A 144,179-nucleotide genomic window follows, 5' to 3' on the forward strand; every position below is an offset into this window, starting at 1 on the left:
TCCAAACGTTACAGATGGTTATGCTGTATATACTTGTATTTCTCTGCATTATTCCAAACGATGACACCATACTATAACCTATCAGAGCCCGAGCCCCTGTAATTTTCCGCACATGAAGCCCACTGAGTGTGCTCATATAATCGCGGTCGCAATAAAACGTCTCGAAAGTATACTGAAAATGCTTTCATGTCAGCTTCAAGTATTGTCCAGATATATCTGAACGCCTACGTTTTTCTGGCTTACCTCGGTGTAGCTGCCAAAAGGGATGGCTTCAGACACGCAGGCATCGTAGAAGCCCACGTTCCCAGAACTCACAGGATGCGCCCAACGTCCCTTCAACGTAACGGACACGATGCCTCTGGTGACGTAGCTACTGTGGTAGAGCCAGTCGAGTTGGAACATGGGCAGCGACTACACAGTACGCGAGTGATTGTGTAAATAACTCTGAGATTCATAGATTTCATATAACCTAACTAATGCAGATCACCTAATTTATTGTGTTAGAGGGTCCTGAAATCGATCTTGACACTTTGTCCCCGTTTAGACTGCAGCATCGACAAATTATTTGCACCTTCATAAAACAACCTCCCTTTCTCATGGCAGCTACGAATAATTATATGCATACCTGCCTCAGTATGGTTTGGCCTCCTCAAATCATCGAACAGCCATCTGCTCCTAACCACGTCACCACACTCAATAGGCAGAGCTTCAAGGAGAGCACCCGGCAACAGCGACGAAGTGCGTGAAGAGGTAGATATTTGCTGAGCCAGGTGCCACCACACCTCCAGTGGACGCATGGACGAACGGGCTTATTTTATTTTATTTTTCTTTATGGCGACAGTCTGTGAAGGCATGCGGACAAACAGAAAGTAATCACAGCATATGCACGGAGTGAATGATGATGAGTGTGGCGAAGCGTCCATGAGTCCGTCCGTGCTTCGGTCCGTTCATTCGTTCATGCTTCCATCCATGCGTCCATGCGTCAGTCCTTGCATTCGTTCATTTGTTCATTAGTCTGTCCATGCGTCCATTCGTCCATGCGTCCGTGCGTCTGTCAGTGCGTCCGTCCATCCGCGCGCCCGTCCATGCGTCCGTTCGTGTATTCGTCCCTGCGTCGGACAGACAGACAGACAGACAGACAGACAGACAGACAGACAGACAGACAGACAGACAGACAGGCAGGCAGGCAGGCAGGCAGGCAGGCAGGCAGGCAGGCAGGCAGGCAGGCAGACAGGCAGACAGGCAGACAGACGACAAAATGACGGACACGGCAAATGGATGATTCATGGTTTGCCGATAAAAACCCTCCGAAGCTTCGCCCCACAAATCAATAATCACTCCGTAGATATGCTGCGAGGTGGCTACTACATACATGCATACATACATGTGTCGGCCAACCCACGTGTTCAGGAGCTTCGCCCCTAAATGTATTAGAAAAGAATCCCTGATACGAGTAAATTCGGGGAAAGTGGTTCGGTCTTCAGGAATGAAGCTACAACCACAGACGTGTGGATTTTAGTTTTATTCGTAATAGCACCAGACCGTTGGAGCGACAAGCTGACGCGACTCTGCTCAAAAGATGACTTACAAGCAGTTAAGAGTGGGAAGATGGATGTAATCCCGATGGTTCAGATGGCCACGGCGACACGTTAAAGGACTGGATAGGCCCGGATGCTCACTTCCTGGAAAACTTTCGTTCATTTACACACGGGCACATATTTACAAACAAAGGCCAGGGCAGTGACTGAACTGACCAGTTGAGGTGTTGCACTCTGCTTCCCCCACTGTTTCTTTCTAGCGATGCAAAAAAGTGATTTTTGTTTTATTGGAGCAGGGCGTCTCGGCCGTCGCTGATGTTTTAGCTAGCAGTACTGACCATCGTACCACGTGGGCGAGAAGCCCGAAGCTCCCTTCCTTATTCTATACTGCATTGTTCTTGTTGAAGTGTTTTGAATGTAAGCAGCGGGAGTGATGTAACCCGCGGCTGGCTGTCCTCTGCACATCGCCAGTGCCGCTGTCCAGGAATGCGGTCGTGAGGTCGGGCGATGGACATGCCTGGAACCTGCGCAACTGCCTGCAACACAGCGCACTCGTGAGTGCTGGTCGCAACGGAAAGACGTGACGGCGCGAGTGACGGTTCGTCACGCCGACGACAAAGTTGCTGTTGCGGGACCGGGGTGAAGTCGTCGAGCCGGACAGTGCAGCAGTGTCGCTCGGCGGTGCTGTCGTGATGCACAGACATTATGTAGAGACATGTGTTGTCATCCTTTGTTAGTGCTTGTGTGGCTGATCTCTGTTTTTTTTGTTTTTTGGATATGGTTTGAGTTAAGATTGGGAAGATGGAGGTAATCCCGACGATTGAGATGGCCACAGCGCAGGCAAGCTGAAGGACTGGACAGGCCCGGACAGTCACTGCCTGGCAAACTTCAGTTTATGTACACACGAACACTTATTTACAAACAAAAGCCGGGGCGACCTCTAAACCGACCACACAGTAAGCACTCAGCTGTATTAACGTCAGCGTTACTTGCCGAGGCCTTCGTTTACTCCACCCACCGACACAAACTTCACAATGAAGTATGAACCTTGGATCAGAGTCGGCGCCAAGCACGACCTCTGTCCCCGCTTCCCGATCTCGTTGTAGAGCACAAAGCTCCCCTACTCTCCATTTCTCTCTATTAAATACTTCCCGATATATGTTGTTTAATGGCACAAGGGCCATTGATGGCCAAAGAGCGCCAGGAAATTATATCGGATGAGAGCAATGGTTATCGTAAATGGCTGTAAAAGGGCCTAAAATTCTGCGCTCTAAAGATGCGTAAGACATATAATAATTAAAATCATGAAAGTGAAGCGAAGCATGCCTGGTGAGAATGAGTCTTTAGTTATCATGACATTATAAAATAGGAGCGTTATATTAGCACTGATTTCTCGCCAGCGCCCTTGGTCCCAAGGGCCAGGAGACAGCTGCTCTTTTGGATGTAGCATCCGCAGCAGCAGCCTCCTTTCAGAGGCCGTGCTACCGATCACTTGAGTAGATAACATGGAAAGTATTTACTTCCTTTAAGAATGCATTCAATGCATTATATTTAAAAAGAGGTTCGCGACCAATAAACATAGCTGGGTGAAGGGGTATGTGTTCCTTGTACGCTAGTAGAAAATGTTTTTTCCTGTAAGCCTCTAGCTCAGAGCATTCAAGGAGTATGTGAAGTACGGTAAGTGGACGGCCACATCTGTGGCAGCTGGGTGGGTCACCACCGGACAAAAGGTGTGTGTGCGTGCTGTGTGAGTGTCCTATTCTAAGCCGACAGAGACTGACCGGCTTGTTTCGAGGTGTTTTCGGTACGGCGTGTTTTCGACGTGGGTGGCCAGTTATCGAGGTATGGTTTAATCAAGTGTAACTTGTTATGAGTTTGTTGATCCCATAACTTCTGCCAGTAAGCCCTGAGCTTTTTCCGTATGTTTGGTTTTGGGTCCATTATAGGGACAGGAACTGAAGAGTTGGCAGAGCTTCTGTTAATTGACTTGGCGAGCTGGTCGGCCAGCACATTTCCTTCGATCTCACGATGTCCTGGCACCCAGCACACGACGATATGTTGCTTGGAAGTATAGGCCGCGCAGAGTATTGAATAGATGGATATAATTAAAGGGTTTCTGTGCTTTTTAAGATTTTTCAACGCTTTTACGACACTCAGGGAATCTGTGTATATAACTACCCTTGGCGTATTCAATTCTTTGATGTGTTTAACGGCTACGAATAACGCGTAAGCCTCGGCTGTAAAAATGCTTGTGCTGGTGTACAGAACGCCGGCATCCGAGAAGGATGGGCCGACCGCGGCGTAGAACACGCCAGTATGGGAGCATATTAAATACTTCCCGTCTCGTCTGAGACCGCCTCGTGGGACGAAACCCTTCTCATTGTGCAGCGGAAGCATATTGCTCACTGTGCAGCGGAAGAAGCTCAGAAACTTTATCGGAGGGTACTAGGAGCTCGTTCAAGCTAGAAAGCGGTGCGATTTAAGCGGATGATACGGAGAACTAGCCGCCAACACAAATATCACAGCACTCACGCATTTGACGGCTCGCTTTCCATGCTCTCATGATGGCGCTAGCTATATCACGCTCCTTTGTGAAGCAAAACTGACGAAAAGCTCGCCGTCAGCTGATGCATTTATGAAAAGGCTCTATAGTGCATCTGGGCTCCGTTTTTTTACTTGAACTGCGACTTTATCTGACGATACCGCCATGTAATGTCTGGTTATATGTCATATTGACGTCTCGATTACAATATTTTAGTCACTGAGACGTCCTGATTTGACAATTATTTTGTCGCTACTGTTGACGCCACCGGCGAACTTTCACGAGTGAGGAAGTGTCTAAAGCTTTCGGCTTACAAAGTAAACAAAAAGTGTTTGCCAACCAAGTCGAAGTTGTACTCTCGAAGGACGTCTTGAGATGGAATGTCTTCCGGGTGGCGTGTTTGTGGCACGATGTAGCAGGCGCTGCGCTTGTCGTCGCCCAGTCGGTAGTGACCAATCGAGATTAACACATGTGGCGTAAAGCTGAGCTCACTGTTCGAGAATGAAACCACAAGACAGTCAATTGCTTAACAATAAAACAAATATAAAGTCGTATATAAGTTTGAAAGAACGCATCATTTTGCTCCATAAAGGCGGATGCACACAGACCTGCGCCAAGGAGCTTGCACCACAGACGGACGTCATGAGGCGAACGCTCGTGTTGACGCCGCCGTCAGAAACCGTGAGTAGGGCTATTTCTTTAGCCGCAGAGGCGATCAGCTTCCACACTTTCACTGTCTGGAAGCAGCGTATCGAGGTGAATTCTTTTTAAGTTAATTGGACTGTAGGATGGAATAGAAATTCGATGGCGACACAATCTCCCTCGAATTCTCACCCCCCCCTGACTTCCGAATGAAGCTTGACTTTCGGCTTGGCCATTTCTCTGCACCACATGGCTTGTAGACACCTGTTTTTTCAGTCTCAACGTTACTCTTAAAATTAATTTGATATTGCATTTTCATGTTAGCAGCTTACAAGCTGCTCTCGCTGACATGTTTCTGTTGTTGACGAACCTACACAAGATGCTTCGGCACCACCGTCTTGGGCTTGATGTTGGAAAATGTTTTCACAGTTTCGTATAAAGCAAAAGGCATAAAAAAAGAACCCACAGGTTCTATCTTAAATGAATATTAGCGCGACGAAAACAGGGACGGGAAAGAAAAGACAAACTACAGCGCTGTAGCTTGTCTTTTCTTTCCCGTCTCTGTTTTCGTCGCACTAATATTCGTTTAAGATGGAAATGCGCCAACTCGTCCAATTGTCCTTTCTGATGGCGCAGGTTCCGTCATGAATTTCCTAAGAATTCTCGAATGTCAAAGGCGTTTCCTTAGTCTCAGTCGTTTATTCATTTTCCAAACGAAAGCTTCCCTCATCTAATATGGTTTTGAAATGCTTTTTATACTGGTGACAATGCAAGATGTTTTGCACCATACATAGTTCTGAATTGTGCAATAACGACTGGTGAAATCTTTAAAGACGATAGTCTTTCTTGGGGACCTCCGACGCAAAACGTTTCGTCTGTCTGTTCATTTGTCTGTTTGTCCACCCTTAAGGATACTAGGCACTCTAAACGGCACTAGCCGATATTGCAAATGGCCGACCCCATCCGCAGCGCCCACCAATGTTGCTCAAGATTCAGCGTTCATACTTGTGCGATTGTCAATTAAAAGCAATTAGGGCGCATATATAACGCAATGTAACAACACGTATATATTCCGTATGTGCGTCTTTTGCTAGAAAAGGCATACATAAGTAATTCTAACGACCGCGGCGTTTATCACGCTGCGCTGACCATGCAACTCTTGCACGAAAAGGCACGTGTTTCCAACGCTTGTCTAAGACGACACGGTGGTAGCACCTACCCGTCGCCTTGCATTCTACACTTTATCACCTCTGAGACGGGCGCTCACACCAGTCTCAAAGCCGCGTGCTTCGTTTTTCAAGAGAACTGCCAGATGGCGCTCATGTTTCACATGTGACGTGATTTGATGCACTCGTTCGCCTCCGCGGCACGCTCGAGGCAGTCTAACGCAGAACCTCCAGAGTAACAATTACCGATTTTCTTGCGCAAAACATCAAATAAATTTTTTGTCCACTCTCTAAACACGCAAGACTATCGTCTTTCGACGACATTTACAGATAAACATGCAGATACGGGGCCATTTTTTGAAGCATTTAAATGTTCAGGATGAAACGAACGCTATTTGTAGTAACAAAAGTGCAAATATGCGGAGCATTCTTTAAGTCCAAGCGAAGCAGAAAGCAATAATCTATGGCGCACCCTAAAGCGTGTTATTAGGCTTATTGAACTTTTACCTGAAGTCCTGGACAAGGTTGATAGCCCATGCAACCCCCGGATGTGGCACAGATATTGCCGTGATCACAGTAGCACCGCGAACTCTTCGAGTGTCCAGCAGCTGGTTTATGTCCTTAGTAAAAAAAGGGTGAAGTACACGTAAGTAAACTATTACAGTGCCAAATGCCAAAACAGACAATGCAAGTCACTCCACATTGTGACTTGTAAATGGCTTGTCATTGCACTCACGCCATCTGCCCTTATAATGGCCAGCGTAGGGACTTGTTTCCTTGTACATGGTTGACACTCGCCACGCGCTACATTGCACAATAAAAAAAAAGACACGGAGGCACAGGCAGGACACACCAGAGCGCAAAGTCAGGATGAAAGAAGCCTTCTGGACTTCAAAAAAAAAAGGCCGGCATGTGTGTTGCGCTCCTGTGGGTCCTACCTATGCCTCCATGTGTCTTTTTTCGTGTGCAATTTATTGCGTCGCGAGTGTCTACTATCTGCCCCTATATTTCATCGATTCCATTTGTGATGTGAATGCCTATTCGAGCTTTTTACCCATCGTCAGCACGGTCCCAGATGGTACCCCTAATATTAACTCTACCCCTGAGTTAGAGTTGAGCCAACGCATCCTGTAATACAGAGACTGGAACGTGTACCACGTAAACACCGCCCTTCTTTTGCGTGTGCTTTCTCTCCCTTATTTCTTTTGCGTGCTCTCGATCTCGATTTTGTTCGAAAACTATTATAAAGTCGCCCTTCGGAGCGTTCCATACATAGCACGCTTGTACAAGTTCATATGATACGCGTCTCTCATAATCATATGGTGGGTTGGCGACGTTAAACACCATATATATATATATATATATATATATATATATATATATATATATATATATATATATATATATATATATAAGTGCATATGAAATGATGTTGTCGTTGCACCACCAAATGATTTTTTTGTGTGGCTTGCGGCACGTAACCACGTCTTTAAATGTCCCTGTCTTCTTTCGTCGGTCCGGAGTTTGCAGTGGTGAGTGTAAAACATCGAATCGTGGCTCCAATGCAGCAACGGCCATATTCGCCCGTTATCGAAGTAGCACTTTCAAATGTGCGATACAACATCGTACCTTTAGCGTTTTGATGGCAGACTTCATGTGAGATCGAGTCGGATTAATGGGGGTATCGAGAATTCCGGCATGGAAAATGCTCCGGTTCCAAAAAGGTTCGAGAGGACTAGGGTTCTCCACTTTCAGATCTTCTTCCGCCTTTGCGATGAAACTTAAAAAAACGAGATCATAAAAATTGCGAGTTACAAATTAACTTCTGAACAAGTCGGAATTTTTCAGAAGTGAGCAGTTGCTGTTATCTACTTTACGCGCTTTTCAGTGAATTGCTTCATAATCTTCTAACAGAAAAAGTCACAGCTTTGTCGCAAGGGTAAAGCAATGAAAGCGATAGCAACAATTTGAATGGTCACGCGCAGAATGGCAAGTAGATCAAATTATGCCCCACGTTTCTCCCGCGCAAATGACGCATGAAACGTACTCACTGGTACAGATGAATGCTAATAAACGCCTCAGTTGTTACTTCGCTGTGTCTGAAAAGTGCGCCCTTTTCGCAAACGGAAGCTGTGCAATGATTTCAGTGACCTTTGTGCGCACCGTAACCAACACAGAGTCATTCCAGTGCAACCCCGACGCAAGCCAAGACGTATGATCCTCCTCAACGGTAGATAAGGGCGCGCAAGGGGTCGTCCACTCTCCCCCTCTTATCCGTGGGCGAAAGTACGCGTGAAAGATGAGAGCCGCCGAGTGCTCTATGCGCCATCTTGCTGATAATGCTGGAAACATGACAGTAGCCCCCCGAGATGCCCGCCAACAGTGGTGTTTGGTAGATATAAATAGCTTGCCGTTTGAACACAGAAGGAGCTACACCTCGGTGGCTCAGTGGTTAACGCCTCGCATTCACGACGCGGAGGTCACACATTCCATTCCGCGCGCCGGAGTCTTTTTTTTCTCAATTTCTTTTGCTTTCTTGCGTTTTCATATATATAAAGATACGTATACGTATACGGTGCATGACATGGATGCCGGTGGCGAAATACAGCCGAGACTGTCCATATAATTCCCATCTCAATAAAAATACTTCATTGAACCCCTTGATAGTGAAATTAACATTATGGTTGTCATAGTACAATTTATCAATACAAACTGCTCCATGATTTTATTTTAGTTTTGCGGTTAAGCTTCCAAGGGCTCCATACTCTTTCAGCCGTCATGGTAGTCTAGCGGTTACGTCACTCGAATTCTGACCCGAACCTCGTGGGATCGAATGCCTAGCGTGGCAGCTGCACTTTTTGGGAAAGCGAAAGTGCTTGAGGCCCGTTTACTTCTATCTAATTGAGCGGTAAAGAACCACAGGTGGTCAAAATTTTACCCCTTCACCACAAAGTGTCTTGTAACCGTATTGCGGTTTCAAAATGTAAAACACCTCCAAAGATTATGTCTTTTTACTTGACTGCGCGTGCTCCCGGGCATATGCGAAGCGACAAGCTCTACTTCACACACCAACAGCTTTGCGATGTCGTAATGGGGACACTAAAGCGTGTAGTGGCGCCACAGTGAATTATCGCACAGGTACCGACAGGTTTCCGTAACATTGAATATGATGCAATTATTATTATACTAGAGACACAAGGCTGGAGCCAAAGCATAGTCAGACGACACGTGTCATATGCCATGTGCAAGCCATTACGAGCTTAAATATTCAAATTGCTCAGCCCCGGAGAACCGCCTATAAGGAGTCGCTACTCCAGCAATCATTACTCCATTTCACAAGTGGCATGATCGCCGAGTCTACCTCTGTTTGTGCAAGCATGTTCCGGCTGCAGCTTGGCTGCTTGTCTCGGACGCACGTGTTGAATACAATTCATGTTTCAAGTAAACTCGCTGGCCACATTTCGTGCAACACTACAATACGTGACTAACGCATTCTACGATTCCCCCTTGCAGCGAGAGTATATGACATCTATCGACGGATCTCGTTTAGCCGAGTCCAGTCTGCCTAGAGCGAAAATTTATATAAATTGATATGTGGGCTTCAACTTCCCAAAACCACCATTTCATTATAAGAGAGGCCGCAGTGGAAGACTCCGGAAGTTTTGACCACCTGGGGCGCACCCAAAACTTTAACGTACACCCAAATTTCAGCACACTAGCTGTAAGGTAGCACTCGGCGTGACATTCCCCGCCCCCTTCCTTCTTAGTAACACGTCTCCGCGAGAAATAAAAAGTGCCGCCATATCCACGAAGTGAATGATGATGAGTGGGCGAAGCTCCGGAGGTAAACCTGGTAAACCATGAATCCTCTATACATTTTGCCCACTCGATTTTATTACATCGCTCCCCATAGCGTACGTCGCCGCACTAAATCGAACGATTGCCTTCAATCAATGACACTCGCCATATGTGACATCATTTCTATTTTATAAGATCTCGCGTCTTTCATCAACTACAAGTACCGCTTTCTAGTTTATAACATCTTGCATCTTTTCATCATCAGCTACAAGTACCACCATCTAGTAAACACTACAAGAACTAAACGAGAGGTGGCTACATACAGGAGACGATACCGCCATCTAGTGAACACTGCAAGAACTAAACTAGAGGTGGCTACATACAGGGGACGGTACCGCCATCTAGTGAACACTGCAAAAACTAAACTAGAGGTGGCTACATACAGGGGACGGTACCGCCATCTAGTGAACACTGCAAGAACTAAACTAGAGGTGGCTACATACAGCCTACAGGGGACGCACAGCCCACGCCCTAAGGAGCTTCGCCCCTAAAACCGGCTCAGTGTGTTAACCACTTCCTTGCTTGCTTGACGCGTTCCCGAGAAACGGTGCCCTGCAGCTTCCTCGGCCTACCGAACTCCTTTCATGAAACTGCCTGTCCGGTGTCGATGAAGGGGCCACGGGCAACGAGGCCGAGGGGATAAATGAAGTTCCCGGGAAAACCGCGACACGGGGGGTCTTTTCCTACTAGGAGAGCTCGCTGGCTAGACACTGGCACGATCACCGGGTCATGCTTTTGCTGACTTCTCCACATTGTATATAGTTTTGTACAAAAAGTTCTATTTGTAAAACGTCCAAAGGTGAAGGCATCTCCCTCCGTGGAAAAGTTACGAAGACGGCGGTGATCAAGCTCGCGAAGCAACGAACCCTGCTTTGCTTCGCCACCAAGAACCAGCTCCAACCCGCATTCTGATTTCGGACGAAAATTTACACGGGCCTACAGCGTTTTCGTCTTCATCGAAAATGCAGCCGCCGCAGCCGGGATGTCTAAAGCGAAGAGTGCATTATCATCATCACGAAGTGACATGCACTTTCTTCGTGCTCTTCTTGCTTTTCATTTTGTTCATCATCTGCTTCTTCTCCACGAACAAGTGCGCCACGTATGAAAGCGATCGTAGTCATTTTATATACGATGACTGTTTTCTCTCCCCCCTTCGTGTTAATGCTCTGATTTAGGCGTTATTCTGTGCATCTTTGCACTCTGGTACAATAGGGTAGAAAGGCAGAAGAGTTTGAAAGGGCGCATAGTTAGAAATTTAGAAGGAACATGATCGAGACATGAGAAGGACACAGTGCTGTTCAACAAGTGATGTTTTTCGAAACAAAACGAGTGTACGAACAAGCAACGCATCGAACTCAAAGGAACTTGAGGCCACGTAAAGGAAGTCGCGAAGCGTGAGTGTCTCGCCATCAGGCAAGCACAAAGTTCAGACACGCAATCATGGCCCAATATTTTGATGAAGAACACCTCCGTGAGCTCGCGAGCCTTTTAATGTGTGTGCTTCAACAAAATCACTGCGTTATTTTTTTTTTAAAAAAGAGTGCTTGTTAACTTGCGGAAGCGTTCACCAAATGTGTGGTCGAGAGTGAATATCCGCCCCACCACGGTGGTCTAGTGGCTAAGGTACTCGGCTGCTGACCCGCAGGCCGCGGGATCGAATCCCGGCTGCGGCGGCTGCATTTCCGATGAGGCGTAAATGTTGTAGGCCCGTGTGCTCAGATTTGGGTGCACGTTAAAGAATCTCAGGCGGTCGAAATTTCCGGAGTCCTCCACTATGGCGTCTCTCATAATCATATGGTGGTTTTGGGACGTTAAACCCTACAAATCAATCAAGAGTGAATATCCGAATCTTCTCTTCGTTTTCTTGATTGCGAAGTGCGTACACTTCGTGATTTTTTTTCATGTAACCTAAAATTTTTGCGCAGGCCAGGTGTTTAGGAAGAGTGTTTAACGATTTAGAGTACTTGGTACTCGACTATGGTTGTTACGATGAACTTAAGGACATTGACGAGTGAAGCATGCCAGGTGATGGCTTTTCGCGTGTTTGTTGTTGTTGTTGTTTCAATAAACGGCAGTTAGACAGCTCTCATATTGCGTGTTTCCCTTCTTGTGTCTCCGTCTTATTCGGGCTCATTTTCTGTGTTTCAAAAGCAGAGCAAAACAAAACCGATGATGACAAAAAAGACGACGAAATCCCGTGCGTGTATTCGTATTTCTTCTGGTCGACGCTCTTACTATGCGTTAATATGTCGCAATGAAGTAGCCTACCAATCAACGTTTTTTATGCATCACAAGTGCGTGCACGTTTGCGACACACACCGCTGATTAAGTTCACTCTCTTGGAACATAAAGCTCTCCATCTGAACATATACTGCTTTTGTAACTGCGCTACAGCAGCTGCTATAGACAAAGAGTTATGATTCATTTACACTTTTTTTATTCCTCCCATGATAAGGCGTGAGACACCGAGAAGTTTTTCCTGCTGGAGCGACGCAGCCTACACTCCAGAACCCGTTCTGTTGATCTTACGTCTCCCAACAGGATTTTCGCTGTACTGAGAATGAATGGCGCATTTCTTTACCTCTTGAGCTACGATCGTCAAACTCCGTTTCGCACTTTCATTCGCGTGTAGAAAATTCGATTAGCTGGACAGTGTGATCGATTTAGGTTACATACAAAACATCACGGCGACGGAAAACAATGCATAGAGTGTCTACGTAAAAGCTAGTGCAATAGGACGGCGGCACTAACACGACCCCATCTGCTCACTCGAAGGCGTAGCCGACGCCCAGCGTCGTGTGTCGGTAGCTGCGGTTGTTGTCGAAGAAAGTGTTCAGGCTCTCTGTGTAAGTGGGCCGATCGGAAAGCAGGTTGTATCTGCCTTCCTTGTACAACGAGTCGTAGAATATGTAGTCGCACACTTCGTCCGGCGGGAACTGGTGAACCAACCGGAGCCTCTCGCCCATGATGCATAACAGGGGCTCCTTGCCGACTGCACCGCAAAAACCAGGTTACAAGCCCGCATGCAGTCCACTCTTATGTTGAATTACAATGGCGGAGTCGGAGCAAGTTTTCCTGCTCCTTTCACAGCAAGTGTGTTCCAATGACAGAGTGAGAGCGAGAGTCAAAAGTTCCAATGAGAGAGCCGGAGGGGATTCAGAGCAGGAGTCCCTCCGTGGAGCAGGAAAAACTGCTCCGCCGAAATCGGTGGAGTGGACTGGAACTCAGCGTGACGCATTTCCCTTAACACGTTTGCCTGCTTGGGGGCGCGGCTGGCGCGGCAAGAGTTGTGCTTATAATGGCGGACGGCATGGACGGCTCGGCTACCTCGGCAAAGCGTGCGGCAATGCTTCTGCTACTCGATAGCGACAGCAGACATCGTGGACAATAGCTGTTGCCCGCTTGGCGTGATATCCATTCCACACAGGTGAATAGCGCTGAACAAGTAAACGAACGATGCAGCGATGCTGGTAAACCACGTTGGAAACAGACAGCGGGAGAGACCACGCGCAAGGTATCCTGGGTAACGCGGCAGCTTCCGCCTTGCTCCAGCAGGGCGGGTTGTGTTCCGATTGCGGATTTGGAGGATTTGCTCTACGCCAGAGTCGAGTGCTCGCTCGCGAAGTCGGTCGGCTGCACTGACTCCGTCATTGGAATTCAACAATACATGTGAACGCGGCTCCGTGAAGCTGCGCTACATGGAGCGCCCTTGCATCCGGTGCGGCCGTGCAAGAACGCGAGGTGGCGCAGGCACGGAAGAAACCAGAGGTGTGCTTCGCTTCGCCTTCAAAAGTGCGTGTATCGCGCCGCTCTGGCTTTGTTGTATATTACAGCAAAAGCGGCGCTCTCCGGTGTGCTTGCGACACTTTGCCATGCGCGGCCGCACTTGACTTGCAGGCGCTCCAGAGCGCTGTTACGCTGAGCCGCGTTCACCTTGTAATATTTCATTGTAAATAAATACAACTGGGCGTCACGAATTCTGAGATTATTATTAAGCGTTTTAACGACTGGCTCGATAAAACAATCGGAACATTGCAAGGTTAAGCTTCCCATTCCCTGTGAACTAGATGGAGTTTAGTTTTGAGAATAAAACGTTACGTTGGGATTATTTGATACCTCCTAAATCTATGACGTCACACTTCGTAAGCGCGCGAACCAGAAGGTGATGTCACCTTTTCTTTTTGTTTTCTTTTTCACAGCTTCCAAGCATCCAATTGCGTGCTTTTTTTGTATGGTGAAATGACACTAACTGGCCCGACGAAATAAATAAAACTATTAGATGGCAGTAAATGAAATTGACATGCCTTCTTTAGGTGTGGGAGGCGGAGAGGTCGAGCCACTTCTTGTCGGAGGCGCTGTTGTAAGGACACTTGTGGGAACAGCAGGCACAATGGTAGTGACAGCAGGCGATGGCGTGCTGGCCATCGTGGTAACAACAGGCACCGTAGTATTGACAAAGGACGATGGCTTGCTCTCTGTGTTGATCACCGGCTTCGAATGACCATGCTCAAGGGAGGCAATACATTTTCGGCAATGTCCTGGGCTGCTGTAGTACCCATAGACACTTCTGTAACAACATGATGCGCTCATTTTAGTGCTTCGGACATGTGGAGGCGCATCATCTGCGGCAGGCGCGAAAAGCAGCGTGTAAGAGTTTTCCACTGGAGAGTCAATTAAATAAAATATTGTAATAAAATCTGCGATAATAGCGTACCCTAACATCAATGGCACATTAAAAAGTCCGAACGTAGCTTCCGCTGGACTCGTGGCACAAGACTAAATTCAAAGAGGAGCCAATTTTTTTGATAGCTAGTCCTCGCTGTATGACGTGACGCTCGGGGACGTATGTAAAGTGACAGCGTTGTCTTTTAGAAGCAGCCTCTTCGACTCGCCCTGTTAAATCCGATCTGTGTGGACAACCTGTTTCCGCCTCGCGGCGTGATTTACGGTAATGGTGTTTTCACACTTCGAACCAATGCACTGTTATGTCTGCGGCCTCACCATCACGCCATCCTCCACTACTGGTTGGGGAAGTCTGTAGCTGCGTCGGGCATCGGAACCGCCAACACAGCTGAAAGTATTTTCACAAACCACCCGTACCCCTCCACAGCTGCGGCCGACGCGCTCGAAGGGGTGGGGCGTCGGCAAGACTTTTTTTTCCAGCATCCACCACATCGGTGGATGCTGGATCAGGTGGTTTCTCCTTGAAGGCGCGCGTGGGCGTAGTTTTCCTTAAGAACTGGCCACGACGCGAGCTTTAGATCTTCAGTTTGGGACCACACGCATGAGTGGCGCCAGCGGCCGAACCACTGACGTACCTACTGGCACGTCACTTTGCCGCCCACGAATCATTCGATCGTCTGAACACACCATAAGCATATTTTTTTTATCGACAGTGCCAAACTAGGCCTCGTCATGCGTGCGTCTGGCGCGCCGTCGCGGCGCATCAGCTTATATTGATAGGAAGAGCGCATGCGCAGTTGATCGTGACGTCACATGACACGAGGAAGCTTCCGCAAGCAATGTCGAGGTGAGTATGAGTAGCCCAGTACAGGTGTGCCTTGCGCATGCTCAGTAGTGAGCGTGGCACGCATACTTGTAGTACACACATTGTGGTTGTGATGCACTGTGCGCCTACTCAGTTGCGGAGTCATGGTGACGCACGCCCGAGCAGTTTACGGGTGGCGAGAGAGGCCGGCCGCATTTGTGTCATGGTGACGCTGTGGCGCAAATGCAGTGGCACACAGCAAACAGGAAGCCGTGTTTAGGTAAGCCGAAGCTGATTCGAAGCTGTTCGTTATCGCTACTTCTATCTTTTTGTCCGCGATAGACATATTACACGTGACTTGAGCAGCTTACCTCATACAAATAAATAAATTTGTAAATAAAAAAATAAACATTTAACGTCGTTGACTGTCCTGAATTGAGAAGATTGCAACACCGTCGTCGTGTACTCGACAGTAAAAATTAGATATGGAGAATAAAGAAAACTTGTAGGACACTTAAGCTTTGCCTTCAAAAAGAGAACGCGTTTCAGTAATCATGTCCTGTCCGTATCACCGTCCTAATTGCCAGCCTGGCTTCAATTATCAGTGGATGCCTCAACCATACTGCAATGAAACGAACGCGTAATTATTGGCGGTGTCAAACTATTCCAGACTTTCTACGGTCAGCGTGCGCAGTGTCAACAACGCCATAATTCTTTCTATTGCGAATCAGCGAAGAACTCACGATGCGTCCATACGACAACATGCAGCTGAGTACTGAATGTTTTGCTTATGACGATAATCAATAATGCCTGAGCGATGCTTTGTAATGGGTAGGCCTTTAAAGCACCCGCTCGTAGCACATGTCAAACGTTTTGTCATTAGGGGGCAATTTTACTCTTCTGCCAGCAATGTTACATCCGTTAAGTAGCCTTTTTATCACTACGTGGCGCATGCAGACTACTCTTTCAGGGGGGGGGGGCAAAGTAAGTGTATGAGCTAACTTTGCCCCCCCCCCCAAAATGCGGTGTGCCCCTCCCCATTGGTCAATCTATAGGACTGCCTTTGGGCCCCTTCTTAGGTGACCAGAATAATGGCCACCCCCCTCCTGCCCCCCCCCCGTTGCGGAAGCCTATGCACGACATTCATGAATTGTTTTTTTCCCAAGGCAGTTCTAGGAAATGGCGTATATAGCTCAGCGGTAGCCCCCGTCCGACTCTAACAAGAGCCGACTATTTTTATTATTTATTGATTGAAATTCTTCTGATGTTTCCTACCTTGAGCAACGACACCCACACCAGAATTTCCATGAATCAAGCTCTTTCAAGCTGTCGCGCCTTAGGTGGAGGAGCCAAGCCTCCTCCCTGAACATGCAAAATTTATTGCAGGTAGCGTCTGCAAAGGCGGACGCAAGAGATTGATTTGTGAGGTTTAACGTCCCAAAACCACCATTTGATTATGAGAGACGCCGTAGTGGAGGGCTCCGGAAATTTTGACCACCTGGGGTTCTTTAACGTGCACCCAGGACGCAAGAGAAGAGAACCAGAATGGGAATTTTTGCTTTTGCTTTGCCGCCCCCTGCCGCTTTGTTAGGGGCTGAAACAACCGGTACGGCCAAAACGAGAGCCTGTCATATCAAAAGCGATTTCACCACTTTATCTATGAGGGGCCGGGTGCGCGCGCCTTGCCATCGTAGAAAAAATAAAAAAATTGGCCCCGTATCTGCTTGTTACACTGTAAATGTCGTCGAAAGACGATAGTCTTGCGCATGGAGAGACTGAACAAAACGTTTATTTGATGTTCTGCGCGAGAAAATCGCTGAATAGTATTCTGGAGGCGCTGCGTTAGAGTGTCTCGTGCCTGCAGCGGAGGCGAACGAGCGCATCAAGTCACGTCACACGTGAGACATGAACGCTATCTGGCAGTTATCCTGGAAAACAAAGCGCGTGGCGTGTGCGCCCGTCTCTTAGGTGATAAGGTGTATAGCGCAAGGTGACGGGTAGATGCCAGCACCGTGTCGTCTTAGCAAAGCGTTAGAAACGCTTGCCTTTTTGTGCAAGTGCTGCATGGTCAGCGCTGCGTGATAAACGCTACGGTCCTTAGAATTACTTATCTATGCCTTTTCTAGTAAAAAGACACACATACAAAATACTGACCTGTTCTTATGATGCTTCAAATATCCGCAATAGTTGCTTTTTGATTGACAATCGCACAAGTATAAACGCTGAACCTTGATCAATATTGGTGGGCGCTGCAGATGAGGTCGGTCATTTCGAGTATAGTTTGGCCATTTTGGTGCCGTTCAGGGTACCGTTAAGGACGGACAAACAGGCAAATTTACACACAGACAGCCAGGTAGACAGACAGACAGACAGACAGACCAAAATTTTAGCGCCGAAGGTGTCCAAGGACGACTATCATCTTTAGACAAAAAAAAGACCGATTTTTGTGCTCTCTTCTCGTTTTTTTATTCAATGCGTGCCTGCATACAAACTTCCTAGCCACTAGGGTAGTGACACATCGGGCCTCAATAACATGTGGCAGAACATAACCACTCACCGATGTTGTCCGTGAGAAGTGCCGTGCCGAGTATAATGCCCAACATGATCAGCACAGCCGCGCTGACCACCATTATGGTTATCCAGCCTCTGGCCCCTCTGTGCTAGAAAGACAACAATGTGATTGAGTGGTAGCTGCAAAAAAAGACGTTACCATTACTTTCCAAATAAATTAATCCATCTTTCAAGTAGGCTACTTTGGTGACCACCTCGTGGAGCATGTTTACAAGTTCCACCGGCAGAACCTGGGCGAGTGCTTTGACCTGTAAAAGGCGATTCTGCTAGCTACTCTGGCTCAGTCAGGGTTTCATAATGTTTTATGAAAATCACCAGGCTTTTCATCTTTAATGTTTTCAGTGGCATGCAGTGACATATTCTCCCCAAATTGGAGTCAGACAACACTATAAAAATTTTCTTCTGCTTGAACATTTTTATCCCTGATCATCTGCAAGTCAGTTCTACTGCAATGAACATTATCCTGACGAGTAAAGACAGCTCGCGAGTGTGCGAGCTCTGCGTCCTACGTAAAGACTAGATCACAAAACCCGCTGTCAGGGCCACTCGACGACAATTCCCTGATTTTTATTTATGTGCACCATGACCAGATGACAGATTTGCCGTCAGAACATCGCCAGTTGCCGTCTGTTCGTGACGTCCCACTACTATATGACAAGTCACTGACAAGCCGCCCCCTTGATACAGAAAATGTTTTTTTAAAGACGATAGTCTTTTTTGGGGACCTTCGAGGGAAAAATTTTGGTCTGTCTGTCTGTCTGTCTGTCTGTCTGTCTGTCTGTCTGTCTGTCTGTCTGTCTGTCTGTCTGTCTGACTGTCTGACTGTCTGACTGTCTGTCTGTCTGTCTGTCTGTCTGTCTGTCTGTCTGTCTGTCTGTCTGTCTGTCTGTCTGTCTGTCTGTACATTTATCTGTTTGTCTGCCCTAACGATACGTCGAACAGCACAAAACGGCCAACCCCATTCGCAGCGCCCACCAATATTGCTAAAGTTTTAGCGTTCGTATTTGTGCGATTGTCAATTGAAAAGAAATCATTGTGCATATCTGAGGCGCCATAACACGTGTATATTTTGTATGTCTGCCTTTATACTAGAAGAGGCACACACAAGTAACTCTAAGGACTGTAGCGTTTAACGCGCTACGCTGACAGTGCAACGCGTCTCTCAAGAAGGCGTTTCCAACACTTTCCTACCACGGCACGGTGGTGGCACCTGCCCGTCGCTTTGTTTTCTACACCTCATCACCTCCGAGACTGGCGCGCATCTTTCTCCGCGGGCTGCACGCCTTCGTATTTGAAGATAACTGCCAGATGGCGCTCGTGTCTAACGTGCCTAAATGCGCTTGTTCACATCCATTACACGCTCGAGGTACTCTAACGCAGCGCCTTCAGAATACCATTCAGTGATTTTCTTGCACAGAACACCAATTAAACGTTTTGTTCACTCTCTCCAGACGCAAGACAATCGTCTTTCGACGACATTTACAGTGTAACACGTAGATTTGGGCCATTCTTTAGTAGTCGTAGTAAGAAAAATATTGGATGCACTTCAGGCACCACGATACTCGTTTAGTTTACTCGAAACCAGTAGCTAGCTACATTTAGAGCAACAATCTGAACTTGTGATCTCTGTGGCTTCTGCCAGATCGCCATCACGCGCATGGCCTTCGTGGCCCGCTTGGGCAGCGCAATGACACACAAAGCTAACAGAAAGAATACTCCGGGACACGTCAACCTTGATGTTCACTCACGTCTTGGATTATGGCAGTCTCTAGTTTTGAATGCATATTTTAGCTGCTCACGCTATGACTAACGTTTTGTTCCGGTGGTTTGGATGCCTATGCATTGTTAGGGTCACGACAAGTTGGTGCACTTACGACTTTTTCTTTTGATCACCTGTAAAATAGAACGTAATAATGTTAAGTAATAAAAAATAATAAAAATAATAAATAGCAAAGTTCAGTATTTTTACTTAGTTTTTAGCGTCAGAACAATTTTACTACATTAGAAGGAGTACCGCTACCAGCGCGCACGTTTTTATTTTTAAGGTATCAGTGTTACTCGTAACAAGGTTTTCTAGTGGATAAGAGTAGAATAGATGTGGTTAATGATTAAGTGGTCTTTACTCTAGAGTAGAAGTGGGCAATCTTTTAGCGAGGAAAGTCGCGGAACATGAAGCCAATATAGCGAGCGACCGACGTCAAATCGGCGGTTCCCAGACCTTGCAGGGAAAGAGAAACAGTTCAAACAGTTTACAACAATTTGCGAACCTAGAAGACATATCTTGTTTATTTCAAGTATAGAATTGAAAGTAGGTTTGTTTAATACCAAATGAGCTTCCTCTTCAGTCAAGATAGGAAGTTAGGTCGAGGTTGGAAATGTGTAGTAGAGATAAGAATGGACAAGTGTAGAGTACGGGCATTTGGACGTCGTGCCAGGAACTACAGGGTGCCGAACCCTGCTCGGGCCTAACTGATATGGCCAAACTTTCTGGGTTTACGGAGTATGCATATGTTCACTAGTGGTTTCATGATAAAACCAGCACTCTACAAGTTCTGCCCTCTATGGTCATTTGGGGGAATTGGTAAAGTCCCGTCTCGACAAATGTGGGAGAACTTAATGGGGAACCGTATAATCACCATTCGGGTGACCAGAGCAGTACGCAGGGTCTTCAAAATGAGTGCGTGCTAGGGGAAGGGGTGAAACCAGCGCACCATTATACAACCACATTGACGTTCGTAGGATGTCCTCTACGCCTGTCTGAGCTAACCGGAAGTATATAAAAAGATAGAGTCGCGACGTCAGCTAATACACACAAAAGCTCAAAGAAGTAAACTCAAGAAAATTATCAACGAAACCAGTGCAACTAATAGTAGCGCTGTAGTTGAAAATTCAATAAAGCACCATTCAGCGTACATGACTCTGCCACAAATTTTACGTTTATACACCATGCGTGCTTAGATTAGCTACCCATCATTGTTTCTTACGATCCTTGTGCCAACAAGCAATGAACTGGTTTAGCCGTAAATCATATAAATAATCAGCACGGTCTAACCATACGCAGCAAGGCATATAACAGTTTGAAGGGGACGCGTATATTAACTGTAGTATTAAAATTGCAAGAGTTTGCCTAGCTTTAAAAAGCGCCTTAAGTGAATCTTTCTCATCGATACGTTCTCACTGCTACGTACGAAATTGATCAGCACACTCAATCAAGACTGGTAATAGTTTTACAGTGACACCTTGTTTTGAGTAACTTACCCTCAATTCCTGGCACCATGCCGAGCGGCTGATTTTGTTGTCCGTATGGCAGCTCTCCGTACGGTGTCTGAGCGTACGGTGCCTGAGCGTACGGTGCCTGAGCGTACGGTGCCTGAGCGTACGGTGCCTGAGCGTACGGTGTCTGAGCGTACGGTGTCTGAGCGTACGGTGTCTGAGCGTACGGTGTCTGTCCATAAAGTGTCTGCTCGTAAGGCACCCCTCCGTAAGGTGCCTCCACGTAAGGCGCTTCCCCATAAGGCTTCTGTTCGTAAGGCTGCTGTCCGTAAGACGCTTGCGTGTTCGGTGCCTGTTCGTAAGGCGTCTGCCGATAATATGCCGGGTTGTTGGTAGCTGGATCATACTGCATGACAGCGGGTAAGTTGGCAGCCTGCAAATAGGAATCGTGCCCGAAACACCCACGCTCAGCAACTATAAAGGAGATTTTGGGGGGAACAACATAACGATAATTGTCAAGTGTGGTATCATATATTTTTCATTTGAGGATAATTCAGTTAATTTCTGTTGCATCTCTAATTACATTATGTCCGGACGTGCAATCGGTTATAAAGTAATACAGACAACTTCTTGTCTTGGCCCCACTTCTTGTCTGTGCCGTCTATTGGCAAACCGTCTGCTATCGAAAGCATTACTCTAGGCATCGCATGACCAGAGCCATCGTGGTCGCCGCTGACTCGCTGCTGAATGCCTCCGACTGGAATTGGAGTACGAGCTCACGTGGTTGGTATTATTTTGTGACCTACTGTACAACACAGCACTCAAGCCGGCGACGACCATGGCAGCTAGTATGAGTCTGTGAAGAAGTCAAGTAGTCCCTCACGCATTCTCCGAAGACAAATTTAGGATTGAAGGCCTTGGACTACTTCTGAACCTTATGTGGTTCTCCAGTGCCTCGGAGATCAGCCAACTCTTGACCAAGCGACGATGGCGTGTGACGACATAGTATGGGGACGTTATGATGATTTCATTAGTTGATACGACTTGTTACGTACTGATGGCGTCATGAGGTGATGTTACACATGACAGTTTTTGCATCACTTGCGTTGATGGGAACAGCCACCTTTCGTCCATCGTGAGTCTGTATTCTTCGGAAAGTGGTATCATTACTAAACACAATCAGGTATTTTGTTTAATTTCAGCTTCGCTCTAAGAACGAAATTCGTTTGACGAAATAAAAGCGAAAGATGCTTGGTTGTAATCTCTAGGGAATGTACCAAGACGTCCCTATAACGCAAACAAAAGCCATCGTCGCAATTATGAATCTAGCTTTCTGTATCACGATGCCGCACGCGCAGGTGCTAGCTCTCCTCCACCTCCTCCTCCTTTTACTACTACTGCTACTACTACCACTACCACTACTACTATTACTACTCCTACTACTACTACTACTTACTAATAATATTAACAGTATTAGTCATCATCATCAACAGCCTGACTACGTCCACAGCAGGACAAAGGCCTCTCCCATGTTCCGCCACAGGCAAGCGGCGATGGCGTAGTGGTTAGAGCATCCGCCTCGCATGCAAGAGGTCCGTGGTTCAAATCCCGGTGCCGCGCAGTTCCCAACCGGATTAAAAAAATCCGCGTGTTGATGGAACTGCATTAAGAGGCCTGGGGTGCGGCCTCAGCGGTAACCACCGCCGGGAACGCACTCCCTCACCAGAGAAGGATTGCCCACCCTGGTGCAGTATCTGGCCACTACCTCCCACATGCATACAGTATTAGTATTAATACTAAAATAATTTCTTCCCAGGTTTTTGAGCAAAAAGCACGACACCAATATGAGGTGCACTATAGTCGAATGTTGGGGCAATTTCGACCAAGTGGGGTTTTTTAACGTGCGCTGACACCACAAGTGCACGCCCCAAACACCGAGCTGAAACTGAGACACCACAAGCACTGAGCCTGCATTAAAATGCCACCGCTGCTGCCAGAATTGAACCCGTGGCCTTCTTTCTAACAGCCGAGTACGGCAGGTGTTGTAGAACCGCCATGGACTCCACGTGAGCCAAGAACAACGCGTGCTGACTAAACCACACGTGAGGGCGTGATAAGTGGTGCTGCAACATCAACCCGTCCTTAAATACTTTATTGCTATTCGAAATACCTTCTATTCTTTTTTCCATTATTTCTGAACGGCTTTTTAAAGCGCTTTTAACGCAGTAAAGACGGTGAGGACCCACTGTTACTTCTCAGGAATAAGCGATTAGCAATAGTAAAAGAAGCATTCAGTAAATAGCAAAAGGCGGCGTGTATTCGTACCCGCCTTGGTGGTGTAGCACTTAAGGAACAAGAATGCTGAACCGAACGTCACCGAATCGAATTCAGGCCACGGCAGACTGATTTCTGTGAATGAGAAGTGGTAAAAACCCATGCGCTTTGATTTAGGGGGCACAATACTCAACAACGCGTGGTAAAAATTCCCGGAACTTTGCGTGCCTCGCCGCGGTGGTTTATTGGTTATAGCCGCTCGACTTCTGGCGTGAAGCCCGCGACGTGTAATTCCGGCTGCGGCGGCAGCATTTTCGGTGGAGCCAAAGTGTTTGAAGAACGTGTACTTATATTTAGGTTCACGTTAAAGACCATAGCCCCCCCCCCCCCCTTCTTCCCTAGCAGTCGAAACTTCCAGGACCTACCACTTCGGCGTCTCTCATCATATCGCGGTTTCGAGACGCTTACCTCAGATATTATTATTAACCGGAGCTCTCCGCTACCATGACCTTCATAACTATGTAATGGTTTCGTGCCGTGAAACCCCGAAGCGGGTTAAACCTCTACAACTGCACTAAGAAGCCAACGACACACTAATACAAGAGTGTGGCACGCAGCCTACACTTCTGAACACTTAGAATCTACATACAAGCATACGACTTTACTAATTACAGACGATCACATTGTGATGCAGCGTTGAACGGAAAATCCGGCGACTCCCGCGTTATACCACAGGTGGCGCCATTCGTCTGTTTTTGAGGTACATACATTTTTCTGAACACTATTTCTGATTTGGAAGTTTCCGGGCTAATGTAAGTTTTACGCACACTACCAGGATAATGCTTTAGTGAGAACGTACGGGACACAAATCTGCACTCACCGATTCAAGTGAAAATGTTGTCCGAGGAACAGAAGCAGCCGGTAAGAGTTGCTTGCTTGTACTTGTTTAAGCTCGCACCCACTACAGTGGATTGGCTATTAAACTATCGGTTATTATAACGAGATTGCATGAGCCTCACGGCAAAGAAGAAAATATGAGGATGGTGATTATGGTTATGACTCTAAACTATGGCTTGCTACCTATAAACGGAATGAGAGTGAACAACTGGGTGTGTTGGCATTTCACGATTCGAAATAGTAGGAGCATAGACGACGGATCAAAAGGGAGACACATACATATTCATTGCTGAGCAGTCACAATCAGATATCGAAATTTGTTCTGGGAAAAAGATAAAGGCCCTACTGCCACAGCTGTCACCTGCTTGTTCAATAATCATTTTTACCTCAATAATTTATCTAATCGACTTATCTCGACCCTTGAGAACCACAAAGCATTCGCGAAAATCCGGTACACAGTTGAAACCTCTGCTATCTATAGCCAGGTGAACATCTCTGATATTCCTGACATTCCCACAATGCTGTTGGAGCTTGTCATTTGCACACTGCTTAGTTCGGCTTGAGAACGTTTTTCCACAAGACAGAGGAATATCGCAGGCGACACCTACCTGACATTTGCCATTTTTACGTCCATGGTTTACAGTACAGGATGGTGTTTTCCGCAGGCAAGACTTCGTCATTTCGCGAAAATTACCCATTTTAAAAGAAACAGATGTCCCCATTACATCTGCTACTATTGAAATCTACAGCCCACGAGGAACATGCGGTATCACAGTTACCTTATTACTATTGGAGGTGGCTCTTGGTCAACTTGACATGTTTGAGATTTTTTTTTCAAGATCGTTTCAGCTAGCAAAACCAGCAAAACTTGCGGAAACCTTGCTTCCTCAAGGCTGTTTATATGCTTGCCGATTCTCTCAGCTACACAGGGGGGGTAGGATTTCTGGGAAACCTTAAACGAGAATTGGTAGGTGATACTCAGCCTAAGAAGCCTCGAATGTCTGGAGCAGAAGGGTAGCAACACTTCATTCGCTCGGAGATCGTGCTACCAGAACACATAATCACATTTAATATAATTCGTCCTGTCTTCGCGCTGTTTTTTTGTTTCGAAGTCTAAAAATTGTGTGGATGGAACTTTCGTACACATCTTATTTCCAATTCAAGTGGCCTACGAACTTCCAGGGGAACCATGCGAATCATGTTGCGCCGAAAAACTCGGAAGCCTGTTTTTTTGAAGATCATCTCAACCAGTGGTACGCTGCGACGAGCGGCTTCCGATCTAAACGTACGGTTCAGATCCGGCTTATCACATTCGGTCAGCAAGAGCACCCTAAGCGAGCCGGCGATGCTCAATCATTTGCACAGTGCGCGAAACGTTGGGACGTCAGGCAACATTGCCTGCGCCAAGTGGAGGCTTAGAAAAGTGATACGAGAAAGACGTCTTCTGTAAAGCCTAGCCGGCTCAATGCGGTCTCTCGGAGGACTCGACAGACTTCCTTCTTTTTTCAACACGAAATGGTTTTATGCCGGGGTCCGCCAAAATATCACTGACGTATTTGTTGCACAGATATGTTTTTGTTAAAAGGTACACGAGAGTAATGCAATGAAAAATGACAGAGGAAGAATCGCAGTGAAGGCAGAAGATCTGGGAGTCGAACTCACGACCTCTGGGTTCACAGCAGTAAGTGCGGGTTGCAAAGACAGTACCATCGGAAAAAGGACGAAGCATCTTCAACACACGCCTTATACAACTCACACTACTTCTCTCTGTACTTATGTTGCACAATGGATGGGACGATACCACCGCCAGCGGAAAACAGAAGTACTGCATTAAAACAACGAGCTAACACCGACACAGAACTCTGCGGCAGAACCTCGATGCCGCTGTTCCAATGAACGCTGGCTCCAAAGCTAAAGTGAGAGTGCTTTACCCGCTCCTCCTAGGTGTCGTTGGTCCTAGTCATAACACAGAAACGCCACTCCTGCCATTATCTACGGCAACGTTTTTCGAGCTAATACCAGAAGCAACATGCAGAGACTGTATCACGCTATACGCGCAGATTCGACTTGGTGACGATGCAAACACGTGCTTCGTCTTTCGCATTGCGATAGCGTGTGGTGGGCGAACAAAATGGACAAAAAGTGCCTTTGCGACACCTTCAGAACAGCTGGTGCGTCAGGCTACAAATTTTTAGCACCGCCCAGCGCACACAGAGAGCAGAGCCGCTGCAATCAAGAGCCCGACCGTTGAACATGGTGGGTTCACGTGTCGAGTATTGCTCATTTGCGGCAATGTTTTCACTGTATGCCACTTGCTTATGCACATGGCACATCATCGTATTTACCGCTACTTTGAATATCTTATCATCCTGAAACCCTCCTCGAGTGCATCGCTTAGAACCGTAGCACCCAGAAGCGCTTTAGCAGAAATATATGCACATACCCATCTTATGCAAAAAAAACTTACTCTAAAATAAAAAAGAAAACATCACAAAGAAGTAACACTAAACACATTGAACGCAAACTAGCGATTGTTTTTTGAACCAACTAACCTATCAAGGCCTTTTGATCACCCATCTTTGCAGCCAGGAGCCATACCACCCCTCAACTAGAGTGTCGTTTGCAAACTACCATGCACGTGAGAGGAGAGGAGCCTGGAATTGATATGAATGGCACTACATTAGTTTTTTTTTCAAGGACTTTAGTTGCTAAGTGCCGACTACACCACAATACTTTATTTCGCCAATCAGTGAAGAGACTCCCATGCACCCGTATACATATCATGCAAACATAGACAGCTGCAACTGGGTTGATGATTTGGTCGCTTGTGATCATCGGGTATGCTCTGAGCGCATTTACTATACGGGCCTTCGAAGCAAACGATTCTTCCTGCAATTGACATGTCTTGACGCGTGGCACGACTCTACGCTTCTGCCATGCATTCTTATATTGCATCATGAAGGCTGCTTCCGGTACATCGCACTCATTTAACGCTTTTTTTACGACGCAACTTGAAAAGAATAGCGTAGCTCTGTGGTAGGACCCATGCTTGACACGCAGACGACTTGGGTTCGATTCTCACTCGAGCCAAACATTTTTATTGGTCATTTTATTTGCTACTTTCTCGATTTTTTTGGTTACAGACAAGATGTTTTTTTTCTCTTACAACCAATGACGCTGAAATCGACGCCAGAATTTTTGCGACACAAGATTTCTGTAGCTGTTGGGTTAATAGACCTTGTAGCGGCATTTCGAGTCGTTTTTCAGACCAGAAAATTGTATTCGAGGCATGAAAGCGTTATTAAAAATATTTCTTCCCGATTCATCAACGGGTGCACACTGCGTTGCGAGGTGTTAGGTTCAATCTTTTTTGTCAAAATGTGCAACGATGTGCTGGCACTGGACCAAGCGCTTCTCATGAATGAAACCCATCACCATCATCATCACCACAAACGCCTAAAAACGTGAGGCAGGTGTTTTGGGCTTTGGGTACACGGGAACGACACCAGATAATCGAAATTTCCGAGAACCCTTCCTGCGGCGTTTCTCTTACTAATATCGCTATTTTCGAATGTAACCCCTCCCCTCCCCCCAATGAATAATTGTTATTGAGTTTCGCGTCAACTTAACATATCGCACCAGTATAAAATCTTCACAATCTCTGATAAGAGTAAGCTCCAATGATGTCTGTTGTTTTCGACCATGTGACACCTATAGCATATGCGCCCCACCCTGATGCACTTTCGCATTTCTCTGGCGACCAGCTAACGTTCAGTCTTTCAGGTAGGGAACCTTCTTATACAACCATAACTTCATGTCACCGGATTTCGGCCGGAAAGACAAATTGCTTGACTAAAATATCTGCAATGTTCGCGACATCAGTTGCCAGGATAGCTAATATTTTAAGCAGCGACTATGAACTTCTGATGAATAATAAGCGCTGTATATGCGTAGCAGCCAAAAACGATACGTACGTAAGCATGCATGCAACGAAGAAATGTGGCACGACACCTTTGCATACATATATCACATGCGTTTCACATTTCGGAAGATAGAGCTTGTATCTATTTTCGAGTTGTAACCGACTACCGCCAGAAACTTCAGTTACCGTTAAACGACATTCAGATGGTTTTGGCTATATACAAACAGCAGCGTGATCACGACCCATATTTATAGATTGACCACTTCGCATTAATCTTGAACACCTAGGCATTTGACGTACACTTACATCTAAGTACGGGAGCTTTAGCACACCACCACAACCACAAATTTGCCACCAAGGCCAAAAATCCCCCAGGTGGTTGAAATTTTCGGAGCCCTTCACTACGGCGTCTCCCATAATCATATGGTGGTTTGGGGACAATAAACTCCACATATCAATCAAATCAATCAAGGCCAAGAATTAAAGCCCAGTCTTCAAGCTCACCATGGCAATATCGCCAGCGTTGAGCGAACACCATCTACCGAGTTGAGAAGTCAGGAACCATTTCTCGTCATGAACGAAAAAAGCGCACTTAGCGGAAAGCAGGCGCTTTTTGGAGCAGCACAGTCGAATCTTGCGGTCATGCACGGCAAGAAGAGTTTCTTGGACGCCGTCGTTTCCGAGGCACATGTTTACTGTTATTTGAGTTGCCCCTCAGCTCTTTCACGTACTGGGGAACAACGCGTACAGTTCCTCTCGAGATAGCCCCACGTGCTGTCTGGGCCGGTGCACGTGCCCAGCTTATGTGGTTTTAAAGTACCGGCCTGCGCGCAGAGATTCCTTGCCTTCCGCAATGGGTGTACGCTGCCGCCTATGCTGCGCGATCGTCGATGCCCCAGCTCATGGGCTCCACCTCCCTGTACCGCGTCCCTGGCAGACATTCCGTCCGAGATGCTGTCGCAAATAGATTGTTTATTGTAATTAAGCTTCAATCGACCTTACTTTGGCTACTCACGGGACGCAACAGGTCCCTTGTCCACAACATCAAAGAGTGGATAGGATGCTGTTGGCTAACTGCCGACATAAAGATAGAGCTGTGTCTGAACCAGATTTCTTCCTTGCCGCAGGATGACTCCTCGGGCTGGTGCTGCGCCCCCCAGTCTGCTGAATACCACACTTCGCAATTACGACACGCAGGTCTCACAACGTGAGAGATCAATCGTGATCAATCGTGTTTCATCACGCGCCAAGGACCATGGGTGCGCGGGCGTGCCTTTCTTTCCACGGGTCATTTGTCTCTATATATCTTCCAGCCCCCTCGTCGGCATAACCGAAGACAGAAAGTGCTTTGAGAGCACGACAAGTTCCTGTAGTTTCACTCATTCATGATGGATTTCAGAAACTGCAATTAACTCGTGAGGCAATAAATGTAGATCATTTTGTCATTGCTTAGGAAAGTGGTTTGTGTCCTCTGCCCCCTGCAGCGTTTCATTAAGTAATCCTAGTTCGAAAAAAAATTCCCATTGGGATGCATGACACAAAAATTGCTTGAAAATTGATATCTCTTAGTGTAGTGCAGTGTAGTGTAGCCAAACTTCGTATGAAAATAACCAATCGAGAGGTACGTTAACCTGACAACCTAGTGAACTTAGTACGAAGATTTTTAGATCAGTGATAATCTCACATCATAAAATACAGAACACCTCTTCATGGGAATGCAAGTGTTTTATTGGAAATGAACATGAGCAACAATTACAATAAAACAAACAAGTATGCATCTAAAACGCAAGGCTAAAATTAAGACTGTGGTTTTCGTTAAAAATAAAATCAAAATACAATCCAGTAACACTGCAACATCTACAATAACTATAATTCTGAGGAAAATAATTATCACTGAAGGACGTCGTCAATGGGTGAATGGACGATTGCATACACAAAGGTAAAAATGTGAACATGTAGGTTCAAATAAAGCTCAAGTTACAGAGATGATGGGAGCGCCAAGAGATGAAAAGTTCTTGGACACGAGGTGTCATTGCGGCGAACTTTTTTGAAGTGGTCTTGTCACCTTGAAGGCTGAAACAGCATTCTTATTTAGGGCTGCAACAGTTGCAGTATTGCCGAAGAGGATGTACCCTTAAACAATACAAGAGTGTTTTTCAATACGTTGGATTCAACAACGCCTCGTTTCGAAGAAGTATTCATCTTGTGTACGTGTGCACAGTCAGAGAACATCGACTGTACTCCGTGTCTTGCTAAAAGGAGGAATAAAATTGTGACTGGACCTCACAAACTTCAACAAAAGCTTCGAAGCTATCCCGCAATGTTCCGAGTAGTTCTCCTTACGAGGCCGCCATTCGTTAACACCGCATATTTGTTCCACAAGGCTGGGGCTTTGCAGAGAGCCTTGAACGCAGCCTCACTGCGTGGCGACTGGTCGCCCAAGAGAAAGTGAACCGCACGGGTTAGGCACCCTGTGTTTCTGGTAATGGTGTCTTCGATGAAGAACCACTGCTCGCCGTCTACACCGTTCGTGGACGCCCGGACGCGCAACTTCGTGACAGAGTTGTTCCAGCAAAGCTTGCCGACCAGGAGCCGGAGAAAAGCGTCGTTTTCTGTCTGGTCCCAGGATGCGAAAAAAATCTTCGAGATGGTCTTGCTAGCGACAATTTGGTTAGCCAGAAACGACAAGTTGTCCTTTCCGAGACGAATACCGCTTAGCCGCAGAGCTTCAAGACTCATGTTCTGGGAGATTACGTTAAGGAGTACACTGTGAGGAGGATCTGCGTCTTTGAGTGTAAGGTCAAGGTCTGGCTGGTTAGAACCGATAAACGCGAGTTCGCTTAGCAATGGAGCACATTTCAGGCACTTGCTGAGCTTGTTAAACATTGGCACTTCAGAGAAGACTTCCTGTGTTAAGAGAAGCTTGAGCGTCGACAACTTGTACCAGGTACACGCCAGTTGAACCGTGTCTATGAACGCCTTCGGACTCAAACAGCTGACCGAGCTGATTGCCATCCCATGCATTGCTTCCGGAAACTCCCGAAGCTCAGCTAGCGCCGTAGAGTCGACGAGGTAGGCACCTTCCAGGCGTACCCGACCACTCATTCCGGACTGCCGGATGATTCGGCAAACTTGAATCAGATGGTTACGTGACACGTGTGTCAGCGAGATTATCTGGAGAGATTCGATGGTAGCGGCGACGTATAAAAGAGCTAGTAGGTCATCCGGTTGGAGACCCGCAAAGCTGAGGGCGAGAAACGAGAGCACCATGGGCGCCGTGTGGTCGAATGCCTCAAGCCAGGGACACGTCCACTTCAAAAGGGCTGGGTCTTCTTGAGTTTCACAAGCTCGTCGGCGTTCTTGTAACGACTCTGGTATGCACCATCGGCAGCTGCTGATGTCGAGGATTCGAAGACGCCCTTGGTTCCGAGACACCAATCGGGCGAGCAGGGCCGCGCACTCGCAGTTCAGCAGGAAGTCGGCGAGTCGGAGCTGCTCGAGCACGCCGCTAATTACGAGCGCTTGGACGATGTGTTTGAGGTCTGTGTAGCTGGTGTCTGAATCCGATCGCACGCCTTGCACGCTCAGCGAGGTCAGCTGCACGCTAGTGGCCAGATAGCGACAGAACTCAGATAGTTCATCCGACTTGTACGAATGCAAGATGCTAATGTGTATGCTCAAATTCTTGATAGTATGGTTGTGTATGAGCACGTCGATAAGTCGTGTCCCACCGATTTCGTCGAAGGCGATGCCGGGCATCGCAAGAGTGACCAGACACATCGTGTCCGCGAGGAGTGCACATATGACATCTAGCAGGACCAATGGCGCGGCACTGCAGCCGAGGACGGTCAGCTCTCGCAGGTTGGTCATCGTGGAGATAGCTTGGAACAGGTCTTCTCGAATGACCCTGTGTAGAGCGAGAGGTTAAATGGTGCCTGATAAGCCAATCAATGAATGAAATTGGTCTATAATGTTACTCTTACGAAGGTAACGTAAAAGTTTCCTAGAAATGATGCTGACAACAAACAAATGAAAGAACAGAGGGGCTCCTTGAAGTAAAGGGAACTCCTGGTAATTCAACAAGCATTTTCATTCCTCCCCGCGTACGCCTTTGAAAAAACAGGGAGCCAAAAGTAATGTAAGTGAAGTAATTAAATACGGTAAGCACAACAGGTAAAGTGGGCGCTTGGAGCAACGGCTTCTACAGCCGCTCCACTAAGTGCACTCGTCTTCTCAAACGCTCAAAAGGCCCCTTGGAACCACCCACTTTATCGGAGAAGACATAATTAATAATTATTCTCCATTGGTCGCAGACGGCATCGTCCTGTCGCAGGTGAAAGACGGCTCCGCTTATGACGTGGAATGATACGGTTACGAACGCTTTTTTTACATTCATAACTATATATTTTCCTGTTCTGCTTACCTTTCTGTGTCAATTTCGTAATATCAGCATTCGTGACAGCATAATAGCAGGAATGCTTTTTACGTTAAGTGTAACATAATAGGCAAGGCATGCTCAAGTTTGCGCAGTGTCATTGGCCGCCCTAGCGGAAAGAGGGCAAAGCAGCGGTCGCTCAAACGGACCGCCTTTCCTGGGTGTTTCCTATTGCGTGCCCGTAAAACGTGTTCCTTGGGGCACTTATCTCGCGTTTTGCACGCTATGGACGCCGCTCCATCGTCATCCTGTAAGGCTGGCAATCCCTAATGCTGCATTGTTAGCTGCCACAAAATTTTAAACATGACGAAGACCTGAAAACGGCCCGTCAAGTTCTCCTGTTTCCAATGCAAGCTGTGCGAGGAGCAAGAGTGAATTATAACAGCTCGCCTACACTCCCCGGACTCGTTATCAATTCATTTTTTGATTTCTTCAACCTTAAAAGACAATATGAGGGTGCACACCGATTACAATGAATAAGCAAATAAAGAATACTTCGAAATATTTTAGTCATGCACAGTACTACAGTCTATTAACTGAAAGACAACCGATGGCCCGACTCATACTAAAAGAAGGCGCGTTTGTAAACTGAAACAACAGCGAATAGGCAACCGCTGTACATTACGCAATTGGGCTCTGGCTTTTCGAGACAACCATTAGGAGGGCGAAAGCGGCGGGGCTTTATAGCCTAATACATAACTGATGAAATGCTCTACTGTGAGACCTGCAAGTGTTTTATTCAGCTGATGGCTATAGACGTCTCGTCGCCACTCAGTGTCAACAGATTTATGCGGTTGGTTCGCACTGATCGTTTAACCTACAGGTCTTGCAAGGAACACTCACCGATAAGTTAGCATGATGAGGTTTTGCGATGCTAGAATCGAAGCCATGAGTTCCATTTCCGCATACGCCAGCTGAATTTCCACGGGAGCCACACACAGTAACAATGTGCTCAGATTTTGGTGCTAGAATAGAAGACAAGTGTGTTGGTGTTGCCTATTTCCCGTGTACGGTAATATGACGCCCAACATGAAGACAAGTGACGCTCGGTGTGTGTGCACTCTGTCCGTTGTCGTCGCGCCTCACACTTCCAAGTAAATTTAGATGCACGTTAAAAAAATTCAGGTGGCAGGAATCAACCTACAGTCTCACACTACGGCGTGCCTCCTAGTGATATGATGGTTTTGGCACGTAAAATATTATTATATCTTTGCATGCCCCCCAGCCACGGGCGATATACAGCTGCCGATATGCAAACTATTTGAAAAAAAAAACCAAGGCAGATACAATGTTTTGATGGTTTCCCGAAATTTTACGTGGTTATCAGGGGAAATGTCGTCATAACTAAAAACACGCTCGATCCTAGTGGTTATTACATGACAAAGATCAAGCGAGCTATCAAAGCAACCAAATCAAAATTCGCATCAGTGAACACGCTGTGTGATCAGACGTGGATATTATCTGAAATGAAACATGGGCTGCAGCAAACATGCATGGTCTAAGTAAACATCCCATACTTTGTTTGTGCGAATCTTTATAATTTCAAAGGAGCTGCGAAAATATCCAACGTGTCGTTGAACTTACGATACAACCCTCTTCACATCCAATGAAAACCTCGGCGAAGATGAAACCCTTAAAAACTGAACACACCGCATTGAAATGGCGCCAGGCATTCAACAGAGCAGACGTAAATTCACAGGCCTCCTCACAGGTTTAGAGCCACGTGACAAACTTGGCATTATAGCAATCAACATTCGAACGCTATATACAAACGCACGCGAAAGCGTGGCGGTGGTTTGCCGAAATCTCCGAGAAGACACGAATGTCGCAGCAAATGTGAGTTTTACTGGTAACAAATAAAAATATCACGCGGTCACCTCACTTTTAAGGTCATATAGAGGCAGCTGTTCACTATCAAAATGCACATAGCACTTGCTCAAAGATATCGGTTTTACTTGCTTGGTCCCACAAAGGTTGCCAATGAATCGTTCTCGTTTCTGATAAGATTCACGCAGTGAGAACATTTTTACAATCTTCTCAAACCTTCCGATTAGGTCACAGGTGACGCTGCACGTGCAGGGTGACCATATAACAGAGTGTGAAAAGTGCCTGAACGTGTTGAGACAGCCCAAGCAGAAGGCGGGAGCGGGGTATCGAGCGACCGGTTTTTGCAAGAAAGGCGGCGAAACGCGCGCAGCGCAGCGCCCCCTGGCCGAGGCTGGAAGGCGTAAAGCCGCCGAAACAGAGGCTAATATGCGATATTGCATCCCTAACAAATTGCAAGGGCGTCGTGCTACGTCATCACTAGGAGTGCGTAGGAAATAAAGTGTGTCTCCGCGGTATCAAGCGTACTGATTCATTTAAGCTGCTCTCGTGTGTTGGCTATGCACGTGAAGCGTTATATGTAAGCACCCATGACGCAACGGTAGTGTCTAGACACCATCTTGTATTTGATTGCACGAATCCAAGCAAGCAGTGCGCAATAGAATAACTTTTTTGTTCTACATGCGGAGCATGTTATTCTGGGGGCTAGTCATGCGCCGTCGCCGTCCGCAGCCTCCCCTCCTCCTCCGCCAGCCATCTGTACATCCCTTCCTCCTCTCAACACAGCGCGCGCTGCGCTCGCTTCTCCCCTCCGCGCGCTCAACAACGCGTTAACGGCGAGCACTGCGTCGCTAGCGTCTGCGGAGTCGACGTCATGACGATGTACCTCTCGCCCAACCTATCGCGTGCCGCCGTGGAGAAGTACGGCGACGAAGCCGTAGAAGAATACCTGAAACAACGGCCGCAACGACGACCCTTCGTGATAGTTGGCGACTTCAACGTCGACGTCATCAAGGACGATTGGGTGGTCGACTACACGGAGTCGCGGCACTCGCTCAAACGAGCAATGCACGACGGCAAAGATCATCCGACCACGGTTCGCGGGACGTGCATCGACCACGTCTTTTCAAATTTCGACCTTCTACCGCTGCAACCAGACCCACTCACCCTTCACTTTACGGACCATAAAGGCAACTTGCTCCAAATACCCAAAGCGTCTTATCAATAAACATCGTCTTTCGCAGCATACGTGCGTAAATGTTCACTCGTGTTCAATCATAACACACACGCATGTCGCAAATTACAAACCACATTTATCGCAGTTCAACATATATGCTCCGCATGCTAACCAGTGTTCCCACTCGAGAAACAGCGGTCATTTTCTTTTGTTTGTAATATGCCGTGCGTTGGCATCGCAGTCTCGCATGCACTATTTATTGGGCAGGCTTTCTCGCAACCTTGGTTGGCGTTCAACCTCCCGCTGACTTCACATAGGTAAAGTCCTTCAGTCGGGGAGATTCTATCGTGCAATGTGCGAGGGCGCAAGGTATATAATCGTTAAGAGTCGTTCACGGTCTCGCGATAGAAAATGTGCGTGGGACTAGGCTATACTTACTTTCTGTCATTGCACTGTAAAGCCTAAATACTCGTAAAAATGCGCACAGCTTTCATTTAAAGCTTCCGTCGCACTGTTCTCACAAACGAAAGTTTCATTTCTTCCGGCAAGAGCCGCGGTGTCTTCCACTGTGTGCAAGCGGGCAGACGCCATTTGCCGTTACCTCATCAGATTCAGAAATGTATGGAACATTTGACCGTGTACACAACCTTTCACCGTGTACACATGACACAGCTAGCTGTGCCATGTGTACACAGTTCATAGTAGCACATGCAGCTAATTTTGGACACATTTGTGGGGTTTAACGCCCCGAAACCTCCATATGATTACGAGAGACGCCGGTAGTGAAGGGCTCCGGAAATTTCGACCACCTGGGGTTCTTTAACGTGCACCCAAATCTGAGCACACAGGCCTACAGGATTTCCGGCTCCACTGACAATGCAGCCACCGTAGCCGGGATTTTATCCCGCAACATGCGGGTCAGCAGCCGCGAGTACCTTAGCCACTAGACCAACACGGTGTGGCCATGCACGCAGATTATTCTTGCAGAGCTTACGCTGGCGCGGACAGTAAGGGACGTAGTGCCTCACAGAAACTCGAATGGTTTCTCCCCTAGTGATGCTCTGAAATGAATTAACTCAGGTTTTGTTCGGTGCATAGTGCATATAATCCATTTCTCAGAACGCGTGAACTCCGACAACGACATTAGTCAGAAATTCAACATAAGTACCCTCTACAATAAAATTTCACGTGGCATAATTAGGCTAAATATGCATAACTAAGCTAATTAGGCAAACACCAAAGTAACTATATTCAGTCATATTTTCAGTCACTATATTCAGTCATAAATGGTACTCCTAATTATTAGCAATAATTATGCGAATTATTCTAATTAGTATGGAACAGGTAAAGAGTAATTAGTATCTTCCTAGCCTTAACTTATGTGGGCTTATGGGGAAGTCGACATAGAATAATTGGCCACTGTAAGGTTTTCCTTGTATATGCTTAAGTGTGCACGGCTAGGTTAAGGATGAGCATGATCCACTTTGCCTAATTAGATTTCGCTATACTTATTTCGACTAATCTGGGCTCATCAAAGCCTATCTTCGCTTAACACAAAAATACCAAGCTGGACTGGGCTTTTACGCCCGACTTATTTAGGTCATAAAGCGCTCGAAAACACTTGATTGATTTCAACTGCTTTAACTTTGACTTCACCAGGCTCATTCAAGTGCAACTTCGATAAGCCAGACAAAGGTAAGCTGGCCTGAGAAAATTTAATTTTGTGCGTTTGGCTTTGTCGGGTTGTGCGATGCTCGCCATGCTTACTTACCCTAATAATCCGGTGTCAATAACAACGCGAGCTGGCGCTTGAACCGGCCCCGTCGCATCCGCTACGTAAAACGGCACAGATTCGATGGAGTTAAGAAAGCGATACCCAGTTGTGGTTTTGGCTGTGAGTGCCGTAACCGCGTCCAACAGAGCGACATAATAAACCAAGTGATAAGAAGGGACGCGCATGCGCCTTGCAGCAGATGTATCATCGTGTCTCGTCGCTAGATGGCGCGTCAATGCATTCTGCCACGCGATCCCGTGGTCTGCACACTTTTGATGGCACCTGTACAAGCGCACCTCCGGCCTGGTGCTTGGCAAAACGAGGTTACAATGGTTTTGAAGGGCACTCACCCCTAGGAAAATTGGAGACATGGGACCGCGAGACCGAAAATGAGGCTCAATCTTTTTTTTGGGGGGGGAGGGGATTAGGGGGTAGAGTGTACTTATGGACTAAGACGAGCTGGCACATGCGTAGCGTATACTCGTAACTCTATATTAAAGCATACGAATTGCTGACTAGTTACCAGTGCCTTAACAAGAGATGCCCTTGGAAAGAATGGTTGCATCATCAGGTCTTCATCAAGAGTTTCTTACGTCAAAGAAGACAAATGCCCTCGACGAGACGTTGGCACCAGCTTCGGATTATGTTCTGTAGCTGTCTACCACAGCTGAACGTTTCCGCAAGTCATGCACGACTTCATCGTTATACTCACTATCGTAACACTGAAAAGCAGAAAGACAAGCCAAACGCCAGCTGACTGACGGGTCAAGTGCAGACAAAACACACGAACTGCGTACTGACCTGTATTCACCAAACAGACTGCCAAGTGTGAGCGACCATAGGCTGGTGTTATTCTCGAGCGCCGAGACGATACGTTCTCGGCACTTGCCAAGCCCGCTGCCTTCGATGAGTGCGTCGTCCACGTGGATGCTCTTGACGCAGCTGTGCTGCACCAGAAGGACGTGAAAGAGTATCCGGGCATCGCGGCTTCCTTCTCGCTGCTTCCAGCCGCCACGCCCTCTGTATACGACACGTACGAGGGACAGTGTTCCGGGAACGACGAGTTCGCGCAGCTGCAAGCCGACGTGCCATAGAACGTGATTCCAACGGGACAAATCATCGAAGATGTGACACGTGGACGTTGCAACGCTGCGGCCGTCTTTAATAAGGCCACCTCTCACGCTGCAAGGAACATTCAGCCCCAGTCCTGAGATGCGTCGGCTGAGCTCTTCGCAATCTAACTCCTCCGTTCCGATGCGTATCTCGTCGTTCATGGTGCGATGAAGGACATCTTGGTCCACTGTCAAACAAGAGGCATTCCGCTACTCACGAAAAAGACGTCCGAACAAATGACCAGACATGCACATTTTTTTTCCGATTACTTGCTCACTTCCGCACCCTCTCATCTTTAAGAAATGAGAGCCAATGGACTTTCCCGTGGGTTTCGACGTCACAATAGATATAGAGCGGGGGCTTATGGCTTATCACCGCATTCTAGAACGTCTCTTCACTTAACGCCTCACCTTCACTTGAGAAAGCCGATGGGAGCACCGTCTCTAGACACGGCAAGTCACTGCATATCAGTGATAATCTGCTGCGATTCATGAGTAGCGCAGCGTCATTTTCGAGCCGAGCTGTGGCGCAGTATTCAACTCTGTCAAGTGAAGGGTGATAGTCGAGCCGAGAAGCATTTGTGAATACGGGGGTTAGAGTTCGACACTCGCTCGATAGTTGCATATCTGAGGAATCGGCTGGGACTCGTCTTAAATTTCTTGTCGTGGTAGATGCAAAACTGATTTTTGCCGGATGATTATCGCAACCACGAATTGAACTCACTCATGTATAGACCTGTCTGTCTTTTTTTTTCTAGCGCATACGCGTACACGCTAGAGAAGGCATATCACTTGTTTATACTTCCAAAAATGTTGCCGATAAGATGCGCGCAATGAAGTGCAAGAGTATCACGTATCCGCCAGGCTGACTGAGCTGCGCAGTATTGCAAATTCCACGTGTTCCTTATTTTCGAGTCTATGTTTAACTGTGAAGCTGATTCGTGGTCTGCCAGCGTTGCCAGCGTACACCTCTCAGTTGCCATCCCCCCCCCCCCCTCGGCTGCCACTGAAAGCCCTCCTAAGTTTTTCTTCTTTTAACGTGCACACCTACTCGAAGACGTGCAAGTGCACGGACAAAAATGCACATAAGATGATGGAACCTCCCCTACCCCCGGACAACATCTTTAGCTGGCCCCTGGTATTGTTGTGTCGCGTTATTTTATAACGCATTAAAAGCACAACAACATGTGTTCAAGCACGCAAGCAACGCTGGAACTGCCACCGTCGAAAGGAAACAAAAAATTAAACAAGTTTGAAGCCGTCACAATTATCCGACAGTCAAGCTGTAAGCGCGCGGAGTATGACTAGATAAAAAGATCACGTGATGTAGTAAGTACGACGCTAATATATAAAACAACCGTCATTACACTGCATTGCGCAAAGCATGATCACGTGACCAATACGGCTTGAATCAAAACGTTCTCTGAAACGCCAATGATTGCAATCGCCGCGGTAGGATTTTCGCTATTTATACGCTCTTTGTTATCTTTAGCACTCTCTCGTGCACTTTGATTGATAGGAGTAATTCTGTTTAATTGATGTATTTAACAGGCGTGAAAGCACTTTCCGGGATTATTACTATTGTTGTATTTGTTTCATTGATGCGCTGAAAGCATTGAGTTGTTTTATGAATGTATAGTAATGATATATAGTACTAGTGTACGACTGTTTTGCTTCCCAGTAAAGCAATATTGCAATTCATTTATTTATTGCAAGTCCAAATCGCTACCGAGGAATTTGGTACTGAAGATCCTCCTCAACACCATCATTTCAAGCACTACCATCTATTCATGTTTACTGAAAAAGGGAGCAACGCGAAATATACTTGAAGCTTTATATTTTATGAGATAAGAAAATTTTCTATTGCTTCCTCTTGCCTACAATAAGAACAAAACGCGTATGGTAGCACGGGAGTTTTGTGTAAATAAAAATTCAATTTTAAAATACAACAGCGCAGCCTGGTAGTTATGAATTCAGGACATTTAATTGTACGTTCTCATAATTACCGTGTTTAACAAAAAATGAGCCCCAAAATTTTCACTTACCCGGAATAGTGACATTGTGGATCGACTGCTGACCAGCAGGTCACAGGATTTAATCCAGGCCGCAGCGGCTGCGTTTTGGATGGAGGCGATAATGGTGGAGGCACTTATAACGTGTACTGTGCGATGCAGTACGCGTTAAAGAATACCACGTGGTCGAAATTCCGGAAGCCTTCACTGACTACAGCGTTTCTCAATCGTATAATTGTTTTGGCTTTGAAGACCATATATCTTCACGGGGTTGTGACATTGATAAAGTGAGCGCACTCGATGTTTAGGTGAAACTGTTTATTCGGCCGAACTCGTGGCCCATATACGGAAAGTCTCATTACAACAACACACTGACACTGATAGCGGTGAACTGAGCGTCGGCCGCTGATCAACTGACAAACGGTGAAGCGTGCCGGCATTTATACGTGTGCCGTTCAATACTACAGCGTTATCGCTGGTCGTCGCGTAAGCTCTGGAATAAGCTCGAGTGTTTGCGTCTTGAACGCAACCTTAACACAACGATCTAGAATAATCTAGAACCTTCTCAATGAGGCGTAGTTTGCGCTGATAATTCCTGACAGGCTTTGTGGGCGAAAGCTCAATGAAACAAGAGTAAAAATAAGGAACGTGCGTGGCATTGGCCTCAACTGAAAAAAAAAAACACCGTCCTGTTGCTTAAAATAAAACACGGGGAGAAAATGCACGTAACTAAGCAAGAAAGTAAAGTATTACGCAAGTAGAAGCAATGAAGCACAATAATCGAGAAGCAATAACGAATATTGTTCTTAGTTTCCTTCACGCGCATGAAAGGGCTCGAGGCGCACGCCATGAATGATAGATCACGCACGTCATCGTTCAGAGTTTGTGATGCCATCAAGGACAACCTCATTGTCGAGTGTAACGATAAGTCACATTATTCTGTATACCGTTCGAAGTACTATCGCAGAAGTTTTTTTTCTTACTGAGACCACGTCAGCGTATCGTTTTCCCCACCCAAAAAACTGTCACTGGGCTGGTATTCCACGAAACTTTGTCGAAGATTCAAATGGTGGCTGTCGGTCGTCTATTGGGTTTTTATGCGGAGGCGGGCGAGTTTCTTGCACGGCAGTGTTGTACGCGAAGGTCACGTGCAGATGAATTGCATCCCACGTCTTGTGTTCGACGCCACATAATGGCCAGCATATCGGTGGTGGTCTCGTAAAGACGCTAGGTGAGGCCATCGCAACCACACCTGCATCGGTTGCTGACCTTAGTTTTCCTGGTAGGGGCTCAGAGATCTTCCTCGAGCAGGGCCGCTGTACTGCTCTGCAGTGCGGCGACAAGAAACGGCCGTGTGATGGCGAACGAGATGATCCTCGGGGTGTCCGCCGCGCTCCAGCGATATCGCAGGATCTTTCGCCTTGCTGTGGAGCCGGCGCGTCGATAGCAAAACCAGGCAGTCCTATCTGACGGTACTGGCAACAGCGATAGGTGTAGCGAGCTTCTCTGCAGTGGATGCACAGTGGGTGGTGGTCAGGGGCGCACCGAACGTCGGTTGACGGTAGCATCTGGTGGCGAAACTGCGGCGTTGTCATGTCTTCGAAGGGGGGGGGGGGAGGGACTGCAGCGAGACCTCTTGCGCCTGCATCCAGATGCCAACATGCTTCGTAATTCGGCATGACAAACCACGACCGGTCTGAGGGAGCGCGCAGTGGCAGTCTACCCCGACCGTGGACAAAACGGCCAAGGGTAGTTGCCGGCAAACTGCCACGAGGTGCACGCCCGTGTGTGCGAATGTGGTCCGCCGGGGCTATGGTTAGCGACATAGACGTGGAAGTGGTGAGCGCCATCTGTTGTGAGGTTTGTTCTGATATGTTGCTATGTCGCCGCAATATTTTAAAGCTGTCTTCGTTGCAGTAAATTGTTGACATAAACAGACGTCCACGAGTGCCACTTTTTTGGAATATGCACTGAACACCACAAATTAAAATGAAAAGTAAAAAGTAAACTAACATTTTACGTGCATCACTGAGAAATGTTAACCAGGATACGCTATTTGTCGCAGTGCCGAAACAATAACGAATCGGTTACTGAATTACAGATAGAGTGCTGCAATAGCCGTAACGGCGTTACCTCTACTGCGCAACCGCCACTAATATAGGTACGTGCCCTGTTTAAAGCATTATCATAGTCACTTTCGTTGTTCCTAAAGTGGGTTCATGCTATTTTGAGTGTATCCGCAACGCTAACGGCAAGTTGAAAGACAAGAAGCAAATATTCCAACGGGGAGAGTCCTGCTGAGGCTGGGCGACGCGTGAGCACGTCTTTTCTTGTACCCTAGCTGCAGCGCCCTTCGCCTAAATATACTCTCGGGCCTGTATGAATCTTCCACATAAGCCTGGTGTGAACCTATAGTGACCGCACATCAATGATTAACATATAGCCCACTTATCAGCTTCGTATATCGTACAATAATACCACCTGCAGGGAGCTGTACTTTACTAATTTGCGTGGCCTTAGATATCGGCGCTCTTTTCTAACGTCATACTGTGCCAGTAATCTGTGAAGTGGTAACGACATCAGGAACAAAATAGTTCTCCCTCTGGATAGCTTCACTTGCTTTCTGTTTTTGCGTCAACTATATTCTCATTTGCATAAATGTTAAAAAGACGAGCAACTAAGCTGACTCTGCAAATCATGGGTCAGCTCAGTTAAGGTTGGGCGCTATATATCCTGCGCGTTTTTACAGTGGTAATTGGCATAATGTGGGTTCATATAGAGTTAAGTATTATAGTTAGTGCGATAGAGCTTGTTGACCATTCGAACGGCTGCGTCTGTTCAGTCAACAAGCCAGTTTCTCCCTAAGCCAAACGAGAAACACTTTAGAATATTTTATGCTGAAGCTGGGTCTACGTCATTCTTGAATTACCTAGCTTGACGTTGTGTGATTGTTACACGGAACATGTAGCTTTTTACGAGCATGTAGACGTAAGTACAGGCTGTTTCATACTTAGGGGAATTGTCGGAGCGCCTTACATGGCGCTACAATCGCGCGCCGGCGGCAGCTCACGCGTGCGCAGACGCTTCAAGGGAGTGGAGTTGAACAGCGTCGTCTGCTAAGGCAGCCCGCGTGCCGCATTGCCGGCCAGCCCACGCGTATATCATTGTTAACGCGGTAGCTGGGCCAATGCTCTGCACTGACTATTTCCAGAAAAATCTGCACCGCTTGATAGGACACGAATAAACAAGGAACGACCAACTTACGCGTGCTTTTTTTCTTCGTGTGCCGTATGGCTGCGCATGTTTTTCAGATGTCCCCATACCAACTTGCCAATCTTTGAATGCTTGGCGGCACAGAACGTTGTGCAACGCCAACCTCTCAGATTAGTAATAATTGGGTACTAGCAACTGTATCTGACCGCGTACCTTGTCTGCTCTATCGAAACGCCATGATTCTCTGTGCGTTTATGAATATTTATTCGCTGTGTGTGTTCACCGCAGTATGCTGGGACGACGAATACATGACAATTAGCAAGTGATGTGCGCTGTCTTTATTAGAGTCAAAATAAATATAAGCACTTAACAGTAACAGTTGTGCAGATGCGCTGGCTTAAAACGATAAAACACAAGGGAGCAAACTCAGGAATGTTTTAAGTTAGTAAAAATTGGAAACGTGTCTCTTTTCGACGGCATTTCATCACCGCAAGACTCGCTAACCAGCTCAAGACGCGCCTATGATACATCCCACTAAGTACCTTGTCATGTCACCAGCGGCATTGATGACGGCGCTCATTCTTGGTGTCAATGAGGCGTACAGTGACTCAATGAGCAATGTGTTCACTCACAGGACATCTCATTTTCTGATGATGGCGGACCAAAACCGATCTTCACGCAACCCGTGTAGAGGATGGTGTGCCAGCGATATTTTCATGAAGCCCGAGATATTTTCAATTTATTCAGGTCTGGCAAATGGGGCGGTCATTTCTTTAGATTAGGCAGCGCACAAAAAGAACATAGAAACACGCACAAATGAGGTGTGCGAACTCATATAGACGTCGTACAACGTTTAGGTTATCGGCTCAGTTCTTGCAATAATAATGATATATCTGCGCATTCACCAGAAATGCCACAAGCAAGAGCGGCTGTAGCAGACGACGCGGTTCAAAACTACCCTTCTGAATCAACTGCGCACGTGCGAGCAGCTGGCTGCAACACGATGCCACGCGCTCCGAGATTCCCCTGAGTGTGAAACAGCCTGTACCTGAAAAACGTATAACTACAGAAAACACCTTAACAGGCGCGGACCCACACAGATGTTATTATTGTCCTCTGGTTTTATAAAATAAACGAACGAGTTACCGGCATGTCTTTTACGTTGATGGTCACATCCGTTAACGTTGCGATTAGGTTCCGGAGTTAACGTGTTGCCAGTATAGTCAGTTCGGAAGACTTTGTCTAACCCGTAGATCCAAAGCATCGATGGATGCTTTCCATGGGGTGAGTGTGTTTCATTTACAGAAACGGCGATGCAATGAAGAAGGCATTCATAGCAGTCCCTCGAGCTCCCCAGGTACCCACACAGGTACCACATGTCCAGGCACCGCCACTGCCTAGAGTAGAGCCCCAGGCCCTGCACTGGCCACTAGCACTTACAGAATCAACAATGCCTACTGCAGTTGACAGAGATGCGATGGCTGGCGGCAAGACCATGACCGCATCGGGTGAGTGGCATGGTTTACAGTCATTCAGTTTATTAGGGTGGAAAGCTTTTGATGCTGAACGAACACGAAATCTCCCTGTTGGCGTCAGCGCCGGGTTCAGCACGAACGACACAAATATCACCTGATCTGTGATTCTAGTATTGTGATGTCACCTAACTTTGCACCACACAATGACACCATCACCTTGAATCATTGCATCTTCAAATACGTAGCGATCCAGGAGGAAGTGCAAAAGTTAGCGAGGAGATATTGATTGATATGTGGGCTTTCACGTCCCAAAACCACCATATGATTATGAGAGACGCCGTAGTGGAGGTTTCCGGAAATTTTGACCACCTGGGGTTCTTTAACATGCACTCAAATCTGAGCACATGGGCCTACAACGTTTCCGCCTCCATCGAAAATGCAGCCGCCACAGCCAGGATTCAATCCCACGACCTGCAGGTCAGCTGCCGAGTACCTTAGCTACTATACCACTGCGGTGGTGCGAGTGAGGAGATAAAATCATCCAGTGCATCTTATTCTGTGCGCCAAACCACGTGATAAATAGAAACTTCAGTGCAAGGCGTAAGTGTAATCGAATGAGGATATGTCTGCAGCTTAGTAGTCGTCTTAGGTGAGTGCACAGCAAACCATTTCATTTTTGATGGTAGCATTTGTATGGGTGTCGCGAGCAAATCTGGTCGTTGGCGTCATCGTGATGTACACTGCCGTCCTTTATGTAAAGGAACACGCGAACGCGTCTCCTGCGCTCTGCGGCACCACCTACCGACAGAAAGAGAAAACACGCTCGCTTTCAGTGTCATCTGTTGGCAAAGAAAAACGTAACGAGTTATGGCTGGTAGACAAGCGCTGCTAGATTGCACTCCCTCTCTGCTAAGGCCTGCAGTGCGTAGTCCACTGCCAACATATCAAACGTTGTGCGCGACCATGGCGCAGGCTGCAGTAATCGTTCGATATCGCTAGGCACGTGAGTGGTGAGGGAACGTAATCCAGCAACGTTTGTCTACCGGCCATGACTCGTTTCTTGTTTGGCCATAGATGACGCCTAAAGCGAACGTGTTCTCTTCCCTTGTCGGTTGATGGTTCTGTAGGCAGCCGCAGCACAACTCAGGCCACGTGTTCGCGTGTTCCCTTTCATAAGGAACGACACTGTACCATAAGAAAGCCTTGGAATGCGCTCACGTCCTACGCGTGGTACCCTATGGAACTGACGACAAAAAGCGTGATAGGGAGTGTATGTTCTAGGGCAGGAGGAAAGGGGATGGTGTTATTCACTTAAATGCACTGCAGGGGACGCAGAAAACGAGGGCGCAGGAACGATGAGGTCAGGTGAAGTGATGTTCGCCATTGTAGCATTAGATTTATTCCTCAACACTTGTTTGTTCGTGGCTCTACTGTCGTCTGTACAGTTAGATAGACTACCTTACCAATGTATCAATGACGAAACTACGTGCCATAACTTATCCATGGCTCTGATGGATGACTAGACTGGTTAAAGCTTGCGGTGTTCAAGAGAAACCTTCAACAGCGGAGTACTTTAGGGTAGCCGTAACTTGTGCGGTCTACACGGTGTCCCGGGTAACACCCTGTATATGTATATAAAAAAGAAGATTGGGAGCCAGTGCTGACTATCGGAAAACTATCATCATCCTAATTGGTCCGGGCATAAAATTTGAGAAAATGGCACCATTCACTAGTAAAGCAGCCGCTAGCCCTGCCACATTTCAGACAATCAATCATTATTATAAACGAGCCTGCGTCATAGAATTTGGGTAAACTCTACTACTCACTACTTCTCCTGCTGAAGCTTGGCAATGGTACAGCAGCAACATACAAAAGACATTCCTAACCCATCGAAGGCTTAGAAACAAACTAAAACCGGTCATATTCATGCTCATAACAATTTAATTACGCAGTTTCAAGCCTTGTGATGCTTAGTGCGTCCGTACTTTTTTTTAATATGATGCTCCTTTTTTTCAGCTCGGAGGGCTACATACTTTCGGTAAGTGTTTTTACCCTTACAGTTTACGGCTTTTTGAATGAAAAGTCCAGGTGCCTTTTTGCCGTTAATGCATTGCCGTCGCCTTCATTTTCCGTATAAAATGTACATCAATATCATCGCACTACGCAGTGTATGTTCCATAGGCGAGTGAAAGGGGCGAATACTTCATATGGGTGTAGCTGAAGCAGAGAAGAAGCTCAAGAGTTTGGTGCGTTGGCTAGGAGGGGTGGCCGTACGGGTAGTTTCGCTCGTGGAGCAGCTAGGAACTTTAATCAAATTGATATGGTCTCGCACTTCTTTTTCAGCTCCTACCCTTGTACGTGTGCCCTTTCTTCGACAGATATTAGTGGACGTCTCCTACACTTGTATGTGCTTTTTTTAGGAGCAGATCCTTACGCTGTGGGTCGTACGTCCCGAGTCCTCGAAGTAGCCGGTTTTCAAGGTCATGAAGTTGTATGAGTGTCAATGAAAACGGTGTGAAAGCATGTCTACAAAGTGGATGATAATGAGTGAAGTGAAGCGTCCGTCAGTCCTTCCGCGCGTCCGCCCGTCCGTGCGTCCATCTATTCATCCATTGATTTGTGTACCACACACAGTGTTTCTCACGTCTTTAGTTTGATGATCAACTAGGGCGATAAACCTCCCTGCGTAAAGCTTCGCCCCACTCGTCATCATTCACCTCTTGGATATGCTGTCAGTTTTTTTCTTCTTCTTACTTTCCCCGCTTACGTTGTGTTGAACTAATAGGCAGCATATAACTGCTTCGCTTTCTGGAGCAGCCGTAGGTCCTTACGTAGGTGTTTTGTAGAGTCATGCAAGATCGTATCCAAAAGGAGTTAGCTGCCAGCCCTACTTCATACAAAGTTCAAGTTCAAGTCACTTTGTTGTTATTGCATGTTTGAAAACGGCTTTCATGATACATCAATAATAAGGAGGTCCCAAAGTAAAACAATGTCAGATAAACCTTGTGCTATTAGTTGGGTACATAAACGGTAAGGGGCAGCAGTAAAAGCTAAACGTGCGAACAAGTAAAAAAACGAAATCAATGCAGAAATATGCACACTAAAAAAGATACTCATCATAATACCAATCAAGCCCGTTGGCCGAGGCATCGGCAATCCAGTTACCAAATACAGTTCAGCATGAGCTGGGGTTCAGAAGAATTAATGTGTATTTGGGCAGTCCAGATAATAACAACCCTTAAAGGAGCACTGATATCAAATTTCAAGATCGAGACGTGCTCATCATTCGATCGCTTGGTATGCGTAGGTATTCTTGGCCAAATTTGAACGGCATCCGTCACGTGGCAGTTATTTTGATTCGATGTCAAACAGCGTAGAAAAGCTAAGTAGAAAAAAACGTAAATGAGACTGCCCTGCGACATCGACACTAGTGCTACATGTTCGGTGGGATACATTTCACAAATACCATCCTGAGTGACGATGCCCTAGTAGCGATGACGTGTACGGTCCGAGTGTTCTTATCGTGGCGCCGAAGTGGAGAAATGCACTCGTTCGTCGCGTCTCATCTTCGTCGCACTGGTTTGAATGATTTCGTGAAATGATCAAGATGAAAACCACCTTTGCAAAATGGCGAAAAAAAGAGCATGATTAAACGTGTTCGTGTTGGTAAGCATGTCGGGGAATCGTTGTGGGTTGCAGGTGAGTTTCAGTTGTCTAATTCAAAGCATAGAAATAGCGCAAAGAGGGTGTCTTTTCATATCACGAGTGTGTTACACATCAACATCACCACAAGGTATCAAAAGTGAAACAGCGTATATTCAGATATCATCGCTAACAAGCAACACACAGGTATCGTTGAATTTCAGTTATTCTGTAGAATTTGCGTCCACGTAAAAGTGGTAATACCATGTTAACCGGGAGAGGCTGGATAGGTGGGGCCATCTGGAGGCGCAAAAAAGAACCTGGCAAGTACGAAACTTATTCTATTTCTGCGTTGATGCTCATTCGCGATAGCTATATTGCATTGATCCCTCTGCATATACCTGAATGCTTTGCACGTCAAAACACACCAATATAGCTAACTGAAACACACGAGCGAACATGGTTAAAGCATGCATCTTCGGGCATCTGTGTAGTGCTGCTTGGAACAGCGTCCATTTCGGAATCACTGTTCTGCAAAAGGTCATCCAAGCAAAAATAATTCGAGACGTTGCAAATCCTGGGGCTTCCAAGCTCGAGACTATCGTATTGAACCCGAGTCGACACTTTGTAGGGCGACGACAGCAACGCAGGTGACAAGGCATGACTGAATGTGTCCGCCTAGCAGACGAAATGTTTGCGGAGCAGCTGAGCCAGACGTCACTCTTTTCTGTGGAAAAGTGGTCAGCTGCGGCGTGATCTGGAAGTGACCGCGAGGTAGGGCCACTGCTGGTGCTCTCAGTGCTAAAAATGGCGGGATTGCCGGCCGTTTTGAATAGTGCTAGATACCAGTGATATAAATCAATAAAAGCGATAGTTATTTATCGCTCAGTTGCGTTTTAGGTAGCGAATCGCTGCTACGTGGTCTATAAGTACTCGCTGGCAAAAATCTTGGAATGAGTAAATTTGATGTCAGTGCTTCTTTAAAAATTTGATCGGTGCGAAGGGTGCTCCGGATTTTCATAAAACTTTGGCATTGATTCCGCGAATAAGTAATAATATGAAATTCGGGGTCCACTGCGGTAAGACCTATGGCGTCTTCCTCTGCTTGGGTAGTATCCGGACAGCTGTGGGCTCTCTGTCCCGACGAGGGAGATGCAATCTATACCTGGCGCCTAGATGAGTGTGCTTCAACACCCCTTTTTGGGGTAATAAAGTTTCACCACCGCCATGTGACTTCAAAGAACAGCACTATATAAGGAAGGTGTAAATTTACCATAGTTTGAATGTTATGTTGTTTAAAAAAGTTATGATATAATTATCTGAAATGCTGGAATAGAAGACGCCGCTGTGGAAGGCTCCAAAAATTTCGCCCACCCTGGTTTCGCTGACAATGGGCAGCACACGGGTCTCCACCATTTTCCCTCCTTAGAAATGTGACTCTCGCACCGAGATCAGACTCGTGATCTTCGGCTCAGCAGTGGAGTACGTTAACGTGCTCCACTGCTGTGGAATATGTGAAAACCTGGTATAATTGTTGTTGACGAGGAGAATATTTAATAATATATAGGGTTTTACGTACTGAAACCAGTACAGTATTATGAGAGACGCCACAGCGAATGGCTTTGGACGTTTAGAGCGTCTGGCGTTCTTGAATGTGCAATGATATCACACAGTACATGACCCCCAACCGTTTAGCCTTTATCGAAACGCAGCTACCACTGCCGGGATTGAGCCCGTGACCTTTGGGTCAGCAGCTGAGCACCATATACCACTGAGGCAGGCATTGATGAGGGTATGGCAAGGAATACTATATAATAATATTTCATGATGACGAAAACGGCACGTGTTGAGCGACACTATATGATAAAACAATTCTTAAAGGGTATGATGTGAAGCCGCTGAGAGATTGGCAGAGATGGGGAACAGGTTGGCTAAACGTCGTCAATTTCATCACCCGGATTTTCAAGACAACGAGGTGGTTTATGATGAATGGCGTATGTGTTACTTCATGATGATAAACAGTATGATAAATGTCAGTTAGTAGATAAGCATTATAAAACGAGATCGGAACACGAGGACACAATTTGCTTTTACCACATTCATCAATTTGGCCTCGCGGCGAACTTGCAACATTTCATTACCCGATTGCACGAAGCAGCGCAGCACAACAAGACAAAGATTTCACAAACTCAGTGCTAACACTTAACGAAAGTCTTGATCCGCTTAGGCATTTACTATTTGGCTTTGTCATCAGTTTTCCGCGTTTGCAAAAATTGCACATTTGGTCGCAAAGTAAAGATTTTACTTCAGAGTTAGCAATGTGCCCGCGTCTTCTCCACCGGTCGCTTCTATATTCTGCTGCTCTGTGTACGTAATACAAATGAACAAAACGGGCAACCTGTGCCTACAAACTTGTATACTTTTCAGTGCCTTAGTCCTGTTATCATGAAACCTCTTGGTGCCTATTGTCTCATGAATGTGTTCAGCCTTGCCGCAAGCTGTGTAGAGGTAGAGGTCCTCTTTAATCAGACGAAAATTTAAATCCATCCAACTTGTACTCCGTGGCGCTTTTCAGGGCACGTGACCAACTGACCTTCTTGATGGCCACCGCCATCATCGCACTCTGCCTAGTCATTCTCATGCTGGTGATCATGGTGTACATACTGAGACGTAAGTAAATAACAGTCTCGTTTCTTCAATCGGAGACTAGCGGGTACGGAATCTTACGGCACGGTACAAATTAAGAACATAACGCATTGCTTTTCGAGGGAAAATGCCACATTCGTCGCTTCACCACAGTGGTAGATTAAAAGAACCGGTTTCACGACAAGCGCATTTGCTGAAGTGGTACTCGTCATCATCATAGTCATCGTGATTCCAGGAACACTAAAGGTACATAACCGTTTGCTTCAAAGGGAATGCTCAACGTTTGAGAACGTCTTAAACGTAACGTGATCCCACACGCCCCTTTTTTCCTATGTTCAACGTCACCGGCCAATTTCCCGAGTAGATAATGTCTTACGCAAACCACGCCAGAATGTCATCATTCCAGGCTGTTTCGGGAACGTCTGTTGGGCATTAAGAAACGAACCCGAAGCCTGACTTCATTCTTGAACAAACGCGGTCACCAGTGGTAATGCGCGAATGTTCGCCACCACACGTATGAATGCTGACGCGGCTTGCGGTAGATCAAATTATCAACGGTCGACGTTTTTTTTTTTTTTCGCCGATATCTGCATACACCCTGCAATTCTAGCTGTACTTTGTCCTTCTGTTCAACGGTCGAAAGCTCAGCCAAATAACGAGTTTCATTTAGAATACGCCGACCGCTGTCTTCGTGAAAGTCCCGACCCCGCGGCAAAATTTTCAACAGCAGTGGTCTACGAATAAAAAAAAATTGAGGTAAATGGACGAAACCGCACACGCCACGAGTGGGACATTTTGTATTCATGCCGAGGACGTCCGGAGTCCTCAGTGTAATTCATACTCAGTAATCGAACCACATCCAATAAAATAATCACGACATATCCACGGAGTGAATAATGAGGAGTGCGGAGAAACATTCGTCCATGCGTTCGTCCGTGCGATGGTTCGTCCGTCCCCGCATCTCTCGAGATGTCCATCCGTGCGTCGATTCATACGTCCGTCGGTCTGGCCCTGCGTTCGTCCATTCGTCCATCCGTGCTTCCGTCCGTCCGTGCGTCCATCCGTCAGTGCGGCCATGCGTACACAAATGACAGGCAGTACACAAATCTCTCTAATCTTCATACTTTCGGCTCTGTTTCACTTCGCGTTACTTGGAGCTGTTTCATCCCAAAACGACAATCAGCAAATAATGAGCAGTTGAGCTTCACCACCTAAATACTTAGGCTTACCGCTTTAAAGCGGGTCACGAAGTTTAAGATGGTTTATTTTTTTCTGCAAGATAAATATGAAACACAGCAATGAACAAAGACACAATTGCAATTCGCCGCTCGTAAATATGGAGACTAGATAAATCGGCCTACTACACATCATTGCGATGCTCGCTGAACAATCGCAGCGCCATAGCTTCCTCTAGTTAAATTTAGGAAACTCCAGGCTTTCGATAACACGAGCCACTGGCCTCCGAATTCGCGTGTTTCTTCCGTCACGCGCTGGATCGTCAGACAGGGCTCGTTTACATGCAGAGCTGGCACGTGCACGTGCACTGCAACTGGCTTTTGCTTGTTGTAACGGCACTGTAAGCATTTCGCTTAGTTCGTGGTGCCTCTGGCACCTTTGTTTCACGGTGACATGTGTAGCACTCGAGGCCTGGCAGTGTTACAGTTGTGTGGCTCTTACACAAAACTGCGGTCAGGATTCGCACCAGGGAGTGTCCTAATCATCGGTACATTTTTTTATGCCACGCGTTAAATTTTAAATTAACATCATATTTGCCACAGTATTGTTAAATTCAGCTAAAGAGCAGTTGCGGTTAAAACATGTAATAATAGTCGCTATGCTTTCCGTATTTTCGATTCGTTTGTACGATATTCTAACGTGTCTTCGGTACGCAGAAAACAGTGTCTCTTCAACCACTGATCTGGACTTTGAGGCAACTAGACTGGAGGATGCTGAAGGCCAGACGGGTACGAAGAAAACAACCATTACGAAGCCTCCAGAGCCCACGCCATCACAGAGCCAGATGTCGCCCTCTGTCGAGCCGTCGTCCCCTGATACAGCCCCTACCAAAACGCCAAAAGGTACTCGCCCTACAGCCTGACATACTACACGACTTGAGCTAAAACGAAACGGCCTGCATTGCCTACTTAGCAGTCACATTTCAGCTATAATACTTAGATATTGTGTCGCTCTCTGCTATCAGTAACGAACTCCACCTCGCGCGGCTAATTGGTAGCGTCGAACTTGCATTCTTTGGTAGCGAGACCACCCCGGAAAGGCGTTAGCCTAAGAATTACTGCAATGGGGCAAACTTTTCTTTAGCGAAAGAAGTTTTACTTTCCGGAAAATCCATATAGAATTCGTCGTGGCTTCAGGCTCAGTGATTGTCACAAGCACTGACCATCATGTGACAAGGTTCATTAAAATATTGCTATCAACTGAGATTATTGTGGCAATGAGCGGGGCAGAACCCAACTACGCATTTTTCTACAACGCGGCATCAGAGATCTGTTTCTTCAGTGTCAGTAACTGTAACCCCAAGCGATACAATAGGAAGCATGAAGGCCGACGTTCGAGTGCCACTTAATGACACCCAAATGAAAGCATATGGTGTATTTCAAATTTTTTGTTGCCATATCGATTGTACAGACCATCTTGACGTATTTTCGCCTACGGCGTCGTGTTGCCGTCATGTTCCGCATAAAGTCGAAATCGATGACATTTGGTCGCGCATCGTTTGCATTTCCCGTAAGTGAAAGAGTGGGAGTAGGGCAGCGAACATGGCTGAAGCAGAAATCAAAGAAGCCGGCCCACCACAGTTGGAAGTAGAGTGCACAATATAACAACCCCCCCCCCCCCCCCGTGTAAATAAGGTGTTCGATTGCTGCTCAGCAGAGAAAGTATCACTAAAGGAGCAATGGTGAACTTACATTCTCAGGGCGCAAACGCGACCCCTAGCATGGGCGTGCTAGCGCGGCAGGCATCGCAGATATCTCGTACACTATTTTTACATGCTGCGATATAAACGCTTAGAAACAGTGCCAAAACCGCGTCTTCATCTGACGCGTCCGTATTCCCTTACGCAAGTGTTTTTTTGTACAGTTAAGCAGGACTGGATTAAGAAAAAAAAAGCTTCTTTTATACCCTCACTTTGTAGTGAATTACTATTCGCACTCCTATCTTCACCTTTGTTTTTCGCCCGGTAGAACTAGGATTTTTTTCTGTGGTGCAGTCTTCGGGAAGCCGCTGCTGTGCACCGTGCGGGACAGGCTTTTCTTGGCAGAACAGTTCCCGCCGGACGGTATGTGCGACTACATCTTCTTCGACTCGTTGTACAAGGATGGCGACCGCAACCTGCTGCCCAATGAGACCACTTACTCAAAAAGCCTGAACGTTTTTCTCAATGACCACCGCGACTACCGACACACGACGCTTGGCCTCGGCTTCGCTTTCAAGTAAGCAGACGGGGTCACAGCAGTGCCACCCTTCTATGGTGATAGGAATTCCACGAACGCTTCTGGAGCATTTATGCCATCGCTGGAAGATTCTGGGAAAATCGGTACGGTCTCCCCACGTATCGTATGCCCTATGTGTGGATGAAAGCACTTCGCTTGATCCAACGAGTGAAAGTGTATCTGGACTTCCACGGCGAATGTACGCCATAGGTTCATAGAAGGCGCTTGGCCTCGGCTTCACTTTTGATTAAGTCCACAAGACGTATCACTTCTATTATATTAAAAAAGACGTTACGCCGAATAACATTCTTCAGTTTTAATTAATTTAAAGTCATTCTCGCTCCCATCCACTGAATTTACGTGACGCGTTTGATTGACGTTGATTGTAATGACACTAACTTTTTCGGTTCAAGTTCAAACAGTTCTCTTCAGAAGAGGCTTGCCGTCGCATGACTATTCTATTGACTCTCAAATCACCGGCTCTTCCTTGTTCTGGCTATTACCGGTTCATGTATTCTAAGCTCTGGTGTATATTGTGGAAAGTGGATTTATAATACCGAAGCAGGAAAGAGGAGCAGACGAGAGGGCCAACCCCAGCGTGTGGTTTGTTCGATGTACGAGGGAAAACGTGTGAACGCCGCCAACAACCGCAGCCCGATGGAAGATCGAACGCACTGGTTTTACTCCTCTGCTATTTCAAACAGGCCAATAATTAAGTAAAAGAATCACCGCCCAAGCACTCCGTACAAATGGTTATCCGGTGGAAGCTGATACGGGCGACCCTGTTGTTTAGTAGTGGATTCAACTCGACACTGCGCTGAAGACTTTCACTATTACTGGTTAGCTGTTCGTGCTTATCAATGAGGTTAGACACACGTTTGGCTTGGGTTTATTACAGTGTTAATTTCGCAAGCTGGACGATGCACCTTGCATGATCATGGTCATGGCAAAGTGTAATGAGCGGTGGAATGCATTTCGCAATGAGTTAATATCAGTGGTTGTTTTCGAACCACAGGCAGTTACAGACGTCGCAGCCGAAGCCAAAGTGGCCTGCCAAAAGGAGCTTTCGGCAGGGCGCGTCATTGCTTTCTTTTTAGGAGCGAATCTCCTTATGCCGTGGGTCGTATGTCCCACGTCGTCATAGTCATCGTAGTAGAAAGTTGCATTGCATTAAATGTCAATAAAAACGGTGTCACAGCATATCAACGGAGAGAATGATGATGAGTGGGGCGATGCGTCCATCAGTCCATCCGTGCGTTCGTTCATGTGTTCATCCGTCTGTACACCGGTGCGTTCGTTCGTCCATGCATGCGTCAATCCGTCCGTGCTTCGTCCCACTTGTCATCATTCACCTCATGGATATGCTGTGATTTTTTTTCTTTTATTTAGTGGTTGTGACAAGAAGAGCCACAAGAGCACCGAAGGAGGGAGGAGCTAGGGTTTATTGGTTTCGGCAGTCTTTTGTTGACAGGTCCGGTGTGGTCACAAGCACGTGATCTTGACAGAGCTGCAGATGGCTCGTGCCTTTGCACGTGCAGTGTTTTCAACACTTCGTGGCCTTCTCTCGCAGCAGCTACTGTGTTTTTTTTTTCACGTCATCATATTCTCGAGTAGCGCCATGTTGGGTGTTCAAAGGCTCTGCTGCCCGCCTCACTTCACATAACAATGAAGTTTGTCGATGTCGCGCTCGTTGCTTGCACGTTGCAGAGAAACTGCAGTGGATCTGTAACTTATTCGACTGTATGGTTATTGTGTTGATTTACAGCTCCTTGACGAAAGCGGAGGAAGATTTGAAAATGCGAAACCCCAGTCCACTTGAACCTTTCTGGAAGCGGAGCATTTTTCATGCTGGAGTTATCGACCCTTGTGCGAGGCCGACGCGAGATCAGACGAAAGCGTCCATCGCTTCTTTGAAGGTGGGATTTTGTGTCCTTCTTTCAGTAGTGCTATGTCGACACAATACGAAAGCGATCGCTGGCACACCAAAGTAGGTGCCGTTTGGTATTGCTGCTTCTAAAGTACTACTGTGATTATATGAAAGTTGCCGTAGCCGCACTGAATATACTCGTATATTCCCTATCACTCACTTCATACTGATATTTCTATAGGTAAGAGGATGCTGCAGCAATTTAGGCACAATTTCACATTTCATACTCGCTATACTCTGAGTTCCGGACCAACGAAATCTGCCTCTGACACGCGTAAATGTAAGCTTTCCCGCACAAGCCATGGCGTAAGCCTCACGGTTGCGCCACGCTACCAATCCGTGAAGTGCGTTGGCTCTAATTGGTGTGGTAAATATGGCTTCGGCGCATGCGAGAAGGCACTTCACTGCTTAACATTGAAACAATAATGCAGACCTCTACCTCATTCATAAATTCATGGTATCCCATAAAGGGACAATAGATGTAACAATGGACAAAGGAAGAAATGCGCAAAAAGGCAATCGATTCAGGTATAGAAGCGCTGAAGTACAACCAATCGTAGGGAGAGTGTTATGGCGACCATATTCAGGCCAGCTGTTACAGAAAGTCGCAGTTTATGAGTTACATGTCATTGTAGTGCCTACTATAAGGACACTCGAGGCTCACTTTTGCCGCCAGAAGTCGCCGTGCTGTTTCATATAAAGTCCAAATCGCTAACATTGCCTCGTAAATAATCGGGACTTGCGAGTGAAAGAATCCTAAAGCTACCTCCGGGCATGGTTCAAAATGATGAAACACGTCGGCTGGCTTAAGTGTAAAGGAGCACGATGGGATGCTAGTGGTAGGGAGGAGGATTGCGTTGATCTGGCAACCAATGCGAACTGTGATTCGAGGGGCGCGGTCACGTGCTATCTAGATGAGGACCAACAGACAGCTCTAGATTAGTGCGTGCTATGCTACCATCGTTTACTTATTGTTGAGGTGATAGACAGCACAAAAACCACTTGGATCTCTGGCGCGGTCGTATTCCTTTCAAACCGCGTTTAGAGGAATCACGCGATATCTGATTCTAAATTAGCTAGCTGGGAACCTTAATTCGTCTTCGTATACCAGTATTCCTATCTCACACATAGCTTTGCGCTGTGAGACGTTTACCTTCTATAATTTACAAAGCCCAACTTTTCGCTTCTTCTTTTTGCACTCAGAAAATAAACCGATTACTCGACGCTCAGAGAGCCCGTGGCCACATTGCAATCACGGCAATCACTGCTCCGCAACCAGATTTACGATGGACCTTAAGCTACGCCGAGGATTTTAGGTGATGTTTAAACTACACTATCTGCTTATGTGCTTTCATATTTCTTCACTGTTGGATGGGTCTGCACGTGCACACACAAGCTTTCTATGTATGTATGTATGTATGTATGTATGTATGTATGTATGTATGTATGTATGTATGTATGTATGTATGTATGTATGTATGTATGTATGTATGTATGTATGTATGTATGTATGTATGTATGTATGTATGTATGTATGTATGTATGTATGTATGTATGTATGTATGTATGTATGTATGTATGTATGTATGAATGAATGAATGTATCAGCGGCCTATGTCTGAGCGCTTGCGTGTTCATGCCCAAAACTTCACTTGTACCGCGATCTCATAAAAGGGCATGAGTGCATGACGAACCCGATTGGCAGGTTATGACACTAATTAGCTGGCCTGGCTACCACGTTAGGTCACGAAACCACATCCCCCTTTATTTTATTCCTGAACAGTGAGCTCCAATTCACCCCTGACCTGTTCGTCTTGTTCGGTCACTACCGATACGGTGACAACTTTCGCACGAACTGCGCCATCGTGCCTCCAACTATCCACCCGGATGACACGCCGCCTGGCAAACTCCTTGAAGACTACAGCTTCAATGTGGTTGGTACTTATCTAATATCAGCACCGTGAGTGCTGATTGGCACAGTTTTACAGATATACTCTGTCGTTCATTTGGCTATCTATATTCGTCTAAACGCAATAAGCAGGGGTTTTCACATACAAAATTATTAGCAACCGTATTATTAATTAAGTAACCGTAAAGCAAACGTGGCAACCGTAAATTATTAGCAACAGTTGGCACGAGACGAGAAAATGTGGCACGAGACGCGAGACTGGAGCATGCGCAGTGGGGGTGTGGACGACACCGACGACGCTCGATTTCCGAGAAAGGGCGACTACAAAATGCTCCGCATTTAAAATCTTGACAAGATTAATAGCGTGTGTTTGCCTCACGGTGATTAACACCATATTTTGCTTGCTCTGCAGTCATCGTGAACGTGATGTATCATCTGTTGATGTCAGAGTTATTAAAGCAGCGACTCGCGTGCTGCATGTACAGGGGACGCCCGTGTTGAGCCTTCGCAAGCTGTACGACGAGGGCATCGACATCATAGGTCTCGTGTCTGTTACCATGAAGGGTCGTTGGGCAGAGCCCCAGTTTACCAACAACGTGGACTTCTTCGAGCCATGTGTGCCTGATTTCAACACTCCGTCGTTCGGTGGAATGACCGACGTAAGCAAGCATATTGTACATATACTCTGAAAATGGGGAGGTATATAGAAACATACCCCCCTCTCCTGTTTAATGATTACGGAGGGTGGTTTTCTCACTATCTTTCAAGTGTGCATGCCTGGGAGGAAGGGCATGATGTTTCCGCCAAGTAATTTCACGGGAAGAAAGGTTCAGCAAATTGTTTTCATGAAGATTGTAATGCGGAGCAATGTAGGCACGTAGCCAACTTCTTTTTCAGGTGCAGCTTCTTAGCCAGTCCAAAGGGAGAGTCAATTATAGGATTAAAATTGCGGAAGACCAACAATGTTCACTATAAGTAATGTTGATTTGAGACATCGCCAGCTGGTGTTAATAAATTAACAATGTTTTATATTACGATAGCATTACAGGATTTACGTCAGAAGCGAGATGTTGTCAAATAACGTTATCTCATCGCTGATGGTTGTTGGCACTGGTTAGTAATGCGTAACTATCTTGTAGCGCTGCCAAGACACGCCGATTTTTACAGTGAAACCTTCCGCCGTTCACGTCGTTAGTGCATAGGTGGTTATGTGGCCTGAGCGGTTAAAGTGACAATCGGTGGAAAGGGTGATATTACTGATAACTAATGAGGCTAAGAAAATGGCTCAGTGGGACCTCGGTGGAGTATAAAAAAGGCGTCAAGCGTTGTCATATTGTCTCATGTAGGCAGTCAGCGCGGAGATATTCATCAACTAGAGTATTGCCAATTCTGTTCCGTGAAGACCGCCTATCAGTAACCACATGCCTAACTTGCCACAAATGAAAGAAACACAAAAAACTTGTTCAAAGCTTAGCCGTATATGGGGAGGTTGCGAAGTGTGCCGCGCCACAGGTTCGTCGTTTGACAGTTTTCACGACACGGAACTGCCAGTACAATTTTTTTTTCGTTTTATCTACTCGAAGTTATTCTCTGCTTTCAGGTGTGCCCTGGTGGAGGTCGCTTAGCGACTCAGTTCAATTACTCGACGGAGCACCACGCTGTGATCACCTATATCGCCTTCCTTCGGCGTACCTTTGTCTACGATGATGAGAAGGCCTTTGCGGAAAAGGTGCGAAAAAAATTTATAGTTGTTTTTACAAATCTTTGACAGGGGCAAGTACGAGAATAATTAGGAAATGGACCATTGTGACATCCAACTGTTAGTAGTCTAAACCAACAAAGAATTCAGGCAGATTCTCCAGAAAGAAAATTTTCAGTCACCAGAACATCTGTCTTGGTCTACGTATCACGGTCTACGTTCGAACCGGGATCTGATAAGGCCAAATTTTTTCTTCAACTAATACGCTTTCCGAGTGTAATCACCCAGGAGTCGAAATTCAGTTGTTGTGGGGAAATTGTGTGCACTAGCGTACGACGAACACGGAGCAGTGAGAATTTTTCGAAACGGTGCCGCGATAGCGCAGTTACACGCGTTTGATTATCATCGAAACCGCGATGATCCCTCCTTTCACTCTCAGGCGCTGCCCTTCATGGTATCCTCTCCCAAAGCCGCTTTGTCCTCTCGCCGAGCGTCCTCCCATGTCCCTCCAAATCTTGCGTGGCATACGGCATCACTGACACGTTGCTTGAAACACCTTGTACTTCCTGTTTTCGCGACTGCGTTCATCGACTCCGTCAGTTGTGCTGTAGCTGCGTAAGCGTTGGCGAACCGCGCGGCTGCCATGCCTTCACAAATCCTGCCAGTACGGACTCTGCGTTGCACGCACGCCTTCAACGGATCGCCAACGGGATGGACTCTTACGGGGTCACGCCGTGCGAGACAACCTCCCCAGCTGATTCGTAAGCGGGCTCACGCATTCGCGCGGCACGATGAACAACAAGCTGCGTGGACACCTTCTTGCAGATTGACCGGAAGTCGTAGGCTCTTCTTCGACCAATCAGAGCATAATTGGGCCAGCGGGTACGAGACATTATTACGGTGTGTCACGAGGAGGCACGGAAAGCCCGGAAAGAAGGAGGAATTGTTGATTGCGACAGTATTATGCAAACAATGCACGTGTTTGCTTGAAATGTTCGCCGAAATATCGGAGATCGTTTACAGGCCCTTGAACACATAGCTTTCCATTTTACTCAGTTAACATAATTTCCTCATGCGAAATGTGGCACATTGCGCGTGTTTGTGGCGAGTTACATCGTAAGTGTTAAAGATGCACGTGTGAAGAGTTGATAGGCGGCCTATAGTTGACATCGATGCATTAGGACAACTTGGTGGCGCATATAAATGGGACAAAGTAAGGAGCTGTTACAAAAAGAAGCGCAGTGTTTATGTACACTACACTTGTTTTTGTACTAAAGTCCTTATTTGGGCCGGTTGGTCCGTTTCTGTGGCTGTCCTGTGTTACACACTGTTCTCAACTTTTTTCACTTCGTTTTTTGTGTACGTTTTTACTGTGTCCAGTCTGCTTGCGCTGCCAAGTTGGCATAATGAATGTGCATGTGAGCCCACCATCTCTAAGATGGCTAAGAAAAGAGATTCTTTTTTTTTCTTGGCCTACCACCAGTTGCCAATTGAACTAAGAGATCCTGAAATGGTTTTCACCTCTTGTACAAGCACGTTATGCCGCTATTGCCGTGTGCGTGCACGGTATATTACTTTTTTAGGTGCATCTTGCGTTGGAGGCTGTGTTATAGGCACATGGCAATGCAGTTCAGAACACACAGCCTAACGAGTAGGCGCAGCAAAACCGGGTCTTCCAATGTGTAGCCTAGGTATTAGACGCAGCAAAGCCGGACATGCACGTACCTATCATTTTATTTTTTAGTTGTGAGCAGGGGGGTCACGGCTGTTTATGTAAGCGCCCAGGAAGCGTTCTTTGACAACGTGCCAAAACGGGCACTGACACTTCAGCGTGTCACTGCTTACAGCGAGAGTTTCATTTTCTTAGTATACCTAGCGGTCGGTAACAACAATGCTGAGGTGGCCCGAAAAGCTTCGTGGCGCCCTCTGGTCCCCTGTCGGGTGCCTATTGCGGCGCCTACCCCCTAATAGCGCATGCACGTGCCATCCCCTCTCTCACCTCTCAACGCCAACGCAGGCAGCGTCTGCTAGCGAGTTTATTAAAAAAAAAACACTACTCGGGCTGCACAACAGTTGGCCGACCAACCCGCATAGCCACTGGATCTTGACCTCTAAGGTAGTGCCGGTCAGAGTTTTATCCTAGAGGTTGTGGAATGGTGGGAAATGAAGCCAAATGGTTGTGATCGGTTGCGGCCGTGACGTGAGGGTGCGCCTATGCAGTTGGCGTAATGCCAAATAAAGCAGGGGCTGGTGCGAGAGCTGGACATGCTTTCATAATTAGGTGACATAGTAATGTGGGTAATTGACCCATGAGGCAACCTCGAATATAGACTGTATTGCTGTATTCTAAAGGCCAGATTATCGGCATTCCCACGATTGAGAGGCTACAAGTTAGTAGAACATGAAGCTAACAAACACGCCTGCGAGCAGCGCACTTTTGATGGCCGCATTTTTCAAGCTGAGTGGCATCAAGTTTAGCGCCTACGTGAATGCAACCGCCATTTGAGTTCGTCAGTTTTGAGGCAGTGCTGTTAACGTTTTACGTCAGCCACGGGACGGCTTTATGCTCTCCCATAGTACGAAGTACTCTAAATCGTAAACCACTTTTAGATGCGGAGCATCTAATACTCGAGGCTTGTAGTGCGGCGCCGTCTGCAAGCTTCCTCCTCTTTCTTCCACCATCTGTGCATCCCTTCCTCCTCTACACACCGCGCACGCTTCACTCCTCCACCATCTGTGCACCCTTCCTCCTCTACACACCGCGTTCGACAACTGACGCACGCATGCACCGTCACCCACCATCTGTGCCGCATGCGCTTCTCCCCTTCGAGAACATTCTACAATTCTCCTGATTCTCCAGTGGACGCGCATGCGCCGTCGCGCTTCGAGAACATTCAACAGCTGACAGTGCATGCGCCGTCGCGCTGTATATATACTCAAGGTCGGCCCTCGCTCGCTCAGTTGCCGCTCGTCGGTTGGTTTGTACGGCGCGTCGACGTCCAAGGTCGCGGTGAAATGAATTCCAACGAATCCACAAACACAATCATCGACGTCCCTTCGACCAGCGCCGCCCTTTCGCATACGTGTGTACGTGTTCACTCATTTAACACCCCCTCCTACAACCACGTTAACCAATTTAGCCATCGACCCAAGTAAGTCGCAATTTAACACCCCATTTCACAACCACGTTAACCAATTTAGCCATCGACCCAAGTAAGTCGCACTTTAACACCCCGTTAACCAATTATATGCTCCGCATCCTCGTCAGTGTTCCCCCGAGGGAAGCTGCGGGCAATTTTTCTAAACACATACAACCAGCAAATGTTCAAAAAATTATAGGGGCGAAGCTCCTTATGCCGTGGCTCGTGCGTTTACGCTGTATGCAATAGAAATAGTAGCAGTAGGTAGCCAACTCTCGTTTGGTCCTTGGAATGCCCGCTGGTTGGCGGTACCTCTATACGATGTATGTATGCTAAAAAGGTGTGAGATAGTAATTTGAGTGTTCCCTAGATGGACGGACGGATAGACGTACAGACAGATGCACAGACGGACGGATGGATGGATGGACAGATAGATGGACGTACAAACAGACGCACAGACGCACGGATGGACAGACAGACAGACAGACAGACAGACAGACAGACAGACAGACAGACAGACAGACAGACAGACAGACAGACAGACAGACAGACAGACAGATGGACGCATGAACGGACGGACGAACTGACGAACGCACGGATGGATGGACGCATGGACGGAAGCAAGAATAAACGGACGGACGCATGGACCGACTGACGGCCGCTTCGGCCCACTCATCATCATTCACTTTGGGGATATGCTGCAATTTTTGACACTTCCCCAAGAGCCTTGGAGGCCTTGGTCTTCCAGACATAGCAACGTTCACGAGAGCACTGGAAGAAAAAAACACACAAAAACTCTTCGATGATGGAAATTACCCCAAGTACTGCCTCTCTCTCTCTCTCTCTACACACACACACACACACACACACACACACATATATATATATATATATATATATATATATATATATATATATATATATATATATATAATGCCACGTTACATTTCCCAAGTTTTTGTTATCGTTCCGAAACACCACACGATTCTCAGCGCAAACCGCGCCTGCAGGTTTCGAGAAGGTTCCGGACTGTAGTAGATCATTTCGATAAGATCACGCCCACTGTGCGAACGGTACAGATTGTTCTGGAACCTACGCCACCGCCAGCGATAACGCTAGAACATTCGACGGCAAGGGTATAAATGCCGACGCGCTTCGCCGCTTGTCAGTTGTTGATCGAAGGCCGACGCTCCGTTCGCCGCTATCAGTCCGAGACTGCTATCTGTGCAAGACTACTGCTGTAATTGGACTTTCCGTTTACCGGACACAGGTTCGCTCTAATAAACAGTTAACTCCCAACACGAAGTCTCCTGTCTTTGGCCACGTCACGACCCCGTGACATCTGGTGGAGGTGCTGCTTCGTTCATGTATTGGACGCCCCCGTCAAGCTGTGAACCCAGCCCACGTCGCGGAGAAGACACCGACGCCAACCAAGAGCAGCGAACAAGCCGCCGACAGCAAGGTCTCCCACCGGAGTACGGCCTTCTACAAGACAAGGCGCGAAAGACCAAGATCATGACGTCGACTGCAGCGACAATGACAACCGGAGCGTCCCATCCCGCGAGCATCATTCATCAACCCAGGGAACCACCAACGTTCCATGGCTCATCATCTGAAGACCCGGAAACCTGGCTAGAAACATACGACCGTGTGGCCGCCCCCAACCACTAGGACAACGAAGAAAAGCTCCGTCGTGTGTACTTCTACCTGGAAGACACCGCAAGGACCTGGCTAGAGAATCGGGAGTCCACGCTCCGAACGTGGGATGTCTTCTGCGGCGCATTTCTGCAAACGTTCGCGAGCGTCGTTCGCAAAGAGAGGGCTGCTGCTCTACTCGAGACCCGGGTTCAGCTACCAAATGAAAAGGTTTGAATTTTCACAGAGGAGATGATTCGCCTATTCCGTCACGCTGACCCAGACATGCCTGAGGAAAAGAAAGTTCGTTTCCTCATGCGAGAGGTCAAACAGGAGCCCTTCGCGGGACTAATGAGGAATCCACCGAACACCGTCTAAGAATTTGTATCCGAGGCAACCACCATCGAAAAAAAACCCTGGACATGCGATCCAGACAGTATAATCGTCGCCTGACTCCAGAATGCGCTGCTGCTCAAGCCAGTGACTCCGACGACCTGCGTGAAACGATCCGAGCGATCGTGCGGGAAGAGCTGTGCAAACTGTTGCCTTCGGCGCAGCCTCAAGTGGATTCGATTGCCGACATTGTGCAAGAAGAAGTCCGGCAATCGCTTCGAATGCCCGAAACACCGCTGCCCGAGCCAGAAACTATGAGCTACGCCGCTGCAGTGCGCCACAACGCTCCTCCCCGTCCACGCCAAAACGCCGCCCTGTCGCACTTCCGTCGCCAGACGCCACCGCCGCCACCACCCCCACCGACGTCCTACCGTTCCCCAGCGGGCCAGCGCAGTGCACCGAATAAAACGGACGTTTGGCGTGCACCTGACAACCGCCCACTCTCCTACCACTGCGGCGAGGCCGGGCACACATACCGCCGTTGCCAGTACCGACAGATGGGACTGCATGGCTTCGCCTTCAATGCACCGCGTCCGCAGCCAGGAGATCGGCCACGTGACATCGCCGACTACCTGGCAGGAACTCAATGGACACCACGAAGTCCTTCCCGTTCGCCGTCGCCCAGCCGCCGCATGTCACCGCACCCCCGGCAGTACACTGGCCCAACGCGGGGCCGGTCTCCTAGCCCGTATCCGGGAAACTAAGGGCAGCAACCGATGGAGGTGCGGTTGCTGTGCGATGAACTACCGAAGATCCTCCGACGACGGCGCCGCCGCGACGGAGCTTTTTGAACACAACACTAACCAGGCAAAGCCCTGAAGGCAAAAGCTCACTTACCGAAGGTGGCCGGACGACGCAACATGGAAGCAGCGGAACAAGCCGACGCAGCCATGACCCGACGCCACGCCCTAACTGTAATGCGAGACGGCGAACTAGCGACCTCGACGTTCTTATCGACGGCCACAGTGTGACCGCTCTCGTCGATACTGGAGCCGACTATTCTGTCATCAGTGGGTCGTTCGCCGCAAAGTTAAAGAAAGTTAGGACAGCTTGGAAAGGCCCTGAAATCCGCACAGCCGGAGGTCATCTCGTAACGCCTGCAGGAATCTGCACAGCGAGAGTTACCATTAACGGCCGTAATTATCCTACAGACTTCGTAGTCCTACAGCGTTGCTCGAGAGATGTCATCCTTGGCATGGACTTCTTATGCCTCCAAGGTGCTGTCATCAACCTAAAAACAAAGTCGATAACGTTATCCACAGAAGAAGCACTACCGCCACGCACGCCGTCAGGACACCATGCCTTGAATGTGCTGGAAGAACGAGTCACCATTCCGCCTCGCTCAAGCGTCATTATTTCAGTCGGCGCTCCTAAATCACCTGACTTGGAAGGCGTCGTTGAAGGCAGTCAGCATCTGTTGGTCACCCGAAATATTTGCGTCGCAAGAGGAATTGCAGAGCCGCGGGGAGGCAAAGCAACGGTTATGCTCACGAATTTCAGCAATGAGTACAAACATGTGAACAAAGGAACAACGGTCGCATACATCGAAGAAATTGTCGAAGCCACCAGTGCTTTCGCCCTCGCCGATTCTGCGGAACCTGCTCAGAGGAACCAAGCCCCTCCCATAGCTTTCGACGTCAGTCCCAGACTTCCGAACGATAAGCAAGAACAGCTCAAGGCCCTGCTCCTGCAATACAAAGATTGCTTTTCGTCGTCATCGAAAATTCGGCAGACCCCTATCACGAAACATCGCATCATAACCGAAGAAAATGCCAGACCACTTCGTCAGAGTCCATACAGGGTTTCGACGCGAGAACGTGAGGCCATGAAGAGACAAGTTGATAAAATGCTGCGAGATGGCATTATCCAGCCGTCCAAGAGCCCATGGGCATCCCCCGTGGTGTTAGTGAAGAAAAAGGATGGAACCCTACGTTTCTGCGTCGATTATCGCCGCCTGAACAAAATCACAAGAAAGGACGTGTATCCTCTCCCACGAATAGACGACGCACTTGATCGGCTCCATAACGCCAAGTACTTCTCATCAATGGACCTTAAGACTGGCTATTGGCAAATCGAAGTCGACGAAAGAGACCGAGAGAAGCCGGCGTTTATAACACCGGACGGCCTCTTCGAGTTCAAGGTGATGCCCTTCGGCCTTTGCTCAGCGCCTGCTACTTTTCAACGCGTTATGGATACAGTACTGGCAGAATTGAAGTGGCAGACTTGCCTTGTGTACTTGGACGACGTCGTCGTGTTTTCCTCGAGTTTCGACGAGCATCTTCGGTGCCTTGAAGCTGTACTTCAAGCCATCAAGACGTCCGGACTCACACTGAAGCAAGAAAAGTGCAGATTTGCGTATGAGGAGCTCTTGTTTCTGGGGCCCGTTATCAGCAAGTCTGGAGTTCGTCCCGATCCACGGAAAACAGCCGCCATCGCCGACTTCTCGCCGCCCACTGACAAGAAGGCCGTGCGCCGATTTCTGGGCCTGTGCGCCTATTATAGTCGGTTCGTGAAAAACTTGGCCCGCATCGCCGATCCTCTCACTAACCTTACCAAGGCCGACGTGGAGTTCAAGTGGGAAACGCCACAAAAACACGCTTTCCAGGAGCTTAAACATCGCCTCCAGACGCCTTCGTTACTTGCCCATTTCGACGAATTCGCCGAGACAGAAATACATACTGACGCAAGCAGCGTAGCTCTTGACGCCGTTCTTGTGCAGGGGGCGGACGGACTTGAAAAGGTTGTTAGTTACGCCAGCCGATCGCTATCCAAAGTGGAAGCAAATTATTCCACAACAGAAAAGGAGTGCCTCGCCATCATCTGGGCTACGTCGAAATTTCGCCCCTACCTCTACGGCAGGCCCTTCAAAGTTGTGAGCGACCACCACGCCTTGTGTTGGCTAGCCACTTTGAAGGACCCTTCAGGTCGCCTCGCACGATGGAACCTGAGATTTCAAGAATATGACATTACTGTCATTTACAAGTCCGGCAAAAAACACTCCGACGCAGACTGTCTCTCTCGTGCGCCTGTCGACCAACCGCTACCCGACGACCCGGATGACGACTACTTCTTGGGAACGATAACTACCGACGACTTCGCTGAACGACAGCGGGCCAACCCGGAACTTAAGGCCCTAATAGAATACCTCGAAGGTAGGACCGCCGAAGTCCCGAAGGTATTCAAGCGCGCACTTGCGTCGTTCTTTCTACGAAACGGTCTTCTACAAAAGAAGAACTTTCACCGCTTCGAGCTAAGTACCTCCTTCTGGTGCCTTCAGCTCTGCGACCAGAACTCCTGCAGGCCCTGCACGACGATCCGACGGCAGGGCACCTCGGTGTTTCTCGCACGCTCGCCAGGATACAAGAAAGGTACTACTGGCCACGTCTTACCACCGACGTCACTCGTTATGTGAGAACATGCCGGGACTGTCAGCGACGCAAGACACCGCCGATAAGGCCAGCGGGGCTTATGCAGCCAATTGATCCACCTTGCCGACCTTTCCAGCAGATTGATATGGACCTACTGGGGCCGTTCCCGACGTCGGCTTTCGGAAACAAGTGGATCGTGGTAGCAACCGACTACCTCACCCGCTACGCCGAGACAAAAGCCCTGCCAAAAGGCAGTGCATCCGAGGTAGCTAAGTTCTTCGTCGAAAATATCGTCCTACGTCACGGCACCCCGGAGGTCCTTATCACCGACAGAGGAACGGCATTCACTGCCGACTTAACTCAAGTGATCTTGGCATAGAGCCAAACAAACCACCGCCAGACGACAGCGTACCACCCACAGACCAACGGCCTCACCGAGCGGCTTAACAAGACGATCGCCGACATGCTGTCAATGTACGTCGATGTCGAACACAAGACGTGGGACGCCATTCTTCCGTATGTGACCTTCGCATACAACACGGCGGTGCAGGAGACGACGCAGATATCTCCATACAAATTGGTCGACGGAAGGAGCCCGGCAACGGCGCTCGATGCCATGTTACCCAGCGTCACCGACGAAGAAAACCTCAATGTGAGCGAGTACCTTCAACGCGCCGAAGAAGCCCGACAACTTGCGCGTCTCCGTATCAAGAATTAACAGACGACCGACAGCCACCGTTACAACCTTCGACGACGCTTCGTGGAATACCAGCCCGGTGAACGTGTTTGGGTGTGGACGCCGATACACCGACGTGGACTAAGTGAAAAGCTTTTGTGACGGTACTTCGGACCGTACAAGGTGGTTCGACGTCTCGGCCCACTTGATAACGAGGTTGTCCCTGACGGCATCACGAACTCTCAACGACGCCGATCGCGACTTGAAGTCGTCCATGTCGCGCGCGTCAAGCCGTTTCATGCACGTTAACAAACTGAAACAGTGTTTTTTGTATTATTGTTGTATTTTAATTTATTCATTGTACTTTCTTGCATTATTGTTGTACCTCCATCTTTAGTTAAAGCATCGGGACGATGCCTTTTTTTCAGAGGGGGGGGCAATGCCACGTTCTATTTCCCAAGTTTTTGTTATCATTCCGAAACACCACACGATTCTCAGCGCAAAGCGTGCCTGCAGGTTTCGAGAAGGTTCCGGACTGTAGTAGATCATTTCGATAAGATCACGCCCACTGTGCGAACGGTACAGATTGTTCTGGAACCTACGCCACCGCCAGCGATAACGCTAGAACATTTGACGGCAAGGGTATAAATGCCGACGCGCTTCGCCGCTTGTCAGTTGTTGATCGAAGGCCGACGCTCCGTTCACCGCTATCAGTCCGAGACTGATATCTGTGCAAGACTACTGCTGTAATTGGACTTTCCGTTTCCCGGGCACAGGTTCGACCAAATAAACAGTTAAATCCCAACACGAATTCTCCTGTCTTTGGCCACGTCACGACCCCATGACAATATATATATATATATATATATATATATATATATATATATATATATAACTGCTGGAGTTTCCAGTTCTTTCGTACTAGCCATGCACCCACCCCAGTATGCATGCATGCGTGGCATTCTCTGACATGTGAGTAACCTGACCTATTTTAAGGTTTCTTTAACTTGTAATATTCGTACACACAGAGATGACGTGATTTTGGTGCGCACTTGTGAGATACATACGCTGTCTTTACTTGTTTTCGATGTTTCGTTTCTGTATGTACGAGCTATATACGTCTGCAATAAAACTTCCCTTTTCTTTGTGATGTGTTATCCTCCACTTTGAGCTTACATGATGCCCCCAAATGACATTTCAGAAAACCTACGGTGTAAGTGTGGTATAGGGTAGGGAGGGGCAAAATGCGACAAAAATTTTGGAATAGTGTATATTCACTTTTTTGCCACTACTTACAATCAAACATTGACGCAGAAACTTTTCTTCGGGTATGAGGTGTATATGCCCTACATAAATATATCCATGTTGCCACAATTCCAAACGTTATTTTAACAGGAAGTAAAAAATACTAAAAATGTCTCATTTTCCCCCAACCAGCGGGGCAAAACGAGACGCTGCGTGGGACAAAACGAGAGAGTGTGAGAAAAATTCACTCCTTCAGTTTTTGCAGTAGAAAGACACAAAATTCACTGTGTCGGCCCTTACGCAGTCTGAAGGGGCCGAGTGCTTCGACTCCACGCAATGAATCTGGACAGAACACGGTGTTGTGCTGCCCCGAAGCTTCTTGCAGATCAAACACCGCCCGCCTCTCTTTGTGCTTATGTTGCGTTTTCTTCAACGCTTGCACCTCAACAGAATATTACCTAATTAGGTGGAAGAGAATTTTTGACGTATTTTTTTCGCCTCTTTTCGAGGTTTTCATGCAGAAATGCTCAAGCGTTCTATGGATTTTAACTTCGTCCCCGGAATTTGTGAGACAAGGATTGTAAAACTGTGCCAGATTCAGATTTTCTGCCACTTTTTTTTTCAGTTGGTCTGTTGGCGAAGTGTCGTTAAAACTCCATCTTGTGAAGTGTTCGGGATTGACTTGACCTCGCGATTCCTCTTTTTTTATGCGCCTCCTGAGAGCCTCCTTGGGAATACGGAAAAACTTCGATGCAGCGCGATTGGAAGGAGTCATGTCCTGAATGACAATCAGTGCTTTTTCGTTTCGTTTTCCTCCCAGAAAGCTTTATATTATATTTTTTGTATGTTCAAAACCTACTGAAGAAATATATTTAATATATAATAAGTGTAAGTTAATGGTTAAAATATTACGACAATCTAAGACAATGGGATGTTTTTCTCGCTTTCCCCTCTTTGAAGCCAAAATTCTAAAAAAAACTGCTTTGTCTCCGGGCATCAAACGAACAAAACTTTTGGTGTTATATAGCTCGCAGAATAAAGTAACAAAGTAAATATTTACGTTGCTTTACTGATCTGAGTAGCTTCATGCACAGATCTGAAACAGAGCAAGACTTCAGGGGGTTCTCTAGACGCAGTGTTAGTGACGGCACGTTGTAGGATTGGTGCGGCTTCTACGCGCACCAACGCTGCTTCGCCGAGGACTACTAGCAGCGCGATACGACCGACTAATAAAACTTCTGCAATAAGCGGCGCGGAAAGGCAATGATGTCGACGGGCAAATTTGGTGTACTGGTGGAGCGAGACGGAGGCCGGCGTGACGCCTGCCCAGTTTCGCTGCTCGAGCTACGAACCTCTGCCTCCCGAGTCGCTGAATCATAGAGTTTTCTAATATACACTAGTGGGAACTCTGGCGCTAGTGTCTATGGGAGCTGCAACGCACGGCGCTTCAGCGAGCATGCGTAGTACACACATTTGTCTAATCCTCGCACTTCTGGCCTCCTTTAGGCTCCGTGTGTGTTCGTGTGCCTTGGAGTTGTTTTCTCACAAAACGAAAAGCAGCAAAAGTTTAGCGGTTGCGTTTCACCACCTTATTATTTAAGACTTACCTTTCCGATTCGGGTCACGAAGTTCAGAAGGGTTTAATCTTGCCTTCAAAACAAACCGAAACACAGCAATAAACGAAGCCGCAAGTACGAATCGCCACCCGCAAGTACGAAGACTCGGCAAATGTGTGTACTGCCCATCATTCCCATGGTCGCTGAACGATCGCAGCGACAGAGACCCCTCTAGTTAATTTTTGGAAACTCTATGGCTGAAGTGAAGTGTGGTAAAGTATGTATGAGCACAGGCGTAGGTTAGCGCATCACTTTGGAGTGCAGGCTGTGCCATTTGCTTCCTTAAATGACGACGGTTTGAAGAAGTGCCGAGTACCAGTGTCTGTAACGCAAGCTCGTTCATGTAACCCTCGTGCGTCGTTACCGTTATATTGTGTGCAGATAGCAGTTAGCATATCCAATTACCACAATGGTTAAATCATGATGATTAGCGTTAGTCGTCTTGATAGACGTGTGTCACTATAGGCGTCAGTCAACGGGGTTGCATTCACGTCAAACGGTGCTATGGCTGCTAACACGAATATACGTTAGGCAAATCTTCCTAAGCACTACTTCTGTGAAGACAACTTTCATTTCTGTGCTATACCGATTCCTATGAAGTCGGGAAAAGCCATGTTCTTTATGTCAGGCATCACTACGACGTCTCTCATAATCACATAATGGTTGAGGCGCGTAAAATCTCAAGAAACAATATCACAAGATACTCGTTTGTTTTTAATGAAACGTTTTTTGCATTCGCTTTTCTTATGCGCAGTTGTGCAGAGCGAAATCTCTGGGCCACAGCGTGCCGTTTGGCATTGCCGTGTACGACATCGATTTTGAGGACTACGATAACAAATGCACGAAGCAGAACAGTAACGGCGCCTTCAGCCGTTTGAAAGTGCTGAGGAAAGTGGTGGACTACTTCAACGAGAACTCTACTTCATTCAATGAGAACGCCTGCAACGCTTACGTGATGACATAATGGGTGGTGTCGCCACTCCGGATTCAATACGTGATTAGTGCAGTTAAATAAAGGGATAGTGATAGAGGTCGTCTTTTGTTTTCAAAGGGTCCTTCAATAGCCTGATGAAAGCATGAAGATTACGGGCGTCCTTTTCTACTGGTGTTTGCTGTCTTTTCTGGACAACCCATGAGACGTACAGTCCACTCAAGAAACTTCGTGAGTATGAGGGGTCTCAGTCAACTCATCTAGATGACCGTCATCATGAAGTTGCTTCCCGACGGGATGGAATCATGAAAAACGTGGACGCCAAGAGGGGGGGGGGTGGAATACACGTTGAGCAAAATGCATTATTTAGAAAAGCCTTCCGGATAACTCATATATGAGTTGTTTTTGAAGGATTTCTGACTCGGCGATTTCAGAAACATATCGATACTAATCTAAAGAACGACTCAAGTGTGCAAGCCGACTCTGAAATAGAGGGTTTCTGTACAACGGTTATCTTTTGGCATAGAGTGACCGGACAGATGGCCTCATGAACAGCATACTTGAGACCATAATCACGCTCGTGTAGCTCCAACATATACTGACGGAATACATTATACACGTCTATAAAGATACATTTAGCTCGAAGATTGCCCTCTGACGGCTGAAAAGGATGTTTGAGACCCTTCGTAAGAATTATTGACATACCCAGCTACACCGCGCAAATCACACGCAGGCTCTGTCTTGTCTCATAAGGATATATATAGATATAGATCCAAATTTACTTTTGCGCAGCCAGCCGATTTCGTGTTTCCTGAGTTTCGGCTGCCCGAGGAGACTCAGCAGCATGTAGTAGAAAAGCGGGAAATCCTGATAGGCTGTATGTTTCATCTAGACATTATCGACGTGCTTTATGAATAAGTAATCGGCAACAAATAGATAGTGCCTGTAGCGGGCGCTAAATATTTCTAGTTGGCCTTAGCTTCAGATGTCTTTACCTTAAGAATACTTACCCATGGCTCTTGGCCTATTACCTTCAGTGGGTGAGCGCCATCAGGAATAGGGCATCATCATCATCATCATCGTCGTCGTCGTCGTCGTTATCATCATCATCATCATTATCATCATCGTCGTCATCATCATCATCATATTCCAAAGGGTGGCGACGCCATTTTGAGTGCATCAGCAGCAGCACATTCAAAGAAAAAGATTCAAACGCGAATCACTCTGCAGACGCTAAAATAACCGTAAGCACGTCTGTTTCGTGTCGTAGTTGCACCATCTCTCAAGCAAAAGTATTCTCGGAGCTGCGGGACTTCGCCCCAGTACCACGGTATGGACCTATATTATCTGTAGGGTTATTATCTTGTCCACGCATCGGCATGTAATACCGAATAATGACACATGCAGGGACCACTATTCAGTTCATTTGCTTGGCCTCAGAGATAGACTTTCGGCTTCTAGCTCCACCCTGCGTCATAAATTTATGCAGCTGCAATGACACGAGACAGACATATTTTGTTCTATATCTAGACAAAAGATTTCAGGTTCCTTACATTTTTGATGGCGGATCGCTTCCTCGCATCGCTTCCTTAAACACACATGGCATGCTTGGAGACGCACAAATGCAATCGTTATTCTTTTGCTTTTCTGGAATCTATCAATGATATACTGTCACGCGCTTACTTTTATACACGCGTTATGACGCGTGTATAAAAGAACCGCACGTGTCAGTCTTTTATACACGCGTCATAACGCGTTCCAGAGTGGCATACAAGATAAACGCGGCCTGCGTTGCGCTTAACAGAAAGTGATAGCGGCTTTCTTCGTAAACCAAAAGAACCGCACGTGTCAATACGAAGGACTTGTCACCATTTCTTGTTGACAGTAACCCCTTAGACTTTTCTATTGGGCTCTTGTGTTAGTGTTTTACCAGTACAGGTGCTTCAGAAACTAAATTACTGGGATACCTAAGAGTAAAGATAGTTTTGATTGTCTATGCACATAATACAACGCCTCGATGTGAGGTTTCCGTGTTGCGAGTGCGTTTTCACTTCCTGTCAGAAAGCAAGAATGAAGAACGCAGTGATAGCGACCGCTCCAGCCCCCCAAATGCTCATACCGGGGCCACAGGTTCTCGCACCACCACCGCCACTCTCTACAAACGCACCCCAGGTCATCCAGCAGTCGTCAGCATCATCAGAGCCTACGCTGCCGACCAATGTCGACAGAGGCGCGATGCCTAGCAAGACCATCGCCGTATCAGGTGAGTGGATGGCTTGCATGAGTACATTTCAATAAGACTAAGCCTTAGATGCCCGATCGTGCATGACAAGTCACAACCTGGGTCCGCAGTGGCTCCGAAGTGAGAATATTTATTTATACGCTCGGACGTATATGTGACGCGAGCAGCGTGACCTGTCATGTGGCGCCTCACGACCACTTCCTGAATTAAGGCGGACCGACGGCTCCCGTTGAGAATCGCGCGTTCGCGCTAGTATTGAGATAAAGAATGCGTTGAAGTAGGTTTATTCACCGAAACCACACTCGTGACTCTGGAGTCGCCTGTACAGATAGTTAAGGAACCTTGACATACTAGCGATGGTAATACTTTATGCCTTCATTCATGCATGCATTGAACCGATAGATTGCTTGAGTTGTCAGGAGTGCAAACGAGATCTATTAAATGGGAAATCTTTAACAGTGAGGCTGTATTGCATGCCGTAATTTGTAAGGCCTATCGAAACATTGGACATGAGCCCGTGCGGTCTGTAATAACATTACCGTCATCATAAACAGCTACAGTTAGAACACTGAACTACCGAACACAAGGCGACAGTCAGCCTCGTGGTTTCTTCAGAAAACTGTCATTGTCATCGAAGGGTATGTGCAACGAAAATTGGATAGATCCCGCAACTCAACACTGGTAGAATAAAAAGGAGAGCTAATCAGACAAAGAGCTGTAAAGCAAAGACGGTGAGCACAGGACCCGGAGTACATCAAGGTAACGGTGAAGGCAATGGCGGCCGTGCGAATACACCGAAGCGATGTGAAAGCTTCGAAGCACGCTCTCTTGGCCTTTGCCAAGACGTATATATATATATATATATATATATATATATATATATATATATATATATATATATATATATATATATATATATATATATATATATATATATATATATATATATATATATATATATATATATATATATATATATATATATATATCGAACGCGTTATTCGAAGATCGTAGGTTCGATTCCTGCTCACAGCTGGTAATTTTTTCATCCACTTTTCTTTCTTCTTTCTTCTTATTTACATTCCATTGGTTCTAATAACTTCCCCTGTACATTCCTTGGCATTACTGTCTGTTATATCTCATTAATATTGTGTTAAAACACGGAAATACGAGCCCTTAGGTATACACTTCTCTCCCCCCCTTATATATATATATATATATATATATATATATATATATATATATATATATATATATATAACAGGTGCCAACCCTTGATTTCGGCACGAATATCAGTACCTCAACTTTCGACATCCGCTCTGAATGTTACTGTCACAAATTTCTCTGCGCAGGGAATCGACGTAAAAACAACTTGGCATCACATATGTAAAACCTAACGAGTTAGACGCAACATAGGAAATGCATACCTAGATGAAGTAAGCTTTACTCGATAGATTAGTTTTTTTTAATGATCCCATTTCGAAACTTCAAGCCTTACGCGGTTTACAGCAAGATTTGGCAACTTTTGTTGTTCCATTATTTTAGGATGGAAGAGTTCAGCATGGACGACTAGATTCTTTGGGTAAGTTCTTTCACGTGTAAACCTTTATGTCATTTATTGGGAAATAAATCTTATTAACCCGCGACGCGGATTTTCGCCGTCACCGTTACCGTCATGCTCCATATAAAGTAATAATCAATATTATCGTCTGACAGCTAGTATGTTTTATAGGCAAATAAGAGCTTACGAAAGCTACATACAGGAGCTTCTCAAATAGGGTAAATGGCGAAACGCACTGGTTGACTGCGTTGGGAAAAGGAACATAACAAGATTTTATTGATATGTGGTGTTTTCGGTCCCAAACCACCACATCGTAATGAGAGACATCGTAGTGGAGGGTTCCGGAAATTTCGACCTCCGGGAGTTCTTTCACGTGCGCCCAAATCTGGGCACACGGACCCGCAGCGATTTCGCCTCCATCGAAAATGCAGCCGCTGCAGCACGGATTTGATCCCGTGACCTGCGGGTCAGCAGCCAGGTACCTTAAGAAGTACTTTTGGTTTGGGCTAGTTGGTTCATAGTGCTCACATAGCACTACATGATAGCTTAGCCACTAGACCACCACGGGAGGGGGAGAAGTGTAACAAATAGCAATAGCATATACAGTTGTAACTAGACCACCATGGTGGGGTACCAAATCAAAATAGCATATACAGTTGTAAAATAAAGCAATTAGTTGAAGTGAGCATTTTTAATCGAAGCCACAACGTTGTAGGCCTGTATGCTCAGATTTGTGTGAGTGTGAGTAATTTTCAAATGAAACGAAGAGAAAAGTGAGCCCCGTAACTGTCTCTCAGGGGGAGGACACCTCAACAGAAGCTCGCGAAGGGATAGGGCATGACCTACTACACTCCTGACCTGCCCAGAGAGCACCTCTTCCAGCGCCCACGTTCTAGTTCATACCTTCTGCCGCTAGGGCCGTCACCTACGAGCGGCGTGGCGCTAGTCAGCACCTGCTCGCTGACGTCATCTTCACTCTTTGTGGTCAAATTTTGACCAACAAAGCACTCGTAGTGCGTATTTATGATCCAAAATTTAGAATTATTCAGAAATAATAATACTAAAAGACATTCAGAATTTTTTTGCAATAAAATGCACGCTACCACGCATAGGCTGCCCTACATCGTGTAAATCTACGGGTTCCCACGTTTGTCAACCAGTGTGCTATAAATACTCAAGCGCTCTGAACACCTTGCTTAACCAGCAATGTATGGGAAGAAATAGTCACATATATGCCGCCAGTTCACTACAGAATGCAGGCATTCTTATACCAGCGCCTACAAAACAACCGTAAAGAAACAGACGAACAGGTTATAGGTAGCGCCACCAATGGTGAGCGGTTGAACGAGAGCGGGGACACGCGCTCCCATAGGAACCCCGCTATCTGAACAGGTCAGGAGTGTAGTAGGTCATGGGATAGGGTAAAAGAGGGACTAAAAGGATGGGATTCGAAGGTAAAAGGATAGAGAGGAAGGAGAGAGCGATGTGCAGGAACAGCGACTGACAGAAAACTACGGAAGTAAGGAGGAGATAGGAAAGATGTACATGGTCGCAGGAGTCTGAGGACGGGGCACCACTCGGCGAGAGCTTCTGTCGGCGTCAGGAGATGGCGTAGGTCGAGCCCAGTTGGCCAGAGCTGCGCTGTCGTCGGAGATTGCGGGGGCACAACCGGTCGGCACGAAATCCAGCGAGCGAGTCTCAGATTTGGTTGAACCTTGAAGAACCCCAAGTGGTCGAAAGATCCGGAACCCTCGACTACAGCGTCTCCTATGTGGTGGTTTTGGGACGCTAAACCCCACGTATCAATCAATTATTTCGATTTCTTTTCGGTCCGTTTCCCTCACATAAAAACCGTATGTATAAGTAAAGTACAGCTTTTAGTTAAAAGTTAGTTATACGCCTAAATGTTCTCTCCTGGTCCCTATAATGTCTCGGGCTGCTCCGCCTAATGAACTTCAACACAGTAGGCCCGGAATGGGACCTTGCGAAGTCCTCACTTAATGATCGATGTTATTGTGCTACGCTTTGATGCGAACACCTATTGTACCGTAAGTATTTCGAGCGTTACGACTGATTCTGGGGAAAGAAGGCCCTGTCCAGTTGAATTTCACTTTGAAAATCATGGAAATTTCACTTCGTTGTGATCTGCAGGACGCGTGATCAGCTGACATTCACGATGGTCACTGCCACCATCGCACTCTGCTTGGTCGTCCTCATGCTGGCAATCGTGATGCAATTAACAAGCCGTGAGTAATTTAGGGCATCTCTTCTTTATCGGCATTTCATTAGTACTTAATTTGATGGTACAGAATACTTGTTACAGAAAACGACATTGTGTTCAGTAACAACATCGCGGCTGTAGGTTTTTACAATTACCCTCCCTTATTTATTTCACTTTGTGCTTAAACACCGCCAATTACTTTTTCTTTTCTCCTCATATGTTACTGAATTCAGTGTTTTAAAGAGGATAGTTCATATTCTTGAGATAACTCAACGTATAAACTTTGTTCTGTCTGTCGCCCAATTTGCCTGTTTGTCAACCGAAATGGCTTAAGTTCAACCGCATCCCCATCACCAATATTGGCCTGGTTTCTGCGTTCATGCTTGTGCGATTGTTGATCAAAAACAAATAATTCTCAGATTTGAGGAACAATATCAGCATGTCACTATTCTGCGATGTGTTTCCTTATACTAGAAAGAGCATACGTAAGTTTTCCCATGGCTGTAGCGTTTATTACGCTGGGCCGACAATGCGGCGCGATGCACGAAAAGGCCGGTGTTTCTTACGGTGCAGTGCTGCCACCGCTGCCACGTATACCCTGCATGTACAAATCACGGCATCCGAGATTGCTCGCGCAAGCCGTGCGCTCGCAATATCGGAGGTCATCCTTTCGTTTTCCGAGTTTACTGCCAGATGGCACTCATGCCTCTCTCAGCACCTCCAGAGTACGATACACTGATTTTCTCGCGCGAAAGATCAAGTGAACGTTTTATTAACTCTCTCCAGACGGAAGACTGTCATCTTTTGGCATTAGCAGTCAAACATGTAGATACGGGGGCCAACTATTTTATGTAATTTTATTTTTTATCTCTTGATGAGTGGTTACTTCTGGTTATGCGGCTTGAAATCATTCTTGCTGCTGTTCTTTCAATTCCGTGTATTTAGGTTCCAGCTGCCTAAAAAAGCGATATCATTTTATTTTTTTATGTTCCACTGCATCACAGGCAATGTATATGCGCAAGGCCACTGGTGGAGCAAACTAATTTGGTAATAATCATTTCAACGTACACAATGTTCAGCTTCAATTAGCTGAATTCTATGAAAACCCCACTTAAAACATATTTGGAGATAATGTCATTTTCAGAGCGATACTCGTCGTAGTTCCTAAGATCGCACTCAATTTTGCGTCATCAAGCGAGGAAAGTGTCCGTCAGCGCCAAACTGCTGCAATGAATGTAATCCACTGAAAAAAAGCAGGCTTTTTCCATAAACTCCACATAGCGAAATACACGATGAATGATGTCACTCTGAATACCCTTGACTGATAGTATGCGATCATTAGAGACTCGTGTTTCTGCCATACAACACCAAATGCACCAAATTAATCAAGGAGACAATTACGGTGTATAATGTCCGTTGTGAAACCTCATGACAATATATTGAATAATATGTGGGGTTTAACGTCCCGAAACCACTATATGATTATGAGAGACGCCGTAGTGGAGGTCTCCGGAAATTTCGACCACCAGCGGTTTTTGAACATGCGTCCAAATTTGAGCACACGGGCCTACAGCATTTCCGCCACCATCGAAAATGCAACCACAACAGCCGGAATTCGATCCCACGACCTGTGGCTCAGTAGCCGAGTACCTAGGCCACTAGACCACCGCGGCGGGGTAGTGGCACTATCACAGTGCTATACCTCATTCTAGCACCAGTGTGGCACTTGGTGCTAGGACGCAGCTGGTACGCTGCACAAGGCACGTTGAACGCTGTCATGCATGCACTCTGGGACAGCCGCTATTGACAGAGCTTTTACTGGGAACGCAATAGACCGTGTTTTGAAATTGTTTTTAAAAACTTTTGTCATGGTCACATTGTAGTTTACGCTGAAACACGAGCCCCAGAAACAAGAGAAAAAAAACTACAACGAGTGCGTGAGAATAACAATCCACATGGACGCACTGGACGTTCTGATAATGATATGTGGAGTTTAACGTCTCAAAACCACCATATGATTATGAGAGAAGCTGTAGTGGAGGGCTCTGGAAATTTTGACCACCTGGGATTTTTTAACGTGCACCCAAATCCGAGCACACGGGCCTACGACATTTCCGCCTCCATCGGAAATGCAGCCGCCGCAGCCGGGATTCGATCCCGCGACCTGCGGGTCAGCAGCAGAGTACCTTAGCCACTAGCAGACCGCGGTGGGACGACACTGAACGTTCTGAGTCTTACACGTTACCGCTACACCACACTTGTAAGACAGGATTAAAATTATTTTTTCTTCTTGTTAGTAGAACCCATTCCAGTATCCAATACCTTTTTTGTCTCGTTTCGAAATTCGCAGTTTATTCTACACTTGCTCTTGACATCTTCCACTGTTTTGCCGCAATACGTACTAACGTAATCGCCCCCGAAGTCTGCCAGGCCTTCATTATCAGGGCCTGGGCTGTCGCAGAGGCCACCATAGGAGTCCTGGAATAGGGACCCTCCCCGTTTTCCTTGAATGTTCACAATAAAATGTTTTCATCATCATCTTCTTCTTCGCCATCATCATCATCACCACCATCACCACCAACATCATTATAATCATCATCATGATCATCATCATCATCGCAGATGTGTTGCGGGAGTCGCACCGACCCGCTAAATGGTTTGTCATACTTCAGCAGAGAACATCGTGCATCTGAACTGCTCACTGGACACTCCAATTTTGATCACGCGTTTGCAAATATTTTCTGCCGGCCTGGATACGCTCCGCGTACTACACCTTGAGTACACTCTAGTATAACCAACCATTTCATTGGGCTTAGCAATGTTTTTCTAGAGCCATGATAGCTATGAAGATGGAGGATTTTGAATTACGAAAAGTTTAATCGCTTTTAAGATGCAGTTTCTCTCATAACTGTATCAAGCAAGGTCATATTTGCTTCATCGACTAGACAAATGAGAAGCGGAAACGCCGAGATTGGCCGCCGCCCCACCGAGGTGGTCCAGTGGCTAACGTACTCGGCTGCTTACCCGCAAGTCGCGGGATCGGATCCCGGCTGCGGCGGCTGCATTTTTGATGGAGGCGAAAATGCTGTACGCCCATGTGCTCAGATTTGGGTGCACGTTAAAGAATCCCAGGGGGTCTAAATTTCTGGAGCTCTCTACTGCGGCGTCTCTCGTAATCATATTGTGATTTTCAGACGATAATCCTCATAAATCAATTATCAGTCAGATTGGTCATTGCAGTGGCTCACTGTTGCCGATGACGTGCGCCTTTCTGCAGTTGGAGCCCATATGTAAAGACCGACTGCTAGAGTATAGGTCGATCTTGATTATCAGGCAGAGCAATAGTTGTCACACTGTGTCGCAAGTGATCAGTTCTTTCGTTACGATTTTATTTTATAAATTACGTATACTGTAGAGAAGCTTCCGAACACTGAAATTGGTCAAACTCTCAGGTGACTTCTAGTGGGTCTACCCAAAAAGGATGCCGCTCGCGCTGAGAGCCCGTGCTTGGCCGTTACTGTCCCCATTGTGCATGCTCGCTGTGTGCCGGCTAATAAACGCCTTAACAATTTGGTGGAAATGCTGGATTTAACCTTTAACGCTTTAACGCTTTAACCGCACCCTGGGCGACATGCTTTCGATGTACGTCGCCGCCAACCACACGAATTGGGATACTATACTGCCCTTCGTCACATATGCCTACAACACCACCCCTCAGAGCACAACCGGGTTTTCACCTTTCTTGTTGCTGTACGGAAGGCACCCGTCACACACTATCGACAAGATACTCCCGTACACGCCGGATCCATCTGAGTGTGCACCTATTTCTGAGACAGCCAGGCTTGCTGAAGAGTTTCGAGAGCTTTCTAAGACTTTTACGACGCATTAGCAAGAGCGGCAGAAGAGTATTCGTGATGGCTCCGCCACTTCTGAGCCCACGTTCCTTCCTGGTTCTCTTGTATGGCTCTCAGTCCCGATCTCTGTAGCTGGCCTTTCTTTCAAGCTACTTCCCAAATACGAAGGCTCTTACCGTGTCATCGAGCGCACACCTCCGGTCATCTATCTGACCGAACCAATTGAACAAACTTCGGGCATGCGCCGTCGTGGGCGCGACATAGTCAACGTGGAGCGCCTGAAGGCTTAGTATGACCCGCTCATAGTGACAAGCAGTTAGGTCGCCAGGCGGCTCCCTCTTTGACTCCGGGGTAATTGTAGAGAAGCTTCCGAACACTGAGATTGGTCGAACTCTCAGGTGCCTTCTAGCGGGTCTACCCAAAAAGGATGCCGCTCGCGCTAAGAGCCCGTGCTTGGCCGTTACTGTCGCCATTCTGCATGCTCGCTGTGTGCCGGCTAATAAACGCCTTGACAATACGATGATCGATCACTCTTCAGCGAAAGCGCACGCACTCGCGCTCGACGGATCAATGGTCTAGGGTATGTGCACCTCCATCGCCTGACTAAAACTAAATCTAGGCTACCGTAGCACACAGAATAGAATGTTGTTATGAAAATGTTCGATAAATTTCACGCTCGACATCTCGCAATCCAATGTGATGTCCTATAGAAAGTACACCGAGTGCGCCCACATTCTTCCAATGTACTGCCAGTGGTCCCAGTCTGTGGACAGGCGCCGGCGGCCAGTGCCTTTCAGTGCATTCAGCAACACTTGCCGTGCAGTACAGTGTGACCCAGTTCCTCTCAGTTCACGGCGGTAGAAATAAACTGTATATTTCTGCACTGGGAAGTACTGAAAACACTGTTTCTTTTCCGATGGACATACTTACCTGCAGCTTTGTCCGCTTTGATTAATATATATGGACGTCATATTTGTTTCATTAAAGCGCAAGAAGAATTGGTGCTTCCTGTAATTTCCTTGGCGTAAATGTTCGTTGTATTCATTCTGTTCTTTCAATATGCCTCTACAATCAAACATGTCTTGGGTGTGCAGAAAACATCGAAAGTTCGACCATTGATGTGGATTCAGGCACAACGAAATCGAAGGTCACTGAAGGCCAGACCAGCAACAAGCAGACAATCGTCACGGAGCCTCTGGAGACCACTGATATGCCTCTGGAGCCCACCACGTCGGCCACCAGCACCCCTAGGCCAACACCTGTCACGTCATTGCCTCCTGAGACCACTGCTACCGAAACACCAAAAGGTGGAAGTGCTGTAATATTAAATTCTAGGCAGATTGTGCAAGAGCATAACAAGGTGCACGCCTTAGGCGGAGGTCACCTCTTAGTTTATTGCATTATTCTGTGCCCTTACGCTTCGAGCTGACTAATTCACGCTGTGGCTGCTAAGATAAAATAACTACCAGGCAAGACGTTGGTGGAGGGTCAGATCAATGGAACAAGGCCAGTTTTTCTTCAGCCCTGTCTGCCGGTCCTGTCCTGTCCTGTCCTGTCCTGTCTGTCTGTCTGTCTGTCTGTCTGTCTGTCTGTCCGTCTGTCCGTCTGTCCGTCTGTCCGTCTGTCCGTCTGTCTGTCTGTCTGTCTGTCTGTCTGTCTGTCTGTCTGTCTGTCTGTCTGTCTGTCTGTCTGTCTGTCTGTCTGTCTGTCTGTCTGTCTGTCTGTCTGTCTGTCTGTCTGTCTGTCTGTCTGTCTGTCTGTCTGTCTGTCTGTCTGTCTGTCTGTCTGTCTGTCTGTCTGTCTGTCTGTCTGTCCGTCCGTCCGTCCGTCCGTCCGTCCGTCCGTCTGCCTGTTCGCTCCAATCACACAAGAGCACGCATCAGACGGAGAAATGACCGGAAGCTTCTTCCCAATCATCATCATTCACTCTGTGAATATGCTGTTAATTTCTTTTTGTGACAGCGTCATCTCTCCTCTTTATTCGTCAAGTATACGAACACCACCAACGCCATCTAGTGATATTATTTTAAGGACATATACGGAAAACGCTATCTAGTGAGTAATTCTTAAAACTAACTAGAAGTGGCTATAGTACAACAAGCAACGAGAGAACGACCCACACCAAAAAAAGCTTCGCCCCTAAATGTTAGCCAAATCCTGAGTCTGCTCGAATAAGACTGTTGCCAAGTTTATTATATCAGCGCCATGTCAAGAACAGCATAGTTGCATCCTAGCCACATTCACTTTGTTTCATTAGTGCCATAATAACAACCAAGACGCCCAATATGAAGCAGAAGAGCAGAAGAGCTCAAGCATGTTTAGAGGGCCTTCATTAGATGTCAATAACAAGAAAGCACTGCCGACAGTGCAATATTGGGGGCCTGCTGCCTGGAAAGACCACTCTCCCTGGAAGCCTAGTTGTCACCATTACGTCCATGCAACAAAAGACGGAACCATCGGTAGCGCAAGCGTGGTGTTAATTTTGTCTCAAAACGTTGGCATATGGTTCGTTTGCTACGATTTAAACCTCTTTCTAGGGCCTAATCAAGTCTGAATGAGCGCTAGCAATCTACAAGAGCTAAGCACAAATCGTTCTTCTTAATACCCAATGATTGTGAGCTATAAATATTTTGGCCACAATGCATATTTCAGGTATTTGTGGGATATGAGCAGATTGAAAATAAATAGCTGAAACAGTACTGAACGTATTTTCTCTAGCAAAATACTCCTGTTCTCCCACTTGCAGTTAAGGTGGACTTGGCCTTACTAGAAAACAAAAGAACACGCTACAGTCCTTCTTCGTGAAATTTTGATTTATCGCGTTTTTTGAACGACAAACACTCATTTATCTATTCATGTGTAGAGCTTTAAAATCTGCTGCTCGTCCACGCGTAAACTGTCTTTATTTCCTGGATAAACTGTTTGTTACAACCATACAGCTTCTTACTGATACACTCGAGGTACATCTGGCGCTAGTATATATCGGACCTGCTACGCACAGTGCTTCAGTTAGCATGTCAATGACAGGAAACGGGTCTGCCTAAGCGTCATTGTTCCACATGTTTTATTTTTACTTTTAAAGGCGGTAATTTTTAATGTGCAAGTAATAATGCAACTAAGACTGCGTGCACCAATGCGCTGATCATCCGCACTTTGAAAATATATTATTAATCAGAAATACGGAATAATGTTGTTTTGACCTCGGTTTTCTTGCGGCAAAGCCATGATATGAAAACTAGGCCCGCCGTTATGGAGGGCTGAAAGTTTCGACCAACTGGTGTGGCTCAAGATGTCCTGGGCATCGCACATTACATGCGTCTCTACAATATCGCCCCCATCCAAATGCGACCACCACACCAGGGATCAGACACGTGACCTGCGCTTCAGCAGCCGATCTCCGTACCCACTGCGGCGCTGCTTCAGACGCACCACACAGTGAAGGCAAACTATCTATCTATCGGCTACCGTTCACGATGCTTGGGTCAGAAGTTGACGTTGAGTAACAAGCGCAGCCCTGTGTTTAAGTGTCTGTGAGTGGCGAGGAAACTACCAAGGTGGATACGTTTGCGCATGTGACAAAATGTATTGATTGTGTACTAACGAATGCACCTCTGTATGCTTAGCATAACTGCTAAACCAGAATATGACTTCATTAGCCAGTAATTTGCGCAACCGACAGATATCTGATCATGTCAACGACATATCCACCGGTTTTTGTACTACAGTTCTCCACCGATAAAGATTGCAGTGGTTAGTCAATTAAAAATTGATGCACCTACTAGGATTTAATCAGCCAAACAATGAATACTCACTTCTTCATAAGCGTACCTTATGTCCACTGAAAGACGAAGGCCTCTCCCAATACGCAACTAAGTCAGCATTTTTCAATCCTTCAATCAACTGCCAATTAATAAATCATCGAATTAACCATTACTGAGTCAATACATCAAGAATTATTTTGTGGTCAGAACCATCAGTTTGATGCCAGGGGGAAGTGCATTTAGCATATACAAGCCAAACCCCTCCGAAGCCGCTTGCTCCTCGCGTTGGTGCTCATTTCTCATTATGTTAAAGTTTCACTTTCTTGCTTGGCGGGCTCGCGAACAAAAAGAAAGATTGACAAGCACACGCGCCTTGCGTTCACAAGCCAACCACCTCGGACGCTGCTCTCCCCCTCATTCTCCATATGCCGAGCTCATTTTCCAGCATGCTGCTGTTTCACTCCAAGGACTAGGCTTCAAAACTTTCACTCGACACTCCCACGATTTTCAATTCCGGACATACATTTTGCTTTGCTGAATGAAGTCCTCTTCCATAGTATCAAAGCAACCATTTTTCGTGCGAATTTATTGTGTTCACGCAATCAATCAATCAATCAATCTGTCTGTCAGTCAGTCAATAAAACCAAACAAGTGAACAAACAAACAAACGAACTGTTGCAGTGCTTGGCCCAGAAACTTTACTCTGCACCTACGGTCGAAGGACGACGTCTGATGCTGTCATGGCCAGCGACGGTTTGTGCGACTACGCCTTCTACGACTCGTTGTACACGTTAGGCCAGAACAAGCTTACGTCCTCGAGACTATTTAGCGCCGACCTCGAGACCTTCATCAGAGGGGCGTCCAAGTACAAGAAGACCAGCTCGGGAATGGCTTTGGCATTCGAGTGAGCATGTTCTCTTAACCGTACAGAGTAACTAACTGTTAGCGATCAACGTAAAACCACTGTCAGACTGCTCTGTCATGCACTCTTATTACCTAAGACAGCCTATTTGTAGACCACGTTGCATGGTGAACTGGCCAAAAAAATTACTCGTTTACGACCAGAATGAAAGAATTCAATCTTTAATTCAATGAAGAGGACGGCCCTGGGCCACTCTTCGAAAATAGGTGGGGAAGAGATTGTTGGGTGCGCAGCGCAAGCATAAGAAACTAACATCGGTTTGTGTTCATCCGTTTTCAGTAGAGGTTCTATAAAGTCGCTCTCGGGCGAGATGGCCGACCTCCTCTACACCTCTTTAAACAGGGAACGTATACTAGCAAAGGTCGCAAGTGCTTTTTGTGCTTCATCATTACAACCTGGAACAACGCCCAAGTTTACGTCGTCCTAAAATAGCCTCAGCGCCACCCACGCCAATCACTTTCATTCCTTCGTACAATTTGAGTATAAGCGCCATCCAATAGTACCTATTTATATTTGCGCCGCCTACCATTTCTCGGGCGTCTCACATAATGAATTTTGTTTTTCCAGAGAAGCACATTTATGTCACAATTTTGCGTTGGAAACTTCAACGTCATGATAAATTTTGTCAAAGATTCCCACTTTTCCGCTCAAATAAACGTAAACCTTTAGTACATTATGCAGGGCCAGTAATTGTCAAAATGCCTAGCATATAGATTATATATTATAGAGCCCAGAAAAAGTATCAGAAAAGTTCGACAAAAGGCAGTCTTGCGAGTCTTTGAAACGTGAGGGGCCAGCGCGCCGCAGTATTGTGGCTGGAGCTATTAGTTGTTTCTTCGTTATTTTTTTCTATTGTAGATGGGCTTGTCGAAGCAGTTTGTTCACATTTACGATACTTCCGCTCTATAAAAAGGAGCGCTCAGAGACGTAGGGCTAATTTCAGGCACCACTGACATATGCTTGAATGCTTTGATCTGTTAAATGCTATGAAGGCCACGGAAATCATCGAGGCTCTATTTTTTGCACCATCTTTGTGACGGTAGGTTAAGGGCTTCAAAGTAAAACTATGAAAGCGGCAGAAATCAGGTGCATAGGCATACGCCACAAGTTGTGTGCATTCTTGCGGGTGCTCGCATGTGCGCATGTACATATACGCATGCGAAATTGAACAATTTCGAGAGGGCTTTGAACAAACGCCTCCCCTTCACCAACGAAACAAGTTTGAGAGAGAAGTGAAAGACTCATTGGTTGTCCCTCTGCGTTCTGCTACATAGTCCGGCAACTGCTGCTTGTTCAACTTGTTCGTGTTCTTGTTCTTTTTAGAATCATTATACTTACTTATATTTATTATTGTTATTTTTGATAGACGTTCACTCTCCTTACGAAGCGCGGCATGCTGCACTTTTGCAGGCATTTGAATGACGCTGAGCGTGATCTGAAAAACGTTACCCTGACCGCACTTAGCTTCTTCTGGTGGAGAAAGATTTTCCACGTCGGTATCCTGAACACGCCAGAGTTGCCGAAGCCCATGAAGTGGCAACAAGCCATTGCCGTGCTCAAAGTAAGCCTTGAGATCTTTTCAGATAATTACTGAGTTACAAATAGTGATGTACCAATGGAAATTTTCTACACTGGAAATGCCGCAAGCAAAGACAGGTTGCCGGAAGAACTGGGCAGAACTGCTAGAAGAACAAAAGCAGGATGCTGGACTTGTGGTCCGGAGCTCAATTTCATGGAGCACGCTTGATGTTGCTTGATATAGAACTAGTATCGGAAATCTCAAAGAACAAAAGAGCATATGGATTAAAACGAATTGAAATGTACAGCACTTAATACGAGAAGAAATACGACTGGGCACGCATAGACATGGAAGAGACAACCGGGTTCGTTGGTCAAGAGTTATATCGAATTACATCGCGCATCGCAGAATAAAAGGTGAAAGAAAAATAAGAACACATGGACTGTGCTGCCCATGGATGCTTCTTCGTCTTTCGTGTTTTATTCAGAGCTGCCCAGCTAAATTTGTTATGGCTCTAGACCAACAAGCCCGATTGTCCATTCCATTATTGTATGGATGTTTCGTGACGTCCCCCACTTTTAATTGCTTACCTAACATACTCGCAAGGTACGAATAATACGTGCTTCCATTTGGGGCCCCAAACAACGATATCAAAAACAAAGACGCCATAATGAAAGACGTCGGTAATTTTGATCATGTCGTATTCTTTCGTAAGCAACCTGAAGCTAAGTGCACATAGGCGTCTATCAGGATCCATTGAAACGCAGCACCCGCAGCCTGGGTTATTTTCGGTTACCTTCAAGTCAGTAGTTGAGCAGTCTCACCACTTGACCACCATAACAAGCTACTCGAAAACACTGTTGAAATCTGCAGTGACTTTTTGCTCACAATTTGTCAATAAACGCATCAACCTTGCATATTCGTATAACTGGAGGTGAAGGATCATAGTCATCATGTTTTCTCGCACATACGGCACACTCGCCACTAGCATTTGCTGAGCTACAATTCTGTTTCCTTTGGTACACTCCACACACCTTGTCCTTGTTGCAGGAGTTGGACAACCGTCTCGAACCGCAGAGGGAGCTGGGTCATATTGCGATCACGGTATTTGCCGCACCGTTTCCGGATAATGACTGGAGCCTTGCCCTGGCGCGATATTTGTAAGTTTCAACTAGCGTATTCTAACAGGTGTTGTCACTATAAAAAAATTGGCCCCGTATCTGAATGCTACACTGCGAATTTAGTCGAAATACTACATTTGCAGTGTAGCAACTGTTTATTCCATCGAATAAACAGTTGTTAATTCCCTCTCTTGTGTGTTCTACCTGTGCCTACGTGTGTCTTTTTTCATGTGCAGTTTAGGTCGTGGCAAGTGTCAACCAATTTGATAACGCCACCCAACACTTCTTATGTTCTACTTGCGATTGAAAGCGTGTTGGGTAGCCGACGGGGACAGCCTAAGTCTAGATGAAACGTGCCGGCCAGCTCTGTCGTGAGAAGGAGCGTGAAGCGACGTCCGCGGTAGCTGACTGCGTCGCTCAGTCAAGAACTACGGGCATTGACCAAAGGGGAGACGCAACGTTTTATCACGACATATATGAGCAGACTACCCATGCAATAAGGCTTACTGGCCATGAGAAGTTATCTCATAATGAACCGACAGCGCCACTAGCTCACGTTTCGGTGTTTTTACGTACAACATACATGCCGGTGGCTGCTAATTAGTAGGAGTCCAGTTATAACCGCCAACTCAAAGGAGGGGTAGGGTTGTAAAAGGTCCACACAAATCTATAAAAGCATGCGCGTTTTTGCCGAAGGAGTGGCATGACTGTAGTGTCGATGGCGTACAGATACTAACAAAGAACCTCTTGCACGTCTATGTTCTCACGCGCAGCAACAAAGCAAATTTTTATCCGGACCTGCTCATCATGCCCGGCCACTACCCATTCGGTGACAACATGATACAAGACTGTCTTGTCATGCCTCCAACCAGGCATCCAGACGACGCTGTACCAGACCATGCCGCCAAGAGCTACAGCTACGACCTGGTTAGCCACGTTTCCTACTGATATCTTAGACGTAACACAAATTACACGGTACTTTACACAATTCCCTAAGACGACTGGAACCTAAGGCTATCCCTTTGTTCTCAGTCGATTCTCTCGATCACCCTCTCTCCCATCTAAAAGCTGTTTAGATGCAAAGCAATTCATGAACGGGGCTTGTCTGCCTTATTTCACACTGTAGCCATCACGACAATGACGACAACGGTCATGACGATGAAGAACAAGCGAGTTCCAAACCACACATCTACTTTCTGTTTTAAGAGCAAGCACAGCGCATGCAAGGTTCCTACTGTACGCCATGACGATGACGATGATGATAATGGCAGTAATGATCATGGACAACGACTGGCTTGTAGATGACGTGCTTCATAAGCTCTACGATAAATTTCGTATGATTGAAAACAACCAACAACCATGGGAGGAACCTCTCCACAGCTCGTATTTCCAACTTCAGGCTAGATTTGATACCAAAAAGCACCAATAATGATGGTGAAAGGAAGTTCACAACTCAAACACATTATACCAGTGTTGACCAATATAAGCATTGTATGTAACGGTGCACTGTTTAGCACTAGTTTACACGTGTGAGTGGTTCATGTCATGGGGGATTAGGGTAACACCGAATAATCTAACTGCTTCGCCCATTGATCACCCTTCGCTTCTGGGATATGCCGTGAGTTTTATCATGCGACGTGGCATTTCAGTGTCCCCATTTTTGGAGGTATTGGCTGCTCCCTTTTCCTTACAAGGTCTAGGCGGGCTTCTGAATTCGCTCTACATTTCAACTAGCCACAATGGCGAGTGACGTCATAGATACATAATAATGACGTCACTAATTAGGTGGTCTGTGACGCCGTGATGTCTCTATATATTGATGTCATGTTGATTGTTTTGTGGGGTTTGACGTCCCAAAAACGCCATATGATTATGAGAGACGCCGTAGTGGAGGGCTCTGGAAATTTTTGACCACCTGGTGTTCTTTAACGTGCGCCCAAATCTGAGCACACGGGCCTACAGCATTTACGCCTCCATCGGAAATGCAGCCGCCGCAGCCGGAATTCGATCCCGCGACCTGCGGGTCAGTGGTCGAGTACCTTAGTCACTAGACCACCGCGGTGGGGCGAACGGTGCCGTCATGCCACGACGGTGACTTTTCGTTTACCTCGAATCGACGCGGACATTAAGAATTTCAGGTTTGATGTAGCGTCTAAGTGCTTTACGAAGAGGGTGTCAAGATGCTGCATGTTCAGCGTACTTTGTTGCAATATGCAGTCAGCTAAGCTAATTTTCATCTCCATTATTCAATGAATAATCAAGACGCGCTTGGCACAAACAGTTTCGTTGGGTACTTTCATTTCTTTGTGAGTGCGTATGATGTGTTTGATGGGCAAAATTGTTCATGTTAAAACGTGTATGAGACGCCTGTTTTAACTGTACTCGCTTAACACCTCAAAACAAGGATGAACAGAGCCCTCAGAAGCACAATGGGCTTCAATATGGCAATGGAGATTCATCAGCTGCAGTGTGCTCAAGGCTTGCGTATTTTCTTTTCCTGTAGTTTAGGAATCACGCGCTATATATAGTAAGCGTTTACTCTTCCCTGTCTGAGTCATTGCCTTAGATGGAGCACTCATATCAGTATGTCATTTACATGACTATTCAAATGTATGTAAGCCTATATAAGAAGCCACACGAAAAGGTACAGAAAATTATTTACCAGGAACGTCCCAAAGTGCGCGACATTAAATAAGGGAGTTTAATAACACGGGACGTATACGCAAGTTCTCTTTGGTTGGCATAGCGTAGACCTTACATCTCTTTATTACGCGCGATATTAAAGAGAGAGCTGTATACGCTGTGTCTCCTATGGTCACTCATCGCATCGCCAATTTCTCTCCTCTCTCTCTCTTTCTCTCTCTCTCTTTCTCTTGAGCCACTGAAGTGCGAGTGTGGCTGACGTGACGTCACGTCATGTGATCCGTAATTTAGTGGCGTCGCTGCTACACTCGTGACAAAGTAAAAGAACACTGAGTGCATAGCCCTTGCAAAACCTAGCCAAACATGGATTTCTCTCTCGATAATCAGGATGAAACGACCTATACCTAGGGCAATATGTTTTTACAGTATTCTGAAAGGTGCGCTACAGAGAAAAACAATTTGTATCATATCAGTAAACTATTTTTTGCTAGTCTAAAATTACCACGCTTGCTTCCAGATGAAGTCTTGTAAGGGATCAAACGTGCGAAGAATGAAGGCGGGTGTAGACTACTGCTTCACACACACAAAAAAAATATGGTGTTCTTCAGAGGGTGCACTAAAGAACAAAACTTCATTAAAATGTCAAAGCCCGCCACTACGGCGTTCCTCGTAAATATATGTAACTTTAAGACGCAAAACCCCGACAATCGTTATTATTACCATTTGATATACACAACCCCTAACCATCTGCCGATCGATGCTGCTGCATTCACTGTCCAGTCGAACGGCGCCTTCAGCCTTCGTGAGTTCTACGCAAGCGACGGGGGCAGCCGCGGCATGCTGTCCGTGACCTTGAAAGGTCGATGGGCGGAACCCAAAGACAGAGACGCCATGGACTTCTTCGCACCTTGCACCCATGACGCGAGCGCCGAGTCCTTCGGCAGCTATACGGAGGTGAGAGAGCAGGGGTCGCCATAACTTGGCGCAAACAAGGAATGCCTCTTCCTCATCTAAATCGAAGACAGCTCAGAAGGGTGAAGGTTCATTCGCTCTTCATATTCAAACGACATAAGCATATAATCCCTAAAACGTGACATTGATGTTGCTAATCTTTCTGTGCGTCGCCGCATCGCCAGCCTCTGTTTGATTCACAAGTTTTTTTCACAGTTCCCTCAATCAAGCACCTTACATCATCCCAACAACGCGCACATCTCGCCGCACAACCCATCCTTATTCAATCGCACGCGCACGCGCTCGCACTACTACTTTTGCCGCCTCATTTTTTCTTCGCACAGCAGTGGACTGGAATGGCCTTCCCCGTGTCATTGCAGCCATCACGTGTTCATCAACGTTTGCGCAAAACATAAATACATATTGTTTGTCAGAAGATCACTCTCTGTAACCTCCATTTATTAACCCACCCCTTATGTACTACCCCCTCACCGGGGTGTTTAAGGTAATAAAGTGAAGTGAAGTGAAGTGAAGTGAAAGGTGGTTTTCTCGGCCAGCTTCGAGATTACGAGCTGTTCTGCTCGCGTCATTACGTGCTGGAATCTCCAACTCTCGAAATCCCAGGTGTCCGCAGGATGCTCCACAAACAGGGGAGAGGGGGTACGTGTAATCGCAGCTTTCCCTTCCCTGAATTGAATGACAGCGGATTGGGAATGAAACAAAACAAGCTGCCCAACGAATGTAAAAACGAAACTTTTAGTTTTCTGGCATTAATAGGCGTACTGGTGGCAAGTGAACAGCTCTTGGAACGCAGGATCAAGGGTTATCGGCCAGTCTTATTGTTTAAAATTTGCATGATGGTCATATTCCTGAGCTTTCAACAATCATGGTACAGGACTATAGCAGTAAAAAGGCACGGAGTGGAGCTGACTCATTTGTTATATCACATGGAGAGGGATCCTGCCTCGGCTAACTCCTCCGCTCTAGATGATCAATCGTAATCGGCGCTTCATTCAGTGCTGGAGTTTTTGCATATTTATCTCACATGAAAGAGTAGTACTCGTGTCCACGAAAGTTTTGCTAAATAGAACCTACAGCACTTTCACAGGATGGACACAAAACCCGTATGATCATTAGCCAAGCCTTCTGAGGACACGGGAGTCAGAAAATTGGCCCAAATATGCATGTTACACTGCGAATGTCGTCGAAAGACGATAGTCTTGCGTCTGGAGAGAGTGAACAAGACGTTTATTTGATGTTTTGGGCGAGAAGATTGGTGAATTGTATTGTAGAAACGCTGCCTTAGAGAGTCTCGATCCGTGCAGTGAAAGCGAACGAGCGCATCGAGGCACGTTAGACACTACAGTGCTATGTGGCAGTTATCTTCGAAAACGAAGGAAGGCGTGCACACCCACGGAGAAAGATGCGCGCCTGCCTCAGAGGTGATAAAGTGCAGAACGCAAAGCGACGGGCAGGTGCCACCATCGTGTCGTGTTAGCAAAACGTTGGAAACACTTGCCTTTTTGAGCATCGCGTTGCACTGTCAGCGCAGCGTGATAAACGCTACAGTCCTTAGAATTACTTATGTGCCTTCTCCTCTATAAAACACATACCGAATATTGACGTTTTGTCATGGTGCCTCATATATGCGCAATAATTGCTTTTTAATTCACAATCGCACAAGTATGAACTCCAGAGCTTGAGCAATATTGGTGGGCCCTGCGGATGGGGTTGGCCGTTTGGCGGATAGCTTGGTCTGTTTGGGGCATCGTTACGACAGATAAACAGACAGATGTACAAAAAGACAGGCAGACAGTACAAAAGTTTTGTGTCGATGTACCCCAAGAAAGACTATCGTTTTTATTATTGTAGCGCAGCACGCCACAGGCACTTCAATTCGCAAAATAAATTAATGATAATTCTCTCTTTTTTCTATCAATGATGCCATATACCGAGGTCACCTAACCTTACCACGAAATTCGCGGTCGTTGCTATATTTGAGCGTCGTGCGCGCCCTTGGTACTGCGGCCACCACAGGAGGCCGCCACATGTACGCGTGCGATCTGGCGACCAGATTTAATCTTACCTGCGTGTTCGAAGTCAAGTGCTCGTCGAGATGAGAGCAGAGAGATCGCATTGACAGCGTCAGAGAAATCTTTAACTCTGCTCGTACTTCACGGATTCTGAACGTTCTTCAGTCTGTGGTTTCATCAGGCAATAAACTCCGCTAGTGAATTCGTTTGGCGGTTACCTACAAAACTCTTACAGGCACTCTTCAATATATCAACGTACTCAAGGTGACCTGTACGCATCCATGCACGTATCGAAAGTCAGTGCGAAAGTTGTTGATTGCCAATATGAGGTGGCCGTCCAGCAACGTGGTCAGCGCATACTGCTTGCAGTTAAAATAATTGCCCTGTGCTCTTTTATCGTGCAGGTGTGCAGGCATAGTAGGTACACGTCTCGACTGAAATACTCGGACAGTCATTACGCCATGCTGGCCCGCCACGCTACGAAGAAACGCACTTTTGCGTACGACAACGAGGAAGGCTTCTACGATAAGGTGAGCTTGACATACTTACCTTCAATACGTAGACAAATCAATAAATATAAACATGGTAGCCTCAATGAAAGAACCAACAAACAATGCAGCTATCGGAAATACAAATGATTGCTTCTGGGTTTGAATGCGGCACGGAAATTAGCGCATACAGGGAAGAGAATTCAAGTAGATAGTGTATCAGCTGCCGCTGATAAGCACCAAACCTATTACCTTCGGTTGTTCTTCCCACGGTAGTCTTGTGAAGCTGCAGTTTCTGCAGCTTTTGTACTGTCTTCTGTACTCTCTGTACTGATTAATTGGTTAATTCATTCATTCATTCATTCATTCATTCATTCATTTATTGACCACCAAACCAACTGACTGATTAATTTATTCATACGATTGGGTGAGTGAGTGCGTGTGTGAGTTAGTGAGTGCGAGTGAAGCCTGTTATCTCTTTATGAGCTGGCAGATCACCTTTCTAGCGCAGATAAGTGTCGTAAAGAGCTGCTTGCACTGCTAGACTGCAATTATGCACCCTGTGACGAAGAAGTTCTTCGCGACAGTCACGTGACCATCCTTTAAACGTAGGTCACGTGGGCAGCAGAAGGTGATAACGCCACGGGACACCATACTCGAAAAGCGGCACCACTGACATCTTTATTATAGGTCGTTTGCTATTCCATTTGCTGCTGTTTTGGCAACGACGACCAAGTTGGTTATTCCGTATCTTGTGATGGATGGTCTGCGCCTTTCCAAGTGATTGATTTGACATATCAGAAGGAAGCTACCTTGCCTAAAAAATTATTAAAAGAATCTTCATTGCACACAATTAGAGGCCAACGTATGCCTTCCCTAAGTGAAGAGGAGGGGGTGGGGCATTTATGCCTTGGTCTTTGCATTGTGTCCTGGTGTATTTGTCGGTTTACCTTCAAGTTTCGTCCGACTGCCTTAGCGCGTCTCGAAATCCTCATAATAAGAACCTCCTCATTCCTATCTGCTCCTCCAGGTGATGCAACGATCTGGCCTGCTCGTGAAACCACGTGCTCTTCTAATGAACTAAAAAGATCGATTCTCATTAATTATGCTTACAGCTATTGGCTCTCATCTCTAGTGAATTCGTTCATTTATCGTCATACGTACCAGAGCCAACAATTCAAAACTTGAACATTGATCAACTTTGTATCAAATTTTTTAAAGACACATGCTCGTAATATTCGCAAAACCGGAAGTGCTCAGTCGCAAGCTTTTCTAAGCGAAACAAGTACGTCACTCCTTGTTCCTGACATTTAAAAAGGTACGCCACAGTGATACTCCGCGGCTTCAATCTCTACGGTGCTGCGCAGGAAAGCACAGAAGTTACACTATAATCTTTAAAACAACTACATGCGTAATAATAATAATAGTAATAATAATAATAATAATAATAATAATAACTGTTGGAGTTATAGGGCACAACACCAGAGTAAGTCTGCGAAAGATCCCGTGGTGGAGGGTTTCGGAAATTATAGCCACCTGGAGTTTTTTAACATGCACCTGAATCTAGTAGCATGCACAGGCCTCTGGCATTTTGCTCTAGTTGATATGCGGCCGCCACGGCCATTCGATTCTGTGCTAGACCACTATACTCTAGTAGACTTTTCTTCCATCACAGATCTGCAAGGTGAAGGAGGACGTGCACGACGTGTCGTTCGGCATCGCCGCTTACGACGTCGACTACGACGACTATGGGAATCAGTGCGGTTCTCTGAACCTGTACGGCCGCCACAGTCGGTTGAAGACGCTCAGGAGCATCGTCGACTACTTTCGCACCCTAATAGATGAGAAATTCAGCGAGAGAGTTTGCACGTCTCTCGCGGTCTGACGCGCTTCGCTCCTGAATGGCTTGTGGTGCTGGACCGAGACTCCCGGACTGGTGTGGCGGATATACGTTATTCTATATGCGCCGATTTGCTTCTCCGGTTGCAAGCAATACAGTTGAAATGAGTAGGCTATGGGAATTTTATACGATTGCATCAGAGGGACAATTAAAGAGAATCAACGACTTGACTTTGATTTACAAATTGCACTCAACAATGTATCACTGCTGTAAGTTCATCTGTAGTGTCGACAATTAAGGCTGAAATTTAATGTTTAAATTTTGCACCGAAATCTCCGCGCGTGTAGTAAAAAATACTTCAAAATGCATTTGCCATATTTTGGCGATAATGGCTCAACGAACTTTCCCAAATCTTGCTATGTTAGGTCTACGGCACCCAGAGATGACAATATACTTCATTTTGATTGATAAGCTATGTCAGATCCAGATGACGCCTTCAAAATTCATGACGTCAGGGTGTTCGGTATACGGGAATCTCAAAGGGTGTCTCCTCCCCCCCCTTTGTATTTTCTTGCCATGCGTTTGATGATGATAATGATGATGCTAGGATCATTAAAACCTACCCACTCTGGGGAATCGGCCATGAGTCAGCCGGATCATACATATTGAATTGACGATTAATATTCAGCAATATCTAAAACAATTTTAAGAGGACTTTTTTAATGTAACGTTAATTATTAATGGTAATTTTAAGTCGCACTAATTTATGCAATCTCCCAGAGACTGAAGATCTTTTGAGTAGAAAGGCCAATAAAGAATTGTTAGTAGTTGATACACCTACCAAATCTATTCAAGTCGCATATAAACTTTTCGACAGCTTAGAGAATATTCCTGTCTGATTGCCCTCACGCAAAAGCTCCAAATGAAAGCAGAACAGCCGACGTAACCAGTTTTTCTTGCTTACAAAACGTCATTTCGCGGTATGAGTAATGTTTTCGGGATTTTGAAACTGTAATTTACAAACCACGCAAAAAATCGTTTTGCACTTTAGTATCTCTCTAAGCAACACGCAGCGCGACAATTACGACATCACCACCATTGTCGGTGTCAGCTTGGTTGGTGGTGGGCGAAAAATCAGTGTTTTCCGCAAACAAAAAGCCGAGATAGATGCAGTCAAGGAGAGGACTGAAGCCGCACTGATTGTACAATGCCAAGCCCAGCACGGAGCTAATGTTCAGCTTAATTACGTTTTTTAGTACACATGAAGCTTTCACTAGAGATGCTGAACATTTGCTTGTAGAATGAAGTATAGTTAGACATGACACGTCATTACCTGATACGTCATGTACTTTTAGACCCCTGACTACATTACGTAGGTTTTGGAGGGAACATGTAAGGGGAATATTCTGTTACATGATTTATGACTGGAACATGTCATATCATAAAAACGTAGGATTATAAAAGACGACTTCGTGGTTGAAAGCGAGCCAGCCACCCATTACAATAAGCAGACGTCAAAGTTGCGTATTCCCTTAGGACCACGTAGTGGGATCATAGCAAGTACGAAAGGATTCCACGCGCCGATTCCTCGAGCATTCATAGGCAACGCATTTCACGTACATAATTCAATCGTATGAGAAAGCCTCACTGACATCGCCATGTTCAACGTTATCGGTTGCAATGTAGTAATTCACAATTCAAACTTCTCGAGTAGCATCATACAATGAAACGTGGACACTATGTGGTTAAAATATACGTCTCCGTGGTTGGTATGTCACGTTCGATTCTTCAAAAAGAAAAAAAAAGCTTATTCCCTAGCTTTTGTTCGTCTGCAACCTGTACAAAAAACGTTGTCTCTTTATTTAGATTTTCTCTTCCTTTTACGCAAAAATCTGCTACCGCATGAATCATGGTGGATCACTCATGTTTAACGGTGCCACGCTACTAGAACCCAACCAACTAGCCAACACCCGCTAGGAGCGGACTTTCCTGTGGTGCCTCTAGATGGCGTAGCTTCTTAAGAAATAGCGAGGAAGTTAACGGCGTATTGAAGAAGTTTATATCATTAAGCACCCAAAATTTGTGCAGTATGGGGTTAGTATGGGTTTCAGGATGTAGTGGAATAACTATAAACTAGAAGGCTGATACGCTCACGAGGTGGTATCTGGTCATCCACAGTAATGTTCTTTGTGCCTGACATAGCTTTTTACACGGAGCCTAGATTCCGAAAGTAGTCTTAGCTTCAAGGTGTCAGGAACATGAAGTTATCCGTCGTCAAATATGATCCTCTTTCTTTTGCATGGAAGAAGAAATGATGCACCACTGAAAAGTCTGGAAGTAACTATTACAAAAATTCAATACCGTGTTCTCCTCCACATTTACTTCAATTATAGCGGGTCAAGTCTGCTGCCATCTCTCATGAGCTAATACTTCTTAGAGAGTGAAAATATTTATAATTTTTAGCTCACGTACCGTCGTTTTACTCGCCATGAAAAAAAAGCATTTCGGACAGTCATTCAGAAAATTAAAACTTACTCTGAATCATTTTAACATTCTTTCCCTCTTGACGTCGTCTCTGGCGTTCAGCAAGAGGAACGTCTGCCAAGTCGTATGCGAATTTCTCGGTGACACAAAAACTCTCCTGTTATCATTATTCCTTGTTAAGTTTTCGTACTTGAAAACTAATTTCATTACTTTATTGGTTGACTTGTTATTGCATCATTCTATAGAATTTGGTCATATATAAGGTTTTTTTTATTTCTGTGACGATCAATTCATTTCTCGACCCCTTTTCAAGTTTAAAATTTTTTCTGTAGTAACCGCTGGTTTTATGGCTAATCTCCTGTGGTGGGTAACAGTCATACATCAAGGAACAATCAATCAAGTGATACCCCAGCGCAGTGAATTTGTTTTGAAGAAGAAGAAACCAAAGTGTGGTTAACGGTGTTGCTCTATGCAAGCGAATTTCTTTCAGCCATACACCTGAATATCTGACGTCCTCTTGGTAAGTCGTGCCACAGGCTGCTTGCTTACCCCGTGGAATTCTTTTATGGAGGCCATGCAAGGCAATTCATCATGTTCATTCACTGTTTTGTCAGTCATGTATGTTGTAAGGCGTTTTGAGCTTGTTTGACCATGACGAAGGGAATCTTTCTCAAAGTAATCGTCTTTTTTAAACTCAATGTGCTTCGGCTTTTACTTAAACGTGTCTTGCTTAGTATTTTTATGATAGACAACAAAAGTTATCTCTAGTCAAGGCTCGTCTGAACATGTGAGCCAAATATCAGTGTGCCATACAAGGCAAGATATTTACAAGTGATTAATTCATTCAGACGGACCAGTTTGCACTGACCTAATATTCCATACTAAAAGGAAACAGACACTACACAGTAAATACGTCCTGTGTCGTAATGTGTAGGTAAAAGTGTGTATTTATGAGTAATACGGATTCATTAACAAAATCAGAACTTGTTGTCAAAGACTGATAGAAAACTGTTGTGTTCTGGGGTTTCGGTTTCGATTTGACATGTGAGGATGCCAGGGGGCGCCGCTCTGGCATCCGGGAATTCAAGGCGACTGTAAAATAAAAGGAGTGTGTGTTAGGTAGCCGTGGAGTGCGGTTGTGCTTTCTTTCGGCGCGTAGCGCCAACCCGCGTGTTCGGGCTGGTCGATGTCCCCGCCGGCCGCGTACGTCTCCGTCGGCCGTCTTCTTCTTCTTCTGCTTCGTCGGGACCAGCCAGCCCCCAACACAGCAATGGCGACGAGGACATGTAAGAACCCGTTTCGTGCTCCATGTTCTTTTTCTTGCTTCTAATGGACCTACCCGGCTAACCCTAGACGCTCTTTGTTCTTAGCAAGGTGGCTACTGCGTGCTGCGTCGCTTCATTTCTTCATTCAGCTACTCTGCCTTCGTCTTCAAACAGTGTACTGGCGTCATTTTCTTCTCATCTGCACCTCTTCAGTCTTCTTGCTTGAAATGGCGTCTCCTATTCCACCTCCGCTATTTCTTCATTCGCCCGGAGACCCGCCACTTCCGTGGGCGGACTGGAAGTTGGTATTTCAGGCTTACGCAGACGCGGTCGGGGAGGACGCCAGCAAGCCCGAGCGTCGCAAGGCCCTGCTGCTCAACGCGTTGGGCCCTGCCGGGTTAAAGCTTTTCTATACTTTGGAAGCCACCAACGCGTCGCCGACGCCAGCGTCGGGCGATGCCTTCAAGACTGCAGTCGCTCTTTTCGATGAGCATTTTAAAGATGTCTCGTGCGATTATCTCGCACGCGTGAAATTCCAAGAAAGGCGACAATTGCCTGGTGAGCCAGTCGCCGAGTTCATTACTTCTCTTCGAACGCTCGCCGCGTCTTGCGGCTTCGGCGCGCTCGAGGACGATATGATCCGCCATCAGCTTTTCATCGGGGTAGCCTCGCAAAACGTCCGCTGCCGCATGCTTCAGAAGGGCTCCTCGATTTCATTATCCGAAGCCCTCTCGATTGCGCGAGAGGACGAGCTTATTCGCTCCCAGTTGGAGCAATTCGCTCCGCATTCAGTGCAGCAACTTTCTGCTGCGGGGGGCCAAGGCGGCGGCTCGTTTCACGGGACGCGTCAACATGGCGGCCCTTCACCTTCGTCTCGGCGCGGCGGCCAACATGGACGCTCGCCTGCACAGTCCTTCCGTGGCGGCCAACATGGCGACCTCTCTTCGTCGCGGGGGCGAGGAAGCCGACAATATGGCGACCCCATTCCGCCAAATTCGGGTTTTGAGGAACAGCACCGAGATCCTAATTCGCGTTCGCAATTTTCATCTCCAAAAGCAACCACGCATTGCTTTCGTTGTGGATCGGCTCGGCATTTAGCCAATTTTGCGCAGTGTCCCGCGAGAAACCGCACTTGTCTTGCGTGCGGAAAAATCGGACATTTTCAGTCCGTATGCAATTCCCGTCCAGCAAATCTTCCGGAACCAGTTTCTTCGTCCGCTCCTTCGAGCACTGCACAAACCAATACGGTCACTGTTTTAAATGTGGATGGCCTCCACACTACGCCCGAGCCCAGCATCATAGTTTCAGTGGGCCATGTGCCCTTGTCATTTCTCGTGGACACTGGTGCCTCAGTCTCTTTAATCAGTGCCGCTGACTTCCATAGTCATTTTTCCAATATTCGGCTTTTGCCTTCACACGTCGTTCTACAGACATATTCCAAGGGAACAATTGATAATTTAGGTCAATTTACAGCTCAGGTTTCTTATCGCAGTCGCACTGCTTTCATTACTTTTTATGTAACAGCCAATGGCAGCTCACTTTTGGGACGTGATGCAATCAGGGCTTTGTCCATCAACATCATTGGTGCGTCTATGACGTGTGCTCAAGTCGACGTCCCAGACGATCTTCCGGCCAACGCGCCTTCCGAATTCCACCACCTGTTCACCCGTGAACTGGGTTGTGTGCGCGGTTTTGTGCATAAAGTGATGCGTCGACCAGGTGTGTGCCCTGTGCGTGCCAAGCTGCGCCGCATTCCTCTTCTTCTCCGTGAGCAAGTCTCTGCGGAACTGTCTCGCCTTCAAGCCAGCGGAATCATCGAGCCTGTCTCTGCTTCCGACTGGGTTTCTCCACTGGTCGTCGTCAAGAAAAAAGATGGATCCCTTCGACTATGCGTCGACTTACGAGAACCAAACAACGCGATCGTCGTAGACGGGTTTCCACTTCCTCACATTGAAGAACTGCTTCATCAGCTCTCTGGAGCGGCGTGTTTCTCCAAGCTGGACCTCGCGTCCGCTTATCACCAAGTTGAACTTTCTGAGTGCAGTAGAGACTTAACCACATTTGTATCGCACGAAGGCTTGTTTCGGTTTCGCCGCGTGTGTTTTGGGCTTGCATCTGCCCCTGCAGTGTTTCAGAAAATGATGTAAATTATTCTTAAGGGTTGTAATGGCACCCTTTGTTACTTGGATGATATTTTGGTATGGGGACGTACTCGCGAAGAGCACGATGCTAACTTGCATAGTGTTCTCAACCGCATCAGTGAATGTGGTATAAACTTAATAACAAGTGCATTTTTCTGTGAATGAGTTACAATTTCTAGGACATAATGTCAGTTCCCGCGGCTTGACACCTGTTGAATCTAAAGTTCAGGCCATTGTCAACGCCCCACGGCCTACTGATGTTAAAACCTTGCAATCTTTTTTTTTAGGTCTTGTGGGTTATTATGCCAAATTTGTTCCCCACTATGCTGATGTTGTTGAACCACTGCGTACTCTACTTCGTCAAGCACAGCCTTTTAACTGGTCAGCTGAAGCTGAGCAGAGCTTCATTCGAGTAAAGTCAATACTGGCCTCAAAGCCAGCTGTTAGTATTTTCAATGAGAAGCTTCCCATCGTCATCACGACGGATGCGTCCGATGTTGGACTGGGAGCAGTGTTTCAACAACTCAGAGATGATCAGCTGATCACTATTGCTTTTGCATCTCGTACATTGACCCCTGCTGAACGCAGATATTCAGTAGGAGAGCGTGAAGCTCTCGCTTGTCTTTTTGCCTGTGAGAAATGGCATGTTTACTTGTGGGGCCGGCACTTCACATTGCGTACCGATCACCAAGCACTTGTTGCTCTTCTTTCTGCAGGATCCGAAGGCCGCCGCCCCATTCGCATTTCCCGTTGGTGTGCCAAACTCATGTATTATAATTTCAGTGTTCAATATTGTAAGGGTTCTAATAACGTGGTTGCTGATGCACTGTCGCGCCTTCCTCTTCAGATACCGGTTACTGAAGAGCGAGATGAGGAAGTTGTTTCATTAGTTACTTCCTGCATTACTAAAGCTGAGCTTCAGGCAGCTACAGCTGCAGATTCCACTTTGTATCAAGTTCTCAAATATTTACGTGAAGGATGGCCTTCCAAAGGTGCTCTTGCTTCTGAATTCTTGCCTTACTTCGCAGTCCGACAGGAACTGTCTTGTGTCGAGGACTTGCTTTTCCGCGATGAACGCGTGATTCCCCCTGCTTCTTTCCGTAACAAGCTGATACAGCTTGCCCATGAAACCCATCCAGGCATTGTCCGCACCAAACAGAATCTCAGAGACAGGTACTGGTGGCCAGCCTTAGATAAGCAGGTCGAGCATGCAGTTTACAACTGCCATATATGTCAGGCAGCTGACAAGTCTGCCAAACCTGCATTTTCTCCGTTGCAGCCAGTCCAGTGGCCTGATCGGCCTTGGCAGAAACTCGGCATGGACATCATCGGTCCCTTGCATAATGTTCCGCAGAATGCCCGGTTCATTGTTTCTCTCATCGACTACCATTCCAAATGGCCAGAAATTTGTTTCACACATACGGTTACTTCTGAGGTCATCATTGAGTTTCTGTCTTCAATCTTTAGCCGGGAAGGTTTTCCTGATGCCATAGTTACGGACAATGGTCCACAGTTTCAGTCCCAACATTTCGAGGCTTTTCTTTCACAACGAGGAATTCAGCACTTGAGGTCATCAGTTTTCCATCCCCAATCAAATGGGCAAATCGAGCGCTTTAATCGCGTTCTGAAGGAACATATCCAGATCGCCCAATTAGAGCACCGTCCCCTCAAGCAAGTCTTGACGGAATGTTTAGCTTCGTACAGGTTCACACCACAAGGCACCACTGGAGTGTCTCCTGCTCAACTTCTCCACGGTAGGCAACCGCGAGTTGCTCTCGACATAGTCTCTTTGCCTCGTAACATACCAGTGTCTTCTTCTGATCAAATCCGCACCAGGATTTTTTCTCGTCAAGAAGCAATGAAAAAGTATGTCGACATCCGTCGAGGTGCAAAGCAGTCCCAAGTTCGCACTGGCGATTTAGTCAAGGTTCGTGTGCCAGGCAAGCGGCCCAAGTATCGCGGTCCTTACAAAGTATTGGGTCAGGTTAGCCCCACTTCTTTTCGCTTAAGTGATGGTAACATCTGGAATTCTTCGCGCCTTGTTATTTTTCATACGGATTCGCCTTCAACACCTAAAAGTCTTCCTCATCACGTTCCGTCCACGCCTTTCAACTACGCATCAGATTATTACCTGTGGCCTCCATGTACAGGCATTTCTTCTTCAAGGGGGGAGGAGTTACCTGTCGGTGTCGCTGGTTCAAGTACACCAAGTCACACGGTTCACTTCGAACCTTCAGATACGGCTGAGACCGTTGAACCAGACTCCAGCCCGCAAAATTCTTCCGAAGCTCATGCTGCGAGCTCTGATGAGACCCAAAGTTTTAACGCTCGTTCAGAGCCTTCACAATATTTCACTCAAGGTGCAGAGACACCTCATTCTACACCAAAAAGGGCCCGCCCTAAGCGGAAGCGGCAGAAGCCGCGTCGGTTCGACGACTACGTGACGTAGGACTACAAATCTATATTGTACAGAATTGTATAGAATTTTTTAGTGAATTTTCAGGACTTCCAATGTACATATTTCAGTGCATTTTCAGGACTCGTAGTGTGTGAGTTCAGTGTGCCGTGCTCTGAATTTCATGTGTTCTAATTAATGTACATACCTTGTAAAATATGTTGGTATCGAGCATGTATAAATATAAACAGTGTATAGGTGTGCTTTTTTTGAGGAGGGGATGGTTGTTGTGTTCTGGGGTTTCGGTTTCGATTTGACATGTGAGGATGCCAGGGGGCGCCGCTCTGGCATCCGGGAATTCAAGGCGACTGTAAAATAAAAGGAGTGTGTGTTAGGTAGCCGTGGAGTGCGGTTGTGCTTTCTTTCGGCGCGTAGCGCCAACCCGCGTGTTCGGGCTGGTCGATGTCCCCGCCGGCCGCGTACGTCTCCGTCGGCCGTCTTCTTCTTCTTCTGCTTCGTCGGGACCAGCCAGCCCCCAACACAGCAAAAACTACTTTCCCTCTCATTGGAAATATCGTCGTAAACTACGCAGCATGTGGTTCGGACTACTTTGAAGAGTTTTATGAACTGCAAGCCCATGGCTGATGGCTAACCACATTTGCAAGAAGACTCTGTAGACCACGGGGCATCGTCATGTTGTGCCACTGCGCATGTTCGCACCAGGTGAGAAGGCCTACACGTGTTTCATCAACTCAAAATTTTGCCGCAGAGATAAAAACAAACAAACAAAGGCATTGACTAAGCATTGGCAACTTACCGAACTGCGGGCAGTTTTGAGTCAACTGCGATCCGATATGGTATATAACCACAAATGCTAGCGTGATGGGGTTCGTCCGCTCCAGAACCAGAGGCCGTTTTCGTTGAGCCCAGCATCTTTCAACGCGGTCTTCCTTCTTTGCGCCGTGAAACATCACCTATGCTTCCAAAAGTAGGCCAACGCTCTACCTTCGTGACGTCTGTCACTTCCACACGAAGTAATGTGAGCACAACGAGTACAAGGGTACAACCACCTACCGGCCTCTATCCAGTTATCGCATCTGCGACGCCCTCTTCATCTAAAAAAAACAAAAAGAGGAAGCATTACATCACGCTGCGAGACCTGGCAGGACAAGTAATTTCAAAGTCAGCAGTGCCGAGAAAACACAGAACCTTTTGGGTGAACATCACGCACGGAACGAGAATTACGGAGACTTTGGGGTGTTGGTAATTTTTGGTGAAGCGAACTTCTTCGGCATTGTTCCGCCGGCTCACTGAGGAAGAACAAAAAGGGAACGCAACATGGAGAACTAAAACGTACCGAACGCTCACGAACGCACCGACCCCGCTGGCATCTCTTCATGCTTGCATCTTGAGGCGCACCCATCTGCTGCTATCGTACGCTTTACCTCGCACATGCACATACTGGATTCGATGGCTGATTTTATCAATGCGGCCATAATGAGGAACCTGACGGTGACGGAGACGGCAAGATTGGGTTTTGAGTGTCAACAGAATTGTCAACTTGATGTAAAAAGGAAGAAAAGCGCAATTGTTTGGAGGTGGTGTGAACGGCACATCACCTCGTTTTTATCCTAGCCTAAGTATATGTAACTTAGTCATCTATAGTCGGTTACAGTCTAAGAATAAATTTAAGCTCCGCCCACACTGGTCACCGTCCCATCTAAGCAGAATTTGCATAAATGTCCCACTGTACTGTCATCGGTTATTAACGTGATGTCAGGCATGTTTCACGCATTTAAGGCGTATGACTTGTCCATACAGGCACGTGTTGGATTCGCTAGTCAACGATCGAAACATCTTACTTCATGTCATTGATTGATATGTGGCGTTTAACCTCTCAAAACCACCATATGATTATGAAAGACGCCGTAGTGGAGGGCTCCGGAAATTTCGACCACCTAGGGTTCTCTAGCGTGCACCCAAATCTGAGCACATGGGCCTATAACATTTCCGCCTCCATCGGAAATGCAGCCGCCACATCCGCGATTTGATCCCGCCACCTGCGGGTACGCAGCCGAGTACCTTAGCCTCTAGACCACCGCGGCGGGGCTTAGCAAGAACCTGTAAGCGTTAATATATGCTTTACCGTTTTAATTGAGTCATGACAAAAATAAACACTCAATCTGGTCATATGTTCGCATCTAATGCCAAATATCTACGTAATAGATATATATTAGCTGTATCAGATGACTGTTCACTCAGTAAATGAGTGAAAAAGGATCGTAAATGTATTTGCTGCTGGTGCATTTGTGCGTAAAGATAAAGCGGGTGTAGGGGCATCCACTGCGAGTCTTTGTTTGGGTTACTCTTTTACTTCTCCCGGATTACGCTCCCATATTCGAAGCAGAGTTTTTAGCAGTTATTTTGGTACTTGGAAAACCTCCGGTACGTGATTCGGCAGTTGTGATATAGTCACTGATTGACTGTGCGAATGTAGACCTATAACTTCAACTTCTCGTTGCGAGTCCTCTATTTAGAATGCCTCGTTTTTTATAATCCCTTAAAACCGAAATACAGTGCGGTAGGTACAGGGGCCAAGTCGTCGAGGAATATTTATAAACTAAATGGCGGACCCTATCGCACGACGGTCGCTAGATACTCCTTCAATGTCCATTGTTCCCGATACTGTTCTTGTCACTGAATACCGATTTCGGAAGTATTCTTTTCTTAAGGATTCTATAAAACTCTGTTTACACTTTCAAAAGCACGGTCATTTTTCTTTTGCTTGAATTAATAAATAGTGCCCCACTCGGAATTCAAAGCGTGTTTCACGAGCTTTTGATGCCGGATTCAGCCTCGTAGTTTTTATTCATGCAGGTCTGCTAAGGTGCTCTCTCCCCTTCGCTTTTACTGTCAAGAGTCGAAACACGCCGATCACTTTTACAGCAAAAGCAGTTATGAGACCACAACAAAGGTCACGTACGCCATAGCTGTCCGCCGCCGCCGCCGCCGCCGCTGCACGTAACCACTATCGCGCTAAATAAGAAAAACCAACTGAGAGAATAAAGGGCACCAAGGACACAATGAGATTCGAATCCGGGTATGCTGTGTGTCAGCCCAGTGTTCTAGTCGCAAACTGACCCAGGCTTAATGACGGGAAAGCAATAAGCTATGAGCAGTTGTAGTATACGGTACAGACCCGTCCTCGTCGACAAAATATATCGTGCGGTGAACGCGCCCCACCGAAAACACGTGGGACGGCGCTGAAGCACCGGCAGACACGAGGTATGCAGCAGCCGGTAGCCAAGAAGGAAATGTCTTTATGTACACAAGTATGCTATTATATACATATGTACAACACCTCCTAGAGGCCAGTCAACCGGTTTCAAAACCGTAACCGAAACCCCGATACCACAACAGCAAGTTTTCAAACAATTCGAATTCCGTAACGAGTTGTCCAATGCTTCAACCTATTGCTAGAGCTTCAGGCATTATTCCTCATCATCATCAGCCAAAGCATATAAAAATTACATAAAATTTCTTGCAAGTGTGTAACGGGTCCCATCTTTTCCGAAGAACGATGAAAGATGGCATATATAGTGAATACCTCCTCACTACACAAAATGTAAAAAGACTTATGGTACCGAGCAAATGCGCTTGCAACTGGTACCCGGCAAATTTTCTTGTAGCAGATACCCGAAGATGCGCTTTAAAAGGCGGTGAAAAGCCACTCTTCCAGCTTTGACTGTGACTGCGCTCCGCGTTGCGCGCAGGTTTGGCAGTTTTTTTTTTCATATACTTGCCCACGTTTCTCAAAGCCAGAGGAAAAAAAGACATTTGGATATTTTCGTTTTGCAGATAAAGAAGGACTCTTAATTCTGAAAATATGCTTTTCAGTGTAGCTTGTTTTCTGGCCCACACGAGCAGGAATGTCTACGCAGTCGTCTGCGAAGTTCTTTGAAACGCAAGAAATTTGCTATAGTTAGGTTAGTCCTATTCCAAATGTAAATTTTATTGGTCAATTATTTAATAATTTCAAATAATAGTTCTGTACTTGCTTCATTCGTACGTAATTTTTATGATTTTTCAATTTTTATAGTGTTTAGGTTACCGAATAATTCATTTTTCCCCATTTAAGCTCTTTACGCCGATGATATCACAGTCTCGTGCACGGGTGGCAGTGAGGGCAGAGTGGAAGAGGCTCTCCAACAGGCTGTAGAATACACCGAAGCTTTTCTTGGCGGCACTAGACTACGACTCTGTCCAACCAAGTCTGAACGTTTGCTTTACAGACCTAATAGAAGGTGTGTAAAGCCTCGAGGCCGGGTTCTCCTTCCAGATATCAATATAGTGCTTCGCACCAGCTCTGGTCATATCATTCCTAGGGTAGAGGTAATCAGAGTACTTGAAATGCTCATAGAGGTGAATGGCACAAATTGACAGACCATAAACAAGCTCACAGCTAAAATGGCAAGCAAGATTCGGCTTATCCTTAGGGTCTTCAACTCTAGAGGTGGCTTGAGAGAGGACAATTTACCAAGGCTATTCCACGCTTTCTTAATAACCCACATTACTGACGTTGCTGCCACGCACTGTAGGCAAAGTCATGAAAAGGCCAAGATTGATCTCCTGATCCGTAAGAGCATAAAAAGAGTGCTAGGAGTCCCCTCGGGTACCAGTACGGAACGCCTGATGCAGTTGGGTATACACAACACGTTGGAAGAGATCATCGAGGCACGGCATACGGCTCAGACGGCCAGACTCTCCACCTCGGCTGCAGGAAGGAGCATCCTGACAATCCAAGCGTATAGTGCAGTACAAGAGGAGCGTAGTCAGTCTCTCACCAAGAAGCAAATGGCCAGCATTATGGTCGCTTCGTTCCCCCGCAACGTACATCGGCAGCACAATGCAAACAGGCGGAAGGCCAGGAGTGAAGCACTGCTCAAGAATGTTCGTGCAAACCGGGAGTCTGTATGCTTCGTAGACGCGGCGCAATACGGTCGAACAGCCAACTTCTCGGTTGTTGCAGTTGACCTCGCAAATTGTGTTATTCACTCCGCGTCTATCAGGGAAACCACTCCCGCTAAAGTTGAACAGGTAGCCATAGCTCTCGCTCTCCTTGACGACTACCGGCAACACATCTATACAGACTTACGAGCGGCAGTGCGAGCCTTTGCGTCTCGATCGGTATTGGCTGAAGTAGCTCGCATCTTAGGTAATAGGGATATTTCAGAATATGCCATAATTTTGTTTCCGGCTCACCTCAGATCACATCTGGCCTTCATGGCAAACCTAAACGAGATCGCCCACACCCGAGCACGCGAACTTACCATGCTGGGCTGCCTGCGGCACCTTCAGACTCCAACCTAATGGTCTTTAGGGATGTTCTCCTCACTTTCAACGAGGTGACCAAACACTATGAGCTGGACAGCACGATTTTCTCTCTTCCTTATATGCAAATTTGTAGGGCCCAGGCATCTACCCTCCGCATGCTTCAAACCAGGTCGTACCCCAGTCTTCGTTCCCACAGCCAGTTTATTGAAAGCATTATTCCAACATGCCCAGACTGTGGCGCCGTATCCACGTTAGAGCACATACTCTGGCAGCGCCCCTCATCACACGATTCTCGGCACATGGCCGAAGAGGAATGGAGCTCTGCGCTCAGGAGCTCAAAACTTGCACATCAACTCTGGGCTCTCTAGAGGGCCCATGACGCGGCGGTGAGGCTCGGCCTACCCGTTCAAACGTGAGAGTGGCCCACTGCTCAACCTCCTTGCGGTAGTGTTCCTCAAGACCTCAATGGAATTATGTGTCTATCTGTCTGTAAGGCTCAATTCTTTTTCCCTATTATATTATACGCCGGCTTGATAGCTAATCCCCGCAGAGGGTACGAGCCATAAAACTTGTACAATTCAAGAAAGCAAGGATAGCTTTATACTTTCTACATTTGAGTGAGCATGAAAATGTAATTTTAAAGTTTAATGTATATATTTTCTAACACCGATTACTCTAAACTTTATAACATCTTATAAGACCACTAATTTGTTGCTCGATTCCCCGCAGCGGGTATAAGCCATAAGGGAAGGTGAACAAAAACAAGAACAAGAACTCCGAAGCTCGACGTCGACGTGCATCACGCTGCTCCTCCTTCTAATTACTGCATGTGCTGCGACACTTCGTCAGCGACTTGAGGAGGTGAGTCCGTTCCCGGCATCATGATACGAAGATAACTAATAAACATACTTCAATCGGACATGCGAAGGAACTACTCTCAAATGGGTGTGACACTTATACTATCTTTGGTACAAAGGACCACCAGTGGAGGCTCTTCCTAACATCATATTGAATCTGAGCCTACAGCCCGTGTAAATTCTTGGCAGCGTAACTTGAGCTACGCGCATTGTTTCGAGGGAGCTTCAGGCTGGTGTGGACCAGGTTCGCGACAGAAAATGCTTTTTTTGTCCTCAACCTTGCCGCCGAGTTGTCTAGCTAAGCCTATCCTTCTGCAATCGTGCACCAGTGCGAATTTCATTGTGGCGGAGCCCCGAGTTTGCGATGTTGATGTCTATGCAATCAGCGCATGGTATGGCAGTTCATTCCTCTTTGCAGTTTGTACTATGAATGCCGGTTCTTTGCCACCGAGGCTTCGAGAGGCCCCGCCACGCGTGCCCACGCGGTACGCCCCCAGTATATCTGTGCCTTCAGTATTTTGCAACCAAGATTTTACACTCTCGTGCACCAAAATACCTTTTCAAACCACAGCATCCTAAAAAAAATTGTTTCTTACGACCAAACAGGCTTTCAATAAAACACGAAGCGCTTGCTTCAACTGGTGCACGGGCTAATCAGCAAGTTTGCGTGTCTAGATGAAAATGCAATTGATACTGCGCTAGTTTTTCGTCAGAAAAACATTCATCTAGGCGTACACATTTCAGGTGCGCAAGCCAAATGACACTCAGCGCGTCACAATCGTCACTAATTTTTTTAGTGATCTTTGACGACGCAGCTTTTTAAGTCACGCAAGCAATCAATAATTCCGGAAGTCAATGCCACCAGATTTAGAAGAATTGCATAGGAATGTTATCTCTCATAATTTGCATGAAACCTTTTGAAGGTCATAAGGCGTTATCCCACCAACGTAGCTCAGAAGCTGTTGTGTGGCAGTGGTTGCTAAAATATGTCCATCATTGGATGCTGTGGAATAAGTATCTGGACACGGAGTCGCGGTATTTTTTACCTACATTTCAGAAACGCTATCCTTAGAAGTTCCAAGCCGTAACAGTGCATGGGTAGCTTCCGTTTGACCATACTGACGTTGAGGGTGTCAACCTCATCAACAATACGTACTATTTTTTAGCACTTGCACTTCTCCTTCATATATTGTTTACTGCACCTCCATTGAAAGGTACGCCTATTTCAGTGTGCATATTTACTGACTTCGCATGCTGCTCAAATAAATCAGGGCTGTGCATGGTCGATTACATCTTTTCTTTGCACAATTAGCCCCATCACGTGACGCGCTTCGCAACGGCAAGTTCAGCATTGTCCCAAATAAACATGTTAGTGCTATTGTTTATAATAAGTGAATGGCTAAAATAAAGTAAGCTACAGCTTGTTCCCTGAACTATACCGTAAAAAAATGAGAGCACGACTAGCTAGATCACGCGTTTTCACAGTGCACTGCTAGACATAAAACAAACGCCCGTATAGACTTGACTACTGAATGTGATATAAGACGACCTCTCGGCCCATCAAAATGGCGCGACAGTTTTTCAGTAAACGCCTCGCGTTACGTATTCTGCCACTGGCGAAGTCCGAATGCTGTTTATCTTTTTTTTCTTCAACAGTTGCCTTTCTAACTCGTCTACATTAAACGAAAGTGAGCAGGCGATTACCACCCAGGGCGTACACTACAATTTCGTACAACTTCTTTCTCCAGTGAAATAAACATGTACGGCTATGCCGTGGATCCAGGCCAGGCGGTGGGCACACCAATGTACGGAGAGGGAAATGTGAACGAAATGAACGTGTACAAGTATCCTGTCGTTCAAGGCCAGGCGATGGACACACCAGCATACGGACAGGATGTCAACGAAATCAACATGTACAACTATCCCATGGACACGCCAGCGTACGGAGAGGAGATTGTCAGCGAGATGGTGGTTCCAGCAAACTACCCGTTGGGTTTCCCTTCAGGTAACGAATTCCAACATTTGTCTATTTTTACGAGTAGAATGTAAAACAGGAATACCAGTGCTGTGGTATTGTGCGGCCTACTGTTCTATTGTTATTGCCTTACTGAATCTGCGTATAGCTGAAATCAGGCACATTACTTGGGACCATCATTGCACAGCGTTATTAACTTGCAGTGCGTAATATACACGTTGGGAACATAAATTTCATTTAGAAGCTATGTTTCGTTGTTTTTTTGTGTGTGTTCTTTGTACACATTATTGATGCTCACTCCAACTTGATAAAACTTAGATATCGAGTGTCCGAACATATGCGGACATATTGACGCGGGTACAAACGTTATCGCGCTTGTTTTTGCATAAGTGGTTTACACTAGTTACTAAATGAATGATGCGCCTTCAGGGCATCGCGTAGCCAAATCACCAATGCAGATAACCACCGTAGACTGCTGAGTTCTGCTTACAGTGTACATACATTGCTCGCTTGTTGTGTTGGCCTGAGAACGAACTCTCTAAGGTCGAACTTCCTTTGAACACGAGCCATGAAAGTAGCAGATTACTCTACCTCAAACCAAAACTGGCACTTCAAACGTGTTCTAAAAAACACCCTATCCAGGCGACAAGAAATCGTCTTAACATGTAATACAGCTTTGTATTACAAGTGATACATTACGGTAGGAAGCGGAACATGGAAGCTCGCGATGAAAAAATTTGTAAACAGGGGTTGTGTCGAAACGTCCTCTCAACACAAGCCCTGTTTACGAATGTAATATATTGTTGAGATAACTACAAGGCAACACACGGTGTGAACAGCGCAAGAACAGAATCGTTGAATGCTTCCAACCAATCACAAGCGAGTCCATCATAATTCATATTCATCGACCACCTCATAAACAAGGTGCACATAATGTCTTGAAGATGTCTAGTGAGTACCAGGCTTCTCCGCGAATTGACACAAAAGGCTATAGAGTGCGTTTTCTTACATCGCGAATACTACGATTATTCATGGGGTAGTTGGAAGCTTCTATGTGTGCTGGTATTAGTTACCTTAAGCAAGTCTTGAACGGGCACTTGGTAGCTGCCCCAAGCGGTGAAGCGGGTTTGTTGGTTCGAGTCTCTTGTATGCATATTCGTAGCACAAAAAATAACCAGACACAGCCATGTGTAAGAAAAATATACACAAGATGAGCGCTAGCTGAATCCTTTACCACCTTTCACCGTGATTGTGCAACGTGTACCGCGCAAGTGTGGTCATCTTCCTCATCAACATTTAAAGACGATAGTCCTTCTTGGGGACCTTCAACGCCATAATTTTGCTCTGTCTGTCTGTCTGTCCGTCCACCGTAACGATACCCCAAACGGTACTTAAATACCCTAAACAGCCAAGCCCATCCGTAGCGCCCACCAACATTGCTCAAGTTTCAGCGTTCATACTTGTGTGATTTTCAAATAAAAAACAATTATCGCGCATGTCTGATACACCATAACAACACGTCAATATTTCGTATGTGTGTCTTTATACTAGAGAAGGCATACACAAGTAACTCTAAGGACCGTAGCGTTTATCACGCTGCGCTGACAGTGCAACGCGATGCTCAAAAAGGAAAGTGTTTCGAACGCTTTGCTTAGACGACCAGGTGGTCGCACCTGCCCGTCGCATTGCGTTCTACACCTTATCGCCCCCGAGACTGGCGCACACGCCTTCCTTCATTTTCGAAGATAATTGCCGGATAGCGCTCGTGCCTAACGTGAAATGATGCGCTCGTTCGCCTTCGCTGCACTGATTGAGAATCTCTAACGCAGTGCCTCCAGAATACAATTTACCTATTTTCTCGCGCAGAACATCAAACAAACGGTTTTTTCACTCTCTCCAGGCGCAATACTTTCGTCTTTCGACGACACTTGCAGTGAAACATACAGATATTAGGTCAATGTTTTTTTTTATTTCTTTTTCCGAATTAACGCTTAGAAGACCAACGGCAACGCAAATAACTAAGGCAGGAAAATTCACCGCAGTTGTCATCTCGTAACTTTCTCTGTAAAACGGACCGGATGTGTTAGGGTGCTACTGAAGAAATATATGGTTGGAAGTGTTAGCGCTAACAGAAGGGACGTGCATTCCCAATTTTTGATCGCTCACAACCTCTAAGCTTCTGTTTGTTTGTTGTCTTTGATCGGCATAGAGAATATGTGCAAGTTCGAAAGTTGACATCATAGGCTTTTAAATGCAGATGCAGTATAAATGTCAAAATTGTGATTGACGCGTTGAAGGGGATGGGGGGTGGGGAGGCGGATTATTTGTGAAAAATAAGTGTTGAAGGCTCCGAAGTCTTCTAAATCAGTCACTTTACGTGCCCCTTAGTTGGCTCAAGAGTGCCAAGTAATCAGTGCGCGTTTGTTTTGTGTTTCAGGAGAAAGCAAAGCGGATGCTATGTAAGTAAACAGTCCCAAACCTATAGCGAATAGGAAAGTGTCGTAGTTGGGCATTACGGGCATTAGCTTGCTGACATCTCCTAAATTAAAATGTGTATTTTTAATACGATTTCGCGTATGCCCTTCATTGGTATAAAATAATGTTTTGTTCTTACTTTGGAAATGAGTAAACTGGACTAATCTATTTTTACACGCAACATCGCACACCACGAACATCATTCAGTCACAATCGACTCTGTTATATCTGTGGCAATAATGAATCCTCTAGAGTTAATAGCATGTCTGGGGCACCGGAAGCATCGGAGCTTTTTGCTCAAAAAAAAAAGTTCTGGGTTGCCTTCTCAAGCGCAGCGACCACTTTACAAAGACCAGAAAGAGGGAACACGTGACCCCATTAACTAGGCGTTCTCATGCGCATGAGCATTTGTGGCTTGAATCTCAAGCTAAAATATCGTGGTAAAAATAATTTGGATCAGCTAGTACCATGCCGTGTCCACAGTAGTCTATAGCGAAATAAAGACTCTATGGAATTAGGTGACACCACATATCACTGGGTCCCGTCGTCTTCCAGCAAATATTTTTGTCGCCTTTAAGCTACTATGGTCTAGTTTACCAACTATCCCATCAAATAATTGTGCCCCATCATACTGGGTGAAACAGGGGACCAACGCACGATACCTGCGAGCATCCAGATTATTACCGGGGTTGTGACATGTACGCCACAAGGATAAAGACACAAAAAAGAGACAAACTTGAAGGATGGTTTTGCTTCTCTGTTATGATTTCTTGTTTGCGCTCACTCGAAATAGCTAGAACACCACCTTCAAGACCAGATTCTCAGCTTAGATACGATCGATATAATTGGCAATCGGCTTCTAAAGCTTAAGTGAGTTCGAACTCTAAGAAAATGTAATTGGCAAAAATGTGAAAAACATAAGTTCTAAAATTCAGAATGAGCCAAGTATGCATATTACTCTAAAAGTCATAACAAAAGAAGTTATGGTGTAAATTAAACACAGCTTGTCAGATAGGTAGTGAGGGCAACGTTTATTGCGTCTGAATTCCATGATCATCATATCTGTAAGCAACGGTGCGCTTTCGAAAAAATAATGAGAAAGTCGATGTCGTACAGGTTTGTTCTGCACACAAGTGGCCACAGTACAAAAATTTACAGCTATTTTTGAATAGTTCTGCTCAAATGCCCAGCTACCCTTTTCGAGTACCAAGACAAAAAAGTTTTATCGGGAAATTCGGGAAAATGATGCCAGAAAAAGTCACACTTTGAGATAATGTCGTTAAAAAATTTGGAGTGATTTTCTATGTAACATACACGCATTCAATATGCATTGAAAACACCAGGCTCATAAACTTAAAACCTCGTTTGAAGTGACGCAATTCACTTTCTAGCCGACTAAAGCACGCATTTTTTCTAGCTGGTTTTCATTCTGCAGCTAATTCTCAACCATCTGATCCACAGTGGCTCCACACCGGCTTTATCGATCCCCTAACTTCCTGTTATGCTCCTTTTTATGCAATACTTTGAAATGTTTTATGAAGTACTTTAATATTTTTCCCGCAACACCAGAAAAAATACCTAGAGCTGGGCATGCCAGAAAAAAAATGCACAGAGCGGAGCGCAAACACGCCTAACATAAACAACACATTGATTGATTGATATGTGGGATTTAACGTCCCAAAACCACTATATGATTATGAGAGACGCCGTAGTGGAGGGCTCCGGAAATTTCGACCACCTGTGGTTCTTTAACGTGCACCCAAATCTGAGCACACGGGCCTACAACATTTCCGCCTCCATCGGAAATGCAGCCGCCGCAGCTGGGATTCGAACCCACGACCTGCGGGTCAGCAGCCGAGAACCTTAGCCACTAGACCACCGCGGCGGGGCAACATAAACAACACAGTGTTACAGCCGTGTCTTTTGAATGTATTTAAATAACTTAGCATTACGTAATATCAGGGCTGAACAGAGATACTAAGAAATGTGTTCGCGAATAGAGATGCTGGAATACGCATGCACGAACTCTAATATACAGATACTGAGATAGATCTGTAATTTGCGTTACGACATATTTCAAAGATACTTCTTTGAAAAAAAAAGAAAAGAAAATGTCCCGAATACAAATACAGCAATGATAATGTGAGAATGTGTGTGCTAAATTACTTTTAAAAGAGGACTGACGGTAAGGCAGGTTTATTAAGAGGCATACATATTTACTAAATATCAGTGGGCATTATAGCCTAGAACACATTTTAAATTACGCAGTTTTATTGACCCATAATCAAGCGAGATGCGGAGCTTCTCGCGACACCGACATCAACGCGGCGGCATTGTAAACAAGCCTACGTCACGAGTTTGTGTCGTGTGCTTGCTGGCGCGCGCCCTGCGCTTGCGCTACCTGTGATTTCTTACCCCATGCCTGCGGTTTTGCGTGTGCTGGCTATGCTGTCAGTGCGGCATCCACTCGCGCATGCTCTGACACGTCCCGCCACGTCACAGTTTTGTGTGGTCACGTGGCCAGCTCTGTTCACCTTGCTGCTGGAACTGCTCCTGGCCCGCTCGGTGCTCCTTGAGACCAAAACTGCGACTAGGCATTCTAAAAACGTCTCTAAACAATTAGCCACATCTCACGGGCACAAACGACGTTTCCAGCCGTGATAAGCGGGTCATAAGCTATCTAATGAATTAAAACGTGTCCAAGTTTTTCTTTCAGTGTCATTGAAAGTACACGGATGCTGATGTTGCATAAATGCATTTTTAAGTGCAGCATAACACCGTGAATAACTCTGCAGAGGATTAGGAAATGCCACTCGGTCATTTAGCTGAAAATGTTAATTCGGAAAAAGCATACCTTTGTTTACACACACCATCTGTTCTGCTGAAACGGTGTTGCGTCAGTTCTACTTTATAAGCAGTAGCTTCCCAAGTAACCGTTCTCTAAACACGGCCAGTTTGGCTCCAACACAAGTCTTGCAGTATTAGAAACTCTATCTATCATTCTACAGTCGTACAAGTTCATGCTGTAACTCAAAACTGCCAGAGTGGCAACCGAAAAAGAATTCGGTTCTGCACCAGGCTTGAGAAATATCTATACTTGTCAGCATTGTTTCCTCGATCGTTCAGACAGCGTGGTGAAACGCTCCATTTCGTCTGTGTGCGAATCTTCGTGTCACCGACCGGCAGTGCTCCGTTGCCTCTTTAGCGCAGAAAAGTATTGCTTTTCCTTCTCGAAACATAACAGCTAAATTGCAATCCAACAACCTAACGAGACATTCATGTCTTGCCGGCATCGTGGCACTTTCGATATATCGCAAAAGTATTTCATTACTGAGATTCAAGTACATATTTGCAATGAATCTGGAGACGAAAGTGCAGATGCTCTTTTATATGCCTCAGATACGAACGCGATTCTGCCTAGCCCTGTGCAATATGTACACGAAAATATCTTTATGTAAATTGGTAAGTGTTGCGGATTATGAAACTTTGAGTTTCGATTTCAGACGCTTTCGAATCGAAAAAAATGCCCGTAACTTTCCCGCGGCTCAAGGAGATAACAGAATTCTTTTTGCGAAATATTCTTGAAAGCATAGGACATTTGGAAATAGTAAATCCCCGAAAACAAGCTTTCACGAAAAGTTTGTTTTTGAAGGTGGTGTCCTAACTTGAACAAAATTAGCTACGCTATATAAGCAAAACCACTGCGGCACTTGATTCAAACTATACATTATTTGAAACCGCTAGTGCTTAGAAGTATTCAGACGTTACTATTGCCAGCGTCAAGTTTATTAATATACGAACCCGCCGACTCAAGTGATTGTTCAAGTAGTGAATATGCCGACGAAATCTTTCGACGCGACATTCAATATTTCTCATTCTTTTGTGCAGCAGTCACCATTTGAGGCTCGCAACCGTTGTGATTTGCACAACTGTCTTCTTCGGATTCATCATGGTGATGACTATAGTGATGGTGGCACTAACGGATGGTAAGGAACAGCCTCTCTTACTTCTTTTGACCGTAGTAAAATAGGGAAGGGAATATTTTTAAGAGCTGCAACTAAATGTAACTATGCCCAAAAGCAGCAACTGCTGCTTATGGGCATAGTATTAAGTGCTTCAAATGCGATACAGTACTGTTATAAGAAGTTCATTTCCCAAAGTCCGACATTACAGACGAGATAGACGAGACAGACGAAGCACCTGCGGTCCCTGAACGGTCCCTGGGAGGTGGCGGAGAGCTCCATGTCAACTTTCCCGAGGTGCGGACACATGTCACAGCGACTACAACAAGACACCTAGTCCCGTCGACCGCAGAAGTGACCACGCGGACGCTACTCGCGACCACGTCTACTACAGAAACGACTACGCAGCAAACACCAAGGGCGACCACTTTGGCTACGACTGTGACGACAACAACTACAACAAAGCGGAGCACTCTGCATACAACCACAGAGCCATCTACATCCAAGGCGACGACTTCCGTCAAAACCAGGCCCACAAGCACTCCACCGTCCACCAAGGTGCCTAAAAGTGAGTACATTCAACACTGAGCATTGCCCATTTGGGAGAATAATAAAATTTCTCCTACGTGATGCAAGAGCAGAGGGCGGATAATTCCTATAATATTTTGGCACCCTTGTCAGCAGTACAGCCTGCGTCATCTTACATCACTGGCGCAGCCAGGGTAGGGCAAAAAGTTTGGGAATAGAGAGCCCTTTTAAATATTTCATTTTATCATGCATATATATAATACTTGAGCACATTCATGAACATAGATAAAGTATGCTTGAATCAACTTGGATCGAAAATACTTTGGCTACAGCCTTGGTAGGCGTGAGGTTCGTTTAAATACGTTTACAACAGTTGCTTCGTTATCTAGTTTATACTGTGCATTTCTATATATACAGGGTCTTACAAAACGCACCGAGAACGATTTTCTCCTCACTCGACTGTATGTCGCACGCCGTTCAACGACCATAGGCTTAGTTTGAAGATATCTTCTTAAAGAGGCGGCCACTGCCATTCACTTGCATGTGTTCTTTCAGGCAATATTGTGCACCCAATGGAGCCCTGTAGAGTGACTCAGTGCGAGCGCATGATACACTGAATGATTGAACACTGATACGATTGAATATAAAATTGTGTGTGGTCGGACGATACCGGAGTACTTTACAATAACCAACACCGTAATGGTTCAAGAGAATTCTTAAAGTCCCATGTTGGCACAAGCCAAAATTTTCTATTCTAGAAAGCGAAATGCGCTTTCAAAAGGCACAACCTTGGAACATCAGGTACCGTCATAAAATATTGCGCGTGTGGCCACGAAAAGCCTTCCGGGATCCGCCTATATCCGGAACGTTCTACTCGTGAAAAAGCCGTTTGAAAATGCGTTTTGATTCTCGAGTTTTTAGTTTGAAGTCTTTTATACGTTACATCAACATATCCAAATATTATTATTTTTAAAACGTTTCCCGATACTTGTACGAACCTTGTTCATTCAGTACACATTCACATTAACACACTTACAACTTCAATACAAAATGTAGCATTCACATTATACGTTCAAAAGTCAAACTTCTTGCTCAAATTTTGAAGTTACAGTAAGAAAAAAGAAACAAAAATGTAAGTAAATAATTACGCTAACACATTTACGGGCATAGGTCGGTGGATGTGCTATGTGAGTATAATAAAGGCCGAAATTCTTTTTTATTGTGGTTTGATTGCTTGTAGGGTGATGGCCAGTTAAGCATGTTGATATCAGTTCATTATAAAAGAAGCACCAATAAGTACGAACACTCAGAAAGAACACAGGACGAGGGCTTCCTGACCACTCAAAATCTTTATTTTGAAACGAAGAATCTCATATACGCATATGCATACGTGTTATGCATATGTAGAAGTGTCCGCTTCGAAATAGAAATTTTAAGTTGTTAGTAGGTGTGCGTCCTTTGTCTTTTCTGAGTGTTCGTACTTATCAGCGCTTATTTCATCTTGATTGCTTCGTTTTCAGTGTGAATTTGGAATCTTAAACCCCAATAAATATTCTTATCAGTCTTCAGTGCGAGATTGATATTTGCCTCAGTGAGGTGTAACTCAGCAGCAAGATTTTATGCTCAACAGCCGGCTTGCTATTGCATGCCTGCATTCTTTTTCACGTACCCAACTTCTAAATATGTACCATCTAGATAGAGAGCGGGGAAAGACAACGTAATTTCAATTTATAAATGTGTTTATACAATGTGTGTAAAATTAGTTTCTAGTGCTTTTCTAGCAGATGGCGCTTAATCTTTAAGGACAGGGGACTGGTCATTTGAATCCTTAGTTTATTCTTTGGATATGCAGTATATGAATAAATGGCTTTTGCTTGAATATTATCCTATAACATTGAGCTCTATCTGTTGTCTTCTATACGACTATTTGGGAAAAAAAGCTTGCGAATGCTAAAATTCGCCAATTCAGCTTCATATGTAATTCCCAATGACAAAAACCAGCGAGTAGCACTTGAAGGGTGCCTTCACGTTATGAATAGTTTCATTCTATAAATTCATACAGAACTTCGTAGAACCAAAACCCAGTTGGCATAAAACATTTTCTAGTAAAACACTGTGGGAAAACTTGCACTAGCGACAACAGGTGAATATAAACCACCGCATAAAATATTCCCGAGGCCAAGTAAACCAAAAAATGCAATCTAAGTTGCCCCCAACCCTTTATTTTTTTAACTATGGTGGTGAAGTCGGCTCACTAGTACTGGGTATTGCAGTATATTCACTTGGAGCCAATGATTGCTACCTTACACGTTCGTACAGTAAAATTTTAGAAAAAGTAATTTTTACGCAGGAAAAAAAGCTAGAGATAGACCATTTTAATGCCAACGTTTGCATCCTGAGTTTATCTTGGTAGGATTTGCCTCACACAATAAAACATCATCCCACGTAAATTTTTTCTGTAGTTGTAGAGTTACGAGTACCTTATGGATTCGTCTACGTTTACTATAAAACGAAAGCCAGTTTTGTTTGAGATCAAAGACATTAGAAGTTTTTGTAGCTCACATGGTTTCACACTGCCTCCGTGAATAAACCATCTTGCACCAAGAAATGATGTCATGTGAGGACGTCATTACGGAACAGCTTAATTACACCACATTGGGGTCACAAACTCTTGCACCTGTGGCGTTATGATGACGTCACATGAAGACACCATGATGCGACGTCATCTCTGGGGTAAGGTACCGAGTATTTGTAAGAAAACTCGCCAGGCCATTACAAAATTTACGATGTCTCATGATTTGGCAAAGTTCTCCAAGAATACGTTGCAAGGGACGGCAACGCCAACATAACCACTTAAGATTTCGCCCTGAAATTAAAGAGCTTTCAACCACTAGTTACTTTGCAACTATAGCAGTTAGAATGTTCACCCAGTTTAGAAGATATCAGTACTGTTGTTTATACTGCACCACTACTCAGTGTGAAAAACAAGAAATGCGAGTTTGCTAAATATACCGTATGTTTTGGCGTTCATTCTTCTGCTTATGGCTGCATTCACAGAATTGAGTCATGCAGTATGAATAAACTTGAGTATTTCTTCTCAAACCTGTTCTTACCAACCTACGCAGAAGACATGTGGGTTGGCCTGCTCTGCACAGTCGGCACCGACCTCACTGCTTCACATGTACTCCCCGAGGATGACGTCTGCGATCACCTGATCTACGATTCCGTCTACAAAAAGGGCCGCGCGCCGTTCGACACTTTGATCTACGAAAATTCGAGCCTGGACATTTTCTTGGACGGTGGCTCGCAAATGAACAAAACCGTGTTAGGCATCGCATACGCATACAGGCAAGTAATCGTTGTTCACTTCGTTATCTGAATTCTGAGTAGCATGAACTGAGCAAAGCACTTTACGGTCCCACAGTTTCGTTCATTCATAGTTCCCAGGAGGCGGGCCCCCTCAAAATTGGGCGGTCTATACATGTCCCCCTAAAAGCTTAGAAGCTGAGAACCGGGTTAAAAAAAGCTAGAAAGGCTATGAACCATACAACTAACAGAGTTAACCAACCACTAGTCGCAATAATTCAAATAAAATTGGTAAAAACGCTTCACAAACAAACAGCTAACTCCTTACACCACTGGCGCCCCGTGATGGTCTAGTGGCTAAGGCACTCGGCTGCTGACTCGCAGGTCACGACATCGAATCGCGGCCATGGTGACTAGTGGAAACTCCATGAACGGCAGTCGTTGGAGCCCCATGTTGCACTTCTTAGGCTCAACGCACGGCAATGGCGCTACATCTATCACACGATTTAGAGCTACACCAGTCGTTTAAATGACGCAGTCTTGACTGTCAATCGGCTTCCGTCATTTAAATACAAAAAGGATCCCGCCTGCTCATCCAAGTATTCTGAATACAATCTACTACTAACACGATAAATTGGATACGGGTGCACTCCCTCAGGTACACGGAAGAGCGTTGCATCTTTCGACAGACGTGCAATAAAACATCACCATGCATTCGTTTCCTATAAACAAGGCACTCGCATTGGGCGCCCAAACGTCTATTCTGTTTCGTGTTCTTTTTTTATTTTGCAAGTGTACGTTTTATTGAACCACAATTTTTTCCATCCTGACTTTGTTTAGCGTCATCTCTTCTTCAGTGAGAGTGCCCGCACTTGCAGCGTGTTTCACTTCGCTACTCTTTTCTCTGAAATGGTCTCACGCTTGTTAGCTCTGCCAATATCACGAAAGTAATTATCGTGGTAACGTAAATACAAGTTAACATCCACACTTTGTTCTGGCTATGAAAATGTCTGGCCAGAAATTCCCCTCCGGTGGCATTCCTAAATCATCCACTTGTTACCCCTTACTGCAAAATTATCACAAGTTTCAAACAAAGAGGTCTGCCAACATCAAGCAGTTCATTGTTGTTGATAATGAGACCACTGTTGCAAATTCTGATAAATTAATATATACTTAGCCATCTTTATTTTACTTCGCCTTGTTGTTTAGTTACTGCCAGATAGGTTACGTTCGGAAATCGACATACAGTTACTGTTTACCTAATATTTTGTGTTAGATTTAGTGAGACATTTTTTACTAGTATATATTTCTGTATTTGCGCTTGTCCTACGCGCTACTATTTTAGCACCATTCTGTTGCAAGATAGTGCTTGAGAAGATGCCCAGACAACGTTATATTTTGTTAAAGTCCGCATTCTTTCACCAGTTACAGGAACAAACACACTAGGCTGGGATATCACTGCTGTGAGAAAGGCTGTGATGACGCTAAGTAGAATACAATGAGCTAAATAAGAATCAGTACTACAGACATTAGTTAACGCTGGTACTACGAGGACACTTGCGTGTCGAGTTGCATACCTAAGCTGACCTCAAACATTCACTATTCCTTCAGGTACAGACAATACGTAAAGTCCCAACTTACCACAAAAGATGGAACTGTCCCAATGGAGGTGCAATATTTTTTCGACAGAGAGGTTTGCAACTTCGGCATCCTGGACACTCCTTCGAATAGTGTGCTCAAATCGGCCGTGGAAGAAATGTTGGAAATCCTGAAGGTGAATATGTTCTCAAAAACACATTATTCATTTATATATAACTTGGAAGCTGAAACTGCAGGAAAGTTTAAAAGCTAACTTTTTGTGACCATAAGGCAAATCTCTTATAAATGAAGTGTCAGGTAAGTTTGCTTGAATTCAGCTTAAAATACACTATATATAGGGTGTCCCACATAATTTTAGCCAAGAATTCGAAAGGGAAAGGCACTAAGGAGGCGAACTGAACCAAACGCATGCTACTCGCACTAGGCTGCAGGTACTCAGGCGATTTTTTATTTCTCCCCCTACTAAATAAATAATAATTCCTAATTACCTATTTTTAATTATGGGCAGAAGACCTAAAGTATGAACACTGAGATGTAGAGCCCTTTCAGAAACAACCGACTAAATTGTTTCCTCTACGATACGCCTCGCGGTGTTATTTTTTCTACGTTGTAAAGACAGCCCGTGAAATGTGTGAAGAAGACGTGTGACGGACCGCAAGCGCACCAGCTGCTTTACTTCTGCTACAAGCTTTCTTTACAACGCGGAAAAAATAACAGCGCAAGACGTATGGTACAGGATACAAGTTATTGAGTGGTTTCTAAGAGCGATCTACATCTCAGTATTCATATTACACGTTTCCAATAATTAAAAATTGGAAATTAAGAATTTTTAATTAATTAGCAGGGTTAGATATAAAACATAGCCTGAGTACCTACAGGCTAGTGCAAGTAGTACGCGTTTGGTTCAATTCGCCTCTGAAGTGTCTTTCATTTTCAAATTCTTGGCTGAAGTTATGGGGGACACCCTGTATCACCAGGTCGCCTACAACTATCAGACTCATATTGAACCACGAGTTTTAGTCTGAGACTCAGTCCAAGTGGGGAATACGTTGGTAAGTCAGAATACGGGTGAGTGCAGTGAAGGAAAATTTTCGCGAGCTTTTGGCATATTGAGCCGAAGGTGAAAAATATAGTTTTTGAGTGTGTCTGAAGTAGCTCCAGAGTTTTTGCCAATCTCTGTGTACGAGCGCTAGTGTTTGATCGACAAAATATCAAAGCTTACAGCACGCGAATGGAAATTTTCCAGATTAATGCAGCACTTGATTTCGCACAGTAGACAGAAACGGGACATGGGCTTATGTTGGAAATAAGTTCTGCAGAACCCCTCAAGGTGGCGGTAGGGTTAGAAAATGAAAAGAAGACCACGATCCCTTTGTAGCACAAAGCCACGAGGAAATTCGTACGGATTTCTCAGAAATTAAAGCCTCCTTAGTTGCCAAAAATTCGTCCTGGTCCAGGGTTAGAGCCCGGAACGAACACCTTTACGGTTCAGTCGCTCTACCAATAGAGCTAACCTGAAAGTTAGCATGGGCATACGCTCTGGGCACATGTTCCGGATCCCAGCAAGCATTGCCAGTTCGTGTTATGTCTTTCGTACAGCAATGAAATGTTAATTTGTTACAGCTGCTGCACGGCTTTTCGAAAAGCCAGAGAACAAGTGACAGACGTTGCTTGACGATTTTCGCCGGTTCTCCATCGCATCCCGACCCAGCTGCAATCTACGTCGAAGCATTCACGTAAGTGGCGCAATATGCTGGGCTCGAAGAAACTACGAAACGTGCAAATCTCCGAACAGTTCTGATCAAATTGCACAAACAATAATCACGGGCAGTTAAGGATAACCACCTAAAATTTAATAAGAAATGTAAGCTGCATCCACAGCCATCGATATTTAACCCACAGGTAATTCTAACAGAGACCCTGTCTCTGTATAGGAAAAGTGGTGAACGATCTAGAGTACTTGGTACTCCACTATGGGAGAGCAGTGTTGCCACTGGTTTTCACTTGGAAACTTGAACCTCTAATAAACTTTGAGCCTTTATTTCGTTCACAATGTTCTGCCAGATGTAATGTTTTATGTAAGAATGACATTCTTTTAATTCGTGATTACACGTAACGTTTACATTAGCAGCGAGAAAAGCACTTGTGCTGCCAACGAAGATAATCAAGCTCGGCTCTTTCACACAAAAGAATGGCACTAGCTTCGGAGTTCTGTGGCCAGAGTTTGTATATACCCTTAAGTTGCAGAAGACCATACTTACGCCGATGTTGCAGAAGCTTCACAGAGTGCGTTATACACTATTGTGATCCATGAAGAGTACAGCATGGAAGTCTGCGAGCAGCTATTCTTCCCAAAGACGTATTTCATTTTTGTGGCTAGAAAAACAGTTATATAGGTTATCCAAAGCAAAGTTAGAAACACTTGCTGCTAACTACCACATGATTTGACAAGTTAAGAACAGTAGCCTGGTGGATGCCTATCTATCTATCTATCTATCTATCTATCTATCTATCTATCTATCTATCTATCTATCTATCTATCTATCTATCTATCTATCTATCTATCTATCTATCTATCTATCTATCTGTCTGTCTGTCTGTCTGTCTGTCTGTCTGTCTGTCTGTCTGTCTGTCTGTCTGTCTGTCTGTCTGTCTGTCTGTCTGTCTGTCTGTCTGTCTGTCTGTCTGTCTGTGTGTGTGTGTCTGTCTGTCTGTCTGTCTGTCTGTCTGTCTGTCTGTCTGTCTGTCTGTCTGTCTGTCTGTCTGTCTGCCCCGTATATAAATAACATTTGCGACTACCTCGTTTAACAATTCATAGTAGTAGGGTAAGGCTTTTCAAAATCAGTGTATTGAAACGAAGATGCGCGAGTCTACGGGGCGCGGGAGAAGTAGAAGAGTGGACTGTGTGGTTGGGTGGAAGCGTTCTTGGCCTGTCTCAGAAGTACGCTGCTATTTTACAACGCCTTTTCACCTCATCTGTAAAAAAGCACAGTCACTCGTAACAGTTTGGTGGAAGGTGCCGGGTACATCGATCTGGACGACCCAGCTCTACCGATTTTGCGATGGAGCAGACGCTTGGCAGGCTTGCCACCGCAGCTACCAGACAAGGAGGACGCGGGAGCGGGCCATAACAACCTCGTTGCTGATGAGCAACACGCTCACCCGCCAGGACTAGATCGCTGCGGCATGCCGGAACGTCAGCCGAGGGCCTTTTAGGGGCAGCCGGATGACGATGTTGACGACTGGCTCAAGCACTACCAAAGAGTGAGTCGCAGCAACATTATTTTTCGTCCCATGTTGCCGCCTCCATTGACAAAAGATACCGTTGATGACAGCTTGGAAGTGTTTTCCGTGTCTGAAGACGTCTGCTTGGCCCCACAATACGCAATGTTTGTGCGTGTAAACTCTTCGAGTTCTTGTGCGGGTTGTTACTATGGTTTAGCCGAGCCGAACTTCAGTAACACCCTTAAGAAAAACGTTATTGTGCCTCGTTGCCTCGTGCTCATCGTCGATGGTTGTGCCGATTTGTGGACTGTGAACGTTTCCGCGTAGCCCATATATCTGCCTGCAGGACTTAAATTGGCAAGCTTTCAAGAGCAAAGTTCTCTTACCATACGGTCACTCCAACTGTCGGTGGATGTAAAGAAACCCCACGCCAACTCGTACCGCGACTATTCTGCCAGCATTGACCATATGATTAACAAGTCACTTCCATCAACTGAACGGTCGCTGCTGCAGGAGGTGATCACACGCTACGCCTCAGTCTTTGACTTTGCCCAAGACGAGACATCTGCCGTTACGCCACCGTCTTCACGTATGCAACACCGCATCTATACAGGCCAAGCACCACCAATACGCCAGAAGCCCTATCGTGTCTCGCCTTCCGAAAGGAAAGTCATCGCTGAGCAAGTTGAAGACATGCTAAAGAAGGGCATCATACAAGAATCGTGTAGTCCATGGGCAGCTCCTGTCATTCTAGTGAGGAAAAAGGATAATTCATGGAAATTCTGCGTAGACTATCGTCACCTAAATGCCATCACGAAAAAAGACGTCTACCCTTTGCCACGTATAGATGACGCCGTGGACTGCTTGCATTCTGCCTCCTATTTTTCTTCTGTTGACTTGCGTTCTGGGTATTGGCAAATTCCTATGCATCCCTCAGATAAAGAGAAGACGGCCTTCGTGACACCAGACGGTCTCTTTGAGTTGAACGTTATGCCCTTTGGTTTGTGCAATGCTCCAGCGACATTCGAGAGATTTATGGATACAGTACTCCGTGGACTAAAATGGGAAGTTTGCATGTGCTATTTAGATGACGTGATTATCTACGGCAAGACTTTCCAAGAGCATAACCACCGCTTGTCGCTTGTGTTTGAATGCTTACGCGAAGCTGGCCTTGTTTTAAACTCAAAGAAGTGTCATTTTGGAGAACGTCAAGCCCTCGTATTAGGCTTTCTCGTGGATAAAAAAGGCGTGCGACCAGACCCACAGAAAACCGCAGTGGTTCGCAACTTTGCACCACCACGAACAGTGAAGGACCTGCGAAGTTTTCTGGGTCTGTGCTCATATTTCCGCCGATTTATTAAGAACTTCGCACAACTTGCCTCCCCACTGACGTCCCTTCTTCATAAAGACACACCGTACTTGTGGGATGATAAATGTGAGGCTGCATTTCAACAGCTGAAGTTTTTATTGACTTCAGGACCCATCCTAAAGCATTTTGATCCTGATGCTTTGACTGAACTTCATACTGATACTAGTGGGCTAGGTGTTGGTGCTGTGCTGGTCCAACTCTGCAAGGGTCGCCAGCACGTCGTAGCATATGCCAGTCGGACACTGACCAGAGCAGAGACGAACTACACCGTCACCGAGCTCGAGTGCTTAGCAGTCGTCTTCGCCATTCAGAAGTTCCGACCGTATCTACATGGCCGCGAGTTCACAATAGTGACCGATCACCACTCACTATGCTGGCTTGTGGGACTTCGTGACCCGTCTGGCCGGCTGGCTCGTTGGGCGTTGCGCCTACAAGAGTACAGCTTTTCTGTTACCTATAAGAGCGGACGATGTCACACAGATGCCGACTGCTTATCCCGCCTTCCTTCAGTACACACCAATGCTGACGACAATGACATTGATGACTATTTAGTTTCTGTCTCGTCCGACTTCCCAGATACCAGCAGCTTCAAACGTGAGCAGCAGCGCGACCCTACTCTGAAACCTTTGCTCTAAGCTGCACATAACTCTGTCCACAAGCACTTTAAAATTTCAAATGGCTTGCTGTATAAAAGAAACTATTCAGCCGATGGCCTCCCGTTGCTTCTAGTGGTGCCGGAAAGCCTGCGCCAGGTCGTCCCTCGTTCTGCGCACGATGACATAACATCCGGTCATCTCGGTTTCACACGTACGCTGCATCGACTACGTGAGAGATTCTACTGGCCGAAAATGGGGAAGACCACAAAACAGTACGTCACCAACTGCGCTATATGTCAGCGCCACAAGCCATCCACCACTCCCCCGGCGGGTTATTTGCAGCCCCTCCCTCCACCGACATCCCCTTTTGAAAAAGTCGGCATTGACTTGCTCGGACCCTTTCCTAAGACCCCATCGGGCCACCGATATGTTATAGTGTGCGTGGATTATTTAACGCGTTATACGGAAACGGACGCACTGACATCGGCCACAGCAGCCGCTGTTTCTTCTTTTCTGTTACAACGGGTCATACTGCGTCACGGTGCTCCGCGGGTTGTCATCAGTGACCGTGGACGACAATTTATGGCCGATGTGGTTGAAGAACTTTTGCGCCTCTGTGGCTCCTCTTATCGCCACTCCACCCCTTACCATCCGCAAACTAACGGTCTCACTGAGAGAACAAATCGAACTCTCACGAATATGTTATCGATGTACGTTGATGCTGACCACAGGAACTGGGACGCCGTCTTACCGTTTGTTACTTACGCGTACAACACCGCCAAGCATGAAGTGACTGGACATTCACCCTTCTTTCTGCTTTACGCACGAAATCCACAGAGTTTTCTGGACACTCTATTACCTTTCTCGCATCAGGAAGATCTGTCCATCGCTCAGACGTTGTGTCGCGCTGAAGAAGCACGTCAACTAGCGCGCCTTCGAACATTGTCTTCGCAAGAACACAGCAAGAGTTGCTACGATGCCAAGCATATCCCCGTAGAGTTTTCTCCTGGTGACTACGTGTGGCTGTGGACTCCTGTTCGTAGAAAAGGATTGTACCGGAAGTTTCTAGCAAACTATTCCGGCCCATTCGTGATAGTCACTCGTCTCAGTGACGTGAATTACGTTGTCGCCCGAGTCACAGCCAATAACCGGCGTTCGCGCACTACGCAAGTTGTTCACGTAGCCCGCCTCAAACAGTACCATCATAGGCCTATTTAACTCCCTCGGCGAGCTTCGTCTGCCGCCGGGGGAAATGAAACGAAGATGCGCGAGTCTACAGGGCGCGGGAGAAGTAGAGGAGTGGACTGTGTGGTTGGGTGGAAGCGTTCTTGGCCTGTCTCAGAAGTACGCTGCTATTTTACAACGCCTTTTCACCTCATCTGTAAATAAGCACAGCCACTCGTAACAGTATGTAACAATGAACGTTTTGGACGATGTCAGTATAAAAAACAACGTTCTCGTCTCCTTTGTGAAAGTCATTTTAACTTGAAAAACAATTTCTATACATGCGCGACCAGAAAAATATTCACGCCGGACGTTGTGGTTATGCTGAGTCACTACGTGGAGGGTGACAACACCTACCAGGACTGTCGCATCGTGCCGCCAGCGATGCTGCAGAGGCCCGCATCGATCTCTTCGAACAGCAGTTACAAGCATGACATGGTAAGAAAATATGCGGTTTAGTGTAGTTCAATGAACTTTAATCCATGCTGTGTTACGCATGATTTTGTGAAATAACAGCCTGTTAACACATGAAAATCATTGTTGCGGAAAATCACACTGTTGTGAGCACGGCTTTCTCTGAGTTTCATGAAAGCAATGCTAAATGAAAATAAACTAATGAATTTATGGTGAAATGACTGGAATACCTATATTGTGTGTGTGTGTGTGCGTGTGCGTGTGCGTGTGCGTGTGTGCGTGTGCGTGTGAGTGTGCGTGTGCGTGTGCGTGTGTGTGTGTGTGTGTGTGTGTGTGTGTGTGTGTGTGTGTGTAAGAGAGAGAGCACAATTCAGAATTTTGCTTTCACGAAGAGAAGGAGAAAGAATGCTTTTGTGACCACTTGCGGCTCAATCATTGTTATACAATTTGTGGCTCAATCATGGTACAAAATAAAAAAAAGTTGTAATAGGCATCAAAATGCCACGCAGAATGCAATGACATAACTTCTGCCTCTTTATTTTCGACGATGGACACGAAATAATCTGAGGATATGAACAACATAATGTTCACCAGCATAACTATTTGTAATTCACTGCCTTATCCTTGTTGATGTCTCATCTTGATGTCAATGATAGAAATGAAATTTAAAATCACAGGAAAACAATATTCTTTCAGCTCGCGCAGTTAAGAAATACTTTGCTCCAAAGTAAGTCAACTGTTTTGAATCGGCTAATCTATTAACAGTTCCCGATATTTTTGTGCTATTCTCTTATTCAACATATTGTTTTGCGTTACATGTATTACTGATAGCTGAGCAACCTTTATATAGCATGTTGGCAAATTCATAAATGTTACTATTTGCTACTCCTGTTTTATCGCTTGCTTTGTGTTATTTTCGTATCATATTTTCTATAGTGAATACAACAATTAGCTTATGTACTGATCTTATCGTTAGTGTTCACCAAGCTTACGTTTTATGTCTCACATGTTCATACACTTTTGTTTCAGTTTCACTATTATTAGTCACCATATTTCTAATATTTAGAGTTTAACGTCCCAAAACCACCATACAATTATTAGACCCGCCATATTGGAGAGCTCTGGAAATTTCTACTACCTAGATTTTTATAACGTGCACCAAAATCTAAACCCACGGGCGTACGGTAGTTTCGCTTCCATCAAAGATGCAGCCTCTACAGCTAGGACTCGATCCTGTGACCTGCGGGTCAACCGCCTAGTTCCTTAGCCACTAGAACACCGCGGCGGGTCATTTCACCATTCGGGTAGTCGTAGGAGGTCCCCCTGTCCTTCTTTGGGGTAATTTGTGATCTTTTTTTTTAATATTCAGTAATTTTCTTCGTTCTCGTCTAGCTTCAACAATGGCCAAGGAGGGAAAGTATTTGATATTCGGAACGGACGCCCCTCGTTGACTTTAGTACTCGCTGGCAGCTCGAACGAAGAGCCGTTGTCCTCTGAATAGACGTTTTATTGCAGCACTCGGTCGTCTTCCCGGGCCCAAGCGCAAGCCTCCGCTCGCGTATCACATCCAAACACCCTCTTTTCAACCCTCGGTCAAACAAAAGGTCTCCACACAAGCCAAGCACACGTGGGGGCTCGTATCACCACCACCAATAGCAGAAACACTACTATAGCAGACCGAAACTACATTGGTAAAAAGCACGCTACAAAACACAACACGTCAGGGGATCGGTTCTCTACGTAACGCGTGTCGTCACACTCTCTCCCATGATAGCCTGTGTATCGGCTGACGTCCGCCGGTAGACTTTCGCTGGCTCGAGCTATGTCTGCCCTAGCACTAAATGTCGCTTCGTATAGAATCCGCCGTAAACGCAGTGAGAACGTTGTTAGGCCCTGTCTACTAACAATGTGTACATGCGACAACGAGGCGCCCCGCCATCCCATGACACTCAGTCGGCCCAGCAGTCGAAAGCTACTTCCGTGTCCTCGCGGCATTCCGAAAGGCCACACGCGAATGCCAAATTCTGAACTTGAAACAAGACGACCACGTGTCACCTAGTTCTTGCGAGACACGATATCCAGACGTTTTATTTTTTCTTTTTGTCTCAACCGCTCGTCAACCGCGTGAACGACTTATACCCATGTTACACAGGCAAAGCAAGCGCAGTTAAAACCAACCACGGTTGACCGCATTGAACCGCGGTTAGGGCCAACCACGGTTTGCCGATGTTACACAGCGCGAAAGCATCCTCGGTTAAGGTGGCTAACGCCATCTGGCGTAAAACAATCAACAGAGCCACTTCTTTGCGTATATATGCTCCGAATACATTCAGCAGCAACTAGGCCAAAATGTCTTATGTGCCTCCTAGTATAATAATGTACCCGCTGGTACTTCTTCAGATTGTCTATCTTCTTCCGGACTTGCTTTGGCGTGGATTGCTCTGCGTCAGGCGGAAGGTTGACCTTCAACTCGGCTGCAATTGCCTTGTACACCTTTGCAATGCGTGACGTGCTCCGCATATCACTCAAGTGATTTTCCCACAATCTTTTCAGGCTTTACGAGCGGTTCGTGTCGTCCAGCTCGTCCATTTTTCACGCGCGCTCGCCGGCATGCACTCATCGGTGGTGAGCGCAGCAATTTTCTCGGTTGTCTGCCTAACCGAGGTTGCAGAGCTCGGTTTCCTAAAAACCGTGGTTAACGGCATAACCGTGGTTTCGTCTGCCGTGTAACATCATCGAACCTGCGGTTAACGTAACCGCGGTTAGCGTAAACGGGGTATAGACTGCCTGTGTACCAAAGGTATAAGTCGCCGTTGTTTCCTATGCGCGGGGCTTCCGTGTCCCCTTTCTGGAGCTCACTGTGCGCTTGCAGCACCTGTATACACGGCGTCCCACAATGACACACCACTCTGCATATCTCATACTAACGTATACTAATCGTGTAACTCAGGTGAACCATTTTAATAAACTCTATACTTTACTTGACCGATTGCTTAGGCGCAAATGACATGTCGCGTTAAACCTCACGCAGCACAAAGCGGCAGACACCTTGAAGAAGCTCACTAAAGAAGGCATGGTCGCATCTTGGGCGTTATCGGTCACCATGAAAGGCCGATGGACCATCCGCAAACTGGGACAGCCAGCTGACTTCCTGTCCGAATGTAGATACGTTCCATTCGTGGAATCCTTCGGAAGCTACGCTGAAGTGAGTCCTTGGACAAACACTTTGTACCCTTTTTAGGCCGTGCCTAAAATAAGATACAACAAGGCATGCTGCAGTGGCCGTCTTCAATTTGCCTTCAATCTCGTCGAACGTTCCGTTGAATGAGAGGGCACGAGTGGCATTTACGCTTAGCCGTACGATAACGCGGCCATGATAGACATGAAACAAAGTCTCCACCTATGAATATTTCAACAATAGTAACCTTCTTATGATACCAGAGCTGCTTTTCTAGGGCACCATGCAGGATAGCCCGACTTTGGCGAAACTCGGGATCTTTCTCGACGACTCTGACGTCACCCCCTTTTGAACGAGCCAACCCTACGAAAACGTCAAATCCACCCGTCAGTGCTCAGCTTTCCATTGGTAACGATGGAACGCGGCATCGCGTTAAGGATAGTCGACAAAGTTGGGCGGTGTTTTTAAACCAGAGGCACCTTGTTTTCATTCGTTCATTGTTGTACTGATTGATTGATATGTGGAGTTTAACGTCACAAAACCATCATATGTTTATGAGAGACGCCATAGTGGAGGGCTCCTGAAATTTCGACCACCTGGGGTTCTTAAATGTGCACCCAACTCTGAGCACACGGCCTGTAACACACGGGCTTGTAAAAGTTGTTTTGGGTATTGAACATCTTTATTTTTAATACTCCATCAGTAAAGTTTTTCGTTACGGGGACTATACCATGCTTTTGTGTAGAGGTGAGGTCTTTGAACCTGTTGTAACCTCAGTGAGAAAAAAATTTCAATTAAATGGACGAGGACTGAAATTTACTAAAGAATTAGATCACATTGATAGAATACAACGTATTGACGTTTTGCTTACGTTGCAGCAGTACCAGGTATGCTGGAACTGTCTCGAAATGAGCGTTTGCTGAAGTGAACGCAAGAAAAAAGCTTCCATACTTCTATTTCGCTTTGTTCTTTCTCTGTCCCTTCTAAAGTTGTTTGTGTGACAGTGGTTTCATAAGCTGCGTCTTCTCTCTCTTCTTATTGTGCCATCTGTCTGGTCTCTTTCCACTCTCCCTGTATCAGGTATGCAAGGACGTGAGCTTCAGCAATAACATTTCCTACAAGACGACAGTTCGTGGCGCCATGTATTACAGTACGGTGGATAACTTCGTGTTTGCCTATGACAACGATACCACTTTAGTGGAGAAGGTAGGAATCGACCGTGCGTGCACATTTTTTTCTCGCGGGAAATCGGAAGCAATCTCACTTGCGCCAGCGAAATCACCACAGGATTTGCTCATTGTGTTTCTCTCTAACTGGGTGAAAGAAAAGTTCAATATTAAGCGCTCCTTTCTCAGCAAAGCATAAAACTACAGTAAAGCATCTGCTTCGATGGATATTGAAGACAGGCGAAATAGTTTCTGCCTCTTGTTTAAACTAAAACAACGAAAAACAAATACGCGCCACCACAGTATAATTAAATTGTAAGCTTCCTGTTGCTGTATTTGCGGAAGCTTACAAATTTTCCTGACAACATCGTGCTTTTGGCGTGCCGTCCTTCAAATATCATCCCTTCGTTGTTACACCGGGGCCATTTGGCGCTGTTACCTAGGTCAGCACAGCGGTAGGCATAAATTGTGCAAGAAAAGAGTTAACGTGCGTCACTTCCTGTGCTCATGCCCAAAGACGGTCAAAGTGCCTCGTGCAGTAACTGGCGATCGGAAGAGGGAGACCGTATTGCTCGTCACAAATCGCCATAAACCGATTTGGGTAATCGAATGCGTCTGAACCCCCCCAAAGGATTCCTGGGTGACTTCTAGGCGAGGCACTCGCGCAAATCAAGACTGCCTAATTTTCATGATCAAATTTTACGCTCCAGGTGCTCCCCGAGAAAATTCCAGCACGGACGTGGATCATGCGTAGGGTACTTGACTACGTAAGATGCTTAGCTTCACATCGGGCTGAGGAGTCATCATTTTTCTGTGCGTCTAGGGTGATTTCCTGCGACTCAGTCTACAAGAAAAAATATCTAGCGTGGACATTTCTGAAGCCTGTTGTCGCCGTTGCTCGGGAAACGGATGGCGAACTATTTGTCGTGCGAACCCTCGTTCCATGCGCCTTACTAAATCCGTAAGGTGAATATATGCTCCACGTGATGGTGTATTATACCATCACGGGTGTCACAACATTTGTCAAGATAGAATGTTCATGTCAAAGATTAGATAGATAGATAGATAGATAGATAGATAGATAGATAGATAGATAGATAGATAGATAGATAGATAGATAGATAGATAGATAGATAGATAGATAGATAGATAGATAGATAGATAGATAGATAGATAGATAGATAGATAGATAGATAGATAGATAGATAGATAGATAGATAGATAGATAGATAGGTAGACAGACAGACAGACAGACAGACAGACAGACAGACAGACAGACAGACAGACAGACAGACAGACAGACAGACAGACAGACAGACAGACAGACAGACAGACAGACAGACAGACAGACAGACAGACAGACAGACAGACAGACAGACAGACAGACAGACAGATAGATAGATAGATAGATATATAGATAGATAGATAGATAGATAGATAGATAGATAGATAGATAGATAGATAGATAGATAGATAGATAGATAGATAGATAGATAGATAGATAGATAGATAGATAGATAGATAGATAGATAGATAGATAGATAGATAGATAGATAGATAGATAGATAGATAGATAGATAGATAGATAGATAGATAGATAGATAGATAGATAGATAGATAGATAGATAGATAGATAGATAGATAGATAGATAGATACTCTAAGTTTCCTTGGTCCACAAAGAAATACTTCGCACTTGAAATGGGCCTGACAAAGAGACGTATAAAGGGAAGAAATACATTACAAGCAACTTTTTGTTCTTGTTTGCGTTATATTTGTTGCTGTTGCCTTACAGCTTGCACCATGCGAGTTTTTATTTATAATTGAAGAGCAACTTCTAATACTGATTTTTTCAGCTATGCAGGATACGGGCGCTGGAGTTGACTTTTGCCGTTGGCGTCGTGGCGTTCGACATAGACTACGACGACTTCGCTAACGTTTGTGACAAGCTGAACCATTACGGCGCGTTCACGAGGTTGTACGCCTTGAAGAATTTGTTGGGTTATTTTAGAAATTCATCGCATGAAGCCGGAGAACTGAAAGACTGCTTACGTTCGAATAAATATATGGTCGAATAAATATACGAATAAATATACATTGTGGTTTTCCCCGGCTACAGGTGATGAAAACTTGGAAGATTATGAATTATTCGCTAGCCTGCTTCGCGACAAATAAGCGGCAGCAGTTTTCAAAAAAAAATTGCAGCTTTGCCGAAAAGGTGAAGCAATGAAAGTGAAATCACCAAATTGGAAGGTCACGCGCGAAATTGCAAGCAGATCGAAACGTGTCCCGCGTTTCTCACGCACAAATAACACACAAAGCGTACTTACAGGTACAGATACAGGAATAAGTGCCTCGATTGTTACTTTGCTGTGTCTGAAAAGCACGCCCTTTTCGCAAACGGGAACTGTGCAGCAAGTGCCGTGATCTTAATTTAAAATTGTTTGCACAAAAATTACTGAGACAAAAGGAAGAGACATAGACGACCTGAGCCACAAAATCAAACCACGTTTATTTGATATGTGTGGTTTAACGTGCCAAATCTATCATATGATTATGAGACACGCCGTAAAGGAGGACTCCGGAAATTTCGACCAATTGGGGTTCCCTAACGTGCACCCAAATCTGAGCAGATGGGCCTACAACATTTTCGCCTCTATCGAAAATGGAGCCGCAGCAGCCGGGATTCGATCCCGTGACCTGCGGGTCGACAGCCGAGTACCTTGGCCACTTGACCGCCGTAGCGAAGCCACGTTTGTTTGGGAACACACATGAATATATATCGACTCAAATGACAGCAATCTCACGCCTCCCTTTTATAGAAAAAGTACAACAAACCATCATACAAAAACAAGGAAACATTTATTCAGCAATAAACAAGCAAGCGCGCTTGCCTAACGGAAACGGAGAAAAAAACTTGAAAAAAATACTTGGAAGCGAACTTACAAAGAACTGCCTAAAAACAGACTCGTAAAAATCACAAAAAAAATGAAACAACCAGTGCGCATGCATAGTTTGGCGGAACTAAGAAAACATGTGAATCAGAAACAAAATTCTTTATCACGAAGGAATATAGATGGTTGACTCATGCGTTTCGCATTTAGAGCCCTGTTTTTGGATGATGCAGGCCTCAATTATTTCACGGGTTACTTGCTGTGTGTTCGAACGGTAGACTGCAGCCACACTTACGGCAATGTAATGTCAAGTGGGATGACAGCGTACCCTTCAATGAGCTGTGGTGCTCACGTAGACGGATATTAAGACATTGCCCAGTTTGGCCACACGTGAACGTGTCCACACGAAAAGGGGATCTCGTATACCACCCCTTTTACAGAAGACACAAAACGAGTGCCACGTCTCATGGTACACTCGCCATTTTCACCACCTTTTTTAAAAAAAACTCGCAATACAGCAGCTTCGGGTTATTCCCCTTTAGCTTATTTTTGGCTGAAAACATTACATTGACATCAAAGCATGCCGCTACTCTCTTGAACCAGTGGGACTCTTCATGAATCTAGGATATGCTTGTGCGCCCGCCAACTACAACGTAATCATTCCGGTGAAAGCCCAAGGCATGCAATCATCTCCACCGCAATAATGGCTCCGGTGAAAGCCCAAGGCGTACGATTATCCCCGCCACGTGATAAGCGCGCGCACGCGTGAACGCCCACCCCGCGCCCCTCTCCACGAAGCAAAGTACGCGTGGGAGATGAAAGCGCGTGCCGCCTCGTCGTGACCATCTGGCAACACTACATGCACTGCGCATTCCATGCAGGCTTGAGGTTTCGATATTGGTGATTTGGCGTCTCACCACAGTAGTTCAATGACAACCGTATTGACTTGAACCTAACATGCTGGACGATCATCATTTTCGGACTTTGATATCTCATTCTCGCAGAACATCTCAATGCACTGGCATCCGCTTCTAAATCCGTTGTGTGGCCATGTGCCATATTTTAGCAGGCCGCCATCATCATCGCCTTCCTAGTAATTTTAGTGGCACAGAAACGAGCCAGAGCCTTGCTTCTTGTCTTGTCGCCTAGAAGGACTTGGTTCATACCCACAAGGAGGATTGACCACACTGTACCTTATAATGTCAATTTTTTATACAATGCTTGCTTCCGGGTTTGGGAACGTTCATAAATTCTTATATAAAAGAAAACTAGCAAAAAATCGCATGTTGTGGTTCAATTTAAGCGCTATATCAGATGCATGTGTTGTCGAAACATACAATTATTTTGACTGATGGGCAATTAACTTTCTGGTTAACAAACTAAAACTAATTAAACTAGTTCAATGAACACGCACTTTTTTGTGAAAGGCTGGAGTGCTAGCTTCAACTGCAAAAGCAGGTCGCAACCTCGCCATTATTTCTATGTGGCCCTTGAGATCCATTTTGGTAGCTCTCGAAACGCAGTTACATCAAGAAATGTAGGGGCACGCATGAACGCCATCGTTCGAGGGCAACATCTGGACACCTAACTCAGGGATGCGACTTGCCTCAATTTTTTTATAATTTACCATTGCTATGCAATATTGCCTTCGTGATCTTCGATAAGGCGTACACTATTGTACACTCGTCCATTAGAATGGCCTCGTCGCACAACTCTCTACAGTGGGTGCTTGCCAACATAGAAGAAGATATCATCATCGTCACATAACCCGTTCTACAGGGTGACGTCAGCTCTCCGACAGGATTCGTACCGGTCGTCTTACAACCGCTTCTTTGCTCCTACAGCTTGTCTGCGCTTTGAACAGGTGAGCGCCATTTTTGCGTGGTCTTGCATATGAACGGGCATGGATGAATAATTCACAAAATACACGACGTCCTAGGCGCGTTAGGTTTAATTAGTCCCTGCTCGCTTTTTCTGACTTGCACAAGCAACGCGAATGCAGCCAGATCAGGTAACTTGCACGATAAGTAATGCTGTTCGCGTGGGTTTAAGAGAGTTTACGGCAACCGATTCTACCCTCCTCGCAAGCAGCGCCATTTCTACTGTGCTTTGCCGAGTGGTAGGAACTAAGCCTCGCAATCTTCGATGAGCCACTGGCTCCAGTTTTCGTTTCAAACACGCTTCTTGACTCATGTGATTTTCTTTTCAGCTAGCAGTTCCCACCAAAAGCCTAGCCGTTGTATTATATTCTTCGACGGTGACCGCTCAAAAACTAATCAAAATGGTCCTACCACTCTCGTCTAGATGGGAAGAGACAGGGCGGAAAAGTCATGGTTTGTTGTTTTGCACAAAAGCGCAAATTAACAGGAACAAAAGAAAAAAGTCCACATTGAACTACACGTTGGCCTAAAGTACCTATTCTTTCACCTTTTCTACCAATTATTGATGATTGATTTGTGGGGTTTAACGTCCCAAAACCACGCTATGATTATGAGAGACGCCGTAGTGGAGGGCTCCGGAAATTTCGACCACCTGGGGTTCTTTAACGTGCACCCAAATCTGAGCACACGGGCCTACAACATTTCCGCCTCCATCGGAAATGCAGCCGCCGCAGCCGGGATTCGAACCCGCGACATGCGGGTCAGCAGCCGAGTACCTTAGCCACTAGACCACCGCGGCGGGGCTACCAATTATTGCGCGCTTTTCATTAAGTCACTATACAGAATCAAACTTCCTGCGCTTATTTTTGGCTGACGTCATAATATATTGTGACAAAGATCGAGATGTGGGGTCTCGGTGTGGCTTGCTGGAAGATTGAACCTGAATAAAAAAAATATGCAATTGCAGCGTAGCGTGAACTATTCACGGACGAATAGAGAGAAACGAACGGACTTGATGCATGCACGAAGCGACGATTGGACGGACTGACGGATGAATGGGTGCACTAGCGAACTGCTTTGATTGCGGATATTTACTCATTGTAAATACTAGCGCCGCAGAAGGAAATACCTTAGACCATGTTTAGCTTCATTGTATTTCAGAAACAAAAGCTCCCTAAACAAACACGAGACGCGAGGAATACAGGGAAAGCGCTTCTCCAGAGTTCATCTTGTCTGCTGTTCGTTTAGTGCGCTATGGTTTCTGAAGTACGACATACGAGAGTAAAATTGATTGATGTGGGTGGTTTAACGTCCCAAAATCATCACATGGTTATGAGAGAAGTCGTA

The 144,179-nt window shown here is 46.1% G+C and overlaps 3 protein-coding genes and 1 long non-coding RNA gene across 4 annotated transcripts; 3 read left to right on the forward strand and 1 right to left on the reverse strand.

Moving 5' to 3' along the window:
• Positions 1-29,817: 29,817 nt before the first annotated feature.
• LOC142766840 (uncharacterized) lies at positions 29,818-38,694 on the reverse strand. The gene is made up of 2 exons (XM_075868066.1): positions 38,123-38,694; positions 29,818-32,018 (listed from the first exon to the last, which is right to left on the reverse strand). Exons 1-2 carry the CDS (start codon positions 38,593-38,595, stop codon positions 30,422-30,424), a joined length of 2,070 nt encoding a protein of 689 aa, XP_075724181.1. The 5' UTR covers positions 38,596-38,694; the 3' UTR covers positions 29,818-30,421.
• An 11,996-nt stretch (positions 38,695-50,690) lies between these two features.
• On the forward strand, positions 50,691-73,444 carry LOC142767712 (uncharacterized). Its single transcript, XM_075869926.1, has 10 exons — positions 50,691-50,701; positions 51,351-51,445; positions 53,314-53,499; positions 54,651-54,873; positions 56,639-56,789; positions 58,004-58,116; positions 58,583-58,733; positions 59,194-59,367; positions 60,309-60,437; positions 73,235-73,444. The coding sequence occupies exons 1-10, from the start codon at positions 50,691-50,693 to the stop codon at positions 73,442-73,444; spliced, it is 1,443 nt and encodes a 480-aa protein (XP_075726041.1).
• Positions 73,445-75,598: 2,154 nt separating this feature from the next.
• LOC142766842 (uncharacterized) lies at positions 75,599-79,455 on the forward strand. Its single transcript, XR_012884611.1, has 3 exons — positions 75,599-75,674; positions 77,199-77,235; positions 79,366-79,455. It is a non-coding gene; the product is annotated as an uncharacterized LOC142766842 (long non-coding RNA).
• An 8,335-nt stretch (positions 79,456-87,790) lies between these two features.
• Positions 87,791-98,612, forward strand: LOC142767713 (uncharacterized). The gene is made up of 6 exons (XM_075869927.1): positions 87,791-87,954; positions 89,383-89,533; positions 90,542-90,651; positions 91,386-91,539; positions 96,644-96,769; positions 98,403-98,612. Exons 1-6 carry the CDS (start codon positions 87,791-87,793, stop codon positions 98,610-98,612), a joined length of 915 nt encoding a protein of 304 aa, XP_075726042.1.
• The last annotated feature ends 45,567 nt before the right edge of the window (positions 98,613-144,179 follow it).

The sequence above is a fragment of the Rhipicephalus microplus genome, chromosome 7 (assembly GCF_043290135.1).
Source record: "Rhipicephalus microplus isolate Deutch F79 chromosome 7, USDA_Rmic, whole genome shotgun sequence".
In the NCBI taxonomy this organism is placed as follows: Eukaryota; Metazoa; Arthropoda; class Arachnida; order Ixodida; family Ixodidae; genus Rhipicephalus; species Rhipicephalus microplus.

What these genes read in the sequence shown, in the direction of transcription:
- LOC142766840 (XM_075868066.1), bottom strand. Translation starts at nt 38,595, where the DNA reads ATGAACGACGAGATACGCATCGGAACGGAGGAGTTAGATTGCGAAGAG. An exon ending in AGTCTGTTTGGTGAATACAG is followed by an intron (nt 32,019 to 38,122) that starts GTCAGTACGCAG and finishes CGCTCTACACAG; the next exon opens with GGTCATTCGAGAAGACCTGT.
- LOC142767712 (XM_075869926.1), top strand. An exon ending in CATGGTGTACATACTGAGAC is followed by an intron (nt 51,446 to 53,313) that starts GTAAGTAAATAA and finishes TTCGGTACGCAG; the next exon opens with AAAACAGTGTCTCTTCAACC. An exon ending in CGTCCATCGCTTCTTTGAAG is followed by an intron (nt 56,790 to 58,003) that starts GTGGGATTTTGT and finishes TTTTGCACTCAG; the next exon opens with AAAATAAACCGATTACTCGA.
- LOC142767713 (XM_075869927.1), top strand. Translation starts at nt 87,791, where the DNA reads ATGGCCAGCGACGGTTTGTGCGACTACGCCTTCTACGACTCGTTGTAC. An exon ending in AAGCCATTGCCGTGCTCAAA is followed by an intron (nt 89,534 to 90,541) that starts GTAAGCCTTGAG and finishes TCCTTGTTGCAG; the next exon opens with GAGTTGGACAACCGTCTCGA. An exon ending in AGAGCTACAGCTACGACCTG is followed by an intron (nt 91,540 to 96,643) that starts GTTAGCCACGTT and finishes TTTATCGTGCAG; the next exon opens with GTGTGCAGGCATAGTAGGTA.